General features: G+C 45.8%; 1 protein-coding gene across 1 annotated transcript; it reads right to left on the bottom strand.

The window, feature by feature from the left end:
- Positions 1–912: 912 nt before the first annotated feature.
- Positions 913–75,204, bottom strand: GFRA4 (GDNF family receptor alpha 4). The gene is made up of 8 exons (XM_075752834.1): positions 75,016–75,204; positions 15,946–16,224; positions 13,201–13,281; positions 9,380–9,725; positions 6,192–6,301; positions 5,112–5,246; positions 4,702–4,859; positions 913–2,587 (listed from the first exon to the last, which is right to left on the bottom strand). Exons 1-8 carry the CDS (start codon positions 75,053–75,055, stop codon positions 2,441–2,443), a joined length of 1,296 nt encoding a protein of 431 aa, XP_075608949.1. The 5' UTR covers positions 75,056–75,204; the 3' UTR covers positions 913–2,440.
- Positions 75,205–144,179: the final 68,975 nt, after the last annotated feature.

A 144,179-nucleotide genomic window follows, 5' to 3' on the forward strand; every position in this document is an offset into this window, starting at 1 on the left:
GCTTAGCTTGTGCAAGATTAAAGGCTGGTGGAGACCTGGCTTGCTGGGGCCAGATGTGTAGAAGAACAGAGCATGACTACAGAACTTGCAAGCGGCAGAAGGCGGCAATTCACAGCATGACCTCATGACGTTGAGGTAGTTCCTTGCCTTTGAAGGGCTGAGCGTCAGGGTTTAATCCCTTTCTCACCTGTGGCTCAGAGGACACAAGTTTTGCAGAGTAGTTGTGTCACTTGGAGCACAGATGGCTCCACGGTCTCTCAGAGGTCACCGATGTCCTGCATAACGGGGAGATGTTCACAGCATCTCAGTGCACAGCTACTACACTTTGAATGGAGGTGAGGGACTTTCCTGCCTATAGCACTACCTCCCTGCCTGCTTTTCTGATCTGGGTGAGCCTCTTGGCAGTGAAGATTTTACATGCGAGTTTCAGTTTGGAGTGTGACCTGGCCCCTTGAACACAAGACTCGGGTCTTGGCATGGTCCTCTGCGCAGCCCTGGATTAGGACAACCAGATGCTACAGTCCCAAGGATCTCGATGAGCAGAACTTTGGCTAGGATGCAGCCAGGAGGATTTCTGAGCATATCTTACACATCCACAGGTGTACATTTGAAAAACAGAGTGGTTTCATATTGGACCAAAACCCAAGAAAGTTGCTGCAGTTTCTCTGCAAATTTAAGCAAAAAAAGCAAGGGAAGGTGTTCTGCAGGGAATGTGAATGCAAAGCACTGGAGTTTGCTGTGTCAGCTGCTGCCAAGCATTTCTACACATCCAAATGCTAAAGAACTAACAATGATGTTCCTCGAAGGAGCACAAACCAAGGAATAAACAGGCTGCTACAAAGCACAGGCCTAAATACTGAGGGAGAATCTGGAGGTATTCCTGTGCCTCCTGTGGCAGTCAACCTGGCTAAGCTTTTATCCTGGGAAACCTTCTCCCCCTTCCCTACCGTCTTCTTTCTTGGCTTGATCTAACAAGGTGTTCAGCCCCCCCAAGAAGGCGCTGGGAGTCCTCAGCTCACCTCCTCAAGGGAAGACCCCTGAATGCCCTGGTAGCCCAAGGTCATACATCTGCCTGCCTGTGCCCCAAGAGAACAGACATTTGTCCTCACCCTCCAGCTGGGCTCTGGCCGCAGCTCAGTTGAGTGGGTCACTTCACGAGCTTTTGCTTAAGCCACCCCTCAGCTTAGTAATTAGACCTTGGCAGGAGGCAACGTCTTTCACATCCTAACCCAGACACAAGCAATTGCTCTTCAAGGAGGGGAACCTTAGCAATCCACTCCCTACCTATGACATAATTCATGACTTGGCCTTTCTAAAAATTGGCTGGATATTTATGGTCCCAGGGTGGTATCTAGCAAACCTTTTCAATCCTATCTCTTCTTTGCATAACTAGTGAACCCCCCTGACTGAAGACCCTCTCCTTCTCTGTGAGACCAGCAGATGCACAGGTAGCACGTGGGAATAGGTTGCATTGGGCTGGCATCGAGTCCTGCCTGTGGGCTCACATGTTCATCCCACATGGAAAAAGGTTAGCTTGGAGTGGTACAACATTGGCCTCTGGTTGTTTGGACGCAACAAAAAAAAAATACCCACTCCAAACACTTTACAGGGCCAGTGAATAGAGATTGTAGGGTTGGGACACGAAGCCAGCTGTAAACAAAACGCAACACACATGTTTCTTCCCAAACACCATCAATGCATGACATATGTTTCTCTAAAAAGGAGGGCCCAAGGGGTAGGTGACAGCTTGGAGATGCATGCTGGTTGCACACTGGCCAGAGTTTCAAATGGGTGGATAATCCCTGCGAGCCAGTTCGTAGCGTGGTTACTTGGTCCACCTTAGAGGTGCTTCAGGATCCTCTCCAGTGAACAAAACTGACCACCTTCTCACCGGTGCTCTGGTTTCTTCAGTCTGAACCAGGTGGGCTGCCCTTTGGGTCCTGAGCAACCCTGGAGACAGCCTGAACTCCACATCGTTTGACATGTCTAGTCAAGAGCCCTCCCCTCAACGTGAGTCAGGGCTTCAGGAAACTTCCTGACAGCTCATCCATCAAAAGTCTTTCCCCTCTTGGCTGGGGCAGGCAAAAGCATTTCCTTTGGAGCTCTTATTTCTTGGCTTGACTCTCTCCTTCACCTTTTCCAAGGGAATTGTCCATGTCTCCAACCCCATCTGCAGAGAGCTGGAGAGACAACAGCCAAGCTGTGGGGTGGAAACGTGGCCAGGACCAAGAATGAGCTGGTTGTCGACAACGTTGATTGATTGTATAAAATCAAATAAATTGGCAGACGGATGAGGAGGAGGAAGGGATGCCCACACGCTCACCTCTCCCTCCCATCCCCTCCCTCCTCCCCCCATCCCCCCGAAAAAGTTACTTGTCTGGTTGTTTTGTAAAGAAACCAACACAAAGAGAGTCTCTGCCTGGTGTGTGCCCATCCAGCTTCACATCACGGAGAGGCTCAGCACAGCAAGAGCAAGGAGAAGCCACATCTGCAGTGGAGAGGCTGCCCAGCGGGAAGGAGCTGCTGGGCTGGAGGTCCCTGATGACAGACGAGTGGAGCCTCGCAGGAGCCTCTCCTCTCCGGCCACCTGCAAGAGAAAGGAGGCAGCATGGGGTGAGTGGTGTGGTTGTTCCCCACCTTGGTTCCTCTGAGGATTTAGGGATTGGGGATTATATGTGTGTGCATGTGCAGAGGGATCCAGGGCCAGTCTCAACACTCCAGGTCTAGTCTGGAGGTCAGCACGGCTCTGTTGGAGATGGTGGTGAAGGTGATGGTAGCACTGCAGCATATAGCAGGATCACCTCATGGGTACAGCACTGGGTATTCAGCCCACTGCTTTAGACACTGGTTGGAGGGGTCTTTGTGTGAGGTGGGTGCCTGGATAGCCACTCCAGTCATTGGAGACCCATGCAGCCCATGGAGCTGGGGCTGGCCAGTGGCTTGACCCAGTAGCCTCTTCAGGTGGAGGTGTCTCTGGGGTATTGAAGACATCTCCATGGGGCTGGCAGACATTTCACCAAACAGCAAATAGCATCCAGGTGGATTACTCCAAAATACAGCGCATGTGTTGATGCAACTGACTCCCACCCTGGGTGCCTACACCCAGCAGACAAATGGCACCCTTCTCCTTTTACAGCGCATTGACATCAGTGGCCGAAAATTTGCTTTACTAGAGACTTGTATTTGCATTAGTTGATAACTGAGATAATTTAGAGCCAAGGCTCTGCACTGCAATGAAGATGGGAAGCAGATGGACTAATCGGTCCATTGTAGCTTTCCTTCTCAGGTCCAGGGGCACCAACCTCATTAAACATTGAATAGGGTCAGGGTTTGGAGTTGAGTCCAAAATCAAGACCCAACTCCCCGGTCTCTCTTGCGATGTCAGCAGGGACCGTGCTCCAGTAGCACTCACACCTCAGCAGACGGATGTGTTGCTGTCACGTGGAGGTTGGCGATGTGGTAGGGCCATCCCTTACTGCAGTTGCTTTCTCCAGCTTCCCACTTGCTGGTGACAGCAGCAGTTGGCTATCTGGGCTGGACTGTCAGTGATAAGGGAGGGTCACAGCTTCTCCACCACTTCCAGGATAAAGTTCTCAGTGCAAGGTCTGGACCTCAGACCACCGCTTGGATTGCACTAAGGTCTGGGGAGCACCAGCGAGAAGCAAATCCTCCAAATCTCCTGGGTAAAAAGTTTATGGCCTGATGAAAGCGTGTCCGTGCTGTGCATGGCCACCAATTCCCTGAAAAGCAGCGAGGGAAGCTGAAGCCACATTTCTGCAGCTCCCAGCCCACTTTTCTATGAAAACAGAGTGCAGGGAGGTGAAATGGGTGTTTTCCCGGCAAAAGAAACAAAGAAGAGGCTTAAAAAAACCCCCGTGTGTGGAAGCTCTCTGAAACTATCAGTTAGCCCAGTGCAAAGCCCACGCTCAGTCCTTGGAGTCTAGTTAACTGACAGCTTCTCTTACCTGAACGTTCAGCAAATCAGGGTCACTGTTAATTATTCAACAGTAAAATAACTCAATCTGAAAATTACTCTGGTGGGTGGCAAATCAAGGTCATTGCTTTTTATTTAAAATAAAATATTTAATGCCTACCACTGCCATCATCAGTAAATTAACCTGTTATTTGTTTTAAAATAATTTAAATTTGATATTACTTTGATACTAACATGACTAGAACCTTTCAGATGAAATTTTCCAATGCTTAGCAACCTTAGTCAGTTAAGCCTCAATGTTATGACCTCCAGGATCCTCACCTAACCAGGGAGGGAGCTGTGTCCCAGCAGCTGAAATGCTTGTCTGAAACTGTGCAGCTGCCCTGCAGGAGGGTGAGGAGCCAAACCAGTGGCCCTGGCTCCCCTTCTACACTCCTGAAAAGCCCATGGATGCTACCAGTACTTCTAAAAAAACCCCGTATCTCTCTGTAGCATCCATGAAAGAAAAGAGATGGTGACCAACATGCAGGAAAGCAGAGTCAGGGATAGGAGCATGTAGCCCTGTACTTGATGTTGGGGAAGAATACATCAGGGCATGAAGAAGAGGGTGAATCAGGGACTCCAGGAGGTGGAGGGGAGGTTGGATGTCTGCATGTAGCTGAAATAACACAGATGGAAGAGGCACCTGAGGTGAGGAGTGCTGGAGAACATGGAGGAGGTATAGACACAGCCAAGTATCTCTTAAGGCCAGGTCAGCCCTCTCCTACCTTGGTGGGCTGGAGATGCTCGAAGATGTTCTCTCTGAGGGTTGCCACGGCTCTGTTGGCATTTTGCTCCTGTTTGTACATCTGTGTGGTGGGAGGGATAGATGGGGCCACAGCTGCATTCAGGTAGGTCCCATTGCCAAAGGCCAGAATGGCATTTTCTTTGTGTGGGAAAGAGATGGAGAAAAGTGTTGTCAGGGCAATGCTTCTGAGGGAAAGCACACGCATCCCTTCTCCAGCCTTCTTTGCACCACCCAAATGCATGCCCAAGGGTCTTCAGAGTTCCGTTGCTACAAGCACAGGAATCTGGACACCCACAGACTCTTGAGGACCAGGGCATCGTCATACCCTCATTCACAAGAATCGCTTGCGGGCGATGCTGCCGGAGCAGCAACATGCTGGGTGATACTTACGGAGACAGATATTGTCGGTGAAGAGATGCAGAAAGCTCTCACACTCTTCCTGCCGGTTGCCACTGGCGTTGCACGTGCACCAGGGAGCTATGTTGGAAGTTGAGTTGTCAATGTAGTTGGGTGTGATGGGGCTGCCTGCCAGGAAGGATGGAGAAATGTTACCACAAGGCTGGTACTTCAAGAAGGGTCAATGATTTCCCTCCTTGCTGCTTTCTTGGGTTGCTCTGCTTACAGCCTCGGCTGAGCCCCACCGTGATGGCAGCACGAGAAAATCCTTCAAGTGCTGGTGTCACAGGTCTGTTTTGCTCCCGGGGAGGAGAAGAGAGGCAGTCACAACCCTTTTGTTCACCCCGCCGCCAAGAAAGCCCTCAGTCAATTAAAACGTGCTGTCAGTCAAAGGAATGGGCAGCTCCTGGGAACTCTGGTCCCCTAATAACATTCAAAAACTGGGAATGTGCTTAAATGTTTCCACGCTCTCATTGAAAAAGCCAAACTCAATCTCCAGAATGCTCAGAGGCAACAAGGAAGGATTAAACCAGAATGAAATCTTGACCCAAAAAGCTGTCATCTATCCCATCCGTCAGGATGGACCAAGTCCAATGGCCATTGGCACTTCCCTTTGGACTCTGTGCTTGTGCTAACAGCTGCCAGCTGGGTCTCTGCAGCATGTGAAAACCCAGTCTGACATCCTCTGAAGTCAGCAAGATGGCAGTGGATGGTGATTTTCAGTGGCATCACTGGTGATGGCATCAGGGAACCCCTGACAGAGCAGATGCCCTGGGACAGCCCATCCATTTCCACCTGAAAGAGAAGCTGGGATCTTGCAGCAGCCCATGCTGCGTGGTTTTTCTCCCTCCGCTGCAGCTATCCTAAAGTCACCCCATGCTCATGGCTTAGGGTCCTTCTTCAGTCACTGCAGAGAGAAAACCCATCATCTCCCTGGGGTCTGTCTCAGCTCTCCACCTTACTGTCCTTGTACCTTTGAGCTTGCCAGAGTAAGAGGAGATGTTTCCCACCCAGAGGAGATATTTCCCACCCAGGGGGTGGGAGAGAGACCACCCGAAGGACGCAGCCTCTTACCTATGATCCCTGTGTACGCCAGCAGACAGGCAGCATAGCTGTCCCTCCGGCAGCCGCTCGCAGCCTGCAGGGATGGCTGGCAATTAAACTGGAACTCTGCGTAGCGTGACCTGACGGAGCGAGAGCGCAAAGTGGGACATATTAGCACGGATATTCGGGGCAAAAAGGGACATAATAGCACACTGGTGGTGTTTACAGGAAGGGATATATGTGCAAAATCCGTTGCTGCTCTAAGTGTTTCTAAACCAGTTTGAACAAATGTAGTTTTATACTCTCATGTCCCCGGCAAAAAAAAAAAAAAAAGCAGAAGCGGGTTTTATCCCTCCAAGAGGAGTCATGAATAGGTGCTGAGGGTAACGTTTTACAGGTTTCCTCTGGGACTGCAAGAAAGGTCCAGTCTTGGGAGGAGTGTTTGTTTTCTGATGTGTGAAGCTGGTTTTCAAGTAAAGAGCTGTTGCAGACAGCGAGGGAATTCATTCTCTGTTGCCATTACGTGACTCTTGGGTAATAACTTCTCCTAGAGACCTAAGCCTTCATTTTGGGGCTGATTTGCTGGAAGAGAGAAACACTCTGGTCCATTTTCTCTCCCTACAAAGATTATGCTCTAAATGTAGCCGAGGTCATGTTCAAATTAAGGGAAATGCCCAAAGGCTCAGATATGAAGTGCTCTACTCATCATCAGGGCTGCTGCCACATGCTCTGCTGCATGCACCCATTCTCAGGAGAAGGTTGGAGTCTCTGGAGGCTGTAGAGCAAGAGGTGTAAGATATACAGCTCTGACCACAGACCCTTGTGTCTCGATTTTCACAGTGTCTAGGTCAAAGCACCAAACCACTTAGCACAAAGCAGCTTTGAGTCACACATTGGGCTTGTTGGGACTGTCTGGGCCATGCCGGGAAGTTGGTGCATCATTCAGACAGATTGCTGGATTGCTCTTTGCATGCAGCTCCCCTGCTAGCTTGGTTGGATAAACTCTGTAAATCATACTGCCAACTAGATATTTGCCGCCTAATTCTTTAGAGATGAGTCAGTTGTTGGCACATAGGCATTAGTGGCGTGTGGACATTGTAGGATATCTAAGACATCCACATGGGGCTTTCAGGTAGGACATAGGACCTACTGGAGATTCAGATCCATCTAAACAGGCATCCCGTGGCCAGGTAAGAAGGCATCTCACATGGCATTTGAGATGTTTCGGAAATTCAAGCAAGCGCTAGCACTGCTGACACTTGAAGGCAGGGCCCTTTAGATGACAACCTGCAGTGTCTGAACTGTGAACTGGGTACCTCAAATGTTTGCTCTGCCTGGGCAATCTCAGAAAAACTGAGCAGGTTGCTCCTCCCAGACAGCCTCTCTCTTCCAGACATTTTGTCAATGCTCCTGGTCAGTGTCAGCACTCTGACATGCACTTTCCTGCCCACTTCTTTCCTCCTTCTCTTTTTATTCCTCATCTTTGTTCCCATGTTTGCCTCATACCAACCCCTTTCGCTGGTGCCATGGCCAGGCAAACCCTTCTTGCCCAAATTTTTGCTGAATTAATTTGGGAAGGGAGGTACTGTTTGCAGGTTTTGTATCATTCATGTTAGTAGAGCCCACCCCTCCAAGACAGAAAATTCAAGGGGTTACAGCTGTGAAGAAGCTGCAGGAGAACTAAACGGTGAAGGTAGGGTTAGCCCTGGCATATTTTACTCTATTTATTTAAAATGCCATGATTTGCTCCTGGCTTTCCTTGTGGTTTCTGCAGTGCTAGCTTTGACCAGGTCACATGTCAACCCCTTGCTCCTGCTGTGTCTCCAGAGGGTGTTTTATATTATATATTCAGAGACCAAGGAACCAGATAATTAACAGCTGTGCTGCTTGCAGGATACCATTTCCAGCCTCCTGGGAAGCAACACTCTCCCCTTTGAACCTCTTCTTCCCCGCTGGGCCCACTTGTCTTGTTAGGGAGAGGGCAGGACCCATCTGTTTCGGATTCCCTGGGTAGCCAGGAAAAATCTGAGCAAGAGCTGGTGTGGCTCAGGGGGTCTGCATCTTTCAGAGTCAGCTTTGGATGTATAGCTCAGTTGTTCTCCTTCATCCACGCTTCTGGGGTGCAGAGGGGTGAGGGTATTAGTACCAGTCCATCCTTCCAAGAGGACGCTGCTGCTCTCACCTCCCTTTGTGAAAAGACATCATTTTTTATTGTCATTTAATTGTGACGTGCTGGTAGGGGATGGCTCCTGGAAGTTCAGCTCAGGAAGTCCCAAAGCCCACAATAATGAGAGACTGGGACAATACAGGGAGATGTGTCCTACACTTGCTCTTGCACTCTTCTCCAGGAATCTGCTCATGGCCACAGCTGCACACAGGACAAAAGGCTGGGACCACCAGGCTTGGTGCAATACGGCTGCTGTAGTGGTCTTACATCTCTTACTGACAGATGGGCTCCACTCCTGAGAGTTGTGTGTGGATTAACTTTCTGGAATATCAAAGATTTTTTGAGAAATAGAGGGGTGAAAATAGGACAGCTGAGGGAAAAACACTTAAGGGGTGTGCCTCTGAGTGTGCACATTGGGATGGGTCTCTGCAGTGTGCATGCATGGGGCTCAAATGGAAACAGAGGAGCAAACCACCCTGGCCACATACTACACGGTGGATCTGGAGTGAGAAATGTGACTCTGAGACTCTTATTCCAATCACTAGAACATCCAGCCTTGCAGCAGAAGAGTATATTTTTTAATATATAAGATTAATTTTTATAATAAAAAAACCCAAAAGAAGCCATGGTTTTAAGGTATCTACAAGCGCCTGTGACTGTTAGGATAGCTTGGGTGTGAGACAGATTAGTGGAAGTGGCTGCAAGCACCCCACATCACATCCCTGCCTAGCTTGCACCTTCCTGGAACTAGTTCCATAGCAGTTCTTCCTTTAAGACCAAAGCCAAAACCTCATAGAAAAGTTCTAAAAAAGCTCCAGCACAAAACTTCTCAAATCTCTGGTCTGTTAAAGCCTTCTGTATAGAGTATGAAACAAGGACATGGGTCAGAAAATGGTCTATGTCAGTGGGTTCTGGTGGGATGGGTGCCTCCAGACAGGATCCTTCAGGTGGGTGCATTGGCTCTGGTCACTGGGCTATCACTGGTGGATGAACCCCAGGCTTGTCCAAGGGACAGTTCCCCATGTTGGCCACCCCGATGTGCAAACGTTACCTGCAGACGTAGTTCTCCCGGCAGGAGTCCAGAGGCGCCAGGCAGTTGGGCTTCTCCTTGGACTCATAGGAGCAGGCAGGAACGATGGTCTGCCGCCGGCGTTCGGCACAGGCTGTGTCATCACAGGGGCAGAAGAGCAGCTCGTGGGTGTACTCCGGTGGCACGCGGTCGAAGAACTTGCGCAGAGCCTTGTGGCACTTGGAGCGGTTGCAGGTGTCGGCCCGGGCCAGGCGACGGATGCAGAAGGAGACGTACTCTGTCCGCAGCCGCTGGCACATCTCGTCCACATTGCAGGCTTTGGCGGCATCCAGGCACCGGTTGACCTGGGTCACCTCATTCTCAGACCCTGCGAGGTGGTGGGAGATGGTGATGGGGTTTTGCACTGACCTCCCCACCAGCAGCATCAACCTATGCTGAGACCTTCCTCCCCGTACTGCTCCCATCCATGGCCACCTCAGTGAGGCCACCACCCACTCTAGGAAGGCAGTGGCCAGGACAAAGTCTACATTTGCTCTCTGTGTCCCAGCAGAGCCTAATCTCCTTTCCCTACTCACCTTTCCCAAGAGGTGCCATGGCCACACAACAAACCTCACAGCCCACAGCCTGCTCCACCAAGCTCCTGCCTTTTATGAAATGGAGCTTTGCTCTGCCTTGGGCATCTCATAACACTTTACCAACATGAATTAACCAACCTGAGGCCTGGGAAGACAGATATCATCAGAAAGGTCATCTATGTATGGCAATGACTGGATTCACCAGTGTAAAGGGATCTCTTCTAATGAACTTTCTTTTTCAAAAAAGTTGCTCAAGAACAAACTCTGAAAGTGGCCACGCCAGGTCTCCTGATACATGGGTGCTCTGCACTAATCCTTGCACCCCGGACTCTCTACCCTATGCAATGAGTTTTGTAAGGCCTCCAGAGGGTCAAGTTGGGCTTTGGCAGCAGCTGCGCTATGTTCAGGACCTGCCCAACTAAGTGAGAGCTGTTCAGTTCTCAAAGCCCCACAGCTCTGGCTTCCCCCATCCAGACCAGTTCTGCCCAGTATGCCCATCTTCTAAGCAGTGACACTGCCTCTATGGGATGGGAATCAGAGTTACAATCCAATCTGATGCCCTGGGACCTTAATGCTGCCTGTATGTGGGCGCATGCAGGTCTCTACACCTTTTGCAAGGTCACCCCTTTGCTGGCTTTGGTGAAATCAATCTGGATTTCCACCCTCTTAAACAAGAGGGGAACAGAAGTCCTGGATTAGCAGTTTGGGTGGGAGAGCAGAGGTGTGCTGTGGGGATGCAGGGAAGCTGGAGGAAAACTCGCAGCAGGGGGAACAATCAGGAAAATAAAACAAAAACTCTGGTGATGGGTGGGAAACACGCTGCTTTCGGTAGGCAAATAGGGGTCTCATGAGTTTATATGCTAACGACCTCCTCTGCAAATAGGGGAATAGGTAAGAATGAAAGATATTTGTATAACACTGATTTTAGGGCTTCTTCGAAGATGGTTGAGGCTCTTTTTATAGAGGGGGGAAATGCTGCAGAGTCCCTGGTAGGAGTCGGTTGAGACATTAGGCTCTGTCTGATCGGAGAGATAAGATGAGGGTCCTCCAAGCGTGAGGGAGAAAATGAATTTGAAGCCATTTTTCACCTCTCTGAATTAAGCCCATGACCTGAAGCACAGTAGAAGGACTTTCTCCCCAGCAGAAGAGGATTTTTCACAGAGGAAAAATCCCCAGAATGATAAATTTCCAATGCAGAGTCAAGCCCTATCTTTGGCCAGGAGTTAAAACCAGCCAGTCACTGCTGACAACTGTTAAAACACTGACAGTCTCTCTGAGCGCTTCAAAACTGCCTGCCCTCCTTCATTTTCACTGACGCTATCAGATTCTCCTTCTCCGAGCATTTATTTTTCCCTTCCCATTGTCCCAACTGCTTGTGGTGAGCTGGAAGTCAAATTCCAAGTTTTGCAGTTATTTTATGACGGGTGAAACCGATGCTCGGTGTGTTCCTACCACGTAGGTATTTCCCTTTAAAAATGCCCCGAGATTAATACTGTTAGAGCATCGGTTTACGCTGGGGAGCTGTCAGCAAACTTGTAGGAAACAGTTACTTGGAAGGGTTTCATTACCCATTCAGTTAACGAATCACAGGGAACACGCTAGCTTTTCTCCTCTTCCCACGCAACAACGGAGGATGTGCTTTTTTAAAGCACCACTACAATTAGAATGGAGGGATATAATTCCATTTGTACATTTTTAGTAGTGGCCATATATCGTTTATGAAAAAATTGAGTTTAAAATATCTGTTGCTCTGACTTGGCATAGGGTCATGGGGATTTCTTATGTTTCAGCAAGTTATTGGGAATATTTTTTTTGGTAGGAAAGAGGGTTCTTTGGCAATGTTGACTGTATAATCTTGGGCACTGGACAAGCACAGGACGGCAGGTCATAAGATGTGTTATTGAAGTTGTTGATGAGTTTAAACAGGGAAGATAAGGTCAAACCAAGAAACATCACGTCCCTAGATGGTTGCTGAGTTCTTTGGTACATATCCCTTGTGCTCCGGGTCCATTCACTTTGCTGCCCAACCAGTTTCAGTCCTCTTTAAAATCCTGACGATGTTTTGTCAGGCATAAAAATCCCCATCCCTGGATTTTGCTGTGCTCTGAAGAGCCCTGTAGGACTGCCAGTGAAAGGAAAAACTCAAGTAAAGAAGGCCATGACCTGGCAAACAGCTTTGTGCATGCTTCACTTTCCATGCTCAAATCAGCCGAGTCAACAAGAAGATGTTAGGTCAGGGAGCACCCTGCCCTTCCCCTCGCTGCTCAGCTTGTCAGGGGCTGATGGGTTAATTTGCTCCTGGACATTTTCACCTAACAAGTGCCTTGCTATCTCGGGGACTGCAGACATCCATCGGCTGCAGGGACGGTCTGCTCCTTACTCGCTTGGGTGAACTCCAGCTGCCGATGCCACCCCAGAGTCAGGTGCATGTTTGGGAAGAGCTGCAACAGGATTGCTGTTTTGGGACATCTGCCAGAGGCACATGAGGAACACATCACCTGCTCCCACATGGGTAGTTTGGTAACAGAATTCACCATCGTTAAAGCTTCCCCACGGCTGTGGTGCATAAGCAGAGCTGAACGCTGGTTGTGGTGGCAGCTGTGATGTTGGTGATGGATGGCTAAATAGCTACCGCACTGACCTTTTAACTGCTGAGCTGGGGGGGTCATGCCCTCAAGGGGGTTAAAAGGTGTCAGGCAGCTCTGCTCACATTATTAACCGGATTACGTGATGCAGAGCAGAACACGGATCTGAGTCCTGAGGTTGCCCTCAGGGCATGGGGTTAAAGGCTGTGGCTGGCATCAAACAAGTAGGTTGGGTTATTGACCTTTTTGCCTGCAGAGTTTGGCCTTGTGGCTGACATGGACGTACATTTTCATACCTAATGATACCCAGGCAGCCCGTACTTGGCAAGGTATCTGCATGGCACAGGTCATCTACCTGCTATGAAGAATCAGCCCAGCTGTGATGGCTCATTGGAAGAAGCTTTCCTACCATGTCCCTCAGTCCCAGCCCTTCACAGTATGGACATGAAAAAGCCGAAGAATGAAAATCACAAGTGCTTCCTCCTAGGGCATGTTCTTCTACCAACAGTTTAGCACAGGAATCATAAGCAGCTCCTTGGAAAAATGATTGCAAGATCTCAGCAATGCTTTGTGAAGAGACTACAAGAGACCACAAAGGACTGCCTTGTCCATAGGGCTTGATCCCACAGCCAGTTCCCCCGTTTGAACAAGTCAGTGTAAGAGCATCTTCCCACCCACCTACCTGCGGTGATGGATGCCAGCCGGACGTAATCAAAGCCTCTGATGAACGGCTCATAAGGGGAACTCTCCAGTACATTCATGCCTAGGTTGAAAAGAGAAGTTAGTGAGAAGGCAACTGAGGCTCCTGAGGGATGTCCAAGATGTACGAGAGCCAACAGATGCAGTGCAGCTGTGCTTGGCTGGTCCAAGTGGACACGTGCTCTAAAGGCTGTAAGTAAATGGATACTCAGAGTCACAGGAACTGACGTATGGCCATATCCTTAGAGAAGGGAATAGGATGTAACTGGCTTTTAAAAATATATCACGGCTTTGGAGTAGGACAGCTTCTCAGGGAACTCTTGAGTTGCAACCCTCCATAGCTCAAGTTTTGGGCCCCTTTACAGGGATTGCCACTGAGGACACCAGACTGTAGCACAGACTTTTGTTCATGGGCAGAGTTCAAACCACTCGCTCCCTACGTACATGGGGTTTCTATCACCATTCTTGCTATTTTCTGTATGTCCCTCCCTGGGTCAATGGTCCTCACCTGTTTCTAGGACACAGCCAGGGCTGTGCACAGGGCTGTGTGTGTGGCAACACACACCCCTTCATATTTATTAACACATCTCCCCTTCTTCTTGCCAACAGTCCTTTCTTACGTGGCATAGAGCTAATGACCCACAGCTCCTTCAGAAACTTCCCCTCTTCATTTTTAAGTTGCTGGGAAGCTAATTTTATTCCATTGGTGCTTCCCTTTCATCCGCTCAATGGTCTGTAGTGCCCCGTCATGCTGATGGATACCACAGAATATTATTGAAGCAAACAGCTCAGTGTAATTTTTTTTTTTTATTAGACATTTAGATGGATATGGACAGCAGCAGCAGAAGTACTGACTGGGATAAAAGGACTGTCAAACCTCATGCTCCGGGCATATGCTGATCACCAGCTGCGGTCAGGAAGAAATGGCTCCCAGGGTACACAGCCCTGTGCAGTTACCACAGGTGCATTACAAGGCAGCTTTACACCTTCATTGAAATATCTTGCATCGTTACTGACTAGAGAGGGGCCCATTTGTATGTTCAGCGTAGCAGTTTTATGTCCTGATGATATAGCACCTTATCAGAGAATTGTTATCAGGTTGTCATCGTGTTATTGTGTCTCCAAATGGGAAGGCGGCTAAACACAGGCGCACTCAAGAGAAGCTGAGTAAATAGTATGCTTTGTAAATTCCCTGAGCACACACTTCCACGATTGATTTTATAAGAGGGCTTCTAGGAAGATTTTTACAGCCTCTTGGGTATGTGTGACTGAGAGACAAAGCCCTACACAGAGCATGTGGACTGGCTTCCTTTCTCAGTCAATTAAACATGTGTAAGGACTCTGAAGCATGTGACTATTATGAAATATATTGCCCCAGAGAAATTAAGGCAAGGAAATCAAAGGTTTGGGAGTGTGAATCTGCATTGCAGATGAACTCAGTACTTGAAAAAAATGTGGGGCTCAGGACACGACAGCAGAGGAGCAGTAGGGCAGACTCTTGGCAGTCTCCGATAAGAGCCCTCTCATAGTCATCGCCAAGATTGAGGTCCCAAGCCCATCCAACCGGGCCACCCAGCACCCATCTCCTACTCAGCATCTGGAGACCCACGCCTGGCCCTGCCTGCCCCCACCACTCCCTGACATCCTCCCCCCGCTCTTCCAGCAGCAGTCCCAGAGCTGGGAGTGCTCCTGACACCCATCCTGTGCAGCCACATCACGGATGGACTGTGTCCAAAGCTTCAGGCCATGAAGGTTGGTGGGCAAGGGGTTGCAACTCAGCCTGTTATGATGAATGGAGAGGCTGGACTGCCACCTCTTCCCCAGGCTTCACTTCAATGCAAACAAGTTCACCTGGCAAGTAATTACGGGAAAGATTGAATCCGGGAGGGTGCTGAGGTCTCTTATTTCCCCAGTCAGTTCATATCAACATGCTCTGCACCCTGAAAGCTGTGGCACCCAAAAGCTTTCCGAGAACTTGATCAAGCAGTTCCCTTTCTGGCAAGCCTGTGCATTATAGTCTCCATGCTCTCTGTTTTGCTTGGCCTTTTGGCCTGTGTTATCACCCTTGCACCTTTCCTTTCAGCTTTCAGCCAGCAGTGTTTTATTAATCTATTTCGCAGCCCATGGCTGGAAGGTTCTGTTTTATTCTCCATTTTAATTTTCATGGTGCATAAAATACTCACCAGCCTGACAAGGAAGAGTTATGGCCACTGAGGTGCACTTTTATGATGACTCTTAAAAAACGTCAAAAATCCAAACTTACTAAATACTGGCTCTGGGAACACTTTAAATTCCAACTTGATGACACCAGCCCCAAATCTTCAGTAACCCAAAGACACTGGTGCATTTGAGAGCCTCCAAGAGAGTGATTTTTTTTTAAGTTCTTGCTGTTTTTTCCTCAATGCCCATGCTTTGTCTAGTGTTTCTGTAAAATCCACAGCTTTCATGGTCTTGGCTAGCATACTCGAATGCAAAACATACCATGTATTTCCCCAGCAAAAGATCTCAAGGTATACTGGGAATGTCATAAAAAAAGAGGCCAGGTTAAAAAAAAGGAAGGAGGTGTCTCGGATTTTCAGGATTGCTTTCCCCAAAATGCCATTTCCATGGGGGTCAGTACAGGAGCAATCTTTTTTGCAGCCACTTTGGTGCTGGGGAGCTCTGCAAAGCCCCAGCGGTAATTGTCTTTTAGGAAATTCATCAGAAATGAGTACCCTGCTCAACTGACCTTCCATCAATGTGTGGTGGATGCTCCAGTAGACGCTCAAGCAGTGCTTCTCCTTTTTCATGCCTCGCTTGCACTTGCAGCCATACAGCTGGCTGGACAGCAAGGCCGTCACGGTGCTCCGGCACTGGTTCTTGGCGTTGGGGCCCAGCTTGTTGGCTCCGTTGCCTGCGATGCATTGCCGGAGGGTCCTGAATTTGGCACTGCAGATGGGGTCGTTGGTACAGGACTCGCCTGCTTGAAGGCAGTCCCTGCTCGAGCTGACAGCTTCCGCCATGCCTTCTGCAAGAAAACCAGAGAAGTGGTATGAAGGTGACGGAGCAACCCCAAGGGGGAAATGAATTGTTTCTCCCATGAGCTGGACCAGGCTGGGATGTCCATCTTCACACACAGAGACGGAAATCCCTCTCATCACCATCCACTCTAAAAGCAACAACCCTTCTTCTCTAATCTTTAAGTGGGCTGATCCCTCCTGAACAGGTCAACTGAAGGGTTTAAATGCCTAGGCTTGCCACTCCTACTCATAGATTGCCCACACGATGGGGAGCTCTGGCTGCTCATGTTTGCTGCAGCACTGCTCAGCAGCATTGCAGAGGAACAGGAGTGGGTGAAAGGAAGCTGGAGGGATTTTAAGGAGGCAAGACACAACCTGAGATTCAACACCGCAACCCAACCCTCTCTCTCATATTGCTGGGCCACCAGCAGTAGTGAGATGCATGTGGCATCCAGCTGATGAGCCAGAAGGACATGTCACGTCTCTCCTGGAGACCAGGTTCTTCCTGATTTGAAAGAGTGACCCTGGACAGGGTCAGACTGGAAGCAGGATTATATATGACAGAAACTCGACCAGTCCCTGGTGCTTGCTCTTTCTTGCTTGGAGCACAAAAAGCTTTACAAACCCTTTGCTCCCCCAGCTCGCTCTCTCATTTCTGCCCTCCGAAGTTAACAGCAGCCCAATGTTATGGAGACCCCAGCCTCTCCTCCTTGCACACGGCTTAACTGCCTACGCCTCCCTGAAGCTATGAATGGCTCTGTGTGGGGTGTTTTGACATGGAGTCAGCCCACATGTGTCCCAGGAGCTGGCCCTTGTTCACTGTCACCACCTCCCCAGGACTCCCACCATTTTATCTTGGCTTTTTCCAAGCTTCTGTAAATTCTCCTCAGAGTTACTCATAAAAACACAAAGTGGTCTGTTATCCATGCTGAGAGGATAGACAGAAGCACAGGAGGAAGACGTTATTGCTACGTGTACACCAATAAATTAGTTCAGCAGGGCTCAGTGGTGCTGTGCCCCCATGGCCTGCAGCAGACCAAATCCATGCTATTAAATGCTCTTCCTCTCTAAAGCAAGCTGGCCACATCCAGACTGACTCCTGGGGACATGCTCACTCCAAGGCTCATGGCTGCAACACTGCACCCGGGCAATGGCAGGGCCAGAGGCTCAGCCGTGCTGATGGAGATGGATGATGGTGATGGAGAGGAGATGGGGGGTCAAGACAAGGCAAATCACACTCCTCCAGTTGGTGTGATGCTCAGGAGCATGTTGACATAGGTCAGGCATGACTGCACCATGGCTTGGGGGAGTGATGAAGAGGCAAACCCGGTTGATGGAAAGTGAGAATCAGTCCCCATGCCTATAATGTAGTTTTAGATCCTGCTGTACTATAAAAAATAGAAACTGCTGTCATGACCTTGAAGGAGGACTTCTCAAATACTTCCCAAAGGAACTCCTTGTTTCTAACATAACTTGTCTTCCCTTTGGATGGGAACCAGAAGGGTAAGGATACCCTACCCTTCACAGGGTAGATAAGGTGGGGGCACCTTCTGGTTTCTGAGCCCCTCCAGGGTCTGTTCCTGGTGAAACCCAGCTCAGACAATATTAGGAAATCCTCTCTCCCAAGAAAAAAGAAGTGGAGCCCTGATTTCTGTCTCTGAGGGTCGCATGAGATCTCCCCTCTCTCCATCAAAAGTTTATTGATGTCTCCACAAAGTCCCTTTTTCCTTCCTCCACCTGCTACCTCTCCTGCCCTGAATTTCTGCACCTGGCTCCGCTGCCCTCCCAGTTCACCACTTGAGCCCAGTATATCCATTTCTCTTCCCTCAGCAGTCGCAGGGTGTTCGCTAAGAGGAGCTGCTTCTCTTGCTCTTGATTAGAGTAGAAGGTAGCAGCTGGAGTTCAGATATTTCAATTATGTTTATTACAAACTTTGGGTGAACCCACCAGGAGGTTTCCTTCTGAAATATCCCAATGGCATCTCAAATGCAAAACCTTTCATCAAACTCCAGACTATTTTGAAGTGCCTCATGGCCACCATCAAGCTTTCAGTTATCTCAAATCTCACAACACCTCAAATTTGAGTTGTTCTACCCCTGATTTATTCATAGACCTGGTTTATTTAGCACTCAAGGCTTGTTTGGATCTGCCAAATGTGGAGAGAGAAATTATTTCCAACATGTAGGAAACTCTGCCTTGGGCTGTCATATCTTGATGAACTCCGAACACAAGGAACCAGTTTCCTTGAAATATCATTTGGTCTGCAATTTCACTGAGATCTATAAAATGAGCCAGAGCTGCTCATAGTCTGTGCTTTCAGACACCTCTGAATTTTCCATGCACATATCTGAGCAGAATCCATAGGGAGAAAAAAAAGTGCTTGACTTATTTTGCCCTGGCTTTCTCCAAAGGATCTCCTCTGGACAAGGATAAAGCATGGCAGGTTTTATTCTAGAAGAGATGACTTTGTCAGTGTCATGTCAGCTGCTAGAAAAGTAGGTTAAAAGAGAAATTATGACCCTCCTTCCCCCTCTCCACTACATGAATTGCAGAAGATACTCCCCAGGACGGTTATAAACACAGCCAGCCTGTAAAAGCTGTAAAACACTTTGGGATCCCACTTTAAATAAATCAAACAGATTGACCATTTGAGAAATTTTCCTGCAAAATTTTAAGTAAATATATCCTCAAGCTGAGACTTGCTTCATAGAACAAAGGCCAGGGGTGAATATTTACAGCCCAAGCCCAAAGCATAAAACACCTCTATTCAGGCTTTATGACAGAGGTACTTGAAGCAACTTGAAGCGGAGCGTCACGAATGACCCGTTCCATAATCATGTCACTTAAAAACCAAATCATTCAGGGGCTTTTATTGTTAGCAATGTCTTTGCAACTGAGACAACATAACACCACGTTTTCCTCCTCACACTACCCCTGAGAGAGTAATTTTATGCACCATTAAGAGAGTGCCTCTCAGGGAAAAAAAACCCCCAAAAACTTCTGTGACTTGTAAAATAGATGGTGCTATCTAACAAGCAGGGACAAAAGCAAAATCAAGTCTTCTCTCCCAAAAAATGTAGTGGCCTTTCTGGTTTTACTTTCAAAAATAGCACCTTATGGACTCTGCACCATGGGATTTTTCTCCACCTCTGCCCCTGCCTGATCAGGGGGCTCAGGATACGCACTGGATTGTGCATGGCTTGGGCTTTCCATGCCTCTGCTTTTCTAATAGCAGACCTTCCAGCTCCCTCTGCTCTCTTTAAAATGCCATTTGTCTGGATTTTTATTCCTTGCTTGCTGCTAATTTCACGCTGTTTACGGTGGGCAGATGGAGTAATGAGTTTATTTTCACATCCTGTTTGTAGCTACGCTCCACATCTGTTTCTGCTCTTGCTTACCTCAGTGACACTTACATGAAGTTACTCCTAATGTGCAGGAATAAGAGAGAAATCTGTCTCTTCCCATTGCCTTAACAGAGCCTCTGTTCTTTTACAGGTGTCTCAAAGTGCGTTTTGTAGAACAAGGAGGTCTTACTCTCCTCCAAGGAGACCATTTCCTTCACCAAGGAAAAGCAGCTGTGCCTGGGGTTCAGAAGTGTGAAGGTGACCCCATATGCCAGTTGGGAAACGGTGAACAAAATGACTGGAGAGCACCAAAACAGGGCACTGCCACTCTGCCCTTCTGATCCAACCAACACTTGGGTGTCAGAGGTTTTAGGAGGAACCACGCTGTTTCTCATGGTTCTGGTCAACCTGGGGCTTTGGGACACATCCCACTCCCCTCCAGTTTTTGTATGTATTAGGTGTGAATCCTTTTACACTCCTGATTCATGCACAGTCCTGCGGAGTAATGAACACCAGTATTATTTCTATGACAAGCTGTTGAGTCCAGAACATTTGGTGTTTTGTTTTACATTTCCTGCTAAGAGGAGAATAACTATCCAAAATCTCCAAGAAAGTGGTTTATTACCACTTTAGGTTAGCTGGACATCTTTCATATAATCCTTCCTAAATCAAGCCTGCCAAATCTTGCCCAATGAGTACAAGTATGATGAAGAAGGCTCCTGCCTCTCACTCCCCTCATGCTCAGACCGGATCTCCTATGCTCATGCATCCCCCCATGCTGTGGGATCCCTTCTGCTCCACCACTTCATGTGCCTGAGGCACTTCAGAGGTCTTCTGCTGACCACACGCATTGCACGCAACATGTCATGATGTGTGAGAGGCTGTCCCTCTACAAGCCTTGCTTTGCCTGCAAAGGTGGATGGCTCTCTTCATACCAGAGTCAGTCTGCCAGCCAGCACACAGACCATGTAAGTGGCTGGGAGAGGAGATTGAAAAGTGTGCTTGCATCCTGTCCTGATGTGACAGACACCTGCAGAACTGGGATCTAAACCTGAGGTGGGCACCAGACCATCCCTATGTGTTCAGATGGCAGAAATGGCCATCACTGGGCAATCCTAATAGGCTGGATCAAATTAAATCTGCAGGACAGATGTTGGTGCTTGCTAATAGGCAACTGGCTGATATCCAGAAACTTTCAACTTACCCAGAGCTGTCAGAAATAAGTTGTTGCACACAGTTGTCCTGGAGTGAAAAATGATGGGAAAGGGAGTCTGAAAGAAACGTTCCTAGTATTTCCCAAATCTTCATAAACTAATAGTGATGCATGAATGGGGCCAGGTTGTGAAAGCAGGTGGTCACTGCTAAACCTTGTTTAGACTGTGTTTTCACATCATGATTTTACAGCCAAGCGCTCAGGATCACCTAAGGAACAAGCCCTTGTATACAGCTCAAACTTTATTTCCCATTTACTGTTGAAATAGCTGCAGAGCGTGCAGTGAGCTGCGTTTCCTCCAAGTACATACTTTGGATGTGCCTCCACCTGCATACCTTTAGATTTTATTTTTTTTTTTGCCAGGAGTGCAGGAAATTGTGGCTCACAGGTGTCCCCCTCTCCCGTGGTCCCATTTGCAATGGGGCTGAGGCACTCAAGAGTTCTTGAGACATGCAACAGCAGCAATCCAAACACACATGGGCTCATGTCAGTGGACAAAAACCCCACACCTTGCATGATCTAGGGAGAAGCATACAAAGCATAACAGAGCTGCCCCAGTAAACACTGCTGCCATACTGATGGTCCTTACCCCAAACCTGCCTGAGAACAACCCCCCCCCCAGAGATCACACACACCTTGTCCAGAACTCATAGCTGTCATCTGGATTTTGTAGTACCCAGCAATCCCCTTCGGGATGCTGTTCTCCAGGCAAGGGAAAGTTACCTTCCCTTCTGTCTGTCTTGCTCTGAGCTTTAGTGCGTGCTCTGTGCTCCAACACCACGAACACTTTGAGGGCTGGCTCACTGTTTTTCTGGATTAGATCAGAGCAGCTCATGTGAGGAGGATGACACCATTCATTGGTATCAGCCCTTTGTGGATTTAGATGGTTTTACAAACATAACACACGCATAATGAAATCCCACAGTGCAAACTGATCTTTTGCTAGTGATCCTTCCAAGTCAGCACTGGGGTGAGGGAATTTGCTGAGAACACCTCAGGAATGTAATGTCTGAGGGTGTCAAAGCAATACTGCAAAGTTCAGGGCAACAATATGCTACATGTCTCGAAAAGGCATTAAAAATGTGCTGCCTGACTCTTTGTACCTTCAGCTCTGACCTTTCTCCCCTTACTTGCAGGTTATCAGCAATCTTTTGTCTGTACTTGCTCAGTGCCTTCAGGCAGCACTTTTTACAGTCACTGGGGAAATACAAATAAATACAATAGCATTCACTAAGTGTTTCCTTCTCCTCTAGTAGCTGATCCATGTAGAAGATAATTTACTCATTGCATGGAATCAAAACCAGAAGAAAACACCTCTGATCTCTCTTCCTCAGTGGTGAGGCCCTGGCCCAGGTTGCCCAGAGAAGCTGTGGCTGCCCCTGGCTCCCTGGCAGTGTTCAAGGCCAGGTTGGATGGGGCTTTGGGCAACCTGGGCTAGTGGAGGGTGTCCCTGCCCATGGCAGGGGGTGGCACTGGGTGGGCTGTGAGGTCCCTTCCAACCCAAAGTATTCTATGATTCTATGATTCCTGCTTAATATAGACTAATAAGTGACACCTAGATACCTTCAGAGAAGCCTGAAAACTTGAGTTGTCCTGTTGGTCAAGATCTCTGCTGTGGTAGGAAGTTTATTAAGCAAGCCATCTCACCTGTCCTTTGGCATGATGGATCTGCACAAGTCTGACGATGGTGCAGACAGTTTTAGTGGGCTGTGCTCTGCCCTGTGGGGACTTACACTGCAAAGTGAGAGTGAAATGTGATGGCCACAAGTGTTAAATGAAAGCCAAAGAGGGCTCAGTGAGTTGGGTTTTAGACATCTGCCAAGATGAAGCCAACAATTCCCAATTTGTCGTTGACAGCCTTTCTCATCTGCAGCTCTCTCAGCCATTTGCCAAGGAAGCAAGTGTCACTCTGACTTTGATGAAGCCTGAAAAGATGAAGCAATTTATTTGTCCCCCACCAAGTCAATTACTAGAACTTGACAGGGAAAATAAAAAAAAAAATAAAAAAATCATGGGCTAGAGCATTAGTTGTTGGATTGTGTCTGCAAACTTTCAAGTTGGAAGAAAATCCAGAGCCCTCTGGGTGTCTGTGATCTGGGGAAGTTATATCATGCCTCTGTTACCCTTAAGGAGAAAAGAATTCTTCATGAAAACTCTCATGATAACTTGGGGTGAAGTTTCCCTAGCTAACATTACTCTCCTGCACTAACACATCGTTTTTGACAAGGCTTCAGCCTTTGTTTTCTAAAGATGCCTCTGGAATGCCCCATCCTGCTGGACTGAGTCAGCCAGACTAACCACTGAATCATCTATAAACAATGTTCTTATGAAAGGAAGATGGAAATCAGACCATCACGCTCAGTGCATGACCTGGTTGCAAATAGTTGCATATCTATTCTGAATCAGATTCATCCATATGACCAGAAAGAAGGTTTAAAACTTTTGAACATCCATGAAGCCTCAAACTGGGTACACGCTAATTAATCTGAAATGTGTGCTCTGAAACCCATATTGTACAACAAGGTACAAGGTTTGGCAGTGAACATGATCCATGTCACATTCGTTGCTTGCCACTATTTGGGGACACCTTGTTATTGATATATCCCAATAGATCAGGGGTTTCAGACCCTGACTTCTGGTGTAACAGAGGTGCTTCTCCCACCCAGATCTAACCAGTTATGCCACCAACAGAAGACAGTGGTTAGTAGGGCTTGTGATCACCAGGATCTTAACACGGGTGCCTAAAAATTGGCATCCAATCCTGTGGGATAATTGAGGGTCTCTGGATATCAGCTCCTTGTCTGTGAAGATAAGAGCACATCTAGCAGGGAGCTGTAAGGACAACTGTATTAAAGACTATGAGGTCTCAAGGGCTAGAGGAGATCACTAAGTACTTACAGGAGATGCATCTAAGACCACAAGTTCCACCTAAGTTTGACTTTAAAATGTCTTGGCCACATGGTAGAGACATAAAGATTCTCTGCTGAGGCATAGCAAAGCAAATTTAGACCCAAGACTGCCCCTTTTTAGGTTTAACTCTGGCTGAGTCTGCTTGATCATTCTAGCTTGTCTTCTGTCCCCTTTCTGACCTCTCATGTTCCTCATCCAGAGAGCTCCTATGTGCTAGACAGGGCTCAGACATATCCCTGTTCACCCGAAATGTGATGGTGAGCAAGAGCTTTGATTGCATGCCTTTCTGTGACTTCAAGTCTGGTATTCGACCTTCGTATGCTGTAGAAAGCATGTCCAAGGAGGGTGACTCAATAAGAATACCAGGAATTCTTGATATCAGAATGATCTTTATTCTTCCTATTAGGTTGATCCCAGGAAGACATTGCGGGCATCCTGTCTGTAAAAGAGGAATCAATTATGCATTTTCTTGGAGAGACGTGGCACAGTGAGGCAGAGTAACTGGCCGTGGCTGCAAGGTGGGAAGCATACAGGTTGCCTGCATCTCTTGGAAAACCTCAGTCTGATCTCTCCAGAAAGCAGGAAGGAGAGAATGTGTGTGTGCATGTGTATGTGCATGTGCAAGTGTGTGTGTGGAGGGAGGCTTGTGGAAAATGCAGTGAGTATTGTTCTTGCCTAGCATTTATTCAGTCAAAAATACAGCTGATGAGAACATATACGGACTTTACAGCCGAGGCACTAAGTGTATTGCTTTGAATGTATATTTATTGCTGGCATTTTAAAGCAACTCTTACTGACATATCAAAATCCTTCGAATGAAAGCTGCCATTGAAAGGGGAGTCATTATCACATCAATTGGTGCTGCATTTGGATGAACAGAGAGCGATCTAAAAAGGGTAGCAATCATCAGTAATGCTCCACATGCAGGTGACTTCCATTTGCCCTGTCCAACGCTGTGACATTTTCTCTTCCTCTTTGATGTCCTTGAGAAGACTCCGTGACCGTCAGAGCTTTCCACTGCAGCGGTGAAAGCAACAGTGCTGATGAGGTCTTTTTCTAGATCTGGCTATAGCAGCCCCAAGGATAGAAATCCATCCTCCACTGGAGAAGGGGGGGGTGGGAGGGGATGTTTTTAATCATGTTGCCATCCTGAACTGTGGCAAAAAGGAGCAATTTTAGATGGGAAGTCAGACCAAAACAAATAAATAAATAAATAAAATCATAGAATCACAGAATGGTTTGAGTTGGAAAGGACCTTTAGAAGCCATCTAGTCCAACTGCCCCTGCAGTGAGCAGGGACATCTTCAACTAGATCAGGTTGCTCAGAGCCCCATCCAACCTGACCTTGAATGTTTCCAGGGATGGGGCATCTACCACTTCTCCAGGCAACCAATTACAATTGCAATGTTGATGAATTGCTTTGTTCCACCATCAAGAATCCGATGACCTTGGTCATCAGCTGGGTTTGACAGACAGAAAAGAAATAGTAAGACCCTGTCCCAGATACAAGTCTCAGGTAAGGAACAAGATGCAGGAAGCATGAGGCAAAGGTGGCTCAATTCTATGTAGAGATATGCAAAGATAAATGGAGGTCTATATATGGGAGAAATGGGAGAACTAAAGAATAATTTAATCAAAGCAATATTCATGACATCAGCAACATGCTAGACATTTACAAGTCTCCCCTACTTGGATTACATGCTCAAGTTCATTATCAATAATTGCCATGGGACAGATTTTCCAGTCTTTAGAGGAAAAAAAAGTGCTATGTGCTCCAACTGTTAGTACAGGTATTTCTCTGGTGCTTCTAATGGCCACATTTACTCCTCTCAAGGCAGAGCAGTAATCGTGTATGCTCCTTAACTACAGTCACTGAGCTGTGAGATCCCCAAAGAGATTAGTACTGTGGTGTTCGGGGTTCCTCAACAGTCCAGACCTGTAGCAAGATTTATATTTAAAAAAAAAAAAAAGTTTGACAAGCCTATATTTCGGTAGGATGTTGGAGAACATGATGTTAACATGTTGTCTTGGTCTCTATTTCCTAGATTAACCTGAGCATAAGCCTGTTACATCTCCCCCTTTTGAAAACAGAAATTCTTCTCACATTGCAGCTTATGCTCAGCTGCCACTAAACCAGCATTCGGGGTCATCAGCCACAGAGCCTGTAATAACTGAGCTCCTCAGCTATCATCTGATATTGTACATGTATTTTATACATCTATAGATCTATCTGTGCCTCAAGATCAGCTCAGCTTCCCAGCCCAGATTTGGATAAGCAAGGCAGTCTGATTCTCAGCTTTCTGAGCAAAATTTCAGCTAGCAATGATCAGTGCCTTAAAGGCAGTCTGCTTAAGTCCAGCAGAGTGAGATACAGATCTTTTTCAGAGCCTGTAATGGTTTTATACACATATATAAATATATATATATAGATATGTAGTTTTTAACTCCCTTAACTCCCCTTTGCTTCAAATCATTTGACTGAAGAATTCTGGCATTTACCAACTCTTCAAAACCTTGCAAAGTCCTATCAATTAAGTAAGGACTGTTGTAAAACATGACTATTTCTGGAAGCCCATATCTGCCAAATAAAGGTTTACTGTTTCCTACAAGATACTTTAATAAAAGTCTCTAATAATGCAGCCTCAGAGTACCCTGGATAATCCGACAGGTCCACCTTATTTGACCCGTCATCATTGTTTTTTTCTCTCTAAGGTAGCAATTATTGACACATTTCACACATATCCATTTATCCATTTTCTTTGACTCTGTGTTCATTTGTGACCACGGCAATACATTTTTCAAGATCTCACAAATTCTATAGAATACCTCAGGGCTGGAGTATTTTTGGCACTAGTAATTTTTTGCCTCTGTACGCTTTACTATCAATTACAGAAAGCTCTGATTTGAATTGATATGTAATTCCCAAGCCTTCTTTCAGTGACAGCGTTAATAGCTTTCTGCAATGTCTTGTCTTTTGCCATGGCCTCCAGAAGTTTATTCCCTACTGCGTTTGAGACGAGAGAAATCTCTTCCAACAGATTTGCATGCGTTATGCTGTTCTCTACATAGACTTCAAGAACAGACTGCTCAAACGCTCTCAGGACTGTGCCTGCTCTCAGCTCTTGTTTTCCTGGTTTGCACAAACTGCATGCATGCAGCTGGAAAATGAAAACTAAGCGCTCTTCTGCTTGCTGGCAGGTGAATGAGCTTTTAGCTTTGGGAACAACGAATTCAGAGTCCATTTTTTGTTGAGATCCATCTTCCCTACTTGAATATTTTTCTTTAACATCTTCTGCAGCAAAGGCTCTGCTTTAAGATGCTGTTTCTAGAGTATTTCTGAAAACCAATGCCACCAGTCTGCAAAGTGCACAAGAGTTTTGTCACACAGTCCTGAGTCGTTGACAGAGGGATTCAATGGCCAGGTGGTTCACCTTTGGGTGACACAGCTTGCCAAAACTCAGGTGCTTGATTTTACCTCTCTTTGAGTTTTAAAACTCCCTGTCCAGGTTGGCAGTCCTGTTTAATTTTGAGTCCTTCTGCATAATATCCCAGAAAGAAGAATTGTCATCTCATTTTATTCCAGGAACTAAACTCTGCAAATCTTTCTTATCTGTCAAAGCAGCATTTCTGTAATCGCCTGGCTTTGGCCAGAGTCTGCGTGCATGCCGATTCACTTGCACTTTCTCCCAAATATCTCACGTTTCTGATTTTAAATTAGATTTCTCTTACCATGTCCCATTTCCTGACCCACTTCTGCAGCCTCTTGTTGTCTTTCCCTTTTGCTGTCTTTCCCCCCCCCCCCCCCCCCCCCCCCCCCCCGCAATCTTTCAGGATATCATCTATGTGTATTGCAATGCTCTCATTTTCTTCAAAAAATTCTTGCACGTTCCTGTCAAAAGTCTCAGGAGCAAGTTAAAACCCAGAGGGAAATTTGTACAAGTAATGTCTCCCATCAGGGGCATTGAAAATGCAAACTCTCAAAGACTTCTTGGTCAGGACAATTTGCAAGGACCCAAGAGGGGCAGCTAGCATCATAAAAGAAAACACATCTCTAGCCATTGTCTTGAAAATCTAACACTTGGCAGGAAGGAAAATATTTTCTCTGAATATTTCTACTGAGTTCTTTGGGATCTAATCTCAGTCCGAGGGACTTGTCCTTCTTTCCTACTGTTTCTGGGGGCAGGTGCATTGCAGTGGCTTCTATTTTTAAAAATTATTTTCAACGTTAGTAGATAGTCCAAATGATTCCCTTAATTTCTGTCTCATGAACAGAGGAGCATTTCTGGAGGCTGAAGCACTGAGTGCTTGGGGTCTGACAGCACAGATTTCTATGCCTTGTTCACCAATGCCATTAAAGACATCTTAATACTGTTCTATTTTTCCTTTTTTCTTTTTTTTTTTTTAACCAGATTACTTCTTTTAATGACTTTACTTCTAAGTCAGAACTTCATCTATCTATCTCTTGACTGTGATCCACCCGCATTGCTCAAAAATTGTATTTTTCAGTTTATTAAAGTTTTTGCTTAACTTAACCCCCCCCTTCATCCCAGTATTCCTCTTTCCTGGTCTACACTTGTTTGCAGTGTATCACTTTCTTGCTCCTGAAACCATCCAGTGTTTCAGATTCTTTAAAGCTGTAAACCTGAAAAAAGGATTTGCACTGAGGAAAAAATGAAAACAGTAAAAAAGCTTTCCATCTGTCTTGGTCTCTGACTTCAGATGATTCAGATGGAAGAGATGTTAACTGGGAAGCAGTTGATGGAGCTAGGCTGAGTGTGCAAAGAGGGATGCTCATAAATCAGGAACAGAAATGTATCTAGCATACATGTCATGGACTTCTCCTTCCCCGAGGGACTGAAGTGCCAGACCTTGCCCAAGCCAGGACATATGGTGGGTGATGAGATGGGCAGCAGTTCCAAGTTGTTAAAGCACATCGAGGACCCTTTTGGGCAAGACCTTCAGAATGACATCCAAGTGCTTCCTGGCGTGTCCTACCACACTCTCCATAGAATAAGAGATTTTCCCTTCAAATACTATTTTAAAATTCCACACACACCCCCATGCTGCACTACTGCCTACGCAGAAATACCCAGGGGTTCCTGGTACCTGTCAGAGAGTCTGTGTGTAACAACTGCAAGAAATGGCAGAAAAGTAGCGTCTTTATCTTCCCAATCTTCATCAAGAATGAGATCCCAAATGAGTGGACAAAGACAAAAAAAATGCCCTTTTCAAAGAAGTAGAAAAAGGAAACAGGTGAATTATAGACTAATCATGTGGATAAGACTGGCCAGGAAAGTACGGAGGTGACAGGGTATGATTTTACTTTTGCAAGCCATTTGGCACAGGTCCATGTGATGCGCCCATATGAACAGCCTCTGAGCAATCATGGTAAAGTGGGTGCTCATGAACACTGTGCTCCAAGAAGAGTAGCAACGGCACATTTTCAGACTAAGAAGGTCTTCGAGGGTCTGTCCTGAGTCTGGTACTGCTCAATATTCTCATAATGACTCAGATGATGGAATAGAGAATAGATTTATGTAATTTGTGGCTGACAGAAGCTGAGGAGGGGGGTCACAAGCAATGTGCAGGACAGGACTGGAATTCAAAATTATCTTGATCTCTAAAAGGCAGAGTCTGAAATCAGGAGGATGGCACTGAACACAAGCAAAAATGACACTGGGCAATGTGAGTGCAAGAAGACAGGAGGGAGAAGTAAACCTAAGAAATGGGTAGCTTGCCAGCAGTATGGGAGACATGGCCGTGGGGTGGGAGGTGTTCACAGGCTGAACAAGAAAAAGCAGCAGGATGCAAACCAGAAAACATGAGGTGTGAGACATGAGTGGTACATATTCATCACAGGAAGGAATGTCCTGCACTTCTCAGCCCTGGTGAGGCTTTAGCTGGAGCTTGAGTTCACCTTTTTGGTGGGACAACACATGCTAAGGATGATGACAAGATCCCAGAGGAATTTTATTAAAAATACAAGTGGTTTTGCAGGCTGGGAAAGGCTGAAAGAACAGGGTTTGTTTAGTTCAGGATGAAGGCTGCTAAGAAACAAAGTCAGAGCACTTGAATATGTAAACAAGATGGTTCAGAAGCGGACCATGATAGATAGCCCTCCACATCGTGGGATATAAGATGAGAAGTAATTTTGAGTAAATGTGCAGCAAGGGAGATTTAGTTAGATATTAAGAAAAATGTTATATGGGAAGTTAAAAAGTGGAACAGATTATGGAGGGCCTGTTTAATCCCCAGCAGTGGAATCATTTACAGAAACATCTGTCACAAACGGCTCTTGCATCGTCCCTTCTCTGCTGGAGCAGCAGGCTTTGTCCGTGCAGTCCCTTCCCATTCTTCTTTCCTATGACACTGTCCAGTTGCGATTATTGAAGACCTTGTGGCTGGTGTGAACTTGTAAAGTGAGAACAACCCCCTCAAAATCAAAGAATCCAGGCTGGAGTTAGACCCAAATGAAAGGTAAATAAAGTGTCTGTGAAGTCTGGCTCTCCCAGAACAAGGCATCTTCCTCTTCTCATAGTTAAGCTGGTGTTAATCAGCAGTGACTTCACTGAAGTATTCAAGATGAAGGTGTGTAAAACCAAACTCAGAAGAGGGAAACTTAATAAGACTTGTGAAAAAAAGCAGAAACATTTCCTCCTCTGAGGATAATTAAGCAGGCAGGTGGTTAGGGACTCTCTTGGGAAGCAAAAGAAATGGGTTTGGAAGCCCTCCCATTGGGGAAGAGCTCTAACCACCACAGTAACCCATGAAAGAGAAGCTGTTTGAGACTGAATGCAGGGTTGGGCATGCACTGAGCATGGCGATAGGGTCTCTCAAGAGAATTAGCCATTTGAGTTATCCTGGAAATGGAACACGGAGAAAGTAGATGCCTGCTGGCTCAGCACAGGGCTCTGCTGGGGATGGTGGAGAGCCCAGTGCTGGCCAGGCTGACCAAGCCCCAGAGAACATCCGGGTCCCAGGACAGATGGTAGGATGTTTTCCCATTTGTATTTAACTTTGAGATCCATGAGTGCTTCTGACTTGTTCAGCAAATAAATCTGGCCAGCACTTCCTAAGTAGTTCTTCCCTGCTTCACCAGGCTCCAACACAGCTACTGAAGCTCTGTAGCTATCCGTTGGCTACCACCAAATGCTGATGTCAAAGTGGCAGAAAGGTGGCTGGTTTTTTAAAGCACATTTCAGCACCCGCTGGAGGTCTGTGTCCTTCTTTGCCATTCGTATGGGGTTTGCATGGCAAGGTTTTGGGAGCGTGGGCGTACAAGGGTGGCTAGCTTGGTCAGCAGATCATGAGATTCTTAATCTCAGGGTTATGGATTCAAGTCCCATGTTGGGTGCCAAAAAGGGCTGTAGTGGGTTGACCCTGTCTGGACATCAGGCACCCACCAGAGCTGCTCCATCTCTCCCCTCCTCAGCTGGGCAGGGGATAGAAAATATAACAAAAGTCCGGTTGGTCAAGATAAGGACAAGGAGAGATCACTCAGCAATTACCGTCACAGGCAACAGACTCAACTCAGGAAAATTAATTCAATTTATTACCAATCAAATAAGAGCTCAGTAATGAGAAATAAAACCAAATCTTAAAAATGCATTCCCCCCACCCCTTCTTCCTGGGCTCAACTTCACTCCCGATTTCTCTCCCTCCTCCCCGCCAGCGGCACAGGGGGACGGGGAATGGGGGTTGTGGTCAGTTCCTCACACGCTGTCTCTGCTGCTCCTTCCTCCTCAGAGGAGGATTCCTCACACTCTGCCCCTGCTCCAGCATGGGGTCCCTCCCACGGCAGACAGTCCTCCACCAACTTCTTCAACACGAGTCCTTCCCATGGGCTGCAGTTCTTCACCAACTGCTCCAGCGTGGGCCCCTCTCATGGGGTGCAGACCTTCAGGAACAGACTGCTCCAGTGTAGGTCCCCCACAGGGTCACAAGTCCTGCCAGCAAATCTGCTCCAGCATGGGCTCCTCTCTCCACGGATCCACAGGTCCTGCCAGGATCTTGCTCCAGCGCGGGCTTCCCATGGGGCCACAGCCTCCTTCAGGTGCCTCCACCTGCTCCGGCGTGGGGTCCTCCACGGGCTGCAGGTGGAATCGCTACACCCCCTCATCCTTCTGCCATGGGCTGCAGGGGGACAGCCTGCCTTGCCATGTCTTCTCAACAGGCTGCAGGGGAATCTCTACTCCGGCACCTGGAGCACCTCCTTTCCTTCCTTCTTCATTGACCTTGGTATCTGCAGAGGTGTTGTTCTCACATAGTCTCACCCTCTCTCTGGCTGTGGTTGCTCCTGGTAGGTTTTTTTTCCCTTCTTACCTATGTAATTCCAGAGGCACTACCATGGTCGCTGATGGGCTCAGCCTTGGCCAGTGGTGTGTCCATCTTGGAGCCACTTGGCATTGACTCTATTGGACATGGGGGAAGCTTCTGGCAGCTTCTCACAGAAGCCACCCCTGTACCACTCCAATACCAAAACCTTACCATGCAAACCCAATACACCATCCTTGCCAGAGAGCTGAGGGAACTACTGATCAAGGGCAAGCTGAGCCCATGTGTTCACTTTGCATCATCCTTCACCTCAACACCATCTCTGCAAGCTTGATCTTAAGGCAGAGCACGTAGCATCCCCTTGTCCACTCCTGCCAATAGCAAAATAAGCGCAATGCCTTCAAAGACAGAGGGAACACGAAGTTCAGCAAGCTCTCTGAGGGAGCTGTGATGCCCACTGCATCAAACAGTCCTAAGAGCATGTCAACATTGTTGGTTCAGCAGGGGCCAGGACTCATTTTCAGGTTACAGTTCTCACTGTAGAGAAGCAAGGAGAAAATTACATTTTCTTTATTTGTTCTCTGGCACTTTCTGGGTCAGGAAAGTCCACAGGTGTTGAGTTTGAACTACTGCCAGACTAGCAATTGTTAGCAAAAATGGACAGCATTTGGATCATGCCTTCAGTGGTTTCAACACACTCTTATCTATCCCATACATCATTACATATAACTAAGCACTGAAAAACCTTCCAGCTCTGCCTGCAAAACACAAGAGCACAAACTGTGTTTCTAGCACAAATCCAAAACATAGCCCCATACTAGCTACTGTGAAGAAAATGAACCCTCTCAGCTGAAACCAGGACACCAAGACAGGCCAAGACAATTGTGCAGACCTTGAGCATTCATTGGTAAGGAGAGAATCTCACCCATTTTTAAAGGGTCATTTATCAATGAACTCTCTTCTTAATGTACCTCTTTAAAACATTTAAATGACTGTGCATTCTGCACTGCACTGTTATGATAGAGAACCCAGCCATATGTCAAGCAGGAACTGTGACCCCTTTTTCTGTGATTAAGTTCATTTTTGTTCCATCCACTTTTTTTTGTACATGATTAACTGGTGAATAAAAAAGCTCTTTTTTTATTTTTCTTTGTAATGGCTGAAGCAGTTTTAATCATATATAATTCAACACTTGCTATGTGATTTGCATTCCCTGCTTTAAGATGAATTTGGCACTAAACAAGCTCTCAATTATACTCCCCCGCCTCTGTTTTCTCTGGAAGTCACAAAATTCATTCAAACAAAAGCTAAACCCCCCTGAAGTTTTATGAAGATGGATGATGATTAAAATCAAGGAACAGAGATCCTTCTCCTGACTTTACAAAACCACAGGGTTCCAATATATGTTCTCCAGTGGCACTTTTCCAGGCAACCTTGGGTTCAAAGACAAAATTGTGTACATGTCTGTACCAGACCAGGTCACTCCATCTATCTATCATCCCTTCTTCTCATGACTACCCTGCTTTTTTTGCGTCTGACCCTAGATATTAAACATGAAGGCTGGAGTTTGCAAGCCCAAAGCATAAGTGAGGTTGAATAAGGCAGAAATTGAAATTAGATAAGGAAGCCAAGTTGGAAAAACTGGAGAAGCCTCTAGCTGAAGAAGACAGGAAGAGAAAAGGCAGTGAGAAATGAGCACTGATGCAAGACAGCTGGAATTTATGTATATATATCTATATGTATTTACACACATATATGTATTTAAATGTAAGTATAGGTAGATAATATATATTATAGCATCACTGCAGACAGTTAGTCAACATAGATCTGATTAAGAGTTAGGCAATCCATAGAGGATCCTAAATTAAGTGCTTGCAGTTATTCTCTAGAAATACTTCCATGCCTTCATCCACTACAGGAAAGACTAGGGTAATGGTTGGACTTGATGATCTTAAAAATCTTTTCCAAGCTAAATGATTCTATGAAAACGGAGAGTGAAAGATATATAACATCCAGCTAACTGTCAGCAATAAAGGCATAAAACCAATGTGGAGGCCACAGAACAGTGAAACACAGTGGAAACAACATGAGAGAAAAAGAAAGAAAGAGCGAAGAAAAACTAACGATGTGTCAGGGTTGGTCCAAAACCAAGATGACAGATTGGCTTCCCCTACAGATGCTAATTGAGGCACTGGGCAGGAGGCAGGCAGAAATAGGCAGATAATGAACCATGAGGACAGTGTGTTAAAAGTGTAAAATAGAAAATATAGAATAAAAGGCAAATATTTAAGTTATTTGTTATAGGAGGTCTGTACAGAGGAAGGAAGATGGGAATTTTCTTGCATTCATTTAGTTGCTCCCATCTGAGCTAGGTATCTACGTTTCTGTATCGCCAGAGGAGCTGATTGTCCACATGTGAGTGCTTAGTGCCATTCAAGATGCTCTAGGGTACCTGAGACATGAACAGGACTACAGATGTGACACAGTCCCATGGGAAGCCTGCACATTTCTGGAGCAGCAACTGGAAACCAAGCAGAGCATTAGGCAGGGCAACCAACTCAGCTGTAGGTAGACATTTATATGAAACTAGAGGGATACAACCCTTGGAGCTTAATCCTGGTCACGCAGAAACAAGATGCTTGCTGAAGGTGCACTGAAACAAAGAGAGATGGGAATGAAAATGTAAGTCCCAGGTGTCAAATGTGGCCAAAGTAGGGATCATTAACTTCATTGTCAGGGGAAGTGGCAAGCTGATTAAAAACAAGACCTCTGGCTTGTGTCAGGAATTAAATAAAGCATCTGGAGCCAGCCAGCCAGAGTCAGAGCTTGCTTAAGGTGGGATGGGCTTTCACAGTGCAACACAGCAACAAAGTGCCAGCAGTGTCATCTGCTGTCAGCACTAGGTCCCCTGGAAAGCAACACTTCTGAAACACCGAGGAAGGAAACAGCATCCTAAAGTCATGATGTCTTCACCTGAGTTAGACCCACATTTATGGCAATTACATGTTCCTTCCATCTAGAGATCCCATGGGATGGGAGGAAATTAAATAATAATAAGTTATTAAGCAAGGTTTGAACCTTCATGCTGAACTTGCTCCTTATGCTTTCCCTATTTCTGTCCTGAAAGTCTGTTTTCAGTCTCAACTTTAATAACCAAAGAAGAATTTTGCTGTAAGAAATGATCTTGTAATCCAAGATAAATTGATCCATACAAAGGTCTAGTAACTTGCTCAAAGGCTTCTCTTGTAAAGCAGAAGTCCACTCAGGAACAGGAGCAAAATCCTAAAATTTAATTACCAGCTTCAAGTTGGTTGCAGTACACATGCAATTATTTATAAAACACTTTCAGTGATTATTCATAGGTTTCATATTTGGGGGGGGGGGGGGGGGGGGGGGGGGAGGTCACCAGCTTGCAAACAAACCTGAAATTCAGAATCGCTTGCTGAGGAGAGCTGAGGGAAGATGATTATGATGGATAATAGAAGAGAAGAGCATAAGGGAAATTGATTATGAAGGTTTACCAGGAATACGAGCATTATTAAAAACTCTATTGCACATCAGTGAATTTCAGACCCTTAAATCGACAGGACCTTTGAAGGGAAATTACATTTTCTATCATTTAATCAACATAGGTAGCAGTGTGTTTGGTCTCTCTTCCTGGCTCTCTGTTGACTTTAATTGGCTGGTTTAGAGAAGTTTAATGTTTAATCTGATATTAAGTGTCATGAAGTTTGAATAAACCGGAGGCAACTGAAAAAGTCAGAAGCAATAAAGTTCAGCTTTCCTCCTAACTGTCTCCGTAAAGTCCAGCTAATCATAGCTCGCCTTGAATGGCATTTGTTATTTCAGTAACCCTTTTTTTCCCCCCTCACATGGTACATTGAAGCTGCTCTCAGCCCTGTGCTGCTCTGCTGAAGACAACACAAAATTGTGCCAGCATCTGACTGTGAGGACCCCCTTCCTCCATCACATGATGAAAAGTAATTCAGAGCTGCCTGGGACCTGGCCAGGGACAATACTACCACTCAAGTCCAGTTCCTGCTGCCTTTCACCTTATAGAGTCATACTTCTGTTCGCAAGTGTTATTGCAGTCAGGTGCCAGCGTTCCCGGCTGTGTGCGGGGATAAACAATAAGGCAAAGGGCTGCAGCAGCTGCTTTTCATCTTCAAAGTGTTTTTCCAGCTGTGGATGAACTCGAGGTTCCCAGTGCCCAAGGAAGAACTAAGTTCCTACAGTGTTTCCCCATGGCACCCTGCTCAATAGCAGAAAGGTCCCGATGCAGAAGAAGGTTGGGAATGACCACACAAGGAAGTGAATGCAGTGCCCTTGGGAAAGAAAGATTGCTACACCCATTTAAAACCACAGAAACCACGAGGGAGAGAAGACAACCAGGCCGGAACAGACACGAGCCTGTCTCCAGGCCAGACCCACCCATGAAGAGCTGGTACAATCTCAGAGGAGGATCCTGCTGGAAATGCAGAAGATGGCCAAGTTTAGGATGTTGGTGTGCAAGCTCCCTTGCTTGTGTGGTCTTCTGTTGAGTTGTCAGCGGCTGATATGGAGCAAACAAGGCCAAGGAGAGGCAGCAAATTAGGGTAGGTGTTGGGATTGTAGGAATGAAGGGTCTCTGCTGGATGACCAGAGGGTGGATGTGGTCATGGATCAGCACAGAGCTAATATGCATAGTCTAGAAGTGGGTCAGTGTAAGGTTATTTGGAGGAAAAAACACCCATGGGTGGAAGAGGGGAAAGGTCTGAAGCACTTGGCTGCTCCACTGTCAGGACCTGCATTACAGCCAGCATGCCTGAGCATCTCTCTTCTGCTGTGGTCAGCAAGCAGTTGATTAAATCCCTCAGTGCTGCCTGCATGAACAAGGCAGGGGCCTTTTGGAAAGCAAAAGGGCTGTATGACTCACATGTTCAGAGGCTAAGCCGTCAGAGCTGGCCTCCTCCCTTACACAGGCCAGAGGATTGCATCTACTTACAGTGGTAATGACCCCTATAATTTCTTGTTGGCTCAAGTGTATTTTCCAGAGAAGAGCCCCCATTGATTAGAAGACCTCAAGAGACAATGAAATCTGTTATTGTCCTGGGTAGTTTGTTCCAATGGTTAATCACTCTTCTTGCCAAAATGTGCTTCTTTTGGATCCTCGGGTTGTATCTCGCCCAGTTTATGCCCCTACCGCTTGTAGCTGCTTTCCCTGTGAAGTTTAATTTTTTTCTCGCTTCCTGTTGAAAACGCTTTGATAACAGAATCTCTGCATTACTCATCTCCCTTCTGCAGCAACTGCATTCCTTAAAATCTCTGTCCCTGAAGGTCTTTGCCGAAGTACAACTTATTTCTGCAGTTCTTTAATCCACAATGGTTTAAAATCTACCCTCCTCTGTGTGGAGGGGGCCTGTCCCCACTTTTTAGCCATCCACCCCAGTTGTGCTGGTCTACTCCAGCATGGAGTTTTCACTTCTCTGTCCATGAAGCGTTTGAGTCCTGCCTACAACATCTTCTCAGCAAATCATCGGGACTGCCTGTCCACCATAGCCCCTAACTCCTTCTCTATTTGCCAAAATATCACCGCTCTGTGACTGTGGGTTTCCTCACATCCCAAAAGCTGGGGCCCTGCATTCAGCTAAAGAAAAAGCTCATTGCATCTGCCTCGCTTTTGTACCAATGATGAGAATTTGTGTCTTCAGTTACTCAATACCTCCAACAATACAGATTGTTATCTTGACCAAGAACAGTATCAATATTTTTAATCATGCAATTAAAGACCACATCAGAATGGATGTGCACCAGGGGAAAGGAATTAAATTGCACAGACAGCCTTGGATCTGTCATTGCCTGTCTTTTGACTGCTTGGCTTTTCTACCTTAACCTTCTCTAATAAGATCAGACCATTCTCCCTCTCCTCCCTCACAGATATTAGCAGGTGTAATGTACCTGTGCTGACCTCCCACTGTCCTCAGTATCCCCAAAATAAACAATTTACAGCTTTGCAAATTACCCTAGAAAGGGGCACAGGCATCTCATCTCCAGGCATTGCTGAACCCTCTCCCTCCCCAAATCATCTGAAGAACACACATGGGATCAGTAGTGAACACTACATTGTATGCTTTATACCTCATGAGAGGACACACAGCCTGTTTTGGAATGGTGGCACATATGTCTGGTGGGATGGTCTGGTCTGCACGCAACACATGAGGCTCAGATGAGGGCTCCTGGTCTAGTTCCTAGCAATGACACTGGAAGTTCATCAGCCTTTCCATGCATTGGTTTCCCCAGCTGGGAGGTGGATTTGGAGTTGCTGGCTTCTGCACAGGGAACTTTGAGATCACAGGTTTGCTACCAGGTAAGTGATAGCCATGGGGTGTTTATTTCTAGTTGTTTTGGGGTGAACCTGGAGCACTCCAGAGCTTGGTCCAGGCACAGTACAGAGGTGTCTATGTGTGGCTGGTTTACCTGGCCAAGGTGATTTGCTCTGACGTGGTTTAGGCCCAGCCGGCAGCTGAGCGCCACGCGGCCGCTCACTCACTCCTCCCCCAGCGGGACGGCAAAACGGAAAAACTACGTCAAAGCCTCGAGGGTTGGGATAAGGGCAGTTTAGTGGGACAGCAAGGGAGAGGGAAAAACAATCAACAACAGTGCTGATGATAACGAATATTAACAATGGGTGATAACAGAGAACAATTTACCAATCCGATGACCGACCAACCGACCAGACACTCAGCCCGTCCCGGAACCTCACTGAAAAACTGTACCACCCCCTCACTGCCTGACTAGCCCCCTTTTTATGGTGAGCATGACGTCACATGGTATGGAATAACCCCTGGCCAGCTTGGGTCACCGGTCCGGGCTCCTTGTGAAATTAACTCTATCCTTGCCGGAACCAGGACATGCTCCTATGGCCTGACTGCCCAGGAGCAGATCCCAAAGGGCAGCGTCACTGATGACACTCAGTGCTCGCTGGGGCACAGAGAACCTCCAGCATTGAAAAAGGAGCCAATTCAGAAGTGTCTGATTAAATAAGGCTGAAGCTCCCCAGCCCTTGAGAGGCTTTTCAACATTTCAGCCTGGTTTTGACTGTTTTCTGGAGCTGAATCCACTTTCTTTCAAGGTGCCGCTGTGTCACTAGTGACCACAGCCACCCCCTGAAGCGCTCGTTTCATACTTTACCCAATTCCAGTTTTCTTGCAGCTCTTGTGGGACACTTTTCAGGGTCAAACTTAATGCAGACATATTTGAGGTGGGTTGAACTTCTCTCCAGCCTGTGAAGCTCACTTGGGTTCAGCAAGCATTGTGTCCTCAAGCCTCCTATACCTCCTACAAGTTTGGGCTGATGGTTGGGGGCCAGGTATTGAACTAGATGATCCTCTTGCTAGTCACAGGTTGCAAACTTAGTTGTCTACTGGCTCTAAGTGGTGACCCAGCCACTGTCCCTCTCCATGCACCCCTGCCTCAGACAGTCCCTTTTTAGGTTGTTTTTTGAAACTGGGAATTTTGTACTCCACTTGTGCTGCATATTCCCAGCTCATTGAGAAGCCATTCTCTATGGAGAAATCCCCGATTTCATGAAATCAGAAGCTGGCACAACCAAGTGAAGACACGGCTGACTCAGACGACTGTACTGAAGCTTTGCTGATTTACAACAGCCTGGGGGAAAGCCACAATAATTTTCCTCTCCTTTGAGTGAGTAGCCACGGTGACAAAGGACTGAATAGATGACAAAATAAAACAGATCATGAATCTAGAACATGCAGCTGGAATTTCCCCAGCGGACTCACAATGTGAAACATCCAAAAAAAAGGCCTGTGAAATATGAATTAATGTAAGGACAAGGTTTTAATCACAGTTACACAACTTTAAAGCCACAGTAATTCCACAGAACTCAATCTGGTGACTCCGGATTTTTGCTAATATCACAGGTGCCTCTAGTGCACAAGGAACAGACCTTGATCTTATTTTTGATGGTGTCAGTTCTGCAGTGAAGTCAGTGGCATACAAAAGTATGAGATTAAAGGTAAGTCTCATGGGCTGGATGATTTGCTGGTGTGACTGGTCACCTCTGCTTCCTCTTCTGGACAACACAAATATCTATACTGGGGAGGCTCTGGCCCTGCCAGTGGTCAGCAAGGGTGTTGCAGAGTCTCTGCTCTGAATATTCAGTGGTGTCATCTTTGTGGTGCAAATCAGGAGTAAAGGATATGAAAATGAAATTTAGGACACTTGATTTTCATCTGCCACTTGCTTACGTAGGACTATATACAATGGAGTACCATGGACTGACCTCCTGCTGATCACTGCAGGTATTTGGCTGCTTTGAGAGCAGAGTGAAGCCCTCAAAGCCATGCTCAGCAGCAGAAGAATCATGTGAAGAATGTGTCTGTCACATCCCTTGCCTTGTGGCATAATTTCCAGAACCAGCAGACATGCCAGTTACATGGGACTCACATACTGCCATCCAGACTCTTCTCTGGTGTCACCACAATAAGGCCACCAGGTTGCACGTGGGATTGTACATCTTGGCTTGGGAGTGGAGGAAGCAGCAGCTTGAGCTTCATCTGCCCCACTCATCTCTGGGTGATACCCAAAGAGAGAGAGACATCCCATGTTCATTTTGCCTGTTGCTGGAGTCTTAACAATACACAGATGTGCACATACGCCAGGAGTAACTTCATATCGTGGTTGCTCACACCCAGCAGCCACCACTCAAGGTAGCGCCAGTGAAGACAGACTCATACACCTCTACACTGCTAACTCATGCTTCATCAAGAAAGGAGAGGAAGAGTCACAGAAATGAGCAATCCTGGCCTGCATGCTCCCTGGGTCTTTCCAGGCTGCGCATCCAGGTTTTCTTCCTATGGAGACCAAAGAGTAGGTCAAAGTAGAGCCTGTTGTGTACTGAACCCTTGGTGAAGTGTTGGGCTAGGGCCAAGGCACAACAATGGACCCAGGAATGAGAGATTTCTCCTGATCCTGTAGTCTGGGAGACACGCTCCTAAAATTGTAAAACACTTCTGGAAATGAGGTTCCCACATCGCATAAGTGCTTCTGAATATGGAGCTCATTATGTGAAAAATACAGCTGTGCTCAGGTCCAGAAGAACAATAGATCAAGCAGGAAATCAATGTCACTTATAGTAAATTAAGGAAAATACTGTATTGACATTGTATGTGCATGGCTGTGTAAAGGCACTGTCGCATGGCTACCCATGGAGAGGATGAGAGACCCCCTGTTAGCAGGAGAAAGCTTGTTGCTCATGGAGAGAGCGGTGAACTTGGGGAATTTAGTTCCAAATTTAGCTGCAAAATCATACTACAAAGTAGATTGGCTAGAAATCTCATTTAGACTAAAAAGGAGTGGTTTTCCTCAAATTATCCAACCAATCTTTCCCTCCCCCCAGTGAAACAATCTCTTTCCTACATTTTGCTTTGGACAAGGCCTATTTTGAGGGGAAAAAAGTTGTCCCAGATGGATTTTTTTTTTTTTTTTTTTTTTTTTTTTTAGGAAAATCTGTTACGATTAATAACAAGTTAATCCACATATTGACAGCAGCTCTGACCACTGACCTCATTGCAAAGCATCCAGGGTCAAAAAAAAGAAAAGACATCTTTTAACTGAAAGTGGAAATACTCTAACAAGACTCATGCAGCTGGTGATTTAAGGGAAACTGGAGATAGTGAGAGAAACAGCCAGGAGCATTCCCAGGGAGCAAGGGCTGCTTATCATTTAGAAGATGTCCCCTTTCGCCAGCCCAGCCTCGTTGCACAAACTCAGACCCAAGGGCAGCACAGGGATTTTGGCAGAGGGATTCCGTGAACCCAGGGGATGCAGAAGCAGCAGGGGGATACATATCAACATCAGGCTCCACATCAGCCTTGCTATGACACATGGGAAACTCAGTGGCTGTTGCTGCTTGTTTGCAACACAGCTTTTTTGTCCCGGTGATTCAAACTGGTTCCTTTTCCAGTTTTGAGGAGATGCCCAAAAATAATCTCTCCAAGCACTCTCTCCCAAACTGCCGCGGGATCAAGCATTTCTTTTTACTCACCCTTGCATAGAGCAAATGGAGATGCATAGACAAAGAGAAAACGATAGATGTTTTTGCCTTTAAATCGAAAACATGAACGTCCCCAAACTAAGACAAATGTGGCCTCTGAACTGTGGCCGTGGTGAGTCCCACAATCTGGCTCACTTCTGCTCTGAGTTTCACAGCTGGAGTTCATCTCCCAGCATGCACTACAGATGCAACTCAGGATTCAAATCACCTCCTTTTCAGCCAAAAACCATTTTTTCTTTTGCCAAAAATTCAGCAGGCTGCCGGGACAGTCTTTCTTGCCTCTGGTTTTGTCAATATTTCCCACAGAGGGGAAACAAACTCCAAAGGTTTTGCAACCTGCTCTGCTCGGTTAGAATAACCGCCTGCTCAGGGGGATTTTGTTTCAAGGCTGAGGCTGCCCTGTGGCCGGTGTCTGCACTACCCCTCAGTAAACTCGTGCTTCATTTTTGAAGTGAGACATAAGCTGCCTGGGTGGCCTTTGGGTGCAGCCTACAAAGGGCTCTTTTATCAGACTGACCACACAGGGCCACAGCTAAAATGCTCTTTGGCCATGCATATGCAATCACAAAAATGCGTGATACGGCGTACACAATACAACATATGCAATACCCATATGCAATACAATGCATGCAATACAGCATATGCAATATGGCCCTCGGTGTGTTCAGTGACTGCAGTGTCTGGTCACATGCCATTTGGTTATTGAATCCCCAGTATGGTGGAAGGATATTTCTTTCAATTCTTTCTTCAGCAGGCAAACTTGGTTTTGTGGTCATCCGGGGGGGTACGACCTTTTGGTTTTGCAAGGACAAGAGAAGGCTGAAAAATTTACTGGAGTCTGGGCAGTTGTGAAACATTGCACCTGAACTTTCCTGAGACCTGATAAAAAAACAAGGGCTTTGACCTGCAACCACACTCATGCCTGACAGATGTACATCTAACCTGCACTTAACACACCTCCGTGATGTCTTGGGCATCAGTGTTTCTCTTTCCCAGTGCTCAGAAAGTGTTCCTAACTCCTGAGTTTGCCTGATGTAAAGCCCATGACTTCTTGCCCTTTATAAAAGGATGCAAGAGATGGATTATCTCTGCTGCTCAAGGCTGTATCCCCCTGCACCTCTTCTCCAGACCAAATGAACCTCACTTCACCAATATTTCCTTCTGGCCTTTGACAAGGGCTGGGGCCCAGTGATAGCCAGGGATGCCCAAGCATATTGAAAATGTGCATTTCTTCTTGCAGCCCCAGATATTTGCAACTATTACCTCATTTTACTGGTGCCACTGAGGCTCATTTCCAATCACAAGCCAGTACTAGAGGAAAGAAAACCCAGGAGCTGTAACTTTGATTTTTGGTGGGTCTATCCAGTAGAAGAAAAACAAAGCTGATACAAGGCAAAGTTTAGCATGGCATCAGAATAGCTACAGCCTCTCACTTTTCACCGTCATTTTAGCTAGCCCAGGACAGATCTAGGGAAGGGTCCCTCCTGCAATCACTAGCAGAGAGTCCCTTGCCTTCAAAGGAAAATCCCCCTTTTCACAACAGATGCCCTGATTCTCCTCTGCTCCCCAGCTAACCTGCAAAAAGTCAGGTACAGAGCAAGCACCTTACGTAGAGAATTTGGTAAAATAGAGCTTGCCGAAAGCAACCTTGCACTTCCTTCTCCCCTTGGCCGTGTATGCTTAGTAAATGTGCTTTTAATCTCATTAATGTTGTTTGAAAGAAGCAGTAGTGGATGAATCATCTGATGCAAATGGAATAGTTTAGGGAATACATGCATTTTCATTAGCCTAACTTCTCCTCCAGCACTACGTATTAGCACAGAATTAACCCATTAATTCTATTGATTTCTATTAATATTGTGCATTCCATCAGTGCTCAAATCCCCATGGACTCCCAAGCCCTTTCTAACCATCTATAGGAACTGGCTTGTTTAATCAACATTGCACAACTAATCGAGGCAACTGTTTGGGTCATGAAATGAAGAAGAAAATTGTTTCTAATTGAGAGTACGGGAGGAATTTTGGGAGGCAGAATATAATTATTACTGCTGGAACAGGGCCAGGATGCCAGCAACCACACTCTGCTGATCTTGCCTAAAGTGCTGTGGGAGTTGTGGTAAGCACAATCGATGGAGGCAAGACGAAATCATTCCACCTGTTTTACTGTCCCAAAATCCAGCCAGCACCACACTGGTGGGGAACTTGTACCCTAAAATCCACCGGGATGTTCTCAAGCATCTCCTGTCTGTTGCAGGTGTTCATCAACCTCTATCACAGCAGTATCAGATTACCTTGTTTTACTCCCTGTATTTATCTTCACAACACCTGTTTTGCCCTGTGCAGATCTGCTGTGACATTTCTGGCCACGGTCCTCCCATCGCAGTGCCATTGATGGACATTGTCTGGGATGGAGTCACCGAAGGTAGGAGTGTCTCCTACACAGTGGTGAGAGGAGGTGGCCGATGTGCCACGTCCGCATGTAGGACAAGGAAAACTTCCCACATCTCTGCACCTCCAAACATCTCCCCGACAGTTTAGTGCAGTTACACAGAGGGATGGCATCACTCAGAGAAACAGAGTAATCAAGGGATGGGGAGGATCTCCAGAGGCTGTCAAAGTCAAAGCAGGGTCAAAGATGGTCTTTCATGTTTCTAGCTCAAAGCTGCTGGGTTTTCCGTACTGCTCAGGTGGCAGAATGGCTCTGCCTCTTGCAGCCTTTTACTTGGAGGAGAGGATAAATGAGGTCTTTGATGTAAAAACCCAAATGAAAGCAAACATGACAAAGTTGCTCTTTAAACTTAGCTTATTCACCAACATCTAGTTCTGGCAGTCTCCTCCCTGGGCAATCAGTGCAGCAAGCTTGCCCTCCCATTGACTATGCATGCTGAGACCATATCCATGACATTTTTTACAGCACTCTTCCAGCAATATTTCGTCTCAAATTGCCTTTGCAAAAGTCTCTCTTTATTCCTCTCATCATAAGCCCTGCCTCATTTCAGCAGCAAGCTGAATACCATCTCTTGCATCCTGGCCTAATTATTAAACAACCCTGTCGAAGTATTCAGTCGTTTGCTGATATTTTACTCACAATTAGAAGTATGAATGTGCTCCATTAGGCTTCTAATATCCTTTATGCTCAGCCTGACATTTGGGGAGCTATTTTATTACAGCTGACACTCTGGGAAATGGGGCTGCCGCAGTTAGCATCAGTAATGGTGTTATTGACCCCAATTTTATGAATGCAGGAGGATGTCTGAATGTTACACACTCAGGTACCCAGAGGGTTCTTGCTGTCTCACACCAATGTCTGCTTTGGGATCCTGCGTTCCTAGCTTTCTGTGAAAGTATGATTTTTTTTCCTCGCTCTCTTTAAGGTCAGAGACACTTTTCTGATCAAGTGTTTGGTGATTAGGTAACACAAAAAAAGACCCATCAAGACAGAGAGGATTAAGGTTGAGTTTCCCACTGAAAAGCCTGCTGGCATGTTGATAAGCATCAAACACAACTGGGAATCCACCTGCAAAACAGACTGGTGGCACAGTTCTGGGCGAGTTACTTCACTTTGGGTCTGCCGGTGGTGGCATCACAACTTTTGTAGAACGGGAGGCTGTGAAATCCCCCTCCATGCCACCACCTCTCTCTAAAGCATTGGGAGAGATGGTTCCCACTGTGAAGGTCTTCAAGACCAAGGCAGAAAGCCCTGATCCTAACAAAAAGGATAATTTGAAAGTTGAGATTAGGACATGGGTATTCTGAGCCACAGTTCACAGTTGCAAACTACTCATACCTAATCCTTGCCATAGAGATTTGGCTGACTCTCCTGTTGCCTTTCTGGCAGTTCATCAAATGGATCTCAGTCAACAGTAGGTGATCATGGGACTTTTCTGGTGCCCATCATGCAGCAATCCCAGAGCAATACCAACCAGAATAAAGCTGGGGAAAGGGAATCAGCAGTGAGCTACTGTACCAACATCTGACTGCTGAGCACCAGTAAAGAAGTCCTCCATCCCCACCTGCCCTAACACTTGGGACCTTCTCTCTGACCACCAACAGGCATCTGGAGTAGCTCTTTGAAGAGGTTCTGGATGGGGCTACAAGGGCATAAGCCAAACCACCACGTTTCTGGGTGCATCTGGGGTGAGTTACAAAAGGAGGACCTGAACTTACCCCTGCTGAGTCTTTAAGCACTGACAGTGAGAGCAGGCTCAGTGGCAAGTCGAACTGGAATTTGCAAAAACCATGTCTGACTGATGCTTTTCCCCTTTCTTCCTTAGCAGTCATGATGCACAGACTCTTACAATTTCATGTAACAAGGAAATCCTCCCCTGTTCTCTCCCCTCTTTTCCCAGTACCACATGAGCACCTTGGGATAAAAACTGGCCATTTTGGAACACAAGAAAACACCCAGTTGTCATCAAGCTGATGCTATTGCTGAAATTTTGCCCTTTCAGTGATAAAAAGAAGTGGAATTCCTTGTGTTGAGGGTGGTTATTGTACTCTAAAGCCTTTTTAAAATACTAAAAAGGAGGAGCAGTTCATCCATCACTGTGGGATTTTTAATGCAAAGAGACAAGGCAGACATGGATCTGACAGGGTGAGGTGCCTTCCCCAGGGGACACAAAAAGTCTGTGGCAGAGAAGGGGCAGCCCCTGATCAGTCCCATGGCTTCAAGTTTTCACACACTCCTGACCTGGGAAATTCAGCTGAGCCCTGGGCTTGGATCCAGTCTGCCTCTGCTTTGTGGCTGCTGCTCTGCCTTCAGATAAATAACTGTTGGGAGGAGTAAAGAGAGAGACAGACTCTTCCAGTGGTGCCCAGTGAGAGGACTGGAGGCAACGGGCAGAAACTGAAACACAAGTATTTCCACTAAACAGAGGAAAAACCTTTTCTACTGTGAAGACTGGAACAGGTTGTCCACAGATGTTGTGGAGTCTCCATCCTTGTAGATATTCAAAACCCAACTGGACACGGTCCTGGGCAACTGGCCCTAGGTGACCCTGCTTGATAATGGGGGTTGGACCAGATGATCTCCAGAGGTCCTTTCCAACCTCAATGATTCTGTGCAATGCCATAGCATTATCTGTAATGACAATGGACAATTTCCCAGAATGGGCTAGAAAATGCAGGGTCTGAGCAGAGGTGGAAAGGATGAACATAGTGAAGGAGCTACACAGGTTCTCTTGTAACTCCAGGATATTTGACATCCTGAAAGTGGCTGCCTGCAGCCACTCCTGGCAGAGCAGTGATCTGCCTGTCAGAGGTGCCAAATGTTGTCCGTGTTCCTCCAAAATCAAGGCACTGAAGGGGGGAAGTCAGCACCTCTCCAAATCAAGCTGCTTGTTTGGTGTCCAGGGATTCAGTCTGGGCTGCTACGTCTGGAAAAGTTGGGCTTGCACTGCATTGTGCATCTCCAACCTTCCTCCAAAACTGGCTAACTGGCCAAAAGTCCTTGAGCATTTCATCAGCGGCAGAAGCTCCTTCCAGCCACCACCAGCCACAGGGACCAGGAGAGGGAAATCCCAGTGTCACAAGCAAGAAGGGACTTCTGTAACAAGTTTGGGGTTGGAGCACAGAGCTCAGTGCCACAGAGCAGATCTGTAAGGCAGTAACATGTTGCTGGCAGCTGTCTCGACTTCCATTGTAACCAGTGGAGATACCAGGCAGGATCCACATGCCCATACAGAGGTGCTCCATGATCTTCGGATGCCTTGGGATGTCATAAAGGATGCAGGGGCTACATCATTAGGAGCTCCCACCTCTTCCCAAAAAAGAAAGGAAGCTTTCAAACAAAATAACCATCCAAAAAACCACAGAAGTAGTTCTCTTTTTTTCCAGCTGAGTCTGCCTCTGGCTGACCACACAGATCCAGCCCCGTACAGCCCTGCACTGATACCGAGCAAAGTTTAAATGTCTCTCCTGCTTGCCATAGCCTCCCCCCAACACACACACACGCCCTTCCGCAACAACAAAGCTCCAGTTCTGCCTCTGAAAATTAAATCTTATCTCCTCAAACCACTCCAGCTCCGCACACCTAGGATCCCATCTCTCCCTCTCATCTGACTTTAACAACAACACCATTCCCCTCAGAAGGAGGAGGATGGAGCCCAGATTAAAAGAAGCTGTTTAGCTGGCAGCAATATTACCTTCCTTTGCCCTTTGATTTTTTTATCTTTTTTGTTGTTGTCGCCGCTCTTGCATTTTTTATTGAGCACCCAGGCTGAATGGCTGAATAAAATCGAACTTCCCAGCTGAGACCGCAGATGCTCAGCTGTGCACACCTTAGGGAAAAACGTGTGCAATTTCCATTTTGGCCAATTATTATGCAGGGGAATCTTTTATCCTGGTAGGAAGGTGGATAGGAGGAAGAAAAGCCTTCGGAGGTGCCGTTTATCTTTTAAAGGAATGCTGGTCATTTAAAACTGTTGAGCCAGAACTTGAGCAGACATGAATCAGTAGAGATCCTTCATAAACAGTGGGATGAAGAGCTAAGAATTTAGCTGGAAATCTGGGGGTTTGGGTGTGGATACACTTATGTTTATTTATCACTGTAATTCTCTTTAGTGGGTGTATTTGGGGTTTGTACTTTTTTGCTTGCTTTCTTTCTTTTCCCCTGGACATTGGAAATCAACTGGTTTGCCTGGGATCCACATTTCTATGAGTTAAATTAATCCCAGGACAGCAAGCACTCCTTCCTTCCACCCTTGCCAAATGTGCATAGGTCCTGCACTGCTGCTCTTTGCGCAAGCACAAACTCCAGACGCATAAAGCTAAACTTTATTTATCTTGTTTGTACTCAGTTAGACTTTCCAGACCACCTCCTTTTCCTGCTTTCCCTCTCACCCTTCCTTATTCTGTTATCTCACAACTGTGTATTCAGTGATTGAAGGAAAACTTGTTGTCAAACACAAACCACTACCTGAGGCAGCTTTGCAAGGTTGGGGTCTTGCAAAGTTGCTACAATTTCCCCTATTTGAATCTGCAAACAGAGATGACATTTGGGTCCCGGGAAAATCAGTTATTTGGGGGTAAGAGTGAGTGGTCTTGACCTCCTGCAAGCCCTAGGGTCATTTTGAACATTGTAGAAGAAACCAGGAGTCACTTGTCATGATGCACTTGCTCCCTGTTGGATTCAAAGGCTTCAGAGGTAAGTCGACAAAGCTTTTTTGGGAACAAAATAGTAATCTTCCCCCATCTGTGACCAAAATTATTCCAGTCCTAACAAAATAATTCTACAGAATTTTATAAAAGGCCCTTTAAATCCACCCCAGGCTCAACCATTCAAGCACTATCGCATTCATTCCAGCACACACATGCTGGGAAAAGTCCTTCTCGGTGCTGCCATGAAGTCCTGCGGCATCTCTCCACCCTGAGCATGTCCGCAGAGCTGGATTCCTCCACCTTTTCACCTCCATCCTTGCATAGACCTGAGACAGCCCAGCAAGGACCAGTCCATCCACCTCGGTGGGGACTGAGCAGCCGGACTGGAGTGGGAGGGGGACAGCATGGGGCTAGCAGATTCAGAGAGGAGTCATTAGCTTTTCCCCAGAGGAATGGGTGAAAAGCTCATCCCTAACTTTGATCAGAGTGATTAAGAAATATTTTGACTCCAGGCATATAAATGAGCTCTTTAGAACCTGCCCCTTCATCCCTCCTGTCCCGACTTACTGACTCCAGGCTCCGTGCTGCACACACTGCCATGGATTTCAGGTAGCAGTGCTTTTTCTCCCTCCTCCCTTAGCAAAGATATCGCATCCCTTCTTACCCTAGGAGAGAGGCTTATATCTTCCTTCTTCCCTCACCTGCCTGATTAGTATCAGAAAGCACCCTGGGCATGAATACCCCAAGGACTAATCCCAGCAAACCATGTCTTCTTCTAATATGCTGGCACCCTCCCCCTTGTTTGCATTTTTCTTCTCCCTTCCTCCTCCCTCTTCTCAAAATATTTTCTCCTCCTGCTGGGTTCGTCTCTCCATCTGTTGTCCATCCGTTTTCCCTCCCTGCCGGGCTAGGAAGATGCTGCAGGGTTGCAGCACAAGACCGGGTTTGTGCTTAAACCGAGCCTACCCTGCTAGCATCACCGATCCCTTTTCCTCCAGCATCTGCTCTGGGGAGCGTGGGTGCACTGCTGCATACAATTAATTTCTTATAAAGTCAGAGCAGTGGCCACAGAGGAAGTATGAGTCCGGGGAGGCTGATGCTTTCTGTTCAGTGATTTGGGGTTTGCTGTTCCAGCTCCCCCATAACAAAATTGCAGCCTTAAGTCTGTCCATCCTTGGAGCTTGGACTGGAAGTGCACAGAAAGCAAACAGCAAAGCAGGAGTCCTGCTTCAGATGCCTGTCTCGGTGGGATGAAGCTGCAACATCCACCGAGGCTATTAAACAGGAGGGACTGGATACAACCTGTGAGTAAAGAAGTTTTTAAGCTGCTGACAACGTCAAGCTGGGAGCACAAGGAAGGATTGTGCTGGACAGGCCTTCACTCTGTAGTCCCTAAATCATACGTTGACCCCACAAAGTGGTGTTTAACCTCCTCTGACCCAGATTTACATAGAAGCAGCTGTTCAAAGGTGCATCTCACCCAGCAGCCTGTGGGCAGCAGTGACCAAGAGAAGATGCCTGGGGAAGACTACAAAAATGGAACCAGAGCATGATACTACCCTCTGATACCTTTCCAGCCTTCAGCTATTCTCATCCTGTGGCCATTCTGTGCAAAAAAAGTGGTTTCTATGCAAGGCAGTGACTCTCAGCAGATTTCTCTTTGGGGAACCTGTCCAGTTTCCCCACAGACCCACATAAGCATCCACAATGTCCTGCCGTGAGGAGTTCCACAGGCTGCCTACCTGATATCTGCATGATGCCATCTTGTACCACTCCAGAAGACCCAGTGGGCCTTAAAACATTTAGAAAGTGATCCTTCGTGGAGTAACAAGGAGAATAAGCATCAATTAAAGACACAGGAGGGGAATACCATTCCTTCAACTTTACTTTTAACAGGTGTTTTATACTGAAATTCACATCAGGGAGCTTCCACCCTGGGTCCCTGGGGGTCCTGGTCTTGCAGTAGGGTTTCAGCTACTGTGTCTCTCCTCTGTCTGTCCTATGCCACCCAGTACCCAAAGGGATGGCTTATCAGCCTGCAAACTTTCTCCCTGGGCAGGGGTTAAATAAATAAAGAGGGGTTTTCAGGTACAGGGTCACTCTTGCAAAAGCAACATTGCAAGAGCCTCAGCCCTTCTCTCCATAGGTACTGCAGAAGCATCTGCAATCTGAGATATCTTCCGATAGTGTGCTAGCTAAAAGCAAGGTCTTCAGAAGTCAATGAAGATTGTGGGATGAATGTCCCCAACCAGGACAAATATCATTGCTTGATGTGGAAAAACAGAAGTATAAAGCAGGACTATAACAAGAAAGTGTGCTCAGCCTCATCAACACCACTGCCACTTTCAGATAAACAACACATTGTTCATATTAAACTCAAAATCATCTGACCCCAAGGGCTGTCCCTATTGAAGGTTGTTCAGGAGGATAAAAGTTCCCCTGACTTTTTAAGTAATATAAATACGATACCGATGGGCGTTTGATACAACATGCGAAACAAATGTGGTGTAATGGAGACTGTAAAAACCTCCTTAAAAGATTTTAAATGAAGAAAAAAATATGGAAAGGCTGAAAAAGGAAATAACGTTTTGTGATGCCAACAGACTTGTCCTGTGCAAACAAGAGGAAAAGGAGGAAGGGGGGAGAGTTGGATGATTTAACTACTTGGCTTCAGTTACTGGATTTTGTCTGCAAAATTTTGGAAAAAATGAACTTGGGAAAAAAATCAAGAGATATTTGGAGTGGCCGTATACCAACAGCCCTGGGCCACAGGACAACTGCAACCATGCTTAAAATTTTCAGTATCACTCTCTGTGCCCTAAGATCAGACCTTTGAGGGGGAAAAGAGTGAAAATTAGAGTACAAATATGTAAAAAACATAGTGTTTTTTAGCTGATTTCTTTTGGATTTGTGGAAATACTGGCCCAGAGCAGCCTCTGCTTCCCATCGGGATGTGGGTACCTGGGAACAAATGAAAAAGAAAACAACCTGGAGAGCCAGGCCACCCCCTCATCACTGCCTTATGTTGGCCATCACTGAGGTCAGAAATCCCGGTGACTGCTGACTACAATCACCCTGGTCCCCAGTGCAGTGGAGCTAGCAGTATTAAAAAGGGTTTCCCTTTTGCTGCAGCATAGGGATGTTCCTTTTCCTTTCAAATATCATTAAGTTTCTAGTCTCAGGATGGCTGAGAAAATCTGCATTAAATACACTCTGACAGCCCCCCCCCCCGCCCCCCCAAGGTATAACCTTGAAAACAGTGGCTTCTCTCCAGCATTTACTTGTTATTAAAGGAGTGCGCAGCATTCATTTTCTTAAACCGAGGGTGTGATGCCTTCCCAGATGCTAAGAAATGGGTGGAAGATGCTGAGAAATGGGTGGAAGTTGAGGGGTCTCTGAGATGTCCCCCAACAACCACAGGTGTCCACACAGCCCATTTTTGCCCATTAACTGCTGTGTACTAGCTTGACTTGGGTTTTCAGTTTACTTCAGTTGCTGAGCTTAAAATCCCTGCTTTCAACTCATTCGTTCCTTTGCCCAGCCTGAACCTCCCAGAGTGAATAGCTGCTCCTGCTACAGCTCTGCAATAGCTATAACCATTATTATAACTCAGTTTGCACACGCAGCACTTGGGTTTTGCATGGATTGCCTCTGCTAACCAAAGTTCCTATCTTTGCTTACAGAGCAGATAAAAACCTCCTTTAGCAATAGCTTGGAAGGAATTGTGCATGGCAGCATTTCTCAAACAAAGTATTTTGGGGTCATCCAAAGAATACTGCAAACTATTCCAAACCCAAAGAATAATATATTTGCACATTAAGGTCTAGATACAAGCAAAGAAAACCCACAAAGCCAGAGGCCACCTGCCTCGAATCCTGCATTAAGAGATACAGTTCCTGTTTGTATCAGGTGAATCAAGAGTGTGCAAGGTTTTCTCTACTGTTTGGGGCTTTGGTGGGAGGGAGCTATGTGTTTTAAAGGAAAATTTATGACTCTCTCAAATTTTATGCTGATAATTTATATAGTCATTTTAACTGATTTGGAATAACTCATCTTTCCTGAGATAACAACAGCAGAAGCACTACTGAGTATTAATAAAATTAAAACAAAAATGCTTCTAAAAGGAAAAATTCTTTGTTTTCTTTCAGATTTATGAAAAAGAGGGGTCTTATACAGATGGCATGAGCACTAGTGTTCCAAAGCAGGTTTTGTGGGTTGTCTCCAAGCAACACTTGGGTTTAGTAGCAAATGGGCTACGGAAAGTTAAAGGCTTTCTGTAACACCCCTGATTTGTGCCAAGTCATGTTCCTCCTCTCCTCCCACCTTGGTATCACCTTTGCTGAATGCTTCTGTGAGCGCTGTGGCTGAGCTCTTACCTCCATGCAAGGGATCTGATGGTTTGGGGTGGTTCAGGAGGGAGCTGCTGGTTTGGGTGGGTATGGAGATATGCAGGTGCCGGCGGTGCAGGGTGGGAGCTGAGTGCTGGTAGTGGGGAGCAGAGGGGGGCACGAAGCTGATCATCTAGGGGGTGATAAGGGGCATATAGCTGGCTACTTCTGGAAAATAAACAATTGTTTTGTTGTTGAGAAAAAACAAAGACAATGACTACAGAGCTCAGGCTGTGGTGAGGGGTGAGGGTCTGAAAAATTGCCAACCAAACTATAATAGCACTGGAGAGGAACATTAAACACCCCCCCCCCGCTTCTCCCCAGTGCATGGTCAAGACGTCTGCACCCAAGCATGTCAAAAACAGTTTGGCCAAGCCCTTCCAATGCCCATTTCTCCTCCAGTTCAAATCCAAAAGTAGGTCTTGAGAAACAAACAAACAGCATCTATCCCTGGGTAAACTCATAGTGATGAGTGAGCACAGCCTGTGCTTTGACATCTTCACCCATCGTAAGCTGTGGGGGCTTGGCAGGAGATTGCTTTCCCCAGAGCCCAGTGCAACCAAATGAGTGTTACAGAATCACAGAATCATAGAAAGGTTTGGGATGGAAAAGACCTTTAAAGGCCATCTAGTCCAACCCCCCTGCAGTGAGAAGGGACATCTTCCACTAGATCAGGTTGCTCAGAGCCCCGTCCAACCTGACCTTGAATGTTTCCAGGGATGGGGCATCTACCACCTTTCTGGGCAACCTGCTCCGGTGTTTCACCACCCTCACTGTAAAAAATTTCTTCCTTATATCCAGCCTGAATCTACCCTCCTCTAGTTTAAAACCTTTGCCCCTTGTCCTGTTGCTGCAGACCCTGCTAAAAAGTTTGTCCCCATCTTTCTTATAAGCTTCCTTTAAGTATTGAAAGTTGTAAGTATTGAATTTTGCAATGGTTCAAGTTGAAAGAGTTTAACCTCAGGAGACAGCTCTTTCTTCCTCCATGACTTCTGCTTGCTTTTCCTCATACAGCCGATTTTACAGCTCCCAGCCTTGCTTTTAAAAGCTGGCAATCTGTTATCCCATTCACATTTCTCTGATCCCAACCAGCGCAGTAAGAAAATTTCATCTGTAAACATGTGCTCTGAGCCTCTCCAAAGAAACCTTTGCTTTCAAACACCCTGATACCTCCTCTGTGCAACAACATCTTTGATTTGAAAAGGGTCACCAAAAATGGCCCTTTGTCCCTCCAGGGACCAGGAGGGTTCACAGCCTCCAGGAGGCAGGTATGGTTCTGCGAAGGCTGATAATAAGCCAGTGCAGCCAAAGTTACTTCAGCTATAAAATATCACTTCATCATCAAATGTAAAGCTTGGTTTGAGCTTTCTACAGCTTTCATGGCTGTATGAGTAACAAAACAGCGACTGTGGTGTTTTAATTAGCGCCTCAGACTTCCTTCATTTCTTTTGCCAGTTCAGTCTGTAATTTCTGGAGTACCTATCCTTCATCAAAATAAAAGGTCTCAAAGACATGGGAGCCTGCAACTGCTTTTTTGTACAGCTGAAGATCAAGGCTCAGGCATTTTAGATATACTGCTGCTAAAACATACTTAAAACTGCCTCTCCCTGCACATTAGACAGCATGGTCTTCTCCATCCACATCTGAAGCAGTGGGTTTGATCCTCTCTCAACATCTTTGAGCCAGTCCATGTGCTGTGCCTTCTACTCAAATCTTTAACACATTTTTTTGACTGGTCTTGAAATGCAGGAGGACAAGGAGGTGGCTGGTCACATCCTTCCCTTCCTCAAAATGGCCTCTTCAACTGCATTTTCTTACAGAAAATTGAAAAATCTATCAACTGAGCTCCCCAGCCTCAAAGGAGATATAGAAACCAACTTTCCATGCTTCACTTATTCAGGAAATATATTGAGTTTTCCCATGTTTTGAGGGCTTTGAAGGAGGTCTTCTCAATGGCATGCGGCTGAGAGGAGAAGGATCTTCTTATAGGACAGCGGAGATGCAGTGCAAGAATCAAAGTCAGCCTGAAAATACCTTGAAAGGGATCGGCACAAAGGAAGGGCTGTTTGCATCCCAAAAGGGGCAGAAGCGCAGTCTTCTAAATTTTGCTTTCTAGCATCTCTACCTGTGCATGACAGATGGCTGCTCAGGGAAAAGAAATTAAATTCTCTTATAAGCACCTGATTCCAGGAGCTGAGGATTTCAAGGAGAAATCCTGAGTCTCAAGGCCAGGTTCAAGAATGAGGAATGCGTCAAGACACTGGGGCAGCCCAGCAAATGGTGCAGCAGGCACGGGTGAGGCTTTGCTCTGCCTCAGGCACCCAGGCTTAGTCTCTGACCGTGAGATACATGGCAGAGTGATGCACGTCTCCTATTTGATTATATTTTTAGGGAAAAGATGGGTAAAATTCCTAGGAAATGGAATGGCATGTCTTAATGTCTCAAAGAAACAGTCCAACATATTTATGAAAGTAAAGAGACAAATTAAAACCTTTATGTAATAAAAGTATTTTTCTGTTGTTAGTCAATTCATTTTAAGTTTGATCAACTTTAATAGCAACCCTGTAGCACTTTCCTTGTTTCATTTCTGTTCAATCAAGAAGCAGCAAAATGGGGAAGATAGGGATTCCTTCTTCCCACCCACAGAGAGGTGCAGCATTGTCCCACTTGTCTCTTCAGCTCAAACCCACGGTGAGACTAAAGTTTTGACTGTTATCACCATGATATAACACTGAGTTACTCTGGGAGTAAGCTGCAGTGACAGGGCAGGTATCTATCTGCCCTGTTATTTTGTGACTGTGAGGAAGAACAATTGCTGATATATTCTGGATATATTTTTTTAATCCTACCCTGAACCTGTTTTCCATCACGAGATGGAGTTAGAGGAATTCAGACTCTGCAATGAACATAGGACAGGGATGTCGGTACTTGACAAGAATTATAAGGCTCTGAGTGATGTGCTGGGCAGTTAATGAAGCCGCCTAGAAAAGCTGACATATTTGCATTCATGTTAAAAGAAAATAATAATAATAATTTGAGGCTGTTGAAAAGTGCTGCTCTGACAGCCCCAGAGAATGCCTCTCATTCACCCAGACACAAAGCAGCCTCTGCTCCTGCTGTGCCACTACTGTTTTGAGAGCGATCAACCTGGTTTTGGGCACAGTTGCTCCCTGCTGATGACGAACCCCAGACCACCCTCCAGCCCGTGTCTCCACCACCTGCAGCCTCATTTCCCAGGCTCAGGGGCAGTCGGGGCTCTTTCGAGCTGAGTGCCCGGACAACCAACCACCAACTCACAGCCATGGATCATGCATGGGGCAGCTATAGGGTAGGAGCTGAGGCAGAGGGACCTTTCTGGTCTTGGGGTATCCCAGGCCCTTCCTGCTAAGCTGGGGAGCAAACCCCAGCCCCAGCATATGCTCTCAATTAAGCAGCATCTCATTACAGGCAGGGCAGGCAGGGGATCATGCTGTCTCCATCTTCACGGCATTGCCCAGTCCTTCCTCCCTCGGCATCACGTACTGCCCCTGAGGACTATACGGTGTCCTGCCTGCCCTTCAGTATCTGCCAAAGCGTAAAAAAAATCAGGTGAGGAGTTCTGCAGTAGCTGTGGCTGGTGACACAAAACCAAACACCGTTTCTATTCTCGGATGTGTGCTTTGGTTTTGAGTGTGCTGGGTTTATTTTTTGCCTGCCTTTCCTTCCTTCCTTCCTTCCTTCCTTCCTTCCTTCCTTCCTTCCTTCCTTCTGCCCTTCCTTCCTTCCTTTCGTCTGCCCTTCCGCCCTTCCTTGTTTAGGAGCCTCAGAGGCTCTCAGGACAAATCTCAATCTGCCTAGAGGGCTTTCAGCACTTCCAGAACTCAGTGTCACCCATCATGGGGGCTTTCTGCGTACCTTTCTCACTTTCCTCACACAAATAGCTCACTGCTATTTCACCAATGTCAAGTTTGAAGTGACAGAAGAGCCCCTGGGACCCGGCCGCTGTAACCTGCTGCTGCCCAGTCTCGTCTGACTGCATAGTTTCTGGCCAGGCTCTGCTGAGATCTGCTGGGGAACCTCAACTGTAGGAGGGCTTTGGGCTGAGAGGAGGGTTGAACTTGTACTGCACACTAAAGAAGCTCCCACTTCACATCAGGCTTTGCCAGGACATGCTTTGCTGGCGAGGAAGTCAGCGGGGAGGAAAGCAACAGTGAGAAACAACAAGGAGAAAAGCAAAGAGAACTCAGGACTGGGTAATTTCTGGCCAACGATTGTCTCTAATAAGGTTTGACTGTATTAATTAATTGAGATGTGCCTTGGAGAGCTGGAGCTGCTGCTGATGGAAGTCAGCCAGGAAGAAAAAAAAATCTCATTTTCTCTGCAAACCTGCTGATTAGACCAGATCTCTTAGGTTCACTATAACAGGCTTTGGGGAGATGGGAAGTCTTTTGGACCTGCAACACAGCCACAGGTAGAAATTGGCTGTCATGAACTGCCAAGGGAGGTGGCCAGGGGTGGAGGAGGACAAAGCTTTGCAGTGGGACCGAGTTGGGTCATTCCTTTGCATAAGCTTTTGATTAATTTCCTACATGAAACCAAAATGCGTGTATTTTCCCTGTCTGTGTGGGAAGAAAACATAAATATGTGTCATTCAGCCAAGGTTCAGGTCACTGGTAGGACTAAGCCTGCTTTTGAGTCCTTACACACCCACTATCCATGCTGTCAGTCCCAGGTGGATCAGTTCAGGAGCTCTGTGGGAGAGAGACATCGCTGGACTGGATGGACCAGGACCACAAAAGGTGACCTTCTGGTCTCAGATAAGCTCTTCCAAAACACTGTGTAGATATCGTGGACCTGTGCTCCAGCTGGGTGCTGGGCAGCAGTGTGGGCAAGGTGGGTGCAAGGTCCCCAGGGAAGAAAATGCTTCAGTTTGTTCTTGAGCCTGTCCTGCACTTTGCGCTATGGCTGCGTCCTTGAAGGGCACAGAGCATTGGTGTGCGTGGTTGGGTGCGTGGGGCCGAGCTCATGTCCATGGGACACACAGCATGTGCAGGAATAGTCACCATGTCTCAGGGGTGCAGGGAGCATGTCTTTATAATTTGCACTACAGAGTTTTCCTAGGTCTTGGGAAATTCACTGGAAAAGATGGTCTGTGCATCTTTCCAATCTAAATGCCAGTTATGAACTGGCAGGAAGAGGACAAAACAGTCCTTTCCAACTTTGCTTTTCTGCCACGCAGAGAAACTTTGCTCCTTGCTTTGAACACAGTGTGGAGGAATCAGCAGGTAGTCTTTGTGCCTTCAGTCCCTCCGTGAATCCGGACTCCTGTACGTCTCCAAGAACAACCCTCCCGCTGCCACCACGAGAACTGACGGAGGTCAAGAAACATCCTGCAGCCCTGTTGACCTGACAGCAGTAGCACGATCTGAGGTTTAAACACTGTAATATTGACCCAAATGAAAAAAAATCACAGGAACAGAGACATGTCTGTATTAGACTCAGTGACTCCTGGTTGCTTTTTCAGGTGATTTTTTTATCTCAGGGGTCTTTACATGGGAGCAGAAGGAATCCTTTATATAGCTGTTCACTTTTCCTATTTTTTCTAAAAAATATAACTTCTATGGCTTGGATATTAGGGGATGGGTTTAGACTAGATAGAGTGAAAATGCTCCTAACAACCCTTGTAACTCCTACTATAGTTTGTACAACCGGGATTTGAGAAGATGCTGGACAGAGGTAGGTAGTGGATGGCCCGGGGTTCAGATGTGCAGGAGTAAGAGATGTTGGGCCAATGTTTGGATTCCCTCACTTTCCCTTTGGATACAATTTCAACACACTTGGAAAGAAACTGTCCCAGTTTTCCACAGATTCTTTTTGTGCCATAAGAAGGAAATAATCGAGACTGAAACTGCTTCCACTAATTGTCTCACTATTTTAAATCTGAAATGCTGCCAAGTTGCTGCTTGGGAACTGTTCAAGCAGCTTTAGTTACCCTTCTCTCCTGAAGGCCAGGCTCCCCAATAGGACTTTTGCACACTAGGTGGTCATCGTGCCCCTCCGGAGATATAGTCTGGTCACACAGCCCAGCCCAGCTACAGCCTCAAGTCAATCAAACTGATGTTCCCAAGGGCTGCTGTGCTATCTGCCTGTTGAAAATTTTGAGGCTGGTAAGGGCTATTACATTTTTTTAAGCCTCGAAAGAAAAACAAAGCAGAAGGCAGATACTTTCTCCCCAAAGACAAATGATTCTAAGCAGCTTCAGATGATTGAAAGACATATTTTTGTGCAAGAAGAAGTGAGATGAAATGTTTTCAAAGACCTTTGCTAAACTGAAGAGAAAGACAGCTCAAAAGCCCTTTGCTTGCTTCAACCATTGGTGGTTCCTACGGTGTTGTCTGGAGCCATTTGACTGCTGTATACACCGATGTCTCTTGCAAGTAAGGTCACAAATCGTAGAGAGACCAAGCTGCAGAGAAATCGTGGTTATGGGCTCAACTTAAACAAACGCACCTAAGATCTAGACATACACTAGATAGCTGGCTCCAGACTCATAGGCATTCATAACAAACCTCCTTCTAAAGTACCGAACTCTCCCAGAAACCTATGGGAAGCTCAGTGCCCTAATATGATGAAGACATCTCAATATTTTGGAAGATATTATCCAAGCCATGATGGGTAAGTCAACCCCAGCATCTGTTAATAATCTCATGTAACATAGAATCATAGAATCATAGAATGGATAGGGCTGGAAGGGACCTCACAGCCCATCCAGTCCCACCCCCCTACCATGGGCAGGGACACCCTCCACTAGCCCAGGTTGCCCAAAGCCCCATCCAACCTGGCCTTGACCACTGCCAGGGAGCCAGGGGCAGCCACAGCTTCTCTGGGCAACCTGGGCCAGGGCCTCACCACCCTCACAGGGAAAAATTTCTTCCTAACATCTAATCTAAGTCTACCCTGTTTTAGTTTAAACCCATTACCCTTGTCCTGTCACTGCACCCCCTGATAAACAGTCCCTCACCATCTTTCCTGTAGGCCCCTTTAGGTGCTGGAAGGCTGCAACCAGGTGTCCCCGGAGCCTTCTTTTCTCAGGCTGAACAATCCCAACTCTCTCAGCCTGTTCTCATAGGAGAGGTACTCCAGACCTCTGATCAACTTTGTGGCCTCCTCTGGACTCGCTCCAACAGCTCCATGTCTGTCTGGGAGTGAAAATCACATGAAAGTGATTGGTTTACCTCTGAAAGCTTTGTGATTAGAAATGGAGCACTTTCAGTTAGATAGCCAGAGTGGCACCTCCAGTGTCCCTCCTGGCCCCCATGTTTCAGTCTTGCACATCAATGCTCTCCCTATCTTTCGATATGTCAATCACTTGCTTTTCCAGTGACAGAAGCATTGGGCCTATTGGATAGGTGGCTGCATGTACAGGGGGTATGTACAGGTAAAATCAATAGAAGTTCATCCAGAAGAAAGGAAGACAAAGTCTGTGTCCTTGTCAACGCTTGTGAAGAAGCAGGAGGTCAAACATGAACTTACCCAAGCAAAGCTCTGTGCTCCATGTTTCCTATTCACATTGTTGGCTGCTGACCCAGTTGTAACTTGGACTCAGAGCATTCACATTTCACTGAGGAAATGGCTAACTCCTGGTGGGAAACATTTATTTGGAAACTGAGGTCAGCCCCTTGCTTCTGATGGCATCTTGGGTTTTATCTGTACTACCAAATAAAAGAAACCTGGACAAAATCTTTGGCTCTGGGGTCAAAAGGCACATTCTGGCTTGCCTGTGCCCACATGGTTAAACCTTTCCTCACCAGCACAGACACCTTTACCCATGAGTCCTGTGTCTACGACACCTCCTAAGTGTGCCAAGGCACTATTTGTTGAGGAGGAGCTGATAGATAACCAGATTGGACAGTAGGACAGGTCTTAAGGATGCTTAAAAATCATAGAATCACAGAATGGTTTGGGTTGGAAGTGACCTTTAGAGGTCATCTAGTCCAACCCTCCTGCAATGAGCAGAGGCATCTTCAACTAGATCAGGTTACCCAAAGCCCCATCCAACCTGACCTTGAATGTTTCCAGGGATGGGGCATCTACCACCTCTCCGGGCAACCTGTTCCAACCTGTTCCTGGCTCTATTGACTATTTCACATCAACAGATGTGGCTTTTGCCTCATTTCATGTGTACATGTGCTTAACTTTAGACGTGTGAGCCATGTGGATGTGGGAGTGGTGTGAGAACGTGTTTGGATGTAACTATGGCCATGCATTCATGCGTATCTGCTCACTGCGAGTCTGCCATCCCCACAGGGAACCTGTTTTGTACTAAAAATGTTTTTGCATTAATGCGTAAATTAAAGTATGACTGCAATAATAGTCAAAAGGGAGCCCAAAAGAGAATGGAGAAGATTGATTATGTGCATATTTTAAGTGCTTTGTGTCTGTGAATGTTTATTTGAAAAAATAAGAGTGAAAGAGAAGCACTGACACTACAAATAAAAATAATATAGGGAAATACATCTCTTTTATTATTAAATTATAGATTAAAATAGGAAACGTGGGGGAATATAGAAACATATATCTCTTTGTGGAGGTTTTCTATAACAATCAGCATAAAATAACGTAGCAGTACCTGACAGCTTAAATAAAGATAGGAGCCTCAGCTCCTATCTACGCATTTATCTCCTCTGATCCAGACATGGTAAAGAGGCATAAAAGGCTCAGATAATAGCATCTTTTCTGCACACCAGCTCCCAAACGATAGGCAGATTTTATACTCGGTTACTCCACATAATGTCAACATTGTTAGAAAACAAAAGCACCATGAAAGAACATTTTTTTCCCTCCCTCTCTTTCACTTTTTTTTTGTTTTTTTCTTTTTCCTTCTGATCTTTTACCTTGTGATTTCTGTATAAAATACTACGGGGCAGATCTGAAGCTCTGCGCCTCTGGACCAGCCCCTGAATTTGTGGGGCAGCAGGACATGGGATGACGGGAACGAGTGGTGAGGTTCAGATGGGTGCACACAAATCATATGCACAGAAGCAGAGAAAGCACCAGCCAATTCACTTAATCCCTGTCCCTTCCTTGCTGCAAGCTGTCACAATATCTATTGTAGTCGACAGCTATCGACCATTGCATGCCATACCATTAACCTTTGCCACCCAACACGTCAGATGACGGAGATTGAGAAAGCTGCGTGTCACCTCTGAGCCAAGCAGCACGTGGGAGGTGCAAGCAGAGCAGCAGCACACGCTGAACCGGGCAGTGAAGCTGCTGAAAAGTCGTACTACAACCAGGTGTTCCCTGTTGTCCATGCTTTGTCCAACAAGGTGGGCTTCATCTTGGGAGGCTTTACCCTGATCCCATGGACTGTCTGAATACCAGCCTACTCTTTCCCCAGTTCCCTTCATCACTTACAGTTACCCACTGCCCCTGAGCAGTTCTCCTGCATCCTTGGCACGTTCAAGGTGACACCACATCAAGCAAACCAAACCTGGAGGAGTTCCTGCAAATTTCCGTGTTAATATCTGTCTCTTTGGAAAATGTAGCCCTCCTTGAAAGGTGCAGATGGCACAGGACCAAGGTCCTGGGCATTGCCCAAGAGAGAGCACATCACATTAACATCTACAACTATGCTACTTTGTGATGGTTAACCTTCACAGGACCATACACTGAACCTTTGACATTGCTCAGCTGCTTTTACCTCCAGGGAGCAGTTCTCACTTTGCCTTTCTCCCTGGATTTGCAGGCTGCATGGCCTGTTTTTATGATCCCAGGAAGACATTTCTTTGACTCTATGCAGACCTGCATCAGACACTTCACTGCTTAGCTTGGAAAAAATAAGTAGCAGTATGAAAGGAGGCTGGATTTCTACATCTCCTTTCACATGCACTTTTTCTGCTGTGAATTTCACCAACTTTTCTCCCAGTGGGCAACACTAGGAGCTCATTGCCCTCTCCACAGCCAATTTCACATCAACCAGTGGGATCTGAACATCTTCTGAGACTTCTATCAAACCTATCTAACCTGCCAGGGGGCTCAAAATTTATTTGGGGTGGACTGACTGACACACATACACAAGATTCATTTTCTCAGGAAACCACAGGCTAAAGAACAACATAATTAGCTTATTTACCTTTGGTTGAATCAACTCGTTAATTCTTTCTAGCCTGAAGGGTTTTCTCCAGGGACACCTATATTTGGCTAGTTGATTTGTTATGAGAAGAAAGAGTTCTTGGCACTTGCTTGAGGAGACAGGGAAAATCTTGGCAGCAGCTACCCACATTTTTTTACTTTTGCGTCCCAGCATAAAGGAAGGTGACAATAAGAATAATTGTCCAAGCCTGACTTGGAGCCAGTCCCTCAAGGAGGTCGCATCTAAGCTCCTGCCTTCCTCATCTCCGTTTCCAGGGAGAATGAGGTTGAGAGCAGGTCTAAGGCACCAGGAGCAAGGTGGTTTTACTGGAGAGGAGGAGAAACCACCTCATCACCCATGAACAAGAGGCAGAGCCCAGGGCTAGCCAAGCTCTTGGCTCACCCAGACTCATCATCCACCACTGGGCCACCTCCCAGCTCTACCATTAAATGGCCATTAAGACCCTCGGCTGAGCAGCACCATCTTTCTATAATACCTTCAACATGAGTGTGGGACATACAGGATGCAGGGAAAAGGGGGCATGAAAGAACTTTGGCCAACCTTCACTTCCAAGTGCACCAGGCAGCAGGGTGACCCTGCACCAAGTGACACTGTTGCTGTCCTAGAGGCTACAGAGGTCCCTTGTTTAGCTCTCAGATGCACCTAGGACCTGCAGATCCTACTCATAGATGTACCATTTAATTCTTATGCCCAAGACCCACACCTCTCCTCAAAAAATTATTTCAAGCCTCAAGCCTAGCCCAGATGGAAGCCCTTCAATTTCTTTTTCCAGTAAAAATGAGAAAGAAAAGTAGCCTAAACATTTTGCTCCTAATACTCAAAACTTTTTCTTTCTCTGCTTCATGCTGTTGCTCTCTCTCCTCCCCTCCCTGTCTTATAGAAGTGTGACTAATCCTCTTCCTTCTCTTGCACTGTTACCTTGAAGGTATTTATAGAGTGTGATCATGTTCTCTTCTGTGTCTTTCTTCCCTTTTCAACTCTGGATAAATCAAGCTTCCTCAGACTTCTCTCATGTGTCTTATCTTTCACGAGGTCATGCTAACTGCAATGGCAAGCCAAGAAAGGCTTTGCCTGTTGGAGAGGACACTTCACAGCTGATACAGCCACTGCACAGGCTCTGCAAGAAACTTCTGATGGCCTCGCTCTCCGTATGCACATCCCCAGCCCCATGCTGGGTCTGCATACATGTGGGTTCGCTTGCACCTACGTGCTTTAGAAACAGGAGGATTTATCTGTTCCCAATCAAATTAGGCAGCACTATCATTTATTTACATTATCTCATGTCATTGTTAGTGTTCTGCCTTCTGAGCTGGAAGCAGCAGAAAGGAAGATGAATCTAGAGGGTTGAAAGAGATTAAGCTGAAACACACTTGTCCAACAACATCCGCAGGCTGTCTGAGAAATGGCCAGTGTCTGGGAGGGAAAGGGTGGACTCTCGTGCAGTGCCTACGTTAGTTAATTGAGGAAACTCAAGGAGCCGGTCCAAATGGCCCAGAACTGCCTCACCTGTGCTATTAAAATCTCTTCTCCTTCAAAACAGAGCAACCACCTGCAAACCACCGGGAGTGGTCCTTGGCTTGTGCTAGCTCCTGACCAATGCCCAGGTGATAGGCTAGTTGGCCATGGCCAAAACCACTTCAGGGATTCTAATAGGTTTGACAATCAAATTCCCATGGCTCCAAAGGCTCCTGGGCACTGTGTGATTTATGTGTACCCTCTGTGACCCCGAGCAGAGTCGCCATATCCAGCTACTTCCAATCATCACTGTGACCGGAGCCAACAGGTTTGTGAAAGAGTTGGAAATTTCCTATTGAATTTCTTTTTTTTTTTTTTTTTTTTTTTACCATGGAAAAATGTGTTCCTTGGGAAAATTTGGGGTTTTCAAGTAAAAAAAACAAAGTGCTAAATATTTTAATATTACTTTCTTAATCTTTCTTTCCTTTTTTTTTTTTTTTTTTTTTGAGTTGAGTACTTTGAAATGATGGCTCCTTGACTGTTTCCTCCATCTCTAAATGCTCTCTTGGAGAAATAAGAAACTTTGGTTACTTAGGGGAGGTGTATCTCATTGAACTTAAAGAACCTAAAAATCAGGAAAAGGTCTAAAATTGTCATTTTGATTCATTTCGTAGTCCATGGAGATAACACTGACCTGTAGAGAAGGTAAATGTCCCTCTGGACTTGTCAACCTCTCTCCACTGATTTTAAGGCAAAGTTCAGAAGACCAGGTGAAAACCAGGTGGGATGAAACCCATCTCCTGCAGCCTGCTGGGACCATCCCTGCCTGGTGCATGGGCAGGGGACAAGCGAGAAACGATCTATTTCTCTTCCTGTCCAGTGTCCCTCCGGAAAGACCAATTTCTATTTTCTTAATAAAAGCAGGTAAAACAGAACAGGGACATCTGAGGCTCATTTTTCTTCCCCTGGAATTATCCTCAATAAGCATTTTATTTTCCACTCGCTATCTTTTATTGCAATTTTTACTATTCCTGATTTGTCACTGTTGTTCAGAAGCCAAATTGTACCAAAAGCTCAGTATTTTTCTGGGGGAATGAGTTTCTGCTATCCAGCCTGCTCTTCTATCGAAGGCTTTTATTTTTGCACCCCACGGCTGTTCCCATCTCTGTGGCGCATCGCTGAATTCAGCCCCTTGTCTTTAGCAGCGCACATCTCTAATCCCGGTGCAAAGCAGGATCAGTGATCCCCGTGTCAGGGATATGGGAAGATTTTCAGAGCAGATTAGTCAGCTATTGCACTTGAATTCAGTTCCTGCCTGAGTACCAAAATAAGAGCCCGGTAGATTTTGTGCCCAGCAGGTGCTGCTAAAAAATCACATTGTTCCTGATACGCCGATGAGAAATTTTGATCCAAGCTTGTAGTTAGCTGCTTCACACAAGCACAGATACCCCAGGTCAAACGCTGCACTGTCACCTGGTTCTGCCTCACAATAATTCCCCTACCTTAAAAATATCCTTGTTTTACACTGTGAAGCAGTAAGTTTGCATCATTTTCCAAAACCTGAGAGACATCCAGAAACAGATGCCGTAACTCCTCATCGTGTGGGACAGCATTCAACCTGCAGATTAGGCATTTTTTTGGGACTTCACTGGATTTCTTTTGTGGTTTTTTGGTTTTGTTTTTTTTGTTGTTGGTTTGTTTTGTTTTTTGTTGGGTTTTTTTTGCTTTTTTTTTCATTTGTTTGTTAGTTTATTTTTTGTTCTAGCCCTTCCAATTAAAATTAATACTTCTTGGTAATATGATAGCATATAATGAACTCAACTAGAGATCTGGACCCCCTCGAGTCAGGTATTTAATTACTAACAGGCTTTCCAGCACACATTAAGGATTGGCCTGGCTGGGTCTGTATGGGAGGAAGAATGAAGCAATATCAGGAGAGGGAGATAAATTTTCTTGCATTAGTCCCAGGAGGGTGGTAACTCTGAAGCTGCTTTACCCAGTGTGTATGCCTCCACACTCCACGCTGATGGATGAGCCCCAGAGCTGTCACTTCACATGTGCTTCCCCTGCAGGGACTCACGTCACCTTTTGCAGATGGGGGAATCCAACCTTAGGGCTTTCCCAGCACTGGAATGTCTCTCAGACCTTTATTGTCCTACACTTTCCTCCTCCCAGCTCCTGGATTCCCTATTATACTTCACCTGCATCTTCTGTCCAGCCTCTCAGGAGCCCTTTCTCTTTTGCTTCCCACCTGCAGACCAGAATCAGCTCAGGACCTTCTCTGCTGTTCCCTTCCCACACCTTCTGGCCCTGATGGAGAAGTCTCATGTTGCAAGTTTAATGCAATTCTTGATCTTTTTCCCAAAACATCGGGAGAGTCCCACAAGGCTGGATCCTAGAGGAGGTTCCTCATCTGCATCTCAGGACACTTCCTTTAGTTTTTACCTGCAATTAATATCCTAAATCATCACAAAAAGATCAGCTTTCCAATCACATAAGGAAAACCAGGACATTCTCTGGGAATGGGGCTCCTGACCACCTTTCAGGAGTTCCCTGGGGCAGCACAGCTTTAAGGTCAGCTAAAGCCTACAAAGCCTGACAAGCCCACAAGTGATCCCATCATCTTCCCAAAGGGAAACCTGCTCTTGTCCCTTCCTTAAAGTAATCAGATGTTGTCCTGGTTGAAAGCAAAGCTTCCATTCCCAATGCGCAGCTCAAGTTCCTCCTTATTCCAGCTCCTTGCGAGATGGAGAACAACTCTTTCAGATTACCTTGAAGGTATTTATAGGCTGTGAGCACCATCACCCTCTGAGCACTTTTTTCCACACTGGAAGGAAAACTCAGCTAAGATGACTCTGCCCATGCCCTCTCTCCGAAAGATGATGTGGCTGTGATAGGTAGACCAAGGTGTGCAGTTCGTCTCTCAAGCAGCCTCACTGGGTTATGTTCTCTTACCATGAAGAAAAAAACAAAACAAATGGATTGGAAGGGGGGAAAAAAAAACCAAACAACGACCTACCGTGAAATTGCTATAACTCGTGTCAAATCCAGGGCATAAATCCACTAACCCTTGCAAGGAGGAGTGTAATTCCTCACCGTGCAGAGGAAACACTTAGGCAAACTCAGCCTTGTCTGGGGCTTTACACAAACAGGTCAAATGGCTTTGATTCATTCCAAGCCCTGTTTAATAATTCAGCATGCTGGTTTGCTCTCCTCTCCATTAGTAGATGGCAAACATCATCCTAACCTGCAGCCTTTATTACAGAAGATTCAGTGCGCGTAGATTTATGTCACCGCGTGCCTCGTGACATCTTTTTAAGGTGCCTTCTGCTGTACATAGCGAACATCAAGGGAAAACACAGACAGCAACAAAGGAAAAAATGCAGGGTGCTACAGGAGACATCTGCTACCTATTTCCAGATTGCAGGTAACCGAGTCAGCTGTATAATATCTGAGAGATATTGCTGTGAAGGCTGTCATGGGGAGATGCATTTTTCTTCGCATGCACGGAAGTTAAAATCTCAGAAGAAATACCTAGTCTGTTATCAAGACTTGTTTATCCAAAGTCACAGAGACAGGTAGCTCTGAGAAGTTTCCTCCCGGCTTTGCTCCCCAGGGTAAGTCTGAAGAAGGGGCCAGGTTAGCTGCAAGTCAAATGATTGCATCTAGGCCAACACTTTGGGAGCCAGTCTGCAGATCCTGGACACCAGTTAGGAGTGATGCAGATGAGCAACGGTCAGAAAGAAAATGCGAGTTATAATCATGGTGGAGGTGATACTTATGGAGGGTCCAGTATGGGCAGCAGGAGAAAGAAAAAAAATAGAGCAAAGCATTCAATAAAGGCTGTCACAGTAAAAGAAGATGAATTGAGAAATTCAAAACCCTTTACAATTGATTTGAGTGTTTATGTAAAACTCTCACGGACAGGACCACATGAACCCTGTACGAGTGGTGGCCCAGACACCAGATTTGCTCCAAAAAATTCACAGCCATCATCCAAGTGAAGGCTCCCTTCCCATGAGGCTGTAGCTGCCCTGTGTTTCCTTTGCTCTGATTAATTAAGGATGATGGGATTTCCCAGGTGGCTGCTGCAGAGGCATCAGCCAGCCTCTTTTGATGCAAAGCTTGAAGCAAAGCCTGATCATTTTGCAGAGATTGTGTTCAATTTACCCTCTCTGAAGTCACCCTGGAGCTCTCCCAAGACCTATCCTGAGCATTTGCTGGGTCTAGTTCAGCTCTGAGCCTCCAGAGACCTCAAACCACGCAGACAGGGACTCCCAAAGACAGTCCCATTGCTGCCTATCCAAAGAACCGAGCACTTCCCACAGGCACCTCCACTCCTGGTGGGTTTTGCAGCCGTTAGCAGCTAAACTCCCTCGAGGCAGAAGAGATCTGAAACACGTGTGTGCAATGCCTCCTGCAAGGCAGTCTGCAGCACGGACCACTTACAGTTAAAGACCTGCAGCTCGGACAGAAACATTAACATCAAGTCTTGACTCGAATTATGTGCTTGGCCTTTTCCTTCTTTGTGCGAGTAACAGGAAGAGAGAAGGAAAGCAAAACTCACCAGTTTCTCAGGTCTTAACTCGCAGCCCTTTACCATCTGGACCTGTTTAAAATCCCATCCCAAAAATGGACTGCCATCCCCTTGGGGGCAAAAAAATAGATGGCTTAGCCTCGCGATGTATGAAAGATGAGCAATTTGATCCTGCTTTTGGAAGAAGCACCAGAAAACCTGCCCCGTTCCTTTCTCTTCAATAAACTGGACCCATGAACTTGAAACCAGCTGCCTGCACATGTGTGTCAAAGCAGCCCCCCAACCTATATGACAGCAGTAACGCGGGGAGTGCTGCTAATAACTCTGTCAAAGCACTCAGTGCGAGCAGGTATCGCAGACAGGATTTTCCAGTTGGATTCAATAAATCAAAACCACAGCACAACTATTTTTACTGCATCTTTCATGCAAACTGCTTCCCAGATGGCTTTGGACAGAAAGAGGAACACGTGAACTGAGGAGCTGCCTGTGGAGGAAGAAGAGGGAGGCGAAAAGAGAGGAGACTCAAGAGTACCAGGATATGGCCAAGGCAGTTTTGAGCTGGGGAATATATATCTATTCCAACAGGATACAGGGAAACACTTTTTTTCCCTGTGAGGACAGTCAAGCAGTGACCAGGGACCCAAACATTTATTCAGTCTCCATCTCTGGGGGTCATTCATTCTCTCAAGCCAGCTGCTGCAGGCAGCTAAATCCCAGTCCCCTCAACAGCTCATGTCAGGTGGACCAGGGGGTGCAGGAGATGACCAGGCTCTGAGGACACACCAGAGCTGTGGCCATGCCCTGCACCCTGTATGGCTGCCATTCCCAGGGAAAGATGTGTCACTGCTGGGTGACTGAAGGACCCCCAAGGCAGATGTGCAGCTGGCGTAGGGTTTCTTACCAGCTCAGCTCCTGTAAGATGCAGGGAGATGTTTGGAACTAATCATGAAGGTAACAACCTTTCTTTACACCTATCAAACTCACTGCAGCTCAGCAACAGCCAGCTGTGGCATCACTTGTTATTAGACCCAAATCCTGGAGGAGTTGTGGGTGATTTCAATGTGATGTGACCTTAGAAGATACCTATCATAGAATCATTTAGGTTGGAAAAGACCTTTAAGATCATCAAGTCCAACCATGCTTCCTGCACACTCATTTTTCTTTCCTGTGGCAGTCCTAGGGTCTCCTTACTCAAGAAAAATGGTGGCTTCACCTTCTGGAAACCCTTCCTGCTCTCCATACAACAGTCCTGGGTCCTTGTCCTCCATCACCTTCACCACCACAACTCCCTCCTGGACACACCTGGGCACACTCCCGCCCCTATTCACACCAAACTTGGTTTTCCTCCTTTTCCATCTCCAGGACTTAATGCCCATCCATGGCTCCACTTCCCATCCACGTCTTCAAACTCATCCTCTCAACCATGATTTTCCACTCTGATTTCATCAGCCCCAATGCACCCAATTCTGAACCTTTAAAGCTGTGATGGCCAAAAGAGATGAAGGCAGTCTACATGGGGTGGTGGAAATGTCCTCCCAGCCCTACTCCCACACACACTATCACACAGCTCCCACCATCAGTCCATCCAAGCTTGAAGTCCACTGCCAGGAGGTGTTACCAGAGGGGATTTTGACAGATACATTTGAAACAAGGGAACTGTACTGAACTGAAGATTGACAGGAACAAGCTTTTCATAGTTGTGTTCCTTTTTGGTTTTTTTCAGTGAAATAAATGTGTTCTTCTAAAAGAATTGTTTTAGAAGGAGAACTTCCTTTGAATTCGTCCTCTTCCACTTTGGGGTTGAGAAGAAAGAGGTTTGGGTTTTTTTTTTTTTTTTTTTTTTTTTTTTTTTTTTAAGGAAGCAAAAGGAATATAAAGTCTACTGGTAGGAAAAAGAAATCATGGATATCTTGGTAGCAGAGTATTTTTATTGAAAGGTGGCAAACATTAAAAGTTCTGTTTAAAAATGACCAAGTGGAAAGTTATAAAAATGAACAAGTCTTGTGTGAAAATGATGAAGGGAATTTTAGGCATAATAGAATTCTTCTGTGAAAATTGCCAGGAGAGCAGACATTTCTGTCTCCAAAAGCAAAATAAAACACAGTTATTCATACTAATTATTAGACTTAACTAGTACTAATTTTTACTGAACAGTAATTATTATTTAAGGCTCCAGATCTCTGGAAAAAATATTTTCTGGGTGTGGCGAGATCCTTGCAGAGGAATTTGCACAGTGTTTGAGGACAGCCTGTTGAGGGAGAAGTTTTATTTGTCCTCCGCACCAATACAGAGAGACATAAATATCACATTCTTATTGATGCAAATAACCGATTGCTCCTGTCAGAACTGACAAAGGCACTAATTTAAGGAGCGTTTCCCTCTCTCATACACACAGACGTATTTTTCAAGAGATTTTTGCTCTCCCCCTGGGATCTGAGTTCCCAAACCAGGTGAAAATCTGCCAGACGATCTCTTGTGTTTGATTGCATCTGTGAAGAGCCTGTGGGAAACATATGCCAGAAATTATGCTAACGACTGAGCGCAGTAAAACTTGCCAGGTATGCTCAGCAGTTGTCGGCAGAAGACAGCCTTGATGCCATTTTGGGATCCTGCCCTCCATTGCAATGGTCCAGAAATCACTCTTGGTCCCATGGGGACTTCGTGGCAAACTACGGCTTTCAACTCTAGCCTGGATCTTCATTCTCATTCTTTAATTATTATTTTGTTAGTGCAGGGATTGATGTGTCCTCCGAAAGCTGTACAAGGGATGGGCAATGCTTTCGGTGCTGGTCACAGGTGTAACCAGTGTCCTTGTAAAATTAATTGTATTCTTTAATTATATCAGTGCTTTCCAGAGCACTGATTTTTCCATAAAGTCTTCCTGAATGCCTCACCAGTGTCCTGTGGGTGGGATTTCTAGCCAGTACCACATATGCAAGCCGATACTAGGGGACACAATGGCAGCAGTGAACTTCCCCAAAGCCACGTCCCTGTCCCCAGCTGTGTGGTCCTATTCTGTCCTTGCCACTGGCACTGGCACTTATGTGGATGCTGGTGAGACAGATCAGGGAACTGATCTGTCTGAGAAGTGCTTAAGGAAAATAAAAATTGCATTCCACTATATAAGTTGCCTGGTCTGGGTGACTCTGCGTGCCTGTGCCACCAAGGAGTTGGGCATGAAGTGGCAGCAGGAGCTCTCCATCCAGGCTGGGTGATGGCAACACTGCCTAGTCCCACCTTGGAGAGCCCTAATTTCTCCAAGCCCTGCCTCCTCCACCCAGGATTATCCCAAAAATGATAGAGGGGGACACACAAAAAACAAAGCTCTCACATTGCACCTGGCAGGATGTGCAGCCAGTGTGGATGAAGCTGGGAATTGCCCTGCTTCCAGTTACAGAGGTTGCTGTCTCCAGCCCGGCACCCCGGCACCCCAATCCCTGTGGGAGATCTCCCCAGTCATGTTTAAATGAGCAGCCCTCGTCCATCCATAATACAAACATCTAGAAAATGTCTAGAGAGCAGGCTGAGGGCACTGGATGGCATCTGCTGGGATGGTCCTGAGCCTGCAGGGGTCAAATGCCAGTTCAGAGATGAAAAGGTCCTTCTGGAGAGCCCAAGATCAGAAGGCCAAAAGGTGAACACTAGCTGATGGCTTTGCTCTGACTTGGACCGGAGGCGATGAGTGTACCCATAAAACCTGCCCATCACTCCCAATCGCATTGCTGACAACAGAGAGCTGGCCATTTGTTCTTTTCACTAGGTCCTCTTCAGAGAAAATCAATCAGTCCACCAGTCAGTCAATCAGGCAGTCAATCAGTGAGTGAATCAATCTGAACCACTTGGAAAATGGATCCTGCAGCGACCCGGACTCCCACCCAGAGGCCTTGTGAGCCTTGCAGGAAAAATCCCCAGCTCTGAGGAAGGCTGGGAGCCTTCCCCAGCCCAGGGCACAGCTCCAGCCCCTGCGAGGCAGGAGACATCCCAACCCACGGCATGTCCAGGTCCTGATGCTCCTCCAAACCCCTGGAGCAAAGCACTCCCTGGCTGGAGATGGCCCCCTCTTGGGGGGTCGAAAGCTCCCCCCTCCCCACCTTTGGGACTTGCAAGAGTTGCTGCTGCTGACATCTAGTGACAGGGAGAGCCGGTGAGAGGAGTTACCTGGAGCTCTGACAAAGCCTTCCCCACCGAGGGAAAAATCTACTCGGGGTCTTCCCCAGGAGGTGGGCTGACAGCAGGGATGCTCGGGGTGCGGAGGAGGCAGTGCCGGGCCGTGCCGGGCGGGCCGGGATGTCCCAGCCACTTCCACACATCCCAAGACCTTTTTCTCCCCCACCGGCCACCCGAAGAGGACCGGCGCATCCTACCCCCTGCCTCCCCACAGCCTTTCCTGCTCTGTTTAAGCACGCACTCGTTCTTGGGTTTGCTATCTCAAAGAAGCACAAGGAGGGGAAAAAAGAAAATACCCTAAGGGGAGCTGTCGGGGTTGCATCCAGGCAGCGAGGCGGCTCCCAGCCGCGGCAGGCAGCTGCCTGATGCTGCCAACCCCCGGGCTGCAGCCCCTCCGTGCACGGCTCTTCCCAGGGACGCGGGGAGCACCGGGCATTGCACGCAGGAGAACCCTCCGCTCCGAGCTGGGGAGAAGCAGGATGCGAGCGGGATGCTCAAAGCAGGGGTGCTGCAGACCACATCCCCGCGGATACGGAGGCATCCCACGGGGGACAGCATCTCCCGACCACGACAGTGGACGAGGGCTGCCTTTAGAGCTCGCAGAGGGATGGGGAAACATCTGGGGTCTTTAGCCCTCCCGCTGCCGGTGGGAAAAAAAAAAAAAAAAAAAAAAAAAAAAAAAAAAAAGCCCTGAGGACAGCCTAGTTTTTTGGGGGTGGGAGGAAATCTGCAGCAGGAACCCCTGAACACACACACACACACACGGTCAGGTCGGTGCTCAGGACACGGTGCACGGTGCTGCACAGCACCGCGGCGGAGCTGGGGCTGCAGCCCACTCCCACCGGCCCCCGAAACCCCGACATTTTCCAGCTTCACCATCACCGTGGGGCTCCCGGCGCCGTGCAAAAATCTGCCTCTCCCCCAACCCATCCCTCTAAGCTCCTCTTTCCCGATAAAGAAGTGCCTTTATTCCCTGGGTAAATTAGCCATTTCCGCGGCAAACAGGACTATCCGGAGTGACAGTAGGAAAGATCCCAGCTCCTGGGTCCAGAGCAAACGAGACAACAGAAAGCTGGGTGATGCTACCCCAGGGCTTGCCATTGCTCCTGGGGTGCTGGGGAGGGGGAGACCTCCCCTGCCTGGGGGTGGCCGAAATGCCCCCGCAAGCAAACCCCAGCAGAAAGTTGTCCCCCTCGCTTCCCCCCGCGCCGCCGCGCTACTCACCCAGGAGGATCAACGTGCAGAAGTAGAGGATGCCCCTCATCCTACCGCTCGGCACGGCTCGGTTCACACCGACTCGGCACGGCTCGGACCGACCGGCCCGGCACGGCACGGCTCGGCACGGCACGGCTCGGCACGGCACGGCACGGCCCGCGCAGGCGGTGCCGGAGGATGCGCGGAGGCTGGGCAGGGCGGGAGGCGTCCCCGCCGCCCCGGCCCGGCCCTCCCGGGGCGAGCGCTCACACCGCTGCCGGCTCAGCCCCGCTCCGGCCCCGGGTCATGCCCGCAGCCGGGCCGGGCAGCGCGGGCTCCCGCCGGCCTCTCTTCGCCGCATCCCTCCGGGGCAGCTGCGGAGGGGGCTCTTCCTTGGTTTTTTTTATTATTTTATTCTTAATAATGATTTATAATTTTTTTTTTTAATTTTTCCCTCCTCTTTCAGCAGCAAACTTCTGTCCGCGGGGCGCAGGCTCCGCCGTGCCCGAGCGGCGGGGCAGCCCTCGCCGCCTTTCCCGGGCTGCCTCCGCCGTCACCCCCGCCTCTCCGCGGCCGCGGCCCCGCGGGGAGGGGCTTGGCGGCCCGGCCCCGCTCCTCCCCTCCTCCCCGGCCCCGGAGCCCTGTCCCCGGAGGGTGGGGGCGTCTCCCCCAGCTCGGAGTAGCTTGTGGATCTGTGCCTTGGGCGAGCCCTAAGCACCCCAGGGCATGGCTCCTTTCACCCCCTCCAGCCCCAGGATATCTTTTTTCCCCCCTGCTGTCCTCATGGAGGGTCCCAGCATCCCACACACTCCCAAAACCCTCATCCCTTCGCAGCCTCAGACGGAGCGGTCGCTCAGGATGACAGCACCAGCCCCATCCTCTCGGGACCTGTGTCCTGATCTTGACTGTGTGCCAGCAGAGACACAGCCCTGAAGTCTTGGGCCTCATCCAACCACCCCTCCCAGCCATGATACCTTCCATTAATCCCCTGCAACATGATCACCTTCCAAATCTCCTCCGAAAACCATCTCTGTAATTCAGGTTATGTGCTTCCATAACCCTCCATCCAGGTCCCCACACCTCCTTCCCCATGGTGCACTGAGCCCATCCAGCCCCTGCAAGAGGTCCCTCTCCACCATCCCCTGGTGCTGCTCCCGACTCCCCACCCCCTGCCACAGCCTCCACCACCTTTAATCCCACATCCCAGCAGGTGACCCTCTTTTAGGAAGCCGAGCAGCAGAGCCTGGATCCTTAATCTTTATGATGATGAGTGAGCATCGTTTTCCACTACCTCCATTTCATGCATGGAGTAGCTGAGACACAAAATGTGAAGTGATGTCTTCAGGTTCACCCAGTAATTAACTGTCCGACAGAGTAAGAAGCCTCATTCCCAGGTCAGTACCCTGTAAACACAGCCACCTCTGTTCCTCCTCCTAATGCAGGCTTGCACTTTCAAAGGTTGTTTTTTCTCTTCTCTTCCACATCTATCCCTTCTCCTTCTTTCTTCTCTTTCCCTCTCTCCTCTCCTATTTTTGACCTTCCTTCCCTTCTTCCCTCTCTCTCTCTCTCTCTCTTTTTTTTTTCTTTTTTTTTTTTTTTTTTAACACAGAGGGTCCTCTGATGATTCAGAGAAGAACCGGGGCACTTTTTCCACACCGAAAACTCAGGCAGTGCTTTTGAACATTTGCAGCAAGAGCTTTTCTCCACTGCTGGGTCAGGTATTTTAGTTAAACAGGTATTTAAACACTCTGGGAAGGTTTTTTCGCTGGAGCTGTTCAGGGTTCTTAACTCGCGTTTCCTCGTGGCATCACCTCATTAATCCTCCAGCAAGTTCTCCTAGAAATCCAGAGGAATTGCACAATTTTATTTTTCGTGAGCAAAACAGAGAAGGGAAATAATTCACACGGCCATTTGAAGGTGTTATATATAAAGCATTACAAAGTCAAGAAAATACTTCTTTTTCTTTTCTTTTCTTTTTTTTTTTTTTTTTTCCTCTTGGCAAATCAAAAGGAAAATGTGATCCCTGGCCTTCCTCTCCTTTTGAAAGTTTCAACTGTGTTCCAGTCTGGAGTTGTTCATTTAGCGAATTTTCTAGTCCTCTGTGAGAATTGAAAAGTTGTAAATAAATTAATGTCTTTAATAACTGTATTTCACATCCAAAATGAGCATTGCCTGAGCTACTCAGTGGGGAAAAAGAAAGTGTTAATAAACCCTCATTGGGAGTAAAAAAGCATTACTCTTGAGCTGCTTTTTTTTTTTTTTTTTTGACTTCTTAAGGAAGAGTATGATTATGTTTAAGCAAATTTCAAAATGAAATTGCAATGAGATGCAATTGAAACATCTAGCTGGGAAACTGGGGAAATGATTGGATTTTTCTGCTTATTATTATTTTTAATTATTTTGCAGATTCTTTTTTAGTGTTCTATTTTTGAAGTAGCTATCTGCCTAGAAAAAAAAAAAAATCACTGGAACATATGTGAGGTTTTGTGGGTTTTTTAACAAATTAAAAAATATTTTCCTTGGAAAACGTCTGTCCTCCCCTCAGGAATGAGATATTCTGATGCCCTTGGACCAAAAGAGGTGACCTGAGCCCTATCAGCCCATGATTTAAAGAAGGGATGAGTTTGGCTCAGTGTCCCACCTCACACAAGGATGCTGAGAGCAGGGACGTGGGGTCTTGCTTTCCCTGGCACTGTGTCTTGTCACCTTGTTGAGGTCTGAGCTGCAAGAAAACTTTCCTTTTGGTCAAATCAAGGAAGATGCAGCAACCTCCTGCACCTGCACAGCCGGAGCTGGAGGAGTCAATGCAATGGTAGCCTTGCTGCCCCTTCTTGGGGTAAGGACAGGTTACAACCTCCCTCTCTAGTCAAGGGGAAGCTGTCAAGGAATCAGTGCTACGAAAGCAACATTTCTTTCTTTGAAGGAAAAAAAAAAAATAGCTGGGGTTTTCAGGGACAGGGAAAGTCCAAGCATAGACAACCCCCCCAAGTTCATCCCAACAGGGAGGCATTTCCTGCCTTTTCTGTAATTACTCATGTGAAGGGGGGGACCCAGGCACTGGGAAAAGCCACCCAGAAAAGACATGCTGCAAATACTAGTGAAGAGAGAGGGATCATTGTTCCTTGCTGCCTTATTTATCGGATCTGGGCTTTCTCCTAATCGCTGGGTGGATGCTGAAATGAATAGAGTTACGTAAAAACCACTCCTTCCATACACATACACACACCCTTCCTAAAATTACCTGCTACCTTTCCTTACAAATGAATCAAGATATTGATCCGTCAGGTGTAAAAATATCCCATTGATGCTCCTGTTAGACCTATCCCGAAAAGCTGCTCCCCAGAGCTCCAGACAACAGATTTAGCAAAGGCAATGAAAGAAAGAATTGTTTGGATACGTCCATGGAGAAATCACAGGGCAGGAAAGGCACATAAAATATGCTGATTAAAAGAAATTCATTTGTGAGAGTGAAACCGGTTATAATGGAAACTGGAACACAACTTTGATCTGTCTTCCTTGAGTAAGGTTGCTGTGGAGAACCCTACTATGCACACTCCCATGGCAAAAGATGGTCTCCTAATCCAAAAATAGTCATAGAAACAAGGCAAGAGAACTGTAGCTGTCTCTTTTTATGAACAGTGAAGTGACAACTGAGAGACGAAAGGATTCATGCAACTCAGGAAATATGGAAAACAGCTAGGACCATTCCAGAACATCCATCCATCCATCCATCCATCCATCCATCCATCCATCCATTCATCCCAGGACAGAACCCATCCACAAACGTCTCTTGCTTCAAAACACCTCTCAGGGAAATGGCCCATGACACACAAGGGACAAGACAAACCACTGGTCAGGAGACATGGGGAGGTTGAAGCTAAGGAAGAAACTGTCTATACAAGCTGGGTGGGAAATGGGAGAATCTGTGGAACCTGCTGCTGGCGTGGCACAAAAAGCAAGGCAGATGTGGGGAGGATGCACCAGGCAGTATGACGTGGCATAGAAGCTCCATGCACTATCTTATCTCCAAAACTGGGAAAGACCAGAGTAGTTGTTGCCTCAAGCATTTCTAGACCTCACTGTTTGGGGCCATTTGGAAAAATCTCAAAATTTGGACTAAGAAAGGCTAAAAAGAAAAGGCAACACACTTTCAGGTCAGCTCTGAAAGTTTCCTTGATGTGTCTTCAAAAAAGCCCTCTAACAATGATATGATTGATAGGATTGTGTTATAATTGCTCAAAACTTCTGGAAACCCATCCAGCTTCACATCAACTGTGTATAAACCAAATTACTGCAGAAACCCACTCCTTCTTCACTTTAGCAGTAATCTGAGCTTCCAAACTGGATCCTGTTTTGCCTTTTAGGGTCAAAACATATGGGTCTTAAGCAAAAGTGTGCATGGAAAGAGAAATATTTACCAAAATGACCAGCAGAACAAGACAGGAATACACTACCTGCTGTGCCCAGGATGTTCAGAAACAGGAGGAAAAAGGATGACCTGTCTCTCCTTCACCAGAAATATTTGGCAGTCTAGCCCGGGAAGAAAATCCAGTGGAGACAAATGGTGGACAGCCCTAGGGAAGGAGGAAGGAGTGATGGGCATCAAAGAGAGGTGAAGGCCGGCAAAACCTTGTTCTATATGAGCAAAAATGAGGACGTCACCCAAAGGAGGTGGATCAGAGACCGGAGGGTTTTGCTGGAGGTTTGAAAGCTCAGGGAATGAGGAGGATAAACTCAGAGCCCAAGAGATGGCTGGCGCCTTGCCTGCAGGCACAGGAGAATGTTTCTGAGTCAGTCGTCATGGGATGCTCTGCAGTAGGATGGTTACTGGACAGGTTCTCAGGTGACACCCCTCCCTATGCATGTACACCTGTAGGACCCTCATTTGATGGCCTTCAGGCAGACAATATGGAGCAGGAATAGCAGTTTTCACTGAAAGCCAATAGCACACTTCCCACTAGGATGTTGATGCTGCTAGACCTTTTCCAAACAACTTCCTTCAAAAATCATTTCCACCTGCAGAGTCAGGTGAGAGGTTGTTCTCACTCACTTCATCTATACCATATGATCCAAGCTGTCAATCAGCTTCTGTAGATGAGTGACTTTAGACTGACTACATCATCTCTTCAGCCTGGAGAAGACACAGGTGCGGGCAGAGAGGACAGAGGTCTGTTTGGGCAAGATGGAGGGAGGTCACCTGTCTTCTACCTCATCCCATACCAGACTGAAGGCTAGAAAATTAAATTAAAAGGAAGTAGATCCAAAACTGATTGGAAAAAGTAGATCTTCAGTGTGTTATTTCCTTGACACAGGATTATGCGACTGTTCAAAGCTAACATGATTCCAAAAAAATAAACCAGACAATTTCACAGAAGAGTGCTCCAACAAGGGTAAGTTAAGTACAGAGACCTCACCTGTGGCTCAGGAATTCTCAGAGCTATAAGGTTGGAGATTAGGGGAGTATTTGAGAACGTTTTGCTCCATGCTGTCCCCATTCTTGTCCTCTTCCTTAGATATCCATTACTGGCCACTGTCAGAAACAGATTAACCTTTTCCTGATCTGGAAAAGATGTTCATCCTTGTCTGCTGTGCTTGGGTACCAGCTTGCATTATCTGCATCACTTCTTTAATCAGGTGTTGTCACTGCTGGTTTTAAGCAGGAGAGGGCAAGAGGAGAGTCTTGGTTCTGTCTTAGCAGCTGTTTGTGAGGGTGTAAGAGATGTGAATTGGAAATTTGGCTGGGTTTTGCCAGTTTAGGAAGCAGTTCCCTTGCTCCTCTCTATTGCTTGCAGACGTCTTGTTATGGGACTCTCTGGTTGCTGAACTTCTGGGATAATGTCACACAAACCTATTAAAGGTAGAGTAGCAGAGTTACTTGCTACCATTTATGAGCAACTAAAAAACAAAAACAAAATAAAAAAAAAAAATCTGTGGATGCTATCAAATCTTTCTGGGAAGATCTTCATTCTTTCAAGGACTCGAGAATGTCTCAGCACCTGTAGGGTGTTTAAACTCATTGCTAAGCAGGTTTGACTTTCCAGGAAAATGTAAGGATCTTGGGAACCCTTGTCAGTTTTGCAAACTCTGCTCCTCTGGTGAGATCCTGGGAAGCCTGAGCTCCCAGCCAGGTCAATTGGGGGACCACACTACCTTGCAGAGTTACACTATCAATAAACACAGTAAATCACATTCCTTGCTTTACTGGAGTGCAGCCAACCCTTGGGTGGGATTAATCTGCTGTGCTTTGCAATTATTTTGAGGTCAACAAAGGGAAAAGGGAATCTGAGTGATGTAATGACCCCAATCCCCCTGTACTCTTCATATGTCCATTCATGGGATACATTGAAAACACAGAAGATAGGCAGACATTATACAGTGAAACGAGAGAAGAGATTATGGCTGATATCCAGTTATATGTCTTGCCATAATGCAGGTAAGATCCCTTGAAAAAAAATAAATATTTCACCTTTGCTTTCAGTTAAGATCAACCATTGAAGAGAGTGGCAAATGCAAAGTGCACAGAGAAAGAAAATGCACTGAGAATTGAGAAGTGCAGGGAAGCTCTATCCCAAAAAGCACCGTATCAGAAGGACTGGCTACTCTTCATCATCAGATCTCCAAGGACCAGCATGCACAACTGTGAATCTGGAGGCAGGGACACGAAACAAAACTATCGAATCAAGGTGCCGCCTCTGGACTGGGGACCAGCAAAACCAGGGCTTACATCTGAAAGGGAGAAGGAATGCAAGAGAAATCAGAGATCTCTGCTCAAAATTTCACTGGCCTTTCTAAAAATAAGAAGGGAAGGGGGCACTAAAGACAAAGGGAAAGGGTAAGAGATCATAGCTTGAGAACATGGTGTTTTCTTGGATAAAATATATTTTTGTAGGGGAAAAAAATAGGCATCTGAAAAATCTCCTTTCTTTGGATTTTAAATGAGAAACTGATGCAGTGCCATGGGGTAATCTTGTTAACTCCAGCGGGAGAAGATGGAGTTTGATGAGGGAACCATGTCAAAAGTAAGGAAGTGGCTAACGGGGAAATGATATTGAATGGTGCTGGATGGGTGACCCCATCCATTAGTGGAGTTTCTCCTGGGTCTGTCTTGCAATTGATTTGTTTAAGGTTTGCAATAACAATTCTGGCCCCCAAGGTGGAAATGAAGTGCTAATGAAGTCTGTTGATGGAACAAAGCTAAGAAACCTCCATGAAATGTAGGAGGAGCTGAATATCACAGAGAAGACCTTGAGAATAAGCAGAAACAGGATGAAATAGTGCAGATTGTAAAGTTATGAACCTGAAAGTAAAGGTTTCCTTACACTGGGCACTTGGTCAGCCATTTCTTTGTTGGAAATCATTCCCAGCTTGACCCATGGCAATATAAACTGCTAATGAACATACACAATAGGCTGAGGGGCAACGTTTCTGGGTGCCTGACGAAGACCAGACATTTAGCCCAGGTGAAAATGCTGGAGGTACCACTCCAAGGTGCAGAAGGTGACTTTAACTAGTGCATGTGTATCTCAAAAATCAAACCTCCTGCTGCTGGGGGCTTCATACTCATCATACTATCACCACCTTTGCAAAATGTTGGGGAGGAAGGACTATTTTGGGAAAAATCCCTGGATTAGACAGACCCAACCGAGTGCTGTCCCTGCCAGGATGTGACACAGTGTCTGGTCCAGCTTCCGACTCCTGAGATGGAGCCACTTCTAAATCCACTTAAGATGTGCAAACAGCCCTGTCAATAGCAGCTTGCCAAGCTGTGTGCTGAACTGTGGCTTTCTCTGGTCTGCAGTAGCCTTGGTAACTCTCAGGGAAAAAAATAACCTAATTTTCTCTTTCATCCATAAGCCGAACCCTTTAATTTGCTTTCAAGTGAATTAAACATAAGTCTCCATTTTTCTAATTCCTTTGTCCTAATTTAAAAGTACTGACATTTATCAATGGAGTTTTCTAGATTTCCAGTTTTCAGCTCATTGTTTTAGTATTTTTAAAATAAACCAGAGATTGACATTTTTATTGCTGAAATTCTTTCCTTCCCTCCTCCTTTTCTTAATAACATGGTGATATTTTGTTCATTTCTAAACTTTTTCTAATAACAAGAAGTGCAGCCTGTGTCCGGCTGTATAATCAAGGTGACCATATTTTATAACTGAGCTCTGTTATAGTTTACTTGTGTAATACAAGATTTTTGAAGGCAAATAACCTCATTCAGATGTCCTGAATGCCACCTTAGTCCCTTCAATGTTCAACACGCCAAATGACCCATGGTTCATCCCATGAAGTTATTAGAGATATCAGATACTAGAGAACAACCACGGTGCTATGAAAACGGCTATATGCCAGCACCAATTTGTTTGCATTTCCAGAAACAGCAGCTGCCTGAATAACTTTCATCCTGCAAAGTGAGTCTGGTGTCCTTGATCCAGCTGCCCACCTTTTCTGAGAAAGGAATTTCTCTTGTTCAGTGTTTGCACAATATCGCGCACATTGGGGCTGTCTTCTTGGAGTTGGTATGAGCATAAACGTAGCACAAAATACATCCTGGGACAGAGAATCTTCTTCTCTGTGGTTGGGGGCCCTCTTGGAAAGTCTGTGTGTTTGCTTTCCAGACTTGTTTTTGTTTCAGTAAATCATAGGGCTGGTGGAATGGTCTCAAAGCTGATGGACAGCCCTTGGGGACAAAAGTCCTCTGTTTATCCACTGGCATGGAGGGTTGACACTGGAAATATTTCCCACATGGCTTTGCTAGCATGTCTCAGAGCTTTCTCAGAAGGACAAGAGGATGAAGTTCATCCACCTCTAGATGACAGCTCTTCTCCAGACAGTTATTCTTCATTCCAGCACCAGGCTGTTTTTCAGTGGTTCATGACAAATCTCCATTTTCCCTCAGAATTTTGAGTTGTATTTTCTTTTGCTGACACCAATAGCCATTCCACCATGCATTCAGTTATCTAAGAGCATCTGATCTTCCATCAGCGTCAATCTTGAGTCTTGGCATTTGGGGGGAAATGCTGGGAAGTTCTTAGTACTAGGCTTAATTCAACATCTCTCATGATTTGGTCCAGTCAAGGTCAAATTCTGAAGCTCACACTCCAGTGAAACTCCAATCTGGTTAGAGAGCTCCCTGTCTGTGCTGAGGAGTGAAACCATCACCATTATAATAAGGGCTATATATTAATGGCTTTATAGTTCCAGCACGTGGGGCAGTAGGGATGTACTAAGCTCAGGAAGATGACTAGATGCCAACAGAAGATAGGTTGTAAGAGGGGAAAAATTAATTTGAAAGCAAGCTTAAGATAAGATTTTCTTATCCTTTTGCTGGGATGTGGGAGCATCTGCCATGAAAGCTTCTCCCTGGGACACAATGTTCTGGCTGGCCCAGAATGGGGCATAACCTTGTCCCCTCGCAGACACTGCGGTTTCCCCATGGCATCCAGTCTTGCACACGGTGTGTTCTGTTTTGGATGGAATGACAAATGGAGTTGGACCAGTATGTATAGGGATGAATTACTGTCAGAGAGTGGGTTAAGACTGGGAGTAAAGCAGCTGCCCAGAGCCAGGATCTCATACCATAAAGCAAACTGGAGAAATAGACTGCAGAGCAAACGTAAGCATTAAGAGTCCCAAAATTCCCATAAATTCCTAATTTCCACTGGCAGTAGCTTGGGTTCAACCCTTCAGTGCAGAGGAATGGAAGAACAGCTGAGCATGGGACCTTTGATCACTGTAGCTACGTCACTACTGAACCCATCTACATTGCCTATTGCTAGGAGTCGAACTCTAAAAGGAAAAAACATGTATGTTATTTTTCAGTGGACTTCTGTCCCTCATTCCCTGATGCGCATTTTCTGTGGAAATGCTTTGCAAATAAAATTTTTCTTTATGGATTTGGAAAATACCCTTTTAAAAATAAAGTAAGATTTCAGTCTCTTCTGGTAGCAATTAGGAATACAGGGTACTGGTGTCTTTGAAAATTGAGCCTGTTACTTAACTGTCTAAATACAGATTTAATTTTCCTGCTTTTGGCACCTAAGCTTGAAAATTTTCGTCTTGCAGATGAAAACAGAACATTATAGAAATTGAATCTGTGCCAATTTTTTTCTGCTTTGTGAGAGATGAAAAAAAAACAAAGAGGATCATTTATCAGTATTTGCACCTCTTTTATTCTAACCACCTTGAACCAAAACCCCTCACAGATATCAACTCTGGACCATTCTGGATATAGAAAAAGATTTTTTTTTTTCCCTCAGAGCCAGAGTTAGACAACCCTGGGCAAGTGGGCAAGTGTTAGTTGAGCTGTTTCCCTCTGGGCTTTCAGCTGGGTTGTGCTGAGAAGGTAACTTTCAGGTGGGAGAGAGAGGAGCAGAAAAACGGACTCCGTAAATTTATGGGGAAGACGTAAAACCTTAGCAGAATCCTGTTACAACACAGAATGCTGTGCAAAATAGCCTTTGAGAGGTCTGTGCTTCCCTCAACCCTGTTTTCCAGCCCACTTCGGGTCTGGGGATGCCACCTATTCAGCATAGCTTCATCACCCTTTGCGGTGACTGTGCTAGCAGCTGATGCACTCTTTAGAGCACTGACACATCGAGTCTTGCAGCTCCAGCCGCAGCAGTCCACAGATTACAACACAGCAACCAGTTCAAGCCCAAGTCCTGTAAGCCATCCAGCAACATCTCATCAGAAGCGTGCCACAGATATAGAGCAATAGATATGGTTTCTCCATACCTTATCTTGTAAAGCTCTTTCTGGCATCTCCTGCATTTGCCTATATGTCGTAGGAGAAACCGTGGGAGATGATTCAGAAGAAGGGATGGGAGAAGTACTCCTGTCTTTGGACCTTGGGCAAGACAATTTGTCTATGCAACCCACCTTCCCCTACCCTTTTCCCAGTTCAGATCATCAGTTCTTTGGGGTAAGCTCTACCTATTTTTCTCCACGATGTGCCTAACAAGGCTTTAATCTCAGTGGTAGTCTCTAGACACTCTTGGAATTTGATTAAGAAAACAAGTGCAAAGTGGATGCATGGGGTAATTCACATCTGTGCCCCCTCAGCCCCTTGTCTTTCCTCCATTTCTTGTGCGAGGTCTTCCCCAGGGTGCTGCACGGGGCACGGGGGTCTGGCTTCAGGAGCAGAGGAGAAGTCCCTCAGGGGCTATCACTGCCACCACGGCTCCAGGGTCTCCATGCGGTGGATTGTTCTTGCCAGCCAAGCTGTTTGCTGGAGGGGTGAGTGGAGTGAGCAGTGGGGGACGGGGATCTGCGTGTTACAGAAATCGGAGGACGATGTCTTTGTCAGCTTCGATGATAATGGGGAAAACAGAGCGGCCAGGGCTGCCTCTGGTAAATGTGTTCCTGAAGGAGTGATGGGCTGCCGTGTCAGTGTGTTGCATTTGGGTTTGTTCCCAAAGGCTGATTTAATGAAGAAAAATTCAGCAGGGAAAAAGGAAATGCACATACAGAGAGAAATGCCTCTGCTGCTGGACGGGCTGCGAGCACGGCAAGGAGGGAGGATGGGGTGGTCCTCAGAAGTGTTTCCACATTTCTGGTTAATTGGGCAGGTCCAGGCAGGTGGACCTGCCAAAACCATCGATGAGCTGAGCTGTGGGGACCTCTGAGGTTCCTCCCACACCACCAGCCTTCCAGCCAGGTGGCTCTTGGACCTCAGACTCCTTTTCACTACTTTTTATAAAAGGATTTGGCCTCAGGTTGGCCCTTGGCACCTTGCAAAAAGAACTGACCTTGCTCTCCACAACCACCCAGGGGAGTGAGCAAAACCAGCTCACACACATCAGACACACTCAGCCGGGGACAGTGAGAAGTAATAACATGTTGGCGTTTTCTGTAATTTTCTCATCTTTCTTTTTCCCACTGTTTTCTCCTGTAGGAGGGGAGTGGAGAGAGGAGCAAAGGTAAAAGGAGAGACAGAGCAAAAGTGCAAGAGAAAAAAGAAAAGAAAGGAAGGAAAAGCATTTCCAAATCTGCCCTTTCCAATTTTTCCATGCATTTATGACATCTACCCTCCCTGACCCCCCAGTCCCACTGGCTGGTACATCTTCCCAGCCGTGATTTCGTGCCTTGAGGAGCACCCTTCCACACAGCAGCTCTGCCCTGTGTCTGCTGCCTGACAAAATCTGCCCATTTGTCCCCGGAGCCAAACCTTCAGCTTCCCATACCCGGTGAATTCACTGTAATTGCCATAATCTGCTGCCTATTAAATCTGATAGCTCTGTTATCACTGTTAATAACAACTAATTAGCGAGGCTGTCACAGGGAGTGGTTCTGTAAGGGAAGGTATTTGCCCTTAACTTCACATAAAGGCTGTATATTGAATTAGAGGAAGGCACACAATTTCAAGGGCATCGGCACTTGGTAACTTGTCGTCCCTGGCAGTGAAATGGAAAGGCTCTGCCGACTTATCCCCAAGGGGCTGGCTTTGCACATTTGCCAAAACAAAAAAAAAAAATTAAAAATTCACTGGAAAGGAGTTACCAGAACTCCCAAATGGCAGGATAAAAAAGCAAAGTGCAAAAATGCCAGCAAGGCAGGAAAATGGGAGCTGGGATGGAGAAAGCAGCAGGGTGTAGGCAGCTCTGGGGAGATATGGGGCAGGAGGGGGAGGATGTGATTAGAAGGTGGAATAAAAGGGAAAAGGACTGTCTTTTCTTGACATCGTTGGAAGTATCAGACCCCCTCCAGACCTCAAAAGATTTGTTGAAAGCCGACAAATGTTGCCACAGGAGTGAAAGATGTTTTCAGTTTTGATGATGAAACGTGAACACTTTTCCCACAGTCATTTTTTCCTGGTGAAAACCTGCTCGGTAAAAAGAAAAAAATAACCCTCATTTCTCATTTCTAATTCTATGATTTCCTCCATGACCCCAAACCTCCATAAACCAGAACCTAAATAGCTGCTTTGTCAGGAGAGGGGAGACACTGAACAGGAGATGATTGCTCACCCCAAATCCTGACACGTGTGACTCTGCAGTGGGATTGCTTGAGACCTCATTCAAGTTTCTGGTTTTGAGAAACACTCCCAGAGCTGTTGCAGCAGGAATGGGGATTGAGAAGATGGAGATGTTAACATGAAAAGGTGGTAAATAAATACACCCCTGAACAGGTTTTTCACGTGAAAAGACATATTCAGGGTCTGTTTCACATTACAGATAGATGAGAAGTGAGCATCGCCTCCCACAAGCCTTCATTGAACTAGAAGAAAGCCTACCAAAATAAAACCCTTTCCATGCAGAATCAGGCCCCTTTGCTCCTGAGCAGAAACAACCCTCCATCATCCATCATAGGTACATATTGAGTGAAACTCCTACTTATGAATAGCAACGAAGACCTTAATCACTTTGGCAGTGTCTTTGCTTTCCAATATTTGATAAAAAAATCCAGATCTTTACAGTTTCTCTTTAATTAGAGCAGCAGCAATTTTGTGAGATGATGGATGGTCCCGTGATGACTTTGCTAAGCTGGCCTCATGCTGCTGCCAGGTTCAGGAGGTGAATCTGACGATTTGGGTTTTTTTTACTGAGGCTGCCACTTCTGGGGTTTTGGCATCTGGTTTCATCTGTAAGACAAAAAAGGTCTGGTACTAAAAGCTTCCTTAATGGGTGTTTGGGACCTTGTAAAGGGAAATGGCTGTGTAAAAGATGCCACAAGGGACAAGCTTTTGGTTCTGTCCTTTAATCTTCGCCCTTTTCCCTTTCTCCTTAAAACTGCTGCTGGCAGGTCACCTGCAGCCAATATTCTCCCTCCCAAGTTGGAAGGGGAGCAATATCACATCCAGGAAGGTACATTTTCTAATGCTCAAAGCATTGACCTAAGTGTTCAGATATGCAGGTTCATCCCTTTGCTCTGGCACGCAGGGATTAACATCCTTGGAACTGTCACTTCTGCTATGACAGCCTGCCACAGTTTCCCCAGTAATAAAAAATCAGTAGTGCTTAGGAGAGGTGCCAAGGACTTAAAAATTATTTGAGGGTAAGAAGCCATGCTTTTGCAAGAAAACAAACACATATCCTGTACAACTGTCCTGTGCTTTTGAACTGTCTGTCTTCCCAGGATTCATCGGAGATCTTCCCTTGACATGCCGTTGCTGTCAGCACATATGGATATTTGCGAAGGAGGCAGATGTTGGCAGTCTCTACAGATGGTGAGCCAACTGGCAGCAAGGCGCCTCATTGCCTGGACTCTTCCTACCTGACATGCCTCGGTCTTGCCCTGACTTGTCTCAGGGGGATGCCTGGTGGTGTGTCTTCCTTGGTAAACATGGAAGACAAGGCTGGTACTCAAAATATGTGGCAGGCTGATTGCTGGAGACAGTCACTGAGATTTCCCTCAGAGTAAGGGGGGAGAAACAGGTGGGTTTAGGGTCTTCTTGTTCCAAGGTACATTTCTATATCTGCTCACGTGAACCATACCTTCTTGGCTCCACTGATTCTGAAAAGCAATGGGTGTGAATGCACTGCAAACATCTGAAGGTTGATGAGATCAGTCTCATCCTCTGGGTCTGTACTGGCAGCTAATCTCTATAACAAATGAGTGCCACTTCTAGAGGACTGTGAGTCCACGTAAGACAGCAGCAGCACCTATGTTTGATGTTCAGGGCTGTTTGTCCCTGTCCTGCCAGGCAAGTCCCACTGCAAGAGTTGTTTCTGAGGTGTGACACTTGTTCTGGTCCTGGCCTCAAAACACCACCGGGTCACTGCAAAAGTCAACAAGGCTGTTGTGTATCCTGTCTACACAGGACTAGGAAAAAAGTTACTTTAACAGGAACAGGAATTTGCAAATCCACATCTCCACAGGTGCTGATTTACAGCATGCATTTACATACAGAAACCCCAAAAACAGCAGACCAGGTTGCTGTCTCAGTTGCCACAATGTAAATCAAGATCGGCTTTGACTGTGATGGAGTTTGCGGCCCCGAGCACACGGGACGATGTTCTGCCTGCAGAGCTGGCAGCCTCAGCCAGAAAGCTGTTTCCCACATGGCAGTGGGGAAGGAGAGATTTCCTTGGGAAAAGAAATTTCTCCATCCTAATATGGCTAGATATATGCTTTCAATTTCAGACTACAAAGTGAGTGATTTTAGGTTCTGGGTTATGATATCATAATGTGCCCTATTTTCCATCTTTCAGGCATGAATAATGGAGTGTTGTGTCTGCGAATGCACCAGTCTTTCAGGATGCTGGCAAAGGAAGTGCAAATCTCCAGAGCTCTCCCATGACTGCTCTCCTTTCATCTCATCCTGGGGCCAGGCAATTGCTAGAAATGCACTCAGTGGCCAGCAAAGAGCTGGCCATACTGCTGGCAGAGGACCTGGGCATGGAGCAGCGTGCAAGTGCAGGGAAGGAGCCGTCCAGCTTCACCCCGCAGACAGCAATCCGCCTGCGGGACTGTAGCTGGGTTGACGTCATGCAGAAGCGCTGCATATAAATCCATGAACTGGCTCAGCTGATGGGGCACACAGCTATAGGAGGTGACTTTTCTCTCCCTGGAAAGCATCAGGTGGGTTGCGCAGGGATGAGGCCACGGTGCTGCATTTAAATGTGTCCAGGGCTGTTCTGGAGCCTGATATAAGCTTGATCCAGTGGCGATCCCATCTCCAGTCCTTGAGATAGGTAGTTGGATGAGCAGGTTCTCAAGCTGGAACCCAAGATCCCTAGAACCCTGGAGGACATCAGCCCCAAATGGGTCCTTTACAGGGGACAACTGTAACTTGCGAGGCCTGAAAGATGCCATGCTGACATGTGAACATGTCGCAGAGAGCTCCATACAAGGGAGGTCTGAAGCTTGGTTGTCCTCCTGTTTGCACATTGCCTATGGCCACATTTCTCCAGCATCAGGGTAAGGAGCATTGCAGCTCTCAACTGTGCGCTTGGGAGAGACTCATCTACCCTTTGACAAAGTCTTGGGATGGTAGAAAACAGCAGAGAACCAACCCCCATTCTCATTTGGATTTGGAAGGGATCATCTTCTGCACCTGAGGGCTTGATAGGGTCAGTTCCCTGCCTGGCCTCAATCTGGCCTTCAGTCATTGCAGAGTTTGGTTGTCCTAGTGGCTGTGGCAAGGACATGCTAAGGCAAACCAGCAAGACCATCACAGAGCAGATAACCTTGTGCACTTGTGTATGCTACTCTTGTCATGCATCTTGCCCTTCCTTTTGCTAACCAGCAATGAAAAATAAGAAAAAAAACCCTGCTCTGCTGCACAGGTTGGATTTATCCTGATTGGACATTCTGGTGCCTCTGATGCTTTTTTGAAGGCATTGCTGGATAGAAGGGAGGTGTTTCCAGCAGAATTTAGATCCACACTTCAAATTGAATTACATTTCAAAGTGTTCAGATCTTGTCTTGGATTAGGAGGAATTTGGATCTGGCCTTGGCAGCTGTCTACACAATTTGGAGAATTCAGAGCCAGATATTGGCACCAATTTCAAAGCTTTTTTTCATGATTCCTCAGGGCCCTGATAATATCATCCATTGATTCATTATCTCAAATGATGCAAGTACAGCCCAGAGGCAGGTTTGAACTGAAACTTTTGAGACCCCTTCCAAGTTTTCTAAGATATTCCAAGTCTTTGACCTTACCAGCCTTTAAGGTGAATGTGGCTGGCAAATGTTTTGTTCTTTCCTGAAAACAGAGATAAAATCAAAACAGAAAAGCTCCTGTTCTTTCAAGGCTAAAAAAATCAACCTTTCACTGAACCCAGTGTTTTGTGACGTTTCAGCAAAAAGCTTCCCCAAGTTCAGTCTTCAATGAGAAATGCGAGCATTTTCAAAGGAAGTAGACACTTTCCACACAAAAAAAAATAAATTAAAAAAATTTGTTTCATTCCCCTTGAATCACTTTTTTAAATGTTGTAATTGTAAACATTTTAACAGCTATTCCCTCAATGCAATACCACTTTTTAACATATTGAATCATCTTCTAGGAGAAATCCTGCCAAACTCTGCTTTTCTTAAATCCTTAGATTCTCCAGATTTCTTCATCTTGAATCAAGTGATTGATGGATGTCATATCTACTTCCATTCACACTTAGGTAGCTGACAGCATCACACACCATGATTGTTCCCTTTGTCACTTCATAGTTTCTGCAAAGTCAATGACCAAATATTTCTTCCTTTGCTTGGCTTCCCATCCGACTGTTGGGCCAAATACTTCTGCCATGGAAGATGACGCCTCCTGGAAGATGACTCGTATTACTACTTCAGAGAGTGCTTTCAGTTTATTAGATGGGAATCTTCCATTTCATTAACCAGGAAGTTTTTTGTGTTTGGGGTTTTTTTAAGCATTATAGCATCCTAGGTCTTACCCTGCACTCTCCAATTAGTGTTTACAATAACCACTCCAATAGTGAGGGAAAGCATTCTTTTAAAGGCTTGTATTCTCCCACATCTTCTTTCACAGCTTTTAAAATTAGGTGCTATTATGACTTTCCTCCAGGGAAGCATTTGATGATATTCTTTGCTTCCAATCACAATTATGATATATCCCCTTGTAGTTCATTTCCCCACTGGGCTGGAGGATAGCAGCGCAGAAGCACAGCTTCCTACCCTGGAGTTTCATCAGCCATGATCATTTTCTACCTACTCCAGGAAGCCGAACAGAAACAGAGAAGCATGTCAGCAGGAGATCTGCAGAGTTATTTTTCCTCCCTTGTACTCCTAAAGATCCTTCTGCGGTTCAAAGCGAAAGGCACTTGGTTCTCCCCATGGTCCTCACGTGGCACAACTTACCAGAGAGCCTGATTCTCCAGCACCATACTCTGGACTGATTGTGGTTTTTCTTCAAAATCTCTGGTTCACATGACAAGGGTCTTCCTTCTGCTTAATTCTGCCACTGGTTTTCCAGCCTTACTCCTATGTTTACTTACCCCAGAGTCCTATATAACCCGGTTGTTCAATCCAGCATTTCCCAAACACAACCCATAATGCCTGGCCAGACTAAACCGTGTGGTCTATAGGTTTTGATTTTCCTTCTGAAATGGGAAATCCCTGGGTCAATGGTGAGGACAACTCTCTTCTGTGAGATGGTTTATGATTCCCACATGTTCCATGGCAGCATTCCCTAAGAGTCCTGCCTGGAGCTGTGTGTCGATGTGCATTTTCCAAGCTTTGTTCTGTGAACAAAGTGTCTGGTTCCCTATGGGGTTGTATTTCACAGTCAGCTGATATTGCTGTCTAAGAAGATAGTTGCACTAAAATTTCTGGTCTATCATTGCTTTTTTTTCCCCCCCTGTGCTGGGGAATACAGGAAGTTGTCTTTGTCTTATACTCTCTTTTATCTAGAAAATGGTAAACCCACCTAAACTTTCTTAGGAGCTTGCAACTTTCAGAGGTCTATTGGCACACACAGTTTTACCAGTCCTTTTCCACCCCAGAGGCCAGTGTTGAGCTCAGGACTATCATATTTGTAGGGTTAGTCCACAGCTGTTCCAAGAGACAGCTATGCCATGTTCAAGAGTTCCTGTGACTCAAGAGGAGAGTCCAGAGAAGCTCTGGGTGCATCTCATCTCAAAGCCACCCTTTCTGTTTCTTCAAAGAGGTGCAGACATGACAACGGGGGGGGGGGCTGTGAATCTCCAAGCTAGGCCCTCTGGCAAATACCTCTCCCATTCATGTCTGTGTGGGGTTTTGTGCTATCCTTCCCCACCATCACCCTCATCCCATTTCCAGAGCTTGGAGGGCCTTCTCATGGTCTCATCAGCAATACTGATCTCCTTGTCTTGCTCCATAGCGGATGGGGTGGACACAGTCTCCATCTCCTCTGAAAACCTGGCTTCAACCCCACCACAGGCTCCATGAAAAGGGAAGACCCCTTTACTTCATGATGGTGTTGAAGGAAGAGGATGTGCCACAGTAAACAAGTTGGTTGTCCAAAAACTTGAGCAGCACCAGTTGACCGCAGATGAGTCCCTCCTCCTATTTATCTGGATGTTATGCTGTCTGACCCTCCATCTCCCTGCCTTCATTCCTAGGGAACAATAAATCAGGATTCAGTGTTGTCTGTATAATGAGAACCCCAGGCCTTGTTTCTCAGCTGGTGTAAATGAATGTGTATCCACCAGCTCCACTGGAGTCAATAGGCACTCGGGGTGAGCACCAACCCTCTTCCCCCTGGTCCATTTTGGTCCTCTATGTAAAGCTCTAAAATAAAACGCACAAGTAAAAAGATGTCTGTCTTTTTCTCTTTTTCCCTGACAGACATTACAGAAGAGCAATTTCCCCAAAGTGTTCTCTAGAAGCAGCATAAAGTATGGCTTGATTAGTTTGCAAGCTTTTTTTTGTGTTGCAGCTGCCCAGAAATCAGGCTGAGAGCAAGGGTGGGAAACTTTGCAGCTCACAGCCTCAGTGCAGAGAATTTCTGCCTGCTTAGCTGGTGTTTTGTCTCTAAAGACCCTCTTTTGCTGGGCTTTCCCTCTGGGTCTGCAGAAGCAACTGTTTTCTTAATGGTATTTCTTAGGTTGTTGCTTCCATTGTGGTTTTTGTGGGGTTTTTTTTCTTTTTCTTTCTTTTTATATATATATAAATTGTGTGTGTAGAGAGGGAGAGGTGTTGAGCATAGATTCAATGCTGAGTTGACAGGACACAGAACAGAGTCTTCTCTCAGGAGAATACAAATGTGTTGGGAAAGAAAATCCCAGATTGTTTGGATTTCAGTGCTAACAGCCCCAACATATGTCTGAGTCTTCAAGGGAGATTTACAGAGGAGATTTGCAATGGGGTGGCTGGAAATCTTCGTTTTCCACCTTCCCACTACCACTGCTGAGAGCCACCAGCTCCCCATTCATTTGATGAGGGAAGTGTTTACACCATCATCTCTCAACAGCAACATGCCAGATCCTGCTTTGGACCTGGTCCACCCCTAGAAAACTGTCACAAAAACTCACATCTGGTGTCAGCAGGACATCTCGGACATCCTCAAGCTCCCTGGGTCCTGACAATAGAGTAACAGAGGTTTTGTAGAACTCAGGACTGAAGTCTGTCCTGTGCTGTGATGTACTGAGCAAGGATGAAGCAAGGTCCAGGGCCAGCAAAGCCAATACAGCCTTGTTCTTTGGGGAGGAACCTAAAACATGTCCTAAATGCCTGACAACTAGGCTGGGTTGTGTTGTTGAACTGCATGAGCAGGAAAGTGCAGAGGCCTAAGGTCATGAGCTATGAACACCTTTCCCCAGTCAGTGACATCCCTCTGCAAATAAAGCCCTGTGTTTGAGAACAAAACTCACTTTCTCCCTGTTTACAATCATGGAGACCAGGACCTTTGTCCATGGGCATTGCCCAGTCTCTTTCTCATGGTTGACTGTTTGTTTTGTTTTTTTTCCTACCTTTGCAATATATTTAAGGTCTCTTGCCTACTGTGGATTCTCCGGTGTCTAATACAGGAGCAAGTGTTTCACACATCCCTTCTGAGCTTACGGGTCTCTCCCCAACCTTGCTGCTTTTCCCAAACTTCGTTAGCTCTGAGAGATCTCTCTCTACTTTGAAAGTGGTGGAAAATGACAAATGGATTCAGGAGTTGTTGGGAGGAGGATAGGGAGGAGGAAAGAATGGAAGACTTAGACAGAAATAACCCCACTTCTTTAAGAAAAAGGCTGTGGGTATATCTGGCTGCAGCAGTCTGGAGTGTACAACATGGAGGCATAGCAAATCACAAGAAATCTGCAAGGAAGATGGCCTACATTCATAGTTGACATGGGACCAGAATTCAGACATTTGGGCTGTTTTTTTGTAGCAATTTTTGGATGTGGACTACCCACCAGATTCTGGGCCAGACCCTGCAGGTCTCAGTAGGAAGCATAGACAAATCAGCATGCTCTTCTGAGGCTACTTAAATAGAGACTGCAAGTCCTTGGAGGCACTGGACACTGTGTTAGCACAAGACACCCTGAGGGAGCAAATTCTGTTCCTTTTCTGTGCTCACTGCCCCATTTCCAGGAGAGAAAAACATGAGAATGGGATCAGATGAAGTGCTATGGGCAGAGGTGCTCTCCTCAGGGGTATAATGTGAGCTGAGCTTTTTTCTCCCCTGATGCTGCTTCTTCTGCTGCAGGAAGAGAGTAAGCTGGCAGGGGCATGGTGTCACACTCATTAAAGTGACCCCAAGACTCCTGGCTCATTGCCTTACCCTTTCCATGTCCAGGCCCTTGCCCCAGTGCTGTCTCCAGCCCTGCCCATCTTCTAACGACTGATGTGCTTCCAGCTGAAACCCCAGCAGAGTCAAGGACTGCCAACATGCAGGAAGCTGGAGAGAAGTTCAGAAAGATTTTCTTCTTCTCCAGATTTTTTTTTTTCTCTCAAATTTTTATATTTTCAATTGCTGTCTATAAGCACAGACTATTTATAATCAGGAGAAGGTACTCCACCCACGCTACCAAGAGATACAGCATGGTTCAGAGCAAGGTTCAGAGCTTGGGAATCATTCTTTTTCAGGTCTCTGGCTTTACTGGAAAATCAATAAAAAAACAACTGGTGTAAGTCAATCCTGACTATTTCCCCGCTCATTTTCAGAGAAGTGAAAAAAAGCTGAAAAAATGACCCTTTAGGGTCAAGACAAAATATTTCCCTTGACCACCTAATTAAATTTTTTGCTTCATTTCTAAGTTATTAAAAATAAATAGGTCCACTCTGAGAGAAATTCCACTTTGAAATGACAAATAGAACCTGAAAGGTTTTGCTTTGAAATTGCTCTGGTGTTTCTGATGTGAAACGTAAGACAGGTTGAAAAGAAACATTTTGACATTTCCCTTCCATCATGCCCATACTTTTATTTTCAGCTGAAACCATCAGCTACACTCAACCCATATTCTCAAATAACACACTGCCCCCAAACCTCCACTTCTAATTGAATTAATTCTTTGTGAAAAATGACTCACTGGACCCTACGCAACATTTGGTCCAAGCCAGTCAACAACTTTAAATTTCTCCTTTCTTCCTTTGTAGTTTGCTGATATCCAGAAACAGTGAAGATGGTCATGATTTGGTGATTACAGCCCAAAATGAGAGGGAGAAGAGAAGAAACCACTCCCTTTCTGTGTGGGGAAGGGGGGAAAAGAGGGGAGAAATTACATAAAAATCTCTCCTGAGCAAAACCCTGAGGCAGTGATCCCAGGACTGCAGAGCTCAAGCCATCATCAGAGGTAGGTTTGACCCATCAGGACCAGGCACACTGCAGCACCTGGGTGTGGGAGCAGACCAGCAGCCAGATGAAGGTGGAGATCCATCGCTGACCACCCTGGCTATTAGACAGTGAGGAAGAAGAGGACAGTAAATTTTCCCAGGGGCTGTCTCAGGAGTAGGTTGTAAAAGAGACACTCTTTGTTTCTTTGTGAAAAATCCTCTTTTTAGCATCCCTCTTCAGCCAGCACTTTCACAGACTGCAGTTTAAATTGGATAATCATCTGGGTTAAAGTAAGTCTTCTTCTTGTTGTAAATTGGACATTATTCTACTGGTTTTCCTGCTTCTTACACATGTCTTTCTATAATTGCATCAAAGAGAGAGGGCAGCGCATTCATTAGGTACAACGACAAGGAGATCAAGAAGACGTCGTTTTGTGATACACGGCATCTACCCCACAAGCACGCATGTGTGTGCCATGCCCCAGCACGGTCCTCTCTAAGGGATTCTAGGCTGGAGGTATATTGCTAGGAGGAAGAATTTTCCAGCAGAGGATCTGGTAAACAATGCTGATATTTCCAAGGGCATGTGGAAGTGTATCTTCGTTAGTCCTGACCCTGCCACAGCCCCAGCTTTGCTCAGCTCTCACTTTAAATGAACTGTGATCAATTAAAAGCTCTGCTCACTGCTTATTCAAAGAGCATATAAATCTTCAGAGTCTGATTTTGCCTTTTGGACTGCCTTTGGAAGACTGAAAATAAAGCCAGTGCCAATTCTACATATTTCGTGTCTCCATGTTCCCAAACTCAAATGAGTCTGACGACTTTGGTAAGCTGTAAGGAAACAACCAGAACAGACCAGAAATCTTGGAAAAAGACTTCACCTCTTATCACCTCTGAAGGGATAATATTCCTTTTGTTTTCCTTCCTCTTTTAGACAAATGTGGGCTTTCAGGAGGACAACCTGGAGGGCTCCAGTGCTGTTTGTTTTTAGGGTGCTGTTGAAATCCAGCTGTAAAGACCCAAAGGAGCTTCTCACTCACCTGAAATCATTTCAGTCTGGAGAGAAGGTAGCCCAGCAAGCTGCTATGAAACAGCTGCAGATTGGCTTTAAGAGGTGGGGCATAATATTTTCCTACCTGACGGTACATCTTCCTAACTGGTAGCTCCTCATTTAAGACAGTGGGCAGAGAACGTTGAACCTGTGTGGCTGTTTTCTCTCCTGTACCTCTTTTGAGGGTAAATGCAGGACCGTGCTTTCCCAGGCTATCAATGTGGCACTTTGGAACTTGTCCCACATTCACTTAAAATAAATAAATCTGTGCTGGACCAACTTTCTCATGCTAATCAAGTCACTGGAAACAGTGAAGACAAATGGTGTGGAACACTGCCTGTGCTTACCAGGGAGGGAATGACACCCCTGCCCCTTGCAGGCGCCAGATTCATAGCACAGTGCCTGCAGCCTTCCCTGAATTAGCACTGTTGGGTGCTCCAGGACTGTTTTAAACAACCACAGGTCACTGCCCAGGCAATCCTATTCTCAAACAAGAACCAGTTCTGGCTAGGGACCGAAACTTGATCTCACCATTGGGTGTTGGAAGTGCAACCACAAATTTCTTCCACCTGCCCTCCTCTGATCCATGCTTTCAGAGACACTGATGGCCACATGGGCTATTAGATCAGGCAGAAAGTGACTCCTCTCCCTTTGTAGATATGGTCTGTCTCCCATGGCTTAGAAGGAAAGGCTGCTTCTCTTCCTAGACCCTTACCTTGTCGTCACCCCTATCAATGAAAGCTGCTGGACTCAGGCTGTACTAAGAACAGCAGCTCTAGTGCCCTGTCTTCAGTGTAACTCTGCCGTTCAGGATCCTACCTGGTAGTCCATCTAAGCCAGTCGAGGAAAGTGGCTTGATTTACATGAGGTGATAATCCAGTCTGGTGTCTAAAAACAGAGGGAAGAGGCAAAGTTCCATAAAACCAGACATGGATGCCTGGAAAACTCATTAAAAGCCCTCAAAATACAATGGATAATGAATCCTCAGTGGGCCGTAATGTCTGTGTAACCCAGTGGGCAGCTGACACCACATTTATCTTCCAAATGTTACCTCTGGTCCCTTAAAACACATTATCAGAGCAAATCTGTGTTGCTGGAGGACTGAAAACATAAACAGTCCAATTAAAATCTTTATCAGTCAGACAATGCCTGAGAATTAAAGTCCTGCTCTGAGCCTGTCCATCTCCCGCTGATGCCCCCTAAGATACACTGCTGAAAAAGCTTTGCAAAGTAGACTGGGGAAAACACCGTCCTTTTGCTGCTTGCCAGCTAATTGTGGGTGGCTGCAGCTTTTTGTTGTTGTTGTTGTGTTTTGGTTTTTGTCTATCCCCCAGCATTGAAAATTCATTAGTCACAGGGGCGTGAGGTTAAACGGCACTGCGTGCAAATCACATTTTATTTTAGGTTGCATAAGCTTCACAGAATTTCTGCCTAATGCTTTAGCATTCTCTCATGCCCTCTCCTCCTCCTTTCCATTATTCTTGTCAGTCTAACAACTAACAAGACTGATCTTGCTCACTGCTTTCTGATCCCTGCTCCCCCTCCCAGCTCAGTTTACAGTAGTTTTTATTGTAATACAGCTGAATAGGAAAGATTCAAAGGCACAAAGGACCATAAGGGATTTGCTTCCCATCAGTCTCTGTTGAAGCACAGGTGTCTTTGTGCCCTTGAAATCTCACCAACACTGAGAAACTGCAGGATCTTACACTGATTTTCAACCTAATCCTCACATTGCTCTTGTTCTACCTCCTACTAGCTTCCTTTTGGTACTCAGGTTCATTGGTCAAGGAGTATGGAAGTTAAAAGAGGTAGCAGGTTCCCACCAGCTGGGAAGCTGACCTATGATGCCTGTTTAATAGCAGAACATGTGGTCTTGGCTCTGCTTTTTTATTCTTGTTCCTTATTTCACGAGCATCATAATGATGTTGGAGCGTCTTTCCTTCCTATTTACATTGTAATTATGGTCATTTAGATTCACATCATTTGAAGTTTTTAAACTTTAAATCTCTAAGACTTTAAATCAGCGTACACATCTCCATCCAAATTAGCTGCCCACCCTCCATTTCTAATCAAGGGAGCAAAATGGGTATTTCTAGGAATGACTCATCGCATCCTAAGTAAATTTCTAAAATAGACCAGATGGCTTCTATCCTGTTTTGCCCCATTGACTACAAAGGGAGCCCAGGGCACTAGCTCCAGCAGAGAAATCTACATTGCAGACCTGTCTGCTTGGCCAGAGGAACCTCACTATAGACATCTGGTTCAAGAGTGGGCATGTAGACTGAAGATGTTTAATATTAGGGGAGATTCAAGCAGAACCAGAGTTTCTGGGATGGACACTAGGTCAGATAAGGCCTGCTAGTCTGGGTGCTTTAAGAACAGTGATAACAGTCCTTTCTGGATATAAGACCCTTCATCTATATTCTTGCCTAATGTCTTTGAGAAATTTGCTGCACTCTAAAGATAAAGGCACAGCTCTGGGTAGGAAACCATGAGGTTTAATGAGGATGCACGGTGGGTTGTACGTGGAAGGAAATGTCAGGGTGAAGAGAAGGGTTTCCATGACATATCTGCTAATGGTTTGCTGGTTTTAGCTGTTCACCTGCAGTTGCCAAAGGCTCTCAGAAATTGACTGGAGGTACTTGTACTTGGGTATATTCTTGAACCTTGGGCTATATTTCCTCCTTGTGCTAGGCTCAGGAATTGGTGGCATTTAATACACGCTCAAAAAACATAAAGGAAAGATATCCATGTTCATCCCAACACTGATGCAGTGTTGATGCTTGTGGGAGGTGCTGGCTAATGGGACACAGGTGAGAGCCTACCATACACAAAGCACAGGGATGGTGAACATGCAATACACCTGTCTTCCAAAAAGTCTATCCTCTGGACCAAAGCGTCAGGCCCTCTCAGGGAACACTTTAACCAGGATGCAATTTTTTTAACACTTATTTTGACCTTGGACAAAGAGGATAAACAGAGCTCCCATATTTTCCTGTTGTCCAACCAGCTTGCTCAACACACAGTTCAGAAATATATTGTCTCCTCTCTACAGCGATGGGCACCAATCAACATCCTCCCCACCTCAGGGCATAAAAAGGACTCGGAGAGACTTGAACTTTTGTTTTCAGCAGGAATAACTATTTAGCATAAATTGACCTGGTATTCTACAAGCCATGGAAATTCCCCTTTGGAAAATGTTCTTGAGGAAGCAAATTGGGGAGGGAGATGGATGGGAGAACAGCTAGAGGCCAACCATGCACTCTATCAACCTTAAACGAATGAGCTGTCACATGGATGTATAGGGAGAGGGACACAGGTTAGTAAATTAAAGCCCTGACAGCTCTTGACTCCAATCCAAAGTGCTAATTGGAAAGACTTCAACTGTTGCTGTCCCCAGAGACCTATATCTCAATCACAGGCCCGCCCTCCCCAGGTCAGCCCAAAGAGCTGTTACCGTCTACTGCCTGGTCTTTTCCTGGAAGAGGCTCAGGAGTATGAGAACAAGAGAAAAGATGTTTTCTTTACTCCTGCATGGCTTTTCCGAGCTCTGCTGTGCCTGAGTAGGAGCACACAGAGGAAGGCCTGATCCTCACCTGGTGCCAAGTCACCACTGCAGAGTTGCTATCACCATCCAAGAAGCTACACTACTTTGTGCAGACTGGAGACCTTCTGGTGGTGGCTGATGGCAGAGTAACTCCACTTTAAACTGAGAGAGGATCAGTCCTCATTACACCAATGTAATTAACACTGAAATTTCACACTCTTAATTACGGCTGTAACTGATTCCACTATTATTGGTTAAGTACCAATTATGCAGATTTACAATAGCCTGTGGCATTGTCTATATCCAGCATTTGATATCTCAAAATGACTTGGATAACACTGTATTAACCATCAAGGGGGTATCTGAGATACTGCTCTTGCTTGCTTGACTGGCAGGAAATAGTTCGGTTACAGGCAGGGAAAATCTGACTTTCTAATGGTGGCTACTTTGACTTTGCTGGTTGGATCCATCTCATCTTGGTTCATAACATCATCTTGTTTCCCTTACTGGATACTGAAATCTTTGACACCCATTGGCTGCATTTCTGGGCAGTCACTTTCCCAGATGGTTTGTGTGTAGCTATCTGCCAGAGCTAGACCCAGAGACTTTATTGCTAAACTACTCTTTAATAGAGAGAACTACATCTTGCTTTCTTCTGTGGAAGCTATATGAAAACTTGGCAACGTGCATTTTTTATCGTATCATAACATAAATGCACAGATGTTGACTTGGGGACAGGTGCTCTGAAGTTATTGGAAAGGCCGTCCTTCCCAGGAGGCAAAATGTGATCACTTCATTCAAAACTGGCCAAGAAATGCAGACAAATCCTCTACCTCTTCCAAGAGAGCCCCAAGAGCTACAATTACCTCAAGAAATCAGGATCACAACTCTTCCCTATGACCCAGTAGTAAAAATTGAAGAAAATATTCCTCTGAACGTCTGCTTCAGTTGAGACTGATCTCATCGGTAGCCCTGAGTAATGTAAAGTTTACTTTCCAAGTTATTGTAATTCCATCTTATTGAAACACTTTTCCTGTGGCCTCTTAGAAAATGAGCATGTTTTGGTAAATCCTTGTTCATCTAAATAAGAGGGAGGAGAGACATTTTCGTTGCCGTACAATGGGCTACAGAGGCACATAGACAATGCCACCACAGTGGGAGGGACAAGAGGAAGGCTTCCTGCAGGAGTATTTTTCAAGCCATCCGTTCAAATGTATTGTTGCCAAATAGTCAAGCTACTCAGAAGGGCATTTGATTAACGGGTGATGGCACAGCTTGGATTTGCTGTTTAGGGAGAGTTGAGTAAACACTGCTCCAGAGGAAGTCAGTGGGAGAGCATCTCTGGGAGGGTTCAAAGAGAAGATGCATCTGGTGTATAACTTCAGGATGGACGATAGCTTAAAAGGCAGTTAAATGCCACTGCACCATGTTCTGATCTCACACCAGTTTGACACAACTGGATTCAGACATTTTTAAAAGGTCTGGTAGTAAGGGGTGAAGGAAAGAAAAGGGGAGCTGAGCCCAGTATTCAGGGTATCTCAAGCAACAAGCTCCAGAATAGCTGGGACCCTGGAAATGACGTCCAGGTGACAGCCCTTATAAAATATATACTAATTAGACTAATAAAATAGAAATAATCAAGGAGCCCTCACCCCTCAGGAGCTTCCAAAAAGCCTATGCAATACCTCCATGACATCTGTGAAGCTGGTCCTGATTTGGACCTTGAAGTAGAAGGATCAGGCCCAGATTCTACAAAGCTGTGTTGTATAGCTGTTCCCATCACACATGTCCCAACAGAAGGAAGGCATATCCTCTGCGGACCGGCCTCATCCACCCATCTTGTCACAGCTCCCAACATGCCTTCCCAAGGACGGAAACATCTCAGGAAGGAAGATTTGGCTGCCTCTTGGTCCCTGAGCTCCTGACATGGTGCCATGCAGCCTCTGGGTTCAAGATGTGGACAAGCTGTTGCTACCACATGGCTCCAGGTGAAGAGCCTGGCTCAGGTCTTGAAAGCTGGGCAGCCCTCCCAGCTCAGTGCTGCTCCAGAGGCAATTTGCTCTGCACTGCTGAGAGCTCAGGCATGAGGCACGTTCCCACTCCTGAAACAGCCAGTCTGCTACTGTGCCTGGGACTTCACCCAAGCTGACCCTTGACTGAGTATTCACACTTGGCTTTTAATTACCGTTACAATTAGCATTGATTTCTTGGCTTCCTTTTCATGCAGCTTTGGAGGGAACAGAAGCACTGAAGCCACTGTTGTAAGCTCACTGTGGAGGAAGGGAGATGCCATTAAAGCCCAAGATGATTGAATGGCAAGGGGAAGAAATGAGCTGAGCTGAGAACCAACCAAAGTGACCCTGTAAGAAATGCTGAGGGTCCTGTTCAGCACCCAGAGAGGGACACCAAAAGTGATTTGAAAATATATGGTCTCTTGAATGCAGCTGCTCACATTGCATGTGGACACAGGGACCTGAATAAAATGCACCAGACCCGTGGTGGAAAGCACTGTCCATTGCTTTCACATGCCTATTCAATTCTGTGATGGTACACTCTCAGGATTTGTTCCCTCCCCAGCAAAGAGCAGCTCTTACCTCATTACTTGTGAAGGTCTGACATCCATGAAGGACTCAGGTCTCAGATGAGTAATGCTGCTGCTGCCACCACGCTCTGTGAACGTAAACAAGACACATAAGGAGAACTAGCAACCATACCAACTCTCACCTTGCTAACATCTCTGCTCCAGTGATACCAGCTCCAACTGTTTCACTGATTAGCAAGTAAAACATGGAATGATCCTCTCCCTCCTGATATTGATTTGAAGTTTACTACTTTTGTTTCAGACTTGCAAAAGGCCTTGGGAACCCAAAAGCTCCCCTGATCCTCTTGCACACTTATATCCCATGCATGAGTCAGGAATGCTGCCCTTTTCTTACCAACCTGTTTCATGACAGCTTTGGAAATCAACCTGAGTTCACATTAGGCAGTCAGGCAGTGACAATGCAGTTGGACTCTTCCCAAGGCCTCCACAGAGGTATGAACCTTGCATCATGACCCCAAACCATAGCAGACTATAAAGGAGGATGTTCCTTGTCTATTTTTCTCTGTTTCCATGCTGAATGTCTTCCTAGGCTTTCTAGGCTCTGTGCAGATCTTCTCTGCCATTGACTTGGGCTGCTCTTAGGTGGCTCTTGCCCAGGCACAGTGCCACTACTGAGGCAACAGAGGGTCCTGCAGAAAAACGTTGCCTTCTTCAAGGTCTGTCTCTCACACATAGCCCTGCAGAAGCTGTGTCCACAGCCGTGAGAAGATGCAAAGCTCTGGTATGCATCACTCTTGCCAGCTCAGCCATTTAAAAAACATGATTTAGACCACAGTGCTCATGCAAAGAACCTCAAAGTGGGTAGTGTTGTAGGTGAGGCATCTTTCAACTACCAGAGTGTTTTTATCAGATCCCACCAGCACCTTGTTTTCTAGAGTTTAAGGACTGTTACTCCACCCAATACAGCCCACGGTCTGGCCATGGGAGCCCAGACTCTCCCCATGTCTTCACCATGATGGGTCTAGCTTTGAGATCTTATTGCCATTTGCTGGATGCGTCCTGCAGCACACAAAGAGTTACTGTGCGACCAAGGAGTTTGTGGTGTGGCAAGGACATACAAGGAAAGCATTAATCACAAGGAAAAATGTGAGGAATGTCACCCTCTGTAAAATCAAGCCCTTGTTATCAGTTTGAAAGACTACCATTCTGGCACAGGCTGGGGTTCGTTTCCCTCTCAGACCTCCATCAAGTCAACACCACTGACATGAGGCATGATTTAGCTTTCACTCTGCAGACTTGGGACTTACACAGCCACTAGTCACCCTCTAACTACAGTTACAGAGACCTCCCCGCCTTGTCAAGCCCTGTGGACCTTGCAGGACTGCAGAAATTTGGATTCCCAAAAAACAGGGTCACAGCACTCCAGTGAAAACATGCACCACCATGCTTGGGAGGACTGGCTTTTGCAGGGACTGGAGAAACTGAGTACAGGTAGGGAGTCTGAAGGGCAGAGGAGAAATACCATTAGCTCCATGGGTGGGACAGGTGGAAGAGCAGGGCACAGCAATGACAATGAGCTTGGTCAGGTTGTAGGGAAGTTGTTTAGGGAAGGAACAGAATCTCCAAGGGCAGGAAGAAAGGTTGCACCAGTAATGCTGTTCCTGAGTCAATCCCAAAGCTTTCCTTTCCTTGAAATGCTAGCTGTTTCCCTTTGCAATAGGTCACTTTAGTAACTGGTTAGATTGGAACATCTATTTTAGGGCTGGTCAGATTGGAACATCCCTGAAATACAAGTAGCTTCTCATAGTCGTCTCAGTGAAAGAATATCCCTGAGAAACTTCCAGGCATGTGGAGAACCTTCAAAGGGTCACTTCCACACCTCCCTCCCACATGTCCAAACACAGTCTCACATCTTTTTCTCCTGAGTGTTTCGGCTTGCACCCAGTGAAGTACTCTGTTTGGGTTACTGTTCTTGTGACTACTCCAAGTGTCACTGGAGGAGGTTCAGGATGGGCATCTGAAACTGAAGCTCTCCCTGTGGCCATGTTTTTCAGTCCTTGACAATAGTTGAAGGGCAAAAAGCAATCCCCTGTCTGGAAGGTCCAATACTTGGTAATTCTGGCTAAGCACTAAGCAGATGAAGTGCTATGACTCCTTCCCTTCGTTCACCATCAGGTGGCAGAAGGAGCTTCTTACTCTCTGAGCTTTAAACCGCAGCTCTGATGTCCCTTTACACCTAGAGAGGACTTGGAGAAGTGTTTCATTTGCTAGCAGAACTGTTTTTTCCCTGTTCGTGAGTTTCAAACAATTACATAATTTCTATAAAACATGGGTTATACACCTGAGGATAAAGGTGTTATAGAAGCCAAATTGTGTTCCCTGTCTTATTTGAAGCAACGCTAGTCCTAGTTTATATACAAGGAAGCTGAGACACAGATGGGTAAACGGCTTTTGTGCAAGCCAAGCCCTCACTCTCATTCCTGGGATAATCCCCTAGATTATAAGAATGGCAGCCTCGAAGGGACTCACTAGCACCCAAATATACTTTCCTCTGGCCCTGGAGTGCAAACACAGTTGATAGTTGGCCAACAACACATGCCTTTAGCAATGCACTCCACTGTCCACATTTGCTTCTGAGCAGGGAATAGCAGCACCTCTCTGCACCCAGACACCATTCACAGCATGAGCCATGATCCAGCCCTGGGTGCTGGACAGCTTCTCCCTGCTCAGAGGTGCTGGGACATTGAAGGAAAGCAGCAGGACGCAGGATCGAAAGGAGGAAAAGGACATGGTTCTTCAAGCACATCGTTAGCAGTGGAGGTCCTTGCTGCAGTATGTGGTGCTCACTGAAAACTTGCAGCATTTGGAAAGTCCATTGGATGAGTTCACAGTGGGAAATCCAGTGAGGTCTATTAATTACACAGAGCCATGAATTACTGAGGGTTGGGGGACTTATGTGGTAGTGTCATGTATGTGGTCCTGTTCGTATTCTCCTCACAGCTTCTGCTCTGGCTGCTCTTAGAAGCAAGATAATAGGCTAAGCTGTAGGATAGTTCTTCTATGCTTGTGATCCAAGGTTTTGGCTTGGTTTTTGTTGGGTTTTTTTACTGTGGACTTAGGTAAAGCCAACATTTTTTTGTAACAGCAGGGACTTTTACAGCCAGACACATGAGGGCAGAAATGCAGCATTACATTCTTCTATGGACCTGTAAAGGTAGCCCCAGACTGATCGTTTGAGGATTTCTGCATTTTTTTCACAGGTGGCAGATAACAGCCGCCTATTACCTAGGACAGATTCCTTGAAATAACACTTTCACACCCAATATACATGTGAAGCTAGCAGCAAGGAAATCATCTTCCATGACTGGGAAGGGCTGAGACACCAACAGAGTCTCCATCCTTGGAGGTTTTCAAGACCAGGCTGGAGAAAGCCTTGAGTAACCTGGTCTGATCTTGTAGCTGACCCTGCTTTGGGCAGAAGGTTGGACTGGAATAGTCCTGAGGTCCCTTCCAGTCCATATTAATCTGTGGCCCCTTTGGGCTATGAATACAAAAACATGACATGAACAAAAACCTCTCTATTGCATCTTGCAGCCTCATGGATGTGGCTGATCCAACAGCCCAACCTTCTCAGTGGTGTGGATCTCTGAAAGATAGGGTGATTGTCTACAGCAGTGTTACGAGGACCAAAGGGAAGTCAAACCAATCTTCAGGGGTTTAGCATTTTCCCATGTGGCTCCTTTTGCTTCCCTGACCCAAGCCACAACTATAACTAGAAGCTGGAGGAGCCTTTGCCTGCTCTACTTGCTCTGTTGGAGATATGTTGAGCCAAAACATGAAGTCTTTGCAGGTCCATTGGCTTCTGGGCTAAGGGAGATGAGGATGAATTTTGCAGAACAGTAGTTTGGTGGGAGAAGCTGAATGAGGCTGCTTTCCTTTTTCACTAGCAAAGTCAGTATAGCTGGAAGTAAGCAAAGAATTTGGAGTGAGGATCCCAAAACTGTAGATTTTCTTTGCAGGTGAATATCATTTTAGATTTTTTTGGAGAGAGAATTTTTCACCATTACTCCCTTGTGAGGGAGATTTTCACAAAAAAACCAAGTGCAAAGTCAAAGGAGCAAAGGCTTCTCTCCTCTGATTTATCCAAGTGGAAATGGGCTTGGAGCATTGCAAACCTGGTCAGTTTTTCCACATTTCTTGTGTGGTATTGCCAACATTTTGATATTTATTATGTGGGGTTTGTTCATGATACTGGACCACTTTAGTGGAATTACAATGCGAAAAAAAATTGACTGTGTGCATTTTCAAATCGTAATGCTTTAAAACTGCACAGATCTTACATGTTCAGTGACCCCAAATGGCCAAAAGCAGCTTTTACATCTCATTGGGAATCACAGTGATTCAGAACTAAGAAAAATTGATAAGAAAATGGATTTTAACAGAATTTCAATGGAGAATAATCCAAACAAGCCTTCTCATTTTGCACTGGCATTCATCTCTGGGTCTGCCAGTTTTTCATGGAAGTATTAGTTCTCAGTGCTGTTTGTCCCAGGTTTGCTTTATGTGCTCCTCTTTTTGCCTGGACAGTAGCTCAAAGGGTATCTGCCATTCCCTTTCATTGCCTGAGCTGAATCTTACCACCTTGGAGACAATTTTTTCTCTTGTTCGATCCAAATGTTTTTCAGTGTATTGCTTTTCTCGGCTCTGTTCAAGAGAAGAACAACTGTCAAAACCAGGGAAATTTTTCAGAAGGTAAAACTTCCCATTTTTTAATCCTCGATAATTAACTTTTCCTCCTGGCTTCCTCCCCAGAGCTGATCTAGTCACCTCCTTGCTTTGCTGGGAAGAGCGGATGAGGTCACAGCCCAATCTGAACATAAATTCCCACCTTACACCTCTTGTATATGAAGGAAATGACATATTGCAAATCCAGTTCAGTTCTTTAATCCCAGGGTAGCATGAATCCAACATCAGGACACAGCTTGTTCCTTGAAACTAGACTAAAACAATTATTACTGAAATGTTTCAGGAGTGATTCTTGTTGCTAAGCTCCAGAATCATGATAATTTCTTTGCTTAAATTTGCAGGATCATTTTCTTTTTTAAATTTTTTTTAACCTAAGCTGACATTCTTTCCTGTCTCAGGAGAAATTTCTGTATCACAGTTAGAGCAGCAGCTGCAAGCTGAAAGCTGCACACGCAAAGGGACATTTCAGCAAATCAATCCTCTTTGCTTTTTAAAACAGGGCAATCACTTAACAAGGAAGACAGCAGGATGCACGTTGAATGCCAGCCTGTTTTGGAAGGCAGCGGGGTTCGGGGCTGGCCTCTGCTGCTCAGACTCTGTGTCACCCCATGCACATCGCTTTGGACCTCATCCCCAGCTCTTTGTTTGCTGTTGGAAAGGTCTCCATCTGGTGATCCTTCATCACAGGGGTTCCATCATGCTCTCAAGGAGCCCCTGTTGAGTCCCAGGAGCTCATGCCTTCCCCTCACTTCTGTGCCAGGAAATCCCAGAGGCACATCCCCATCCCAGGACAGTGAATTTGATGGCTCCTGACCTCGGTCATACCTCACGCAAATCAAACCCAATCTGCTAGCAGATGCTTTTTTACAGCTTTACTCCCAACTAGAGGGATCCTGAAGCACAGCAATCAGAGTTAAGCAAGCAAGGGCTTCACTTCCTGCTCCCCATTTGAAGAGAGGAGAGGTACCATATCAGAGATATAAGGCATCTTGGCCTGGCAAACCTCAGATGTCCCTTGGGCCATGTTTCCCTCAGCACAGTTTCCATCCATACGGATGAGGTTCCCCCCCTCCTCACACTAGACCAGCCTTGTCTCCACTGCCTGGTGGAAACCATCCCCGGTCTGCACGAGGCCCTGAACCATGCCTGGAGTGGGAGGCTGACATACCTAGCAACGGAGATCCTTGGATAGGTCTGTGGAACAAGAATGGGATGCACCGTGCAATAAGGCTCTTGGTCCTTGTCTTCAGAAATGCCTTCCTCTGAGGAGGTTGGTGTCTCCATGCTTTTGAAGAGCCCTTATTAGGTGGTCTGGGTCCAACAGGGCTTAAAGATGTTTCTACCATTATTTTGCGATGAATGGATTTAACTGGGAGAGAGGTCGACCTAACAATGACAATGATCTTTCACCTTCTGTGCTAGGGCGTGGACATATCCATTAAAACAGCACAATGTGCCTCACTCACCAAACCTAAAACCACATTCCTACTTGGGGTGGGAATTCCATGGGCCTTGCTCCTGCCTTCAATTACACTTATTAAACAAACTGCTAGTAGGCATCCTTGCTCCAATGCTTTGGAGACCTCTAGATGTCCAGGGTAGGCTCATAGACATGTAAGCCAGAAGGGATCGTACATGGATGGCCAACCTAGTCTCCTAGACATCCCAAATCAGAAGACCATTGGTTACTCCTACATGGAGAGTCTCTTTGAGATGTGTCCCTCTCAGCTGAAGCAGCCCAAAAGCAATCTGGCCAGGGCTGATTTACTCTGTCTTTGGCATTGGAGGAGAAGGCTGGGACAACCCTACACTGAGGCAAGAATGAAACCTCTGCCAGGCCATGAAGGATCCCATGAAGCCCCTATCCTAGTCGTGAGTGCCACCAGGTTAGGATGAGGATAGGGCATTTCTGAACCTCCAGATAGGACTTATTTGGACCTTTTTCTTTTAATCTGTCAGTCTCCTTGGTTCAGCCACCACCTTGGTAAGGAGCATGGTGCAGCAGGCACAGATCGAATAGTCTTGTTTGTTTGTGTGTTACAGTGCTGATCACATCACCAGCCTGAAGGTCAGGATTGTTCCAAGAGTGCTGTGGGAATTATGTACCCTTGAGAAATTCATATAAGCCTGGCCGTATTTCAATAAGATCTGGGCTCCCACGTTCCTTTGGCTCCCTTTGAAGATTTCAGCCTTTAACAAATTAATAACAACGGGGACACAAACATAGCATTTTAAAGCACATTATGTCCAATCCTTAGCAGAGGTCACAGGATGTCTGTCACTTTGCAGCAGCTGAGGATCTGACCCAGAGACAATATGCTTTGTTTGGGGGAAAATTCCTTCCCAAGCATTTCAAACAGGCGACCATTGGGCTTTAAATCCGCCCAATTACCTTCAGCACAAATGCCCTTCAACTGCACAGGAACATTAGAAAAAATGTAGGAAAAGTTCCCTAAGTCCGAAATTAATTCAAATAAGCCAAGCGTCGAGCAGCAGACTCATTAGTCCCGCTGCTGTGTGTTGCCTCTTATTCCTGCCGTGGCTTTGCACTTTCCAACAGCTGCTTCTGTCGAGGGAGACACCTCCCTTCCCAGCCGGACAAGAGGATGGAAATTTGGACACCCAGCCCTGCCTGTTCTGACCAGCATGCTGTGCTGTAATTGCAATCTGCCATCTCAGGGAAACAGACAGATTTGTTTAAATAAAGACAGCCCCGAAAGCACCTGTCCCCAGATGAAAATGATTCTGTCTCCAAAGCCGGTATGAAAGGTGCAATTTGTGCCCATGACTGAGTTTTATTAAAAGCTCCCCCAGACTCCCTCATATCATTACCAGAGCAGCCACTGTCTCACTTTTCCTCCAGACACATCAGTATTGCTTCAGGGCTGGAAAAAGAAGCAGTTTTGGGGTATGTAGACCAGTATTTGGGTAAGTTACATGTACTAGGGAGTTAAAAGCATGCTCACAGGCTGTTATTTTAGAATAGCTCTTAGTCACTTCACAGTTTGCTTTGCTGACCAGCTTTTATTCCACATTCAGGGATTAAATCCTCACCAGCCATCTCTCTGTTGATTCATCCCAGGAGGAATTGTCCCTGCATCCTTGCTGTGCACGTACACTGGAGATGCCATCAGGTAGTACCCACTGACTCTGGTACTGATCCTGACCATGCAAGTGCAGACGCTGCTTGCAAAGCCCAGGAGTGTGCCCTCCCATGTGGTAGCTCCTCAAGGGACACTGAGGAATGTCCTCCTCCAGCTTATGGCCTCTCCATCATACCACATGGTGTGACGTGGACACTCTGGTAGAGTCGTCATCTTCCCCCATTGCTGTTCAGTGCCTTTCTACCAACTTTACTGTGCCCATCCTTGACAACTCTGAGCTGAACAAAAGTGTTTCGCAGCTGGGATGACACAGCAAATGCCCGCCTGAAGCATGGAGCACTCAAAGCAATGTGAACCATGGTGCACAGCAGCACGACATGGCCCCTCATGAGCCCCACAGCACGCATGCAGGGGCTACTGCCTGGGAGCACAGTACGCGGCTCAAAAAAACAAGAAAAAGCCCCAAATCCCCATTATTTCCCTTGAGGAAGTGTCCATTGCTTCCTACCAGACTACCTCACCCCTCCAAGATGATCTCTACAGTCCTTCAAATGCCATGTGATCCCATATTTGACCTCTGCTTCATGCCTCTTCTCATCCTCTCCCTCTACTGCTCTTCCTTCTTTTCCTTTCTCACCCTGGTGGTGTTTTCTCCCCTCTCCCCTTCAATTTCCCCTTCATCTTCCCATTTCATGTCTCATTTTACCTCATAATGTTTTTATCAAAAAATGGTGGCTACTCAGATAACTATGAAATAAAGCTCTTGAAAAACACCTAAACTGTGTCTGAGGGAGAGCTAAGAAACTTCTGAATAATTTAATTTACCATAGAGCCAAAAAGAAAAAGAAGAAAAAAAAAAAAAGCCAGCAGACACAGCAGTCTGTATTGTGTTCTTCAGGAGAGAGGGACTCTGGAGGAATTCGAGGTCGGATCCTGCACTGAATGGGAAGTGTCCTTGTGTTATACAGGCTCAGGTACACAGCTTTCCCTTCTCCACCTTTAACACTGTAATCTTATTGATCCAGGTATTAAAAGCCATGGAGAGGAAAGAGGATGCTGAGGCGATCAGACACCAGTGCAGAATTATACATAATTCCTGCAAGGTCTTGCTGCTGCACGATGCCGGCGTGTTGCTGTGAAGCTCAGGAAGTGTCGGTGAGTGCCGGCAGCCGGAGGACGTGCCCACATGGGTAATTTGCTGCATCCGCATGTTTCTGATGAGGTCCTTGGCCTCTTGTTTTCTTTTCCCATATTCTCCCAGCCAGTGCTGAACGATACATGTCACACACTGGCCCAGATGGAAAGTTTTCCCCAGGAGGATCCATACTGGGAGCACTGGGCGGTGAGGATTTGATGACGGGCGCACAAATGCTGGGGATGTGACAGCTCCGGTCCCTGACATTTGGTACATGGCAGACTTTAATAATGCCATTGCCCACCTCCAGTAAATGAGTCCTGGAGGAGCTGCAATTCTGATTGTCAGAGAGGGAGAGAAAGGGTAATTAAAAGGCCCAGTGACAGGTAATGAGAAGGATGGAGCTGCATTTCTGCTGAAAGACCTGGTGCTCTCCCGGTCCCCCTCTCCGGCACACTCCCCCATGCCCGTGCAAGCACATCCCTCCACACCTCCCTCCCTGCCTGGGACCAGGAGTGACCTTCTCCAGAAACACAGACGGAATTGGACATCCTCAGCTCCCACTGCTGAAAGCGTCAATTAGCGCTAATTGGATGGTGCTAGGGTGAGTGCACATAGTGGGGGAGGAAGGACAGGAACTGTAAGGCTTAGTAAGTTTCTTTCTTCTTTTGCTTGAAAATGCAAAAAGCCATGTGATAAATGTTTTTCCATGCAAGTTCCAGCAGGACGTTTTCTCAGGATGAAGCTTTTATTCTAATGGTAAATACCAAATTCCCCCGATGAGACACTGAGCGAAGTACCCGTGATCAGAGGAGACAGAGGTCTGGATTGATGCCTTGCACTTGCATGTCCCATGGAGCAACAAGAAAACCTTTGGAGTGCCAAAAATCAGTGAGAATCTCTTAGGTTAGATAACACATGCTTTTATTGGTCCCGCAGTCTCATATGACTAGATTTCTCTCCTCCAGCATTTATGATAGCCCTGGTTTGTTTTCTCCCACGGTCTTATATGTGAATGTCATTGCATTTCTAATGGTGACAGATATTAGAAATTTGAGTGAAAAGGACTTTCTTTGTGCATTGTTGTTATTTTTATTGCCATCAGACAAGTGTTCTGACCTCTAGTGCTTCTACGTTTTTATGATCACCTACATTGAAATCTCCCCAGATTTATGTACTGTAAATGGTAAGTGCTTTGTTCTTAGATCATGTGCCCAGGATCCAGATGGCCACGTTGTGACGGTCTGTAAAGTTTAAGGGCATTTGGGGAGCTAATAAGAACTTCTGTGCTGTTGCATTCAAAACTCTCCCAGTAGGTAACCTTCATGCTCCCCCGACTGCCAGGTTTCACATGGATGATGCCTTCATACATTGGATTTCAAACTTTCTAATATTTTGTTTCAGAAATAAGCTCAAGATTCGTTGAGTATGTCTGTATGATGCTAAAGGGGCAGCTCCCGAGCTAGGCAGTTCATCCTTTATGTGGCATAAACAAGACATTTCCAAAATGCATTTCATTCTCTGGTGGTTGAATCTCAGTAGGAAGGCGAATGATGACAGAGGTGATAGGGATACTGAGCCAGAAATAGCCAAGAGATAAAACTCCTGGTTTTAAATCCATCTGTAATAGCAAAGACAAATTGTGAAGCTGCCTGGAAAAGCAGGATGGCTATTGATAAAGAGGCAATAAGGGGATTCTCAGAAACTGTGAGCAGACACAGCACAAATCAGCTGCAGAGGATGCTGAGAAAATCCACTAACAAATTGTTAAACTGGAAATTGCAGAATTTATGAAATAATGTGGAGCCAACAATGTGTCGCTTTCTAAAGCAAAAAGGACAGTGCTAGGGAGGATCTAATGCTGAGGAAAGAGATCCACTTCTCACTGCTTTTGCTTTGGCCAGCTCAGGTGATTGAGAAAGATGCTTCATGCTTTTTCAACAGCTGTGGGAAGAGATACAGTATCATGGATACAGGGGTGCGCAGGAACAGCCCAGCTGAGCTTAGCAATTTAGTATGACCACATGAGTGGCACCCCCTTACATGCTGATGAAAAAGAAGAGAGGAAAAGAAATTCTAAAGGAAAAGTAAAAATGCAAAAGCAAATTGAAAAAAAAAAAAAAAAGCAGTCACTGAAAAAGAAGAGTGATTCTAGCAGTTGTAACTGTAACTAATAGAACAAATACTGAGAGAAATCAGTACGTACATAGTGGATAAAGAAAGGAAAAAAAGCTCAAACCCACAAGCATATGCCCAAGCATATAAAGAGTAAATCTCAGCAGAGAAATTGGTTGCTTATTTTTAGCTGAAACTATTAGTGGATAAAGAGTTTCTGTTTGGATTTTATTAAAACCCTTGCAACCCTGATCTCCAAAGGAATTCAAATACACGTTATTTAGCCAGGCTGCAATGGAGGGAAACTGGGGTGTGAAATGTATTAACCATCTTTGGAGACTTGCAGAGGCAGAATATTGCTGTGGGATACTTAAGAAGGTGTAAATAGGAGAGCATGGGTGGAAATATGGTAAAGATATCTCAGCTGGATTTCAGAGAAAGAGGGAGATCTTCCAGGCTGCAGGAAAAAGAGAAGTGGGAATCCAGTTCTTCTGGATAACTCCTGCTAGAGTACCTGAAAGACTACTATTTCTTCTCCAGCCTTCAAGTCAACCTTTGCTTTCCTTCAGCACAGCTCTCTGTTTCTAATCACTTTTTTAGCTTTTGCTTTCTCAGTGCAGAGTCACATTTTCCTGATTTAACTCAAGCAAATCCCATGAGCCAAGCTCTGCATTGCTTTGGAGCAGGAATCCTCCAGCCCTGCTCTCTGCACTACTTCCCAGCCAGATCGCAAAGCTACAGAGCGGGATGTTATGAACATTTAGGTGTCTCCTCCAAGATGTGTTCAAGTGCCTTTAGATGAGCTTTGTCTGCTTATACCTGGCTGTCTTCAGGAAAGACATTTCTGTCTGAGCACTTCAGACTGGGGAGAGCTTTCTGGTGTAGCTGGTGGAGTCTAGGACATAACTCATTGCATGCTAAAGCAGATGACTTCATTCAGCCAGGTAGGTCACACCACCATCTCCACTGACTTCACCAAAAACATTTCCATGGACAGTTTGCACATCTAGAGCACATGGAAGCACCTACACCTTCTGTTGGGTTTTTTTTTGTGATGTCTTACCCTATGAGCTGGGTTGGGTCCTCCAGGTAATCCCACCTGGCCATCAAAAGGGCCTGAGTCTCCCACAAGCTCTGTGTCCTGTCTGCTAGAACTGCACAGGTGTCTCACATACCCCAGGGCTTCTCAAACAGCACCAGACACCTTTACATGGGCAACTGAACCCGAAGTCTGTTAATTTCTCCCTAGATGCCTCGGTCTCCTTCAAGTTATAATAGAGACCTGGACACCTCATATTTAGGCACCTGAACTCTGTGTCACCACCTGCAAGCGAATCCCACAGCTAACATTGGGGAAGATGGATCCTTCTCTTACAGGATTTTTGATCTGGAGGTACCAGCCTGTACTCAGATGCCATGACTGTCCAGATGAGAACATCTTCTCTGGATGGTCTTCTCCACACCCAGCATCCAAGTCCCCAGAAAAACTCACAAGGGCTTCTACCACCTGTGGACCGTGGCTCCTATCTTTGCCTCAAGCCAGCGTTGGGTTTCTTTAGGTGCTTTTCCCTGCCCCAGAGCAGCTGGGGGGCTGCAGCATTTTGGAGCAGCTCTCACTGTCACTCCAGCAAGAAGCCGTGATGGAGTGCCACGGAGCACACGGAGAGATTAAAGGCAGAGGCTCCAAGTCAGAGACGTTTTAAAAATGTGTGTGCTCAAGTAAAGGACTTTTTAATGTTTTAATAACAAATATTACAAGATATTTTTCTCCATGCCCAGTGCCTGCTGAGCCATCATGCTGAGCCTATATTTATGGCACTGTAAAGCACAATGAAGGCAACAGTGCTAGGAATACTAATAGCCTCAAGTTTATTACACTAAGGCTGAGTGCTTCATTTTAATTGCATGGAAACATTTAATTTGTTAGATGAGGTGTCATGTAGCTTTCCTCAGGCACCAGTAACTCATATCCACACTGGGGCAATCTAACAATCTAGGGGATGTTTTAGAATTAAATGGATTTTACTGTTTCTTACCTTTTTGGGGTGTGTGGGTGGCCAGATTTTTGGGACTTGCAGAGTTAAAATATTTCTGCCTCTTTGTTGTAAGACTTGATTGGGGAAATCCACGTCTTCACAGCTGCCCAAGGCGAAAAGGGGTCTGCAGGGCATCACCGTAGGGTGTAAGCAGTTTGGTGGAAGGACCGTACATTCTCATCTCTCCCCATCTTGCTCTAAGGACCAAGGATGCTTGCTGCCTGGCCTCAGTGGTTGAAGCTGCTAATGCGACCAACCAGCGAGTCTTTAATGCAGCGAAGGAGACAGAACGTTTTTTTGGAGGGAAGGGTGGGAGTTCAGAGCACACCTGACTGATGGATCAAAGGCACTGTCATGCTTCCCCTCAGCAGCCCTCTCCATCATTTTTCTGATCATTCATAACAGCAACCTTTAAGGAGTACACTGAACAGTAATGGGTTTATGCTCTGAAGTGATGTCAAACCAGAACATGTCAGAAAAACAGGCACTTTATGAAAATAAAGTTTAAGACAAAAAAAAAAAAAAAAAAAAAGAAGCTTGCCAATATGTCCCCATGTGACAAAACGGATGGGGCAGAGGAAAATCAAGGCCATTTGGAGACAAGCTGGGTCTGTCAAAATAATGATAACAGCTTCAGTTTCCTGCGTAGTTTACACGTGCTCAGACAGTGATGATGAATGTGGAATAAATGCCTGAGTCAGCAAGATTTCATTTACCTCTGGTGTTAGGGGACTTGTAGCTCACATTAGATTTTTTTTCCCCACATGCTGATCTAACATGTTTGGACACTGAAGTTAGAAAACTTCACATTGGAAATGAAAGGTGATTAATTCTTTTTTTAACTTCATAGATAAATAATGTCTGCAAGAGCTTTGCAAAACCAGTGGTAAATACCTTATCACTCCAGGTTTTAAAGTGAGATAGGACTTCATTCTAAGATATGCTGCCGTTCAGCTCCGACTTTATGGGCTCAACACTGTCGTGTCTGTGCTATGGAAGAATAATTCTCCCAGGGAAGAGGAATATTATGCAGAAGAGGAGACTCTCTGATGTCCTTAATGCCCGCATTATCTCCTTTGAGGCAACAAAGTAGATACCATGGCAATAAACAAATATAGTGATGCACACATGATGTGAAGCCATGTGTTAATGATGAACGTCCTGGCCAAGACACACATCCTCCAGTGACTTTAAGCCTCTGGGAAGCCAGGACTTGCACGTCGCGATGGGCACGATCCCAGCACATGGCTGGCTACCCCCGGCGTGGCCAGTTGTCAGGAGATCCAAGGAGCGATGCAAGCAAGTGAGCATGGATGTCAGCATTCAAATCTACCGTGAGCTTTTACCTCCCTTAAATGTCACTGCTGAAGTCGTCACACTTTCTGAGCTCTGCCCTCCATCCAACAGCAGTGGAGGCTTTTTTTTTGTAGAAAGTTTGTAGGAGGTGTCCAGTGGAAAACACAGCACAGGAAGCCAGTGATGTAAAAGCAGGGGACTGCAAGAAAGATTTTCATCCCATTGTCAGATTACCACAAAAGAAGGAAGTCGTGGGGGGTGTTGATCTCCTGAGGATGGATTTTTGTACCACTTCTAGCAAGTGCTACAGTAAGAGCGTAGAAGGGCTTTTCCATCAGTGTTTGCTAGAAATTTTAAACAAACCTCTTCAAATGTGTCAGTGACTCTTTTTCAAGTGTGCATTTTCTGCAAATAGTCCTGGCACTGAGGTTGTTGAGGCAGCAGCTACAGAAATTGGCTGCTCCCAGCTGGCTTTCAAGAATGGTCATGGGGATGGAGTTTTGAATTGATTTATGAGGCTAAAAGAGATCCTGTATGTAAATGGCTATTAGATTTCAGTCACTTGCTCCCATACTGAGAGCAATAGCTCATATTTAGTTAGCACACAATTTCTAGGAACTTGCATTCAAATTTTGAAATTGCCCTAGAAACCTGATTTTAAGTTTCTCATCCGACCAGAAGCACAACCTTTATCATGTCACCTCTCTGAATTAATGGCTCAGGATATTTCCACCTTGGCCCTACAGTGACATCAGCACAGAAGCACCTTGCAGACATGAATAATTTCACTGTTATCATCAAAGCAGCCCTTGCCATGGAAGGGAAGGTTCAGCTCAGATGTGGAGTTGGTAGCCCAGAGGCATTAAGTGATGTGACTAAGGTCAGATGGAGATGCACTGTCCCACGTAACTCTCCTGGAGGCCAGACCAATTCCTGAACCTCAGACCTGTCCCTGCTTTCAGACATTATCCTGCTCACAAGCTCCTTACAAGTAACAGAAAAGCCAAGAATATTCACAAGGTCATCAGTGAATAATTTTGAATAATCGGCAACTCTGGGAAAATCACAGGTTGCTTGCAGAGAATTCATGAGCAGGAAGAGGCAAAAAAAATAGAATTAATTCCTTCCTAGACATCTATCACTGCTTTAGTTTCGTTAAAATGAACACAAGAAAGTTATGTGTTCAAACAATGAATTAATGTTCATGGATAGAATGGAAAAATCTCAATAGCCAACAATTTTGAAGACCAGACATCTGTAGAAAGCCATGACTCCATGAACAATCATACCGACTAAATGGTTTGCGGTCACCAGAAAAGTGTTGTCTTATTTCTTCTCCCCACAGTTGTTCATGGCCATGTGGTCCTTCTGCTCTGACTGTGGTGCTCATGGATTCTTCTGTGGTCTGATTTGGCTCCTCAACATAGCAGAAAATTAGGCCCTTGTTGATCTCAGGCAGAATTAGTGAACTTAATTGGCTTTCAGATGTTACATTTCCACTGCTAAATAAAAGGACGCTATGGAGCAAACACTGTGTCCTGTCACTGTTGCTGTCCCAGGTTTAGTTTTGGCCAGCTTAGGATATTGACCTGTGGGGAAATGCCTGGGTACATTTCAGTGTAGGGTTCACTCCAACAAACATCTCAGATAGGATGGCTTCCAACCTACACAGTCCTCCAACACCATCCCTGAAGGCTTTGCACCCCCAAGTAATGCCTCAGGTGCTATCAGGGCATACAATGAAGCCAAGTATGTGGCAGCACGGTCCTCATGTTATTCCAGGCATGTGGAGCTGGAGAAGGCACACAAAGAGCAATGACACCTTTGGGGCAGTGGGGTCCAAGCACAGTCAATGGTCATGAGCATGGCTGGTCTGATCAGAAGAGCTCTTAGCCGCTCCCAAAAGTCTCAGAAATTGGGTTGAGCTCAGAATCACTCCCCTTTGGATCCAATTTGTAATGTGAGTTGTGGTGAGGCTCTAGCTCTGAACGAACACAGGGACAGTCTGGATGTGCCATGGGGTCGGAACATGAGTTGTACCATGTGCCTAAGAGTTTTTTCCTTGATTTGGGACCTTAACTGCCCACCTGGCTGCGTATTTAGGAATCTAACTATGGACATCTAATTATGTAACTCTTGAGCAATGGGCCAAATTTATTTGTAGTTGTCCTCTTACCTATTAATGAATTTATAATAGGAGAATAATTTGTCTCTCTATGCCAAAACAAGTATGTTCAGATGGGGGGGCGGGGGGGGGGGGGACATGGACGACTCTCTTTTTTCCTTTTTAAGGAAAAGACAAAGGTACTTTGTGCCTGATTTGAATTTCAGACAAACATTTAACAGATCACTTTGCTTTCCCAAATGTACAGTGCAGCCTCTAAGAGCAAGCTAAATTGCTATAAATTAAAGTTAAATGTCAAAAAGGCAAAGATGTGCAGGAATGCAGGAGACAATCTCTGTGCAATTGGGGTTCTTACTGAGCTGCTTTTATCCACTTTGCTTGCATATTGTTAAGTGCTCTTCCTGGAAAGGAGAACTTTTTTTTTCCTTTCCATTTTTAAATAAGTCCCAACCCCCTGTTCCACTGAAACAGTATATTAATTTCTTATTTTCAAATATCATCAGACAAAGAATTATGATTGTCCACTCATTGTGCTTATGATTTCATTTCAGTTTTGAAGCCTGCTCTTAGAGAAATGACATCCTTTTGATATAGCAGGTATCAACCTGCTCAGTAAAAGGGAAATTAAGATGCCATTTCTACCCGTGCTGAGTAGTTGGCCTCTGTGGGAGGGAAGTAACGAATTCCCTGCTTCTTCTGTTACTTTAAAATAGAAAATATAAGGGGAAATGCAGTGTGAGCTACATGTGACAGACAAGAAAACATGTATCAGTGCTCCAGTAGCTGAATCTCACCTATTAAAAAAAATGACTTCTGCTCTTTACTTCAGCAAGGCCAGCCTGCTCTTGCCCTTCCAACTTGTAGCAGGACCTCCATCCCCAACCCCACAGAGTCCCTGCAGCATAAGCTGGAGGTCGGGAAGATGCCTGAACTGGCTCTGCACAGACTGAGTGGTGCTGATGGCTTCCCTGCAAGCCTCATCTCCTGAGATTACATGATCTAAATGCTCCCCCTTACCCTGGGGACCTCTGGATCTATAAAACCACCAGTACCTACACCTCCAAAGGATGCTTTTAAACTAGTTGTTTTCTTAATGACACTGAGATCCTCATGGGGAAGCTACTTGCTGTAGAATGCAGTACACAAGTAGCACAGAAGAGTGTATACTATGGTAAGTTAGCAAAATTTACCCCATTTGCTTCGGGGGCCCTGCTTATTGTCGTAACCTTGGGTGCGGTTTTGTCAGCAATGGGGCATCATCAGCCTACAACAGGGAGAAGCATCTCAACGAAACGGTGCTACCATGCACTGCTCTTTTAGGACTCCTGCTCAACCAGCCCTACACCACCGCATCCCGTGTGTTTTAGGGAACACATTTTCCATACTCTTTGAGAACTGCGCAACACTTTTACCTGATGGGAGCTGGCACTGCCTCCATGGATACTCGATACGGTGATACAACAATGTTTTGATGCGACTTCTTTATTGCTGTGTCAAGGACCCTCTGAAGAAGAGTTTAAGACATACATACATAGCTTGTGAATGCAGCTGCCATTACTTAGCAGAGCAGAGGGTTTCCATGAAACCTCAATGTCCAGTGCTAATTGATATTATCCTTGCTGCAAGGCAATGTGCAGGTGAGGTGGGCAGCCTGCCACCTAAAGTCTCTCTGGACCCCAGTTTGGCTCTTAGCTGGAGGGGGTTAATCCTGAGACCAAGGGTTATCCCTGGCTCACGCATGGTCTGAGACACCAGAGCTCAAAGCTTACTTCACTGAGAGGATTTCAAGAATTAGGGGGGTTTTTTCCACCGTACCTGGGAAGACCTAAGGTGCATCTCCCTCTGATGCTTGTGCCATGGGAAAATATTTAGGGCTGAAGGCAACAGCACTGTAGATAATGGGAAACTATTGCCACTTTGCATGGCAAAGAAAGGTATGGCTGATTTGATCTAGAATTGGGGATAGCCCTGCTTCAAGTGGGAGGTCGGACTAGAGACCTTCAGATCCCACTTCAAGCACTTCCATGGTTCTGTGGATGCATGGAGCTACCACTGTCCTAGTCCTCCCTTTGGTCAATCCGTTCTTTGTGTTGGTTTCCTGGTTGTGCCTACTCCATGACCCATCCTTACAGAGCCCTGAAGTGGTCATTATACTGCCAACCTCACCATTGCTAAATGCAATACTGCATTTAGTTGCCAACCTCACCATGCTGGTCATCCCTTTTGATGAAGTGCCTACAGCATGGGGGGCTACCTCCAATTTAGCTGTCTAAGGTCACCGTACTCAATAGATCACTAGTCAATGCAAACAGAAGAGTGCAGGCCATGATTATTCTGATTTAACATCGATGTCAACTGGAGGATCTACCTTGTCCACTGACTGTACTGACTAGATTGTATTGATCATGATATGAGGCATAATATCCATCCCATGTTTGGATACCTTGTACAGGGTTTAAAGTGTGACACAGGAAGACTGGAGCTCAATTCAGATGCCTGAACTTACTGTGTAGTGATATTCTACACAGTAGAATATGCTATTTGTGATATTTTGTAGATATGCCATTTGTGATATTCTAAGACAGTGATATTGACCACCAGAGTCTGGATTATAAGATCTACAAGAGACACACCAACTCCATGGGTTCAGCTAGAGTCTGGAGGAGGTAGATCATCTCTAATGCAAATGGGTCTCTATATTAGGCCCCCTCAGCAAGTCCTAGATGATTTAAAAGTCACTTCTGACCACAAAATACAGAAAGCAGCACCCATGAGCCCTGTTTTTAGCTGGTATCTTCTTTCTTAATTTGCAATGTAACAGACACCAAAAGCTGCAGTGCTGTGCATTCCTCTCTACCCACATACCAGCAAGGAGCAGGATTTCTCCTTGTTAGGCAATAAAGCAGATGAGGTAAGTAAAGTCACTGTTTCTGACTGACGTCACAGTTATGCTGTGCTAAAAGAGTGAATCCTTGAGTAGCAGCATGTACTGTGAGCTTTCTCTGTCCCACCACTTTCCAACCAGCCAAGAACCAGGCAGAATAGTCTGTACAAGATTTCTGGGGGCAGTCAGGAGCTTGCCTGGGTGCAGGGCCCCTTATTTCCTGGAGAACATGCACCAGCTGTATTTGAGGTCTTGCATGGATCCAGTAAAGGCAGAGGAAATGAGAGTCCTGTGTCAAAGTCACTTGCCACTGCTCCTGAGGTTGCTGAGAGTCCTGAGCCTCATGCTACCAGATTTACAGCTATAACCTAGAAAGTCACTGATAGGGCTTGTTATTTTTGGCAGGTATGTTTGAAACTCCGAGGAAGAACAAGAGCTGTGGACTGAAACCCTGTGAGGTGTGAGGTCTCATCTTGGCTCTGGGACAACACACATCTTGGATGGGATAAAAGCTTCCTGCCAGGATCTCAGGGTGAGACAATACGGGTGGGAGGATTCCTCCCCAGCAAGAATCCTGGATGTGTGCATAGTTCAGACTCATATCTGATGGATCTGTCTACATAAATTTTCTGTGAAGGATGTGATTATTTTTTTAGGCTGGCTTCCTAAGGAAACGATCCCTTTATGTAACTGAAGTATCTGCTTGTCTGTCTTAGTCCTCCTTCATAACTTTTGAACCCACCGACAATTTTGAGAAAAGTTTTCTTGCTGAAAGATCTTAAGCTTCTACAAACTTTGTGAAGAAATGCGTCTGGCTTAAATGCACTCTGGTCCTGTCACTGGGCACCACCAAAAGGAGCCTGGGTTCATCCTCTTTGCACACTCCCTTCAGGTAGTTATAGACATTAATAAGGCCCCCTGAGCCTTCTCCAGGTCGAACAGTCCCAGCTCTCTCAGCCTTTTCTTAAAGCAGAGATGCTCCAATACCTTCACCATCTTTGTGGCCTTTGACTGGACTCTCTCCAGTCTGACCATATGTCTCTTGAACTGAGGAGCCCAGCGCTGCACACCGTGCTCGAGGTGTGGCCTCACCAGCGCTGAGGAGAAAGATCACCACCCTCCACCTGCAGGCAATGCTTTGTCTAACACAACCCAGGATACCATTCGCCTTCTTTGCAGCAAGGGCACATTGCTGGCTCAAGGTCAACCTGATGTCCTCCAGGAATCCCAGGTCCTTTTCTACTTTCCAGCTGGGTGGCCCCCAGCACATCCTGATGCCTGGAGTTGTTCGTTCCCAGGTGCTGAACTTTGCACTTTTCCTTGTTGAACTTCATGACGTTCCTGTAGGCCCATTTCTCCAGCCTGTCAAGGTCCCTCTGGATGGCAGCACGACCCTCTGGCATATCAGCCACTCCTCTCAGTTTGGTGTCACCAGAGAACTTGCTGATGGTGCATTCTGCCATCATGCAGGTCATTGAATGATGATGTTAAACAGGACTGGACCAATATTGACCTCTGGGGTACACTGCTAGTTACTGGCCTCCAACTAGACTATGCTGCTGATCATCACCCTCTCCAGTTTCTGCAGCACAGCCAACTCCTTGGTGGTTTCTTCTCTTGAGATCTAGAACTTGGCAACCCTGCAATAAGGTGTCCACAGAGGGATCAGAGCTGGGTATCAAAAACCTTCCTGTAATTAGAATGATAGAGAGGACTTTTTTTTTTTTTTCATAGAATCATAGAATGGGTTGAGTTGGCAGGTCCACACCATTCTATGATTCTATGATTCTATGATTCTATGATTCTATGATTCTAGCCTATCCAGTCCCACGCCCCTGCCATGGGCAGGGACACCCTCCACTAGCCCAGGTTGCCCAAAGCCCCATCCAACCTGGCCTTGAACACTGCCAGGGACCCAGGGGCAGCCACAGCTTCTCTGGGCAACCTGGGCCAGGGCCTCAGCACCCTCACAGGGAAGGATTTCTGCCTCACATCTAATCTAAATCTACCCTCCTTCAGCTTAAAGCCATTACCCCTTGTCCTATCACTACTACTACTACTACTACCACTAGTGGTATGAAACCCAATTTCCACATATCCGGGGAGAAATTCTCTGTGGACCCACTCTTTCCCACGCCCAGAAGGCTGGATAGGCAGACTATGGAGTTAGTGAGTTTTTGGTTGTTACAGAGCATCTTTCAAACAAGATTTGATAGATGGATGGTCTGTCTTCAGTGGCAAATGGCTGGATCAGTGCAAACTGCAAATTAGAGTTACACTTGAATTTAAGGCAGTCATTCTGAATTTCCCATTTCTGAATACACAGATGTCCCATCCTGTGAAACCAGGGTTATGTCCTGCTGCTACACACCGTGACCAGCTTGGAAGAGAGATTGGTAGTGTGGTAGGACTCTTGGTTGTCTTCTTCCTGTTGTTTTGATCCTGCTCTCCTTAAGACTCAGTGAGTATTTTGCTAGTGATTTCAGATGGGAACAGGATGCTACTCTAAATTCACTGCACCCAGTGCCTTTAGTTCAGTTATGAATGTTTAGTTATGAATGAACTATAGGGTAAAAGGATCCGTTTGGAGAAAACCTGAGAAGATCCCAGGCAAAGATACAATCTCCTACCTCAGGAGGACAAGTCTATAGAAAACGGAGAAGAAAGAAGAACACACTCATTACGTCCACATTGAACAAGCTTGACCATGATGTCACCCCCCCCCAAGCAGTCACACTGAGATGCCCTTTTCTATTTACGTCATATCCTAGAGCCTGCTCACAAGCAGGTTGTCCTTCTCTCTTCAGTGTCTTCCTACACTTTGCCTCATAGCATAACTCGTAGCTCACCATAAAGAACTTACCCCACTTTCATTGCCAAGAAACTAGTCTTAGATAACAAGTCCACAGATGCTTTGCTGTATGTCTGTCTTATTGCAAGCTCATTGCAGCCCGTGCACTTCCAATAGATAACCTCCAATCTTGACTTCTTTGAGGCTTTGATGTTTTGTATAAACTTATTCCCTCACAAAAAAAAAATAAGGTACAAGCCTCAGAGCCCTATGTCCTCTCCTGAGGAAGCAGCTGCTGCCTCAGTTTCTCCATTTACCTATTCTTGCATATCCTTTTCCTTTGATGCAAAAATTTAAGTTAACCACTTGAATGAGCCAAGAAGCCTTTACAACCTTTACAAAACCCACCATCAAAGTAAATAATGTTCCTTGCCCTTTTCTCTCTCTTTCTTCAGTGCCTCATTTCCCTCCAAGCATCTTATTCACTACTCAGGATCTGCTCCAAGTCCAACCTGGAGATATATTTAGTAATACTATCTCCATGGTCTCTATTTTCCCTTCAGGAAGAGATGGAGGTGGAAGCATAGGGTTGTTGGTTTTTTCTACTGAGTCATATGGACTGTGTACCTGCATCTACCCTGGGGTATTTAGGCTCCCTACATCAGCAGCAGTCAAACTCTCTGGATCCTCAGAGACCTCTGACCTTCCTGTGCAATAGCCAAACTGAAAACAATGCAGTGAAAATTTGCTCCTGTGCACTAGCAGCAGAGGGTTGATTTATGACCCATTCATCCATAACCTGAAGACTCACAAATTTTAGGAATCATTGGCCCAAGAATTTTAGAGCTGTAAGAGATGGTGACTGCATCCAACTCACGAAAAGCAAAACAAAGACAACGACCCTGCTAACTCTCAGAGCTACTTCGCTTAGAGACATTCCTGCCAGGGTTATTCACGACAGCTATTCTCTTCTCCTGACCTGATAGAGTCTTGTGCTGCTTTCAGCACTTTGAGGCTTCATGTTTTTCATTACAGTATTTTCATTCTTGCTTTTAACTGGTTCTTCCAGAAACAAGAATAAATACAGTACCCCCATATATACATATACACACACGCACATATATATATATATACACGCGCACTGACACACATATATAAGTTACACTTCATAAAATTCCTAGAGAAGCCACTGGCAGGATTGATTGAAACAGGCAATTTCGTAGCGAGCTGCAAAGTTCTTCCCTGAATCAGTGAGTCATGATGCCCTATAAAACACACACTAAAACGTCATAATGACCTACCACTATTATTTCTTCCTTAAATCTTCACTGCAAGAGGAAAGGGAGTTTGCAGAGTGAGGGCAGGAGGAATTGAGCTGACTGCAGCACAACCTGAAGCTCTCCGTTGCTGACAGCACTGTGGTTAGATGGTCAAGGAGAAGACAGGACAGGTGTTTGTGGGGTCAGAAATCCCCAGATCATTTGATCAGTTTGCATTCCTAGAAATAGAACAGGTTGGGTGTCGGCAGGATTAGACATTTAAGCCATAATTTAATTGGGTCAGAGAGAAGGTATGAATGAAATAAATATCCCTGTCCACACACAACTCACTGATGGGTTTTCTCACACTCATCTTCACAACTATGTGCAAAGATGAAAATTTTTCTGTCTTCTAATTTTTCTAAAACCTTTCTCTACTTCCCAGCCTCCAACACTGCTGTTTCCTTTTTTTAATGGATAATCATGTCATAAAATGGAAGAAATTGTGTAAGCTTGAAGAAAAAGGGATTTCTGGTTGGATGGTTTGTTTGCTTCTAGAAAAGAAATGATCAGAAATATTTTCCCAGAAAACAACATGTTTTGCTTAAGAAGACCTTTCATCTTTGTGAAACGTTTTATCATCATCGTTTCTGCCAGTTCTAGGGTTTTGCTGCCAAATGAATCCTGAAGTGCAAGTGAACTTTGAACAAGCAATCTTATTTTTTTTCTAGTCAGAACTCCATGGAAATGGGATAACCACCAAATTATCATTGACTTTCTCTGAAATTAAGAAAGCTCAACTTTCACTGAAAAGCCTTGAGGACCATGACACAGAATAACCCGAAGTTTCTGATGGTCTGTGACCCCGTCTGAGGTCCCAAGCACAGTGCTAGACCATGATACGAATGGTAAAGGCAACCTGATGAAAGGTTGTGGGCTACTTTTGATGGCAGTGGTACTGAAGAGTTCATCTCAAGGAGGATCAGAAAGCAGCAGGACATAATCCATCTCTTCTTCCTGTGTAATACCATTGTGCAACTTCCTTCTTTTCATATGCTTCTTGTGAAAGACAACCAACTGGCAATGAGAAATTTCAGCCTGTTTTGAACCACACCCTGGTCTAGAAGTGGAAGCAATGCTTTTAAATTTAACTGTCAAGCCAAGTCCATGAAATAGAAAATGTGCAGAGAGAAAACTGCGAATAAATATATATATATATATATATACACATAAAAAGAATATTCATGCAAATGAACTTTCCATCGGGCTGGTTCTTCACTGCCTTGAATCTTGATGCCTCCACTTCCATCTAGGGATGGGAAGCCAGTGCTTTGCTAGCCCCTGTGGAATGCAAGACAGCTCTTAAAAGAATACACTACCTTCTTTTCAGCATCTGTCAGTGCCAAGCCCAAGGAGACCTTGTGCTTAGCTGAGCCTTTTGCACTACAGTATTATTAATAATACGGTCATTCACTTGGAAAGCAAATGGACAAGGCGGCACTGGCTCCTCTGCCCCATACAATCCTCCAACACTATCCCAGCATGCTTTGCACCTCCACCCCGGCCCTCATGCCACATTAAGGGCATTGAGGTTATAATATTTAGTGCTATAAAACTACTTTCCAGCGGGCTGCAGTGTGACCTGCACATAATCTAGGATATACTCCATGAGCGCATCAAGAATCTTAGGGAAACATAGCCCCAGGGGAAACACAGGGAAAGCATTGGGTTGTGTGGGCACCACCAGTGCTTTAGATGCTCTGCTGCTTTAGAAGCACACCCTGCTCTACATGCATGGTGGAGATCAGACACTGCATCATTTGGATTTTGGATCAAAGATTGCTCCTTTGCTCTGTTTTATTAATTATTTAGACACATCCCAGTGGATAATTTCTAATGCACACTTTTACCCATCTGCAGGTACAAAGCTTTCCTGTCCATGAATTAGTTGAAGGATGTTACGCTCACTGGATGAGCATCGTGTTTTGAGTCAACAGGGACTGGCATCTATTTTAGGCTGCAATTAATTCCTCCCCTGCAGTGCTGATCACCTTGCAAAGACTAGAGAAAGAGCCTTTTTGACTAGTTCAGTCTCCACTCCAAACTTTCCAAGGCCTGACAGGAGATCAGATGAATGGCAACGTAAGAAAGGCCCTACTGGGTCAAACTATATGCCCAGTATGGTCTGGAAGTGTGGCTACAAGCATACGCCAACTGAAGAGTTTAAGAACAAGCACCCACATCTTCCAGCTTTCGATCATTCAAAGCTAAAGGATTTTCAGGACTAAGTGTAGTTTCTATGAGCTTTCAGTGGGTGGCTTGTTCTTGTCCACTGGCCCCTTGCAGCAAGCAGTTCCTCTGCTCATCTTCCCATTGTGCGAAGAAAAAACTCTTTTGTGTTAATTTTTTTTCTGAACCCATCTGCCATTAGCTTCCTTCAGTGATCCTTAGTTGTTGCATTGGAAAAGACAGGAGGGAATTAATTGTCTCCATAGTTTCTGTGGCACCCATACTTTGACTTCCAGACCTTATTATACCTTCTCGCCTGTCTCTCTCCCAAGGCTGAATCCCATCCCCACCTTCTTATATCACTACTGAGTTACACCAGACTCATGCAGGTATCGCGTCATTGACTTGAGTGGCCATCTGAACCCAGCTATGGCAGTTATTCAGGAATAAGTAAAATACATGTTTCTGGATTATCTTATGACGTTTTACTGATGCAAACATTTTTATTGACTTTTACTGGATCAAATTTTGATGTCTATGTAGGTTTTTTATAAACAAACACCAGCAAACTTAGTTGAGATTGACAACCTAGATGTGTGGAGAGATATAGTAGCATAAACGTCATTGAAATGAGACACAAGGACACCAAGGCAGATGAAAACCTTGTGATATGGAAGGTGAATAGCACCCAGACAATGGTTTTTTAAACTTAATCTTTTGTGTCCAGATCCAGATACTGACATCTCAGCATGAGAAAGCAGACTGAAGTCCATGAAGGTATTCATGATGCTGCAAGTTAAATGCATTTGTGAGCCTTTGAAGGAGTGAAGGCTCAATTAGCAAAAGGAACTTAGGAAAACAAATACATTTTTTAAAATAACTTTCAGCTCTTTTTTTTTTTTCCCCAAGTAAGAGGCTTTACTCTTTTGTTTATCTTATTTTTGACCAAACTCTAGTTTTGTTGTCATCATTGCTGAATGTCTTGAATTTCCTTTGAATGCAATTGAAAAGCTATTTCCAAAAGAAAAAAAGAAAGGAAGAAAGGAAGAAAGGAAGAAAGGAAGAAAGGAAGAAAGGAAGAAAGGAAGAAAGGAAGAAAGGAAGAAAGAAAGAAAGAAAAAAATTCCAATGCTTTTTTCTTTTTTTCCGTCTGACTTTATTACATAGTAAACAAAGCAGATTTATTTCTGTGCACACCTGTATTATTTCTGAAGAGCTCTTGAGCATCTGTGAAATGAACAGATTGGCTCTTTTTTTAAATAAAAAAGCCCCAAACAAAACTCGCAGAGCTCGAGGCTCCTCTGTGTCATCATCCACATCGCTGCAAAGTGAATGTAGCATCTCTGCTATTCAAATCCAATAGCTCTCCAAACCTCTTCTCCAGTGGTAGAAATGGCAACAGAAAATGTAAGCCAGGGATGAGTCTGTGTCTCAGGGCTTTTAATTATGTTAATAAGTAGTTCTGAGAACAGAGGAACTTATGAAGCTTGAGTAGACTCTGTGGTGTCTAATAGGGGTTTATGAGCTTCAGTAATAAAAAGCCTTTCTGCTGCCCAGCTGTTTGTTTCCATTAAGTCCAAGAGAGTTGAATGTATTCATGGTTTGAAGTTGAATGTATTCATGGTTGTATTCATATATTGAAGATGCTCCCTTTGGTTGAAATTATCCAAATGATTCAAAAGTTACTGTCAAAGAAAAAGGGTAGATGAGTAGACAGACACACAGACGAATGAAGACAGCACAGCTGACTAACCTAAATGTCTTTTGGAAACCAGGCTCAAAACTGACAGATGCTGCTCCAGTGTAGGTTGTGCACATGGACCTGAACCCCACAGTCAGTTCCCGAACTGCAGAACAGGGAGCATGGCTTCACCATCACACCATCATGAGCTACACATGCATTCTTCCTGAGGAGAAGGACTTGGGGGTGTTGGGGGATGAGAAGCTCAACATGACCCAACAATGTGCGCTGGCAGCCCAGAAAGCCAACCATGTCCTGGGCTGCGTGTCCAGCAGCGTGACCAGCAGGTCGAGGGAGGGGATTCTGCCCCTCTGCTCTGCTCTGGGGAGACCCCCCTGCAGTGCTGTGTCCAGCTCTGGGGTCCCCAGGACAAGAAGGACATGGAGCTGTTGGAGCGAGTCCAGGGGAGAGTCACAAAGATGATCCAAGGGCTGGAGCACCTCTGCTATGGAGACAGGCTGAGAGAGTTGGGGTTGTTCAGCCTGGAGAAGAGAAGGCTGCGGGGAGACCTTAGAGCCCCTTCCAGTCCCTACAGGGGCTCCAGGAAAGCTGGAGAGGGACTGGTGACAAGGGCAGGGAGTGACAGGCCAAGGGGAATGGCCTGAAGCTGCAGGAGGGGAGATGGAGATGAGATGGGAGGCAGAAATCCTTCCCTGTGAGGGTGCTGAGGCCCTGGCCCAGGTTGCCCAGAGAAGCTGTGGCTGCCCCTGGCTCCCTGGCAGTGTTCAAGGCCAGGTTGGATGGGGCTTTGGGCAACCTGGGCTAGTGGAGGGTATCCCTGCCCATTGCAGGGGGTTGGAACTAGATGGGCTTTGAGGTCCCTGCCAACCCAAACCAGTCTGGGATTCTATGATTCTGCATCAGCATTCACATCTTATGATGCAATCTTTTCCAGTCCTTCCACTAAGGGTCTCAGCAAATACAAGCAACAATATATTTTGTCCAGCTGGTGATGAAGCTCATCATGCCTGGGATCTACAGCAGAGAAGCTCTTTAGGGCAATGAATTTGTCCATCACTGCTTTCGGTCAAGCTGTACAGCATTACTCTCCCTCTATCCCCATCAGAGCTGCTGATAATGTTAAGAAAAGTGCTTCATGTGGACCCTTCCCAGGTCAGTCTATGCAGCTTGCTCTTCTGCAAAGGCAAATTCGTGGTTGCTAGAACAATGAGCCAGAAATCCAGCAAAGAGTTAAAGGACATGAAAGCCCTTCCAGAAGCAGCTTAGTGCACACAGGCAAAGCAATTGGGAAGCAGGCACATTACTGCTGCTGAATGAGTGACCCGTAACGTCATGATGACACATCACTATTGTTCCCTTGTAGAGTATTTCCTTCGGGAGCAAAATGAGTGAGCAACGAGTTCCCAAATGATTGCTATAAAAAAAAAAAAAAAAAAAAAAAAAAAAAAGGAAGGGGGAATAAAAGGAGGGAAAAAACCCAGAAAGGCTTCATAGGCTAAGAGCAAATTACTCTGCAATTCAGAGAGTGATTTCATGGACATGCTGCAGGGATAATGTATTCTGAGTGGTTAGAATTTCATTTAATTCCACTTCATTGTTGAGCATCTTTTCCAGTGGTTTTATGACTGAACACTGTGTGCCCATTTTCCTTGTTCCTAATCTGGCTGTTTGACAGTCACTCTGGATATACAGTGTTCATGTTTATTTGCACGACGCCTCCTTACAGTGTGTCCTGAGACAGAAGCGGTAAAAGGAAAATATTCGCAAATGAACCCTAATTTCACTATGATTGCTGTTTAGGCTGGTGACTGAAGGTTTTTGTCTCTGCCACGCACCCAGGGTAACACAGGCTGTCAATCACTCACTGATCAATGAATTGATCAATCGATCTATTTTTCTGTCTAGCGGAAATCCCTGGAATTGCCTGCAATGACTGAGGGGGGACAGAACGCTCTGTGAACCTCACCTCAATTGCATGCATCTTGGTCCAGAAGCAACTCTGGGACAGTCCCCTGCCAAAATCAGGAGTATCTCTCAGTTTTCTGTAGCTTCCTCACGAAGCCACATGAACGCTCAAGCGTTTTGAGATCTGAGGTTCATTTGAACCCCGAAAATGAGAATTAAATTCTGGCAGCACCGACCAAAGACAAGCTATGACCAGAGGGAAGCTGCTGAGCTCTATGCACAGAGAGCTCTTCCTCAGCAGAGCTTTCTGAAAAAGCAAAGCAAGTAGAAAACACAAATGACTTATTTTTTTTCCACCCACACAAAGTTCAAAACTTACATTTGAGGGGCAAAGGTGCAAAAAAAAGAGGAGTCTGACTTAAACTTCCTTCCTGACACGCCTGTTCTGAATACATGTTTTTCTGAACTTCTTGAGATCAGTTGTGCACAGGAGGAGGATGTTATATCTATAAAAAGCATTTTTCAGGGTGTTCCAGGTGCCAGCAGTCACCTCAGCTTGGACCCAGAAATGTATGAAAAGCTACTGGAGGTCCCAAAACTGGTTTATGCACAGGCTTTCCTAAAGGCATGAAAAGATGCTCTGAACTAGCAGCTATATAGCAAAACCTGTGGAAATTACTGTTCCAGGTATATTTCTCACATGGTTTCAGTTCCTTTATAGCAAAAAAAAAAAAGATGTGTCTTGCCTCCTGCCTTTTCTCGAAGGCAAGATAATTGGCTAGACAAACCTCTGGTCCCCCCATTCTTCCTACTTGTTATTCAAAGATCATGATACACTTTTATCCATAAGCTTTTAATCAGTTGCAGCTTTCATTATAATTTCCTGGACCAGTTCTGGACCATTTGTATTGGCCATAGTGCCACCAGCTGGAAACATCAAATTATTCCATTTTTGTACCCTTTCTGTTTTGGTACTTTTTTCCCCTCTTCTCTCCCTGTGGTGGCTGGATCAACCTGGTTCACTTGGCAGTTGCAATGTGACAGCAAAATTGTCCCAAGTCATTTTTCTCTTGGATTTGTTCCATCCTTGGAAGGTCTTTTTATTACAGCAGAGGACAGGGAAACCTCTTGGAACATGTTAATTCCTATTCAGGCCAAAAAAAAAAAAAAAAAATCATCTTTGGGAATTAAACTAACTCTCTCCCTTCAACTGTGAGCTCTTCATAAGTGAAGTGTGATGGGTGGAGGGAAATGGTGACGTCACAGGTATTGGAGCTTGCCGTCCCTCCGTGATTAAATGATTGCAGAGACAAGACGATGGTCAAATTTAGCTGGATGAGAGATTTTTGCAGCTAGGTGCAATTGGGAATATTTGCCTGAGTGTTTTCTTGTGCAGCCACATCTGCCTCTATCCACTGCTCTCGTTTGCTTTGTAATTAGCGCTAGTACTGTCACAAGGACTGATTTGTCATTCTGTCTTTATACATTTTCCAGAGCATTGATACAAGTCACACTTCTATGTAAAAACATTATTTGCAGATCAAGAAAAAGGACAGCGTGGCCTAAAATCCCATTTTGGCCCAGTGATGAGACAAAGGCAACAATTAGAAATAAAAAGACAAGAGAGGAAAAAGAGCACTAGGAAGATGGTAATTAGCAAAAATGAGATACTATGAAATTGATGTAGTTGGTTAGGAAAGCTAAAGATGTTAGGGAAAGTCCCAGGCTTAAAGAACTGTAGGGCATACTAAAAACACAAGGGATCTCAGCAATGATATTTAGCTCATTGCTAGTTGAGGAGAAGAAAGTAATAACATGTTCTCAGTCCCTCAAGATGTTCTCACCTTCCTCTTCCATTTTTTAAATTAATATGAAAGAATTATTTGTATTTCATGAATACGATTAGTAATAATTATCAAGGAAGATATTAAGAAACTACTAGGAACACATTTCTTTAAAAAATGTTAGGTCATTAAAATGCACTTAAAATGTTGGCTGAGGAGAAATCTGCACAAGCATGTAGTAAGCCCTGCACTGCTTAACATGAGCTTTTACTCAAAGTAAATATATTATCGACCATGACAGGGATAGGAAGGATTTTAAACAGACAATTGCAAAGTTACCCACAGAGATTTAAGGAATGCAGACCATGCTGGGGAACAGGGTTAAGGGGTCTCGGAAAGCAAGCAGCTCACCAGAAATTCCCACCGTGGTACTTCAGCAAAGAGATGAACAGCGACCCTGGAGAAAACAAGGGAGTTGTAATTAGGAAAGGAGAAATGTTTTCCGCTTCTATGTGAGACACAAGCAAGACTGAGAAGTGTAGACCAGCTGGTTGTCTGCGGTCAACTTTAAAAAGAGTTTGGGGAAAGGTCTGAAAAGGGGAAAAAAAAAAGTGCAAGAAAAATTACTTGAGAGCTGGAGAAAGTGCCTTGCACAGAGACTTTCCGCAATCCAATCCGCTTAGCTTATCAAAAAAAAAAAAAAAAAGAAGAAGATGATGGAGAGGTGACTGATTTGATTAAGGTGTGTAAGTACTTTCATAGGGAGAAAATTGTGGTTAGCAAAGCAATCTTTAATCTTGTGGAGAAAGGTATATTTATGACTGGAAGTGGAATCCTGACATATTCAAATAGAAATAATTTTTAACAGAGTGATGGACCATTTGAACAAAGTGCCATGGAAAGCACTGCATCTCTCTGCCGCTGAAGCCTTTCAAATCAAGACCAAATTTCTTTCTCAAAGAGGAAGTCACAGTTGACTTAAAGCTCTCAATATATGGCTAGCCAGCTAAATTCAATGACAAATAAGAGGTCAATTTAAATGGTCAGCGATGTCATCTAGCCTTGAAGTTGCTACATCACCAGCACAGTGCTCCAGACTTTTGCTGTTTCACAGGCTTTTTAGACTATCAGGATTAGGTACAGATGCTCCGCGGTCACCATCTCTCCTAACCACCCCCTGATCTCTTGGTGTCACATCGAATATCTCAGGCAGAGCATTGGGCATCTCAACCGCCGCTTGTGGACTCAGTGTCAGCTCACTGAGACATGACCTACCAAAGCTCAAATCACTCTCATGATCTAGGCTGTCTTTTAATACCTTTTTTTTTTTTCCTTCCATTTACTTTTTTGGTTGTTCAGAAAGGGATTACTGTAAAAATCAACCTCACAGAGAGCATAAGAAGGTTTGTGCACCTCATCCAACATGGTCTTCATCAATCTTATAATTTGGGGGGGGGAGCCTGTGAGTGTTTTTACTAGATTAAATGGCTTTGCTGGAAGTGCACCCAAATGGCACATTTCCCAAGACATATATTTTTAGTCGGTATGAGCACAACATCTACCACAGCCTAGCTGTAGCTTTGAAGACCTGCCACAATGCAAACCAGAATGGATATATGCAGGTCATAAAGGGGAAATGCAGAAGCGGAAAATTCTTCCCGCCCAGATGACAGAGTTTTGAGGATATCTCCAAGCAAGTGGCAATTAAAAGAAAATATGTTGTGTGCCTCCCTGCATTCCAGGGAGAGGTCTGCAGAGCATCCTGCCTTGCACAACATGGCAGCCCGGGCTGGCTCTTCCCTTGCCGCTCCACAATCCGCTCTTGGCATTCCGTCTGGTACCAGGCTCCAGCAGCATCTCTGAGTACTGATCTTCCGTCCCTTTGGAAAATGTTAAGAAGGCCTCTGGGGAGCATCACCCCAACTGAACGCCAAGGAGACTTAATTGCAATACCAATGGTTAGCTGAGCCGCCAGCTGGGACTCAGCGCATGTTGTATACACAATATGAAAGTCATCTCACTGAAGCAGAAAATAGGAATGTGTTGAGCCATCACGTGGCCTTCTATAAAGATAGAAGTGCTACCAGGGGTTTCTAGGCTATTTGTGTGCATCCCCTCATTTCCTAATTATTTTTTTTTTCCCCAGTGCTTTTAGCAATAAATAAATAAATAAATACACAAGCATTCCTATCCCCATGATTACAGCTGGAGCATCTATTTAGCCCACAGCCCTTCACTGGTATTCGTAAGTCTCAGGCTGGCACTGGTGACTGTGATTTGAATTAAAAGGATGTAGCAGGGAATTTAAAATCAATGGGCCAGATCATTAGCTGGTGCAAGTCAGTGTCGACCAGTCGAAGCCAACAGAACTGAAATTATTTAGATTAAGCAGGGAGATCTGACTGTATGCATAGGAAACCCTGCCCAACTTGTCCTTACTCATACCTCCAAGCTCTTGCTATTTGCTATCCTCTGCAGTAAAAGAGGTTAATTATCATCATCTGGAAGCACTGGAGTGAAATTAAGTAAAGGAGGATTTAGGAGATACATCAGGAAGCGTTTCCTTGCTGTGAGCTCTGTTAGCATAGTACCTTCTCACAAGGAAGGTGAGGGGTGTCTGATCATTTGTAACACTGAAACTTGGGGTGTTCAAAGTGCTGGGAAAGATGCTACAAGGACCGGCACCCCTCCATCCTAGGAAAACGATCTGAGATCTGAGTGCCTCTGGTTGTTTGATCTTCTGTTTCTGAGTGATCACATTTCCCAATGAAAGTGCTAAGCAGGGCACAGGCTATCTGAATTATTATCCAAGCAAACACTCTCATTCTCAAAATCTGGGAAGTTTTCCAGCTTAATTAACATTAACATTTGTTTTCACTAAGCCGTCTGTCAATGTGCCACCAGAAGCACTAAATATGAGCTCCGAGTACACACACGGGTAGGTAGCAATTCAGGTGGAGCATGCAGTTTTATTTCCAAGCTTTGTTCCTTACAAGGTTCGTTATTTCTCAGGTCTGTAAATCATCCCCTCTTCGAACTGCAGAACCCTTTCCCTTGACACACGGTCTCATTGAAAGCTAATGACCAAACATCATGTAACATCCTCGGCTCATCTATACCCAGACATGAACCCTGATTGCCTTTTGCTGGTACTAATATTGGTTGTAAGGGGAAGACAAAAAGTGGTTTTAGAGTGGCATTGTCTCCCTGTTCCCCTCCGCAGATCCATTTAGATGCAGCTTTCTTAAATATCAGTCCTGTGAACGCACAGGTGTTAATTCTTCATCTTCTTATGCTCTCTTTCCTTTTGACAGCTTGAGAACGATTGTTTCAGAGACGATGATGAGAGGTCTGATCCACTACAGAAGGTCACACTGCAGAGGTTGACCAGATCATAGAGTCAAAGAAAGGTTTGGGTTGGAAGGGACCTCACAGCCCATCCAGTCCCACCCCCTGCCATGGGCAGGGACACCCTCCACTAGCCCAGGTTGCCCAAAGCCCCATCCAACCTGGCCTTGAACACCGCCAGGGAGCCAGGGGCAGCCACAGCTTCTCTGGGCAACCTGGGCCAGGGCCTCAGCACCCTCACAGGGAAGGATTTCTGCCTCCCATCTCATCTCCATCTCCCCTCCTGCAGCTTCAGGCCATTCCCCTTGGCCTGTCACTCCCTGCCCTTGTCACCAGTCCCTCTCCAGCTTTCCTGGAGCCCCTGTAGGGACTGGAAGGGGCTCTAAGGTCTCCCCGCAGCCTTCTCTTCTCCAGGCTGAACAACCCCAACTCTCTCAGCCTGTCTCCATAGCAGAGGTGCTCCAGCCCTTGGATCATCTTTGTGACCCTCCCCTGGACTCGGTCCCACAGCTCCATGTCCTTCTTGTCCTGGGGACCCCAGAGCTGGATGCAGCACTGCAGGGGGGTCTCACAGGAGCGGAGTAAAACACACAGCAGGTTGGGAAAAAGAAATACAGAGTGAGACAGGTTGCAGTCATGGAGGGTGGCACCCAGGATTTCCCGTCTGTGTTGTACAGTGCAGACACAAGCACACCCACCACCTGTGGGTGTTCCCATTGCTGACATCAGCTAAACCCTCTGGACAATTTTGTGCATCACCACAGCAAGTAGCTTTAAGCTTGCATGACTAACACATAGCAACACTGGTCTTACCATGCTAGACAATCTTGCAAATGTCATGTTTCTCCCCTGGATGAACATCTCTCGGCGAAGTTGTATGAGACAAGCAGGTTCTTCTTCATCTCAGAGCTTGTTCCATCTTCTGCTTTGCTCTGTTTGAAAGGAAGATTCATTGTTTCTGATACTCCGGACCAGACCCTGCTGCCACTGATCCCTTCCCCTGATTCATCTGATTCAAGCACAGCTCCTCTCAATCATATACAAGGCTGCCACAAGCATAGCCAGAGGTTTGGTACATGATTTCAGGGATACAGCTCTTCTGGCTCCTCAGAGTCAACCTTTCTATCATGCTTGAACCTCCTATGTGGAAAAAGCCACAACAACTTGGTCCCATCCATGCCTGTGCCAGGAAATGCAAGAGTTCAGCTGCAGAAATCAGGTGCCTCTGACCTGGGTTAGCTTCAAGCAGACTCACCTGGGACAGGGTTTGGTCAGAGACATTGTACAGATTGGGATCTCTGAATTTGCTGCTGTGCAGAGGAGATGGCTCCCCTCGAGATCTTGTGCCTGGTGCTGAATTGGAAGTGGAGCTATCACTCCATCCTGTGCTTGGCAACAGAAGAAAAGGTTGGCATGGCAACCCTCTTCCAACACGTAAAAGGTTGTTATAAAGGGGACAGAGATCAACTGTTGTCATGTCCACTGAGAGAAGGACAAGAAGGACAGCAGCTTAATTTGAATTTTATTTTTTTTAATAATAAAATTTAGGGATGGTGGGAAAATCCATTAAACCACCCAATAGCAAAACGTTGCACCTGGCTCGTGGGGGAGGCCACAGCATGCCCCTCACAGTAAGGTTTGACGAAGAGGTAAGATAAAGCTGTCAAGGCTGGTCTAGATGCCCTCACCCCTCTTCAGTGCAGAGCCTTGAATGGGGAGATTTCTTGTTCTTTCAGCTGCAGTCTTCAAGGAGTCTTCAGATGCTTGAGCTCTTCTTGGCTCTCCTCTGCTTTGCATTAACAGGCAAGAAGCTCTTTTTTTTCCAGTTTCTCCCTGCCTCTGCTGTGCTGCCATCAGGTGCCATCAAATCTCTGCATCCACGCGTGTTTCACCCTGCTATAATACCATGCCTAGTCTTATTATTCTGTTTCTGAATTGTTTTTCAAATTCCAGATGAACAACTAAACCTTCCCCAGTTTTCCTAGTTGAATTTATCTCATTTGCCAACTCCTAAACTTATTCAGGACCCATCTTGAACCCTGTTCTTCCTTCTTCCTCCTCCTCCACTTACAGAACACCTTGTGACTACTGACCCCAACTACACTCTGTGTCTGGCTGCTTCTGAAACTTAAAATATTTCCAGTTCACAGTGCCTGATTCCTGAATCAGAAATTCAGCTGGATCTTTTGAGGATTCAGATAGGGCAACATGAAACATGAAAGCTGAAGGATCCAGCCCTAAATGAATACACACTAATGGAATGTGAAAATTAACACTTTCATCAATCCATTTGGGATCTCAGTGGGTCCTGAACTAACCTAGCCTCTGTCTTCTAGCTAAAATATCTGGACTGGACAACAATTATCCAGAAAAAGAAAGGATCATCTCCCTGTGGCTGCAGAGCACCCTTGGTGCTGAATGCATTCCAGATGCCTGCAAAGATATGTGGAGAAACAGTGGAGGGACACTCTGGTAACCGAATTCAACCCAGCATATACATTCCTTCTGCCTTGTTCTGTGAGTCAAGCTCTGCATGAAACTGTATCACCCTGTTAATTTGGACCACATATCCCTAAATTGGGGTTTTCCAGACAGTAAGTTTAGAGTCCATTACATCTGTTCTTAGCCCATTTCATGTCTTTTCTCAGCCCATTATTATACCTGTTCTTAGCACATCTCAGGGCTTCCTGGATGAGGCAGTTTCTTATATGATGGGTTCTAACAATAGAAATTCAGAGAGCATCACAGCTAGTCCTTGGCCTTGGTGACACTCGTGGCTGTCCAGTGTAAGCTGTCTCACAGAATGGAGAACAGCACACATTGGGAACTGAATTATTAGGAGACCATGGTGGGGTAAGGAGAAATCTAAGACTATCACACCAGAAGGAGCAATAAGAAACATGACCACAAAGAATTAACTCTGGACCTTTAGATCTTTAACATAAAATACTCAGTTGGTAGCAATCATTTTCAGTAGGATCAAGTAAGGATCAAGATGGTGCTTGCTATGAGTGAGGACGATAGAATTGGCCCTTCATTTCAATTTATTCTCTATCTTTGCCTGGTTAAAAAAGTAAAACAAAACCCACAAAACCGCAAGACAGAATCTCAATGTCACCACCAAATAAATAATAAAACCAAGCAAACCTCAACCTCTCTGATCCCAGCACAGAATCTCAGCCTGCTATAAACACTGCTGGATTTAAATATCAAGTATATTCAATGCATCAACAACAACAAAATATAATCCATGTTATTTCATATGACAATGCACAGAGTACAAAAATAGAAAGGCCCGCACCATTAAGCTTGCATCTCAAACTGCACTGAAATTATAATCAACAGCTTCTTCAGGGCAAAGGAAGAGAAAATAAAGGAAGGCAGAAGAAAAAAAAATACACAGATGCTTTTTCTATAGCACTCAGATGAACCCAGTTCCAGCCTTTTTCTAGGTCCCTGGACAAGTGCTCCAGTATGGTCACTGAAGCCTGGTTTTGCTAAATTCTGGAGTCTTTACCAAATCACTCTCCTTTTCCAGCACTGCACTTGGAGTTGCGAGGCAGGATCCATCAGCAGGGTCCTCTCAGCTCCCGCTGCTCCACAGCCTTCCTTCCCCGTCCTGCTTCAGCTTCCTTGATGTCAAGACAAGCCACAAGGAAAGCCAAGACTGAATCCTACACGGGCCCATCAGTGGATCAGGAAGGCTTAGTGTGGGAGATGTTTGGGCATGTTTAGGGTGGAGGAGCCTGACCTTCAGTCCAGGTTCCTTGCTCTGCTTATTGCCCATTCAGCTTTCTCCTCTGTTCTTCTGAGGTCATAGTAAGATGACATCTGTCCCTTGTGGATGCTTTCCAGCCAGATTTTTCAATAGACACCAGAGTGACATGCAGAATATTTCCATCTACTTTTTTTTTTTTTTTTTTCTGGCCAGAACTGGCTGAGGTCACCATTTTAAAAGTCAAAATTTTGTGGCAAGTCAACAAATGAACCAACAAGCGTAAAGTTAAAAATGCCAATTTTATTAGTTTTTTCTGGCATGACCTTACCCTTGGGAAGCAGAAAGAGAAGGTAACTTCTCTGAGCAAGGAAAACAAGAAAAGTTTAGAAAAATCAGTCTCTCTGGTGCTGCTCACTTTGGAGCCTGTATATAATCCCCAAACTCCTTCTTCAGGTTCCCTGCAGCTACAGAATCTGATTTCTGTTATTACATTTTTTTCATCATTGATTTATGCAAATTAAATAGTAAGAAATACCAGCACTCCAGCCAAAAGGAGAAATGCAGATTTTACAGGCTCAATATTTCACATAGATTATTCATTCTTCCTTGTGAGCAACTTCTTTTTTTCCTCTCACATTATATTTTTACTGATAGCATTAAATGCTGGATGTAGGCAATATCTTTGATATATGGACAATTTACAACACACACAGAGAACCTTGACAGGATTCTTTTTCGCTTCTTTATCATCTTGTTCATAAATCACAGCTGCTCCGAAAAGGGGGCTCAGCAACGAGAAATCAGGGCCATGTTTGAGGGGTGAAAGCATGGTCTATCTGTAACAGATGACCAGTCAAGTTGCCTTTGATGCATATATCTCCTGAATACACTAAGGCAGTTTGCTTATGGCCTGAGAGTTGTATATAGCCTCATAGGGCAGTTAATTTTTTTTTTTTTTTGCAGTGCCCTCCTGAGTGCTTTCTTTTTTCGGGACAGCTTGGGAAGGGACAAGAGGGAGGAAAGCTGACAGGATTAATTGATGGAAGAACAGCCACACCAGTGCAGACTAAAGGCTTGTCGAGCTCAAATGCAACTACAGAGTCATGCAGCCCAGTGATGGCCAGCAGTTGCCACCCAAAGAGACCTCAGGAAGGTTACAACAGACTGGTGTACTTTGCTAGCCTCCAGCGATGTGTCTCACAAATTGCTGGTCTTTTTCCCATTGTTCTGGGACAGTAGTGATCCATTGCAAGCCCACGTCTTACATGTTCTGCCCACTTTTTCCCCTTTATTCCACTACAGGGAAGGTGCCAGGCTTGCTCTTCTGCATACCTGCTGTAGGAAGGAGCACAGCTGACAGCTTTCCCCTGCCATCAGCACAGCAAGGGTTGTGGAGCTCCTCTGACTTGCATGCAAGGAGATGGGGTTGGGCCCCTGAGTAGCTGTCATGACTCTTATGCAAGGAAGGAGATGACTACTTCTCCATCATTGCTGACAGTACTCACACCAGCTGGACACAATTTTGAACCTGGCTCCGGGATTTCTCTACTTTTTGCCCTTGAGAGTTCTGTCTGTGGAGTCCCCTTGCCCTCCTTCCCCCAACTCCCTTCAAATTCAAGACAGATGCCATTGCCATTTTAGAGAAAGTCATTCATTACTGTTGCATGTCAACAATACCATCCAGGGCTTCCCAAGTTCTGGGTGCTCCGTACACTTGGAGGAAGGCACCATCCAAGCACACAG

This window comes from Balearica regulorum, chromosome 4, assembly GCF_011004875.1.
Source record: "Balearica regulorum gibbericeps isolate bBalReg1 chromosome 4, bBalReg1.pri, whole genome shotgun sequence".
In the NCBI taxonomy this organism is placed as follows: Eukaryota; Metazoa; Chordata; class Aves; order Gruiformes; family Gruidae; genus Balearica; species Balearica regulorum.

Coding starts and splice junctions, on each gene's coding strand:
- GFRA4 (XM_075752834.1), bottom strand. CDS start 75,055: ATGAGGGGCATCCTCTACTTCTGCACGTTGATCCTCCTGG. Junction 13,282..15,945: donor CCACCACACATTGATGGAAG/GTCAGTTGAGCA, acceptor TTTTCAACCTAG/GCATGAATGTACTGGAGAGT. Junction 4,860..5,111: donor CACCGACAATATCTGTCTCC/GTAAGTATCACC, acceptor TCCCACACAAAG/AAAATGCCATTCTGGCCTTT.